This window comes from Neltuma alba, unplaced genomic scaffold (genome assembly GCF_004799145.2).
Source record: "Neltuma alba isolate B1F8T4 unplaced genomic scaffold, ASM479914v2 tig00010374_pilon, whole genome shotgun sequence".
Taxonomy (NCBI): domain Eukaryota; kingdom Viridiplantae; phylum Streptophyta; class Magnoliopsida; order Fabales; family Fabaceae; genus Neltuma; species Neltuma alba.
In genome coordinates this window covers 170487-314665 of record NW_021635279.1, presented here as the reverse complement: position 1 = coordinate 314665, position 144179 = coordinate 170487, and the positions used below count along the sequence as shown (strand labels likewise).

The following is a 144179-nucleotide window of genomic DNA, read 5'->3' as shown; positions in this document are numbered from 1 at the left end:
CATTGACTTCTTATTTTTGTTTAATTCTCACAATATCTTTGAGTTACTGATAACATTTTCCTCTAAATGATTCATCTTAGTTGGGAACCATGGACAAGGAATAGATGCCCGCCACTCGTTTATCAAAGGAATATTGGGATGGGGTAGAAAATTTTATTAAGTTTGCGGTTGAGCATGCTAATGATCGCAATAGGATTATTTGCCCTTGTCTTAAGTGTTGCCTTCTAAAGCGGGTTTTGCTATATGTTTGTGAGACCCACTTAATTATCAATGGAATATATCAAAGTCATAAGTGCTGGACAAAGCACGCAAAGACAAGAGATGGGAGTAATAGTAGTCGAGGACATAATGAAAGCTATGGATCATCTAATTTTGACACAAGTACATATGAAGCTGACCGTCTTGAGGATATGGCCAATGCGATTGAATAGGAACTTGAGGATTGTCCAGAAATGTTTGACAGATTGAAGTGTGATGCTAAGACAGCTCTATATGAAGGTTGTACTGACTTCACAAAATTGTCTGCAGTTTTGAAACTGTATAATTTGAGGGCAAGAAATGGGTAAAGCGACACAAGCTTCACAGAACCACTTTCTCTTGTTAAACAAATGCTACCGAAAGAAAACGAGCTTTCAAGCAAAACATATGATGCAAAGCAAGTGTTGTGCTCTGTCGGCCTCAATTATGAGAAGATACACACTTGCCCCAATGATTGTGTTTTGTTTGGGAAGGAATATAAGTCACTAACCGAGTGTCCTAAGTATAATGTATCATGCTACTAAGAGAATTGGAAGAGCTCGAAGAAGGCATTATGGTATTTTTCCATTATGCCAAGATTCATACGCTTGTATAGTAATGTAGAAGATGCGAGAAATTTAAGGTGGCATGCGGATGAAAAGACTAAAGATGGCAAGCTTCGGCATCCTGTTGATTCTCTAGAATGGAAGAAGTTTGATATTAAGTATTCTGAATTTGGAGAAGAAGATAAAAATCTACGCTTTGCATTAGCCATCGACGGGATGAACCCATATGGGATGCAAAGCAACACCCACAGTACATGACCAGTGATTTTGTTTATATATAACCTTCTTTCATGGATATGAATGAAGTGCAAGTATTCTATGATGTTTATGATAATCTTTAGGCCAAAACAATTGGGAAAAGAGATAGACATATACCTAGCTTCATTAATTGAAGACTTGAAACTATTGTGGGATAGTAGGGTCGATGTATACGATGTGTACAAGGGAGAAACATTCAGGTTGAGAGCCACGTTGTTTGGCACAATTAACGACTTCTCTGCATATGGTAATCTCTTAGGGTATAGCATTAAAGGGCAGCTTAGTTGTCCCATTTGTAAAGAGAGCACATATTCTATAGGGTTGAAGCATGGTATGAAAAGTTCATATATGGGGCATCTTAGATGATTGCATCGTGATCACCCTTACCGGCGATTTAAAAAATATTTCAATGGGAATTCAAAAGAAGGTAAGGCACCTACATCATTGACTGGGGAGGACGTGCTTCAAAAGGTGAAAGATATAGACTGTGAATTTGGAAAACCTTTTGCTAGGCCCGTTACGACAAGTGGGTAGAAAAAGAGGTCTATTTTCTTTATGTTGTCGTATTGGATGACCCTGAATATGAGGTATTTTCTTGATGTCATGCATGTTGAGAAAAACATATGTGAAACTTTGTTAGGCACATTACTCTATATTCCAAGGAAGACTAAAGATGGGATAAATACGAGGCTAGACATGGTTGAGATGGGGATAAGGGAGGAATTGGCACTAGAGAATAAGGAAACTTGTACATTTCTTCCTCTCGCAGCTCACAGGCTATATAAAAACAAAGAAAATTAGCTTTTGTGAGTTTCTTGCTATAGTAAAAGTGTCCGAAGGCTACTCTTCTAACATTAGTAATCTTGTTTCAATAAAGGATTTGATGCTAAAAGGTTTAAAATCTCATGACTGCCATGTCTTGATGGAAAACTTTATTCCAGTGGCAATACAGGCTATTTTACCTGATAAGATGAGAGTTACAATCATGAAGTTATGTCTCTTCTTTAAGTCTCTTTGCAGCAAAGTGATTAATCCCAATAAATTGCTAAGATTGCAAACCCAAATCATAGTTATGTTATGTGAACTTCAAATGTATTTTCCTTCGGACTTTTTTGATATCATGGTCTACCCAACCGTCCACTTAATTAGAGAGGTCTAATTGTGTAGTCCAGCATATTTAAGATGGATGTACCTAGTTGAGCATTATATGAAAATATTGAAAGGGTACATCAAAAATCAGAGTCAGCCAGAGGGTTGTATCATAGAACAATATATTTGTGAAGAGGCTACTAAATTTTGTATCCAGTACTTAAAAAATGCAAGTGATATTGGGGTTCTAGTGTCTCGTCATGAGGGAAGGACAGATAGAGAAGGGATTATGGGAAGGAAAGTAATAACTATTTCAAACCAACAGTGGGAGCAAGCACACCTATATGTATTGCACAACTTCAAAGAGATTGAGAACTATGTGGACAAGCATATTGATGAGCTTAAGAGGGATAATTCCCATAAACTTGAAAGTTGGTACACTAAAACATACAATAAACAATTTACAGCATGGTTGAAAAAGCATATGCGTGACAAGTATAATGTTAATCCCAATTCAGTTTCTAAGAAATTAAAGTTGTTGGCAGATGGACCATGCAAACATGTGATTTCTTTCACAAGCCACCTCATCAATGGGTTCACTTTCTATACTAAAGAGCACGATGATTGGAGTAAACAACAAAATAGTGACGCAACTCTTGTAGCTAATTGATAACTCTCTATTTTTAATATATTGAAAGAATATTTTGAGTGATTTTTGGAGAGTTATCAACAGGATTTTGGATGATTTAAAAGAGATTTGAAAAGAAATTAATTGTGAGTATCATTTAGGGATTTTTTTTATAAATACCTTAGTTTGAAATAAATAAAAATAGTTTATATTAAGCTTTTCCTTTTTATTTGCTTTATTTTATTTTTCTTCCTTCCTTCAGCTTGCATGTCCTACAGAAGAGGACTAGGGGAGGTAGAGATCAAATGCACTGTTTGGAGAATGAAGTTTTAGGGATTCCACAGATTAGATACACGGTGTTTTGAAGAGTTCAGGGCTTGATGAGGGATCACTATTCATCATCATCTTGAAGGTGCCGAGAGGGGGTTGCAGGGGGTTCTGGTTGGAAAGGAATGAAGGTGGCTGAACTAGGTGTGAAACAGGGGCACCGAACTGGTGTGAATTAGAAGGGGAGGATTCGGATGTTCATCTTGAAGCCGGCCGAAAACTATTCTGGGGGCAGTTCATCGTTTGGAGTTGGAGCAAACTAGTTCTGAGACAGACGCAGCTATGCTAGTTTGTAGGAGCTGTAGCGCTGAAACTGGTGTGAGGAAGCTGGAATACTCTGTTCTGTTGCTGGAGCTTGACGGAGACAAGCAAGGGAGCAGCTAGTTCTGGTTCGAGAAGAGGAAAAGGCGTTGAACTGGGAGAAGGCGAAGATTCATCATCGTCTTGGAGTTGGAGGCTTGGGTTCTATTTTGTTTACAATCATTCCACTTTCATCATTCCATTATTCAGATTCTAATTCCACTGTTGACATTCCGTTTCCATTCCATTATGCCATTTTGTTTTGGAATTACTGTTGCTGAATTGGAATTGCCTAAGCTCATGTGTAGCTAATTTTGTTTTGCAGCCTAGAGTACTATGAAGTTGTTTTTGATTTAGAGATTATTCCCACTGTTTAGTTATATTTATTTTTAGTTCAGTTTATTTAATCTTGTTTTTAATTATAACTTGCTTAGTGTTTGGCCACCATTGAGTTTGTTTTGGGAATCTAGGATTGAACTTGACAAAGGAAATCTTAAATAGACCATGGGATTAAGTAATGTGGAATTGGGTTTAATTTAATTTGCACCTAGGATAGACACATACCTAGAGGCTCCACATAATCGAATTAGGGTGAAATTAGACTAAATTGCACCTTTATAATTGTGGGAGAGATTACATAATTAATTGAGATAGAGTTATAAGTGGACTGACAGGCACTTGTAACTATTTAGACTCTAGATTAACGAATTGAGTTTAGGTATGATTAATTCAGTGGGAATAAAATTTAAGGAGCAAACAATGGATTAGTAACTCTAGGTTGTTCTTTTAAATAGTTGTCCTAGTTAATTTTATTTTGTTTTAATTTCTTTTCGCTTGATTTCATTAAATCTGGATTTTCTCAACTTAAACGAAACGAGTATTTTTATTGACTAATCACTGTTAACTGAGTTCTCTGTAGGATCGACCTTGATTTGCTACTGTCTATTTTTGTGACTCGTGCACTTGCGATGCATCTTAATATTTGGTAGCATCACTAATACTATGCATATATTGAGTGCCAAAGATAAAAATCCTATCTATGCAAGTATGTCATACTTTGGGTTGATTAAGGATATTTGGGAGTTAGATTACGTTGAATTTAGAGTTTTAGTATTCAGTTGCAAGTGGGTGGACAATAATAATACATTGAGGATTGATGACTTAGAGTTCATACAATTGAATTTGAATAAGGAAGCATACAAAGAAGAGCCTTTCATTTGGCTTCTTAGGCTAGACAAGTTCTCTATGTCCCAGATCCAGCTACTAAAGGATGGTCTATTATTTTGTTGACTAATAAAATGAATGAGGAGACGGGGTATGAAGATAATGTAGTTGAAGATGATCCATTTCAAGGGACATTACTTGCATTTCTTTTAAATGAAGATGAATCTATGTATGTCAGGCACGATCACAATGACAAAATATGAATTTCAAAGAGGGGGAAAGTGCTTCGCAAGAAGATCAAAACAATTCAAACCAAGAAGATCAAACAAAAAGCTAAGGTAGAAAAAGGAAAAGATCTAGCTAAACATGTAAATTTTCTTTATTATTGTTTGAGTTAATTTTTATTTATTTTAATTTTGTTTAAGTTAGTTTTGTTATTAATGACTATATTTTCTTTTAATGGGTTTTGATTCATTTTTTAAATTTAATTTTACTACAGATGACAGATGATAGTGGATCTAGCACTGACAATCCTTCTTGGTCTAGGGGTGCCTCCTACTAGGAGAAACAGCTGCAGGAAGAGGCAGCATGCATACAGAGGGGGCTTTGTGTCATGCAAGAGGTGGTGAAAGCAAGGACAGAAGGAAAGAAATTTACTGTACAGTGGAATAAGAAAGGACAAGCTGTACAGTCAAATAAATTTATCAGTTATATTGGGGCAGTGACACTAATCATTGTGTCTATCACTATGCAGCATTGGAGGAGGGTTGATTGTTCAGTTCAGGACGCTATTTGGACAGATGTATCGGTAAGATATTGTAATAATTAAAAATTCATATTCTTACAAGCTGCCTGATACTAATATGTTGTTTTATGTATTATGTAGTCTGGATTAGATATAGATGAGAGCAAGAAGAAGTTTGTTATAAGGAAGGCTACGAGGGCACTACACTCTTTCTAATATTTTGTGACAAACAAGTACTTGAAGGATCCTTCCACAGCTGACGAATTTGAGGTTCCTAGCTTGATAAGGGAATTAGTCAAACTAAAGAATGGGCTGCTTTTGTGACATCATGTCGCGAGCGTCAATTTCAAGTAATATTTATTCTTAATTCTTAATTAAATAGTCCTTTTTTTAATCTATGTACTGTTCAACTAGAATATACTTTGTTTTTATAGCAATTAAGCACCCAAAATACAAAAAGAGTAAAGAAGAATGAACATCCCTATCGAAAAGGATGCTTGGGTTATGCGGGCCTAGAGCAAGAGGTGACTGAGAAGGAGGAAGCGAATGTCACTGTATCTCGTCAAATGCTGTGGGCATTGGCCAAGCAAAATAAAGATGGTCAAATTGATAATCCTAGCGTTAAGGAGGTCATGGGCAGGATGGTGAGTTTTATTCTAAATTAAATAATCCTTGCATTCTTAATAAATATCTTAAAGTATCAATACTAAGAATGTTTGTTGCACAAGAGAGTTTGTCCCAAGAAATTTCGTAAGGGGCATATTCTACAGATGACCAGGATGTACAGAGGATGGCATTGGGGACTCCTCACCATCTTGGTCTTCTTAGAGGCATCGGTTATGGAGTCACCAAGAAGGATTACTTCGGGTTTAGACAAAAGCCTTCTTTATCATGCACGCTTTCTTATGCAGAGTTTATAGAGCTAAAAGAAGAAACACACTAGTTAAAGGAGCAAGTTAAAGTGCAAGATATCCTAATTGATCAATTGATCAAGAATCAAGCACCACAGCTGCATTCGAATCTCAGCCTAAGTGGGAAAGATAGCTGCACATTCCTGTCACTACCTGAGGTATAATACTTCTTCTATCTATACAATTACATTAAATTATTTTCATATCACACTAACTTGATCATATGTTTGTTCAGGGTGAAGCGGACGTTTAGTGTGTGGTGGATAGCCTTAAACATCACACGATTGCAACAGGCCGCATATTCAATTTACCAGGGGAGAGCATAATTCATAATGTGCCTCTTCCTACTGATCATATGAGGATGCAGTTGAACACTGCCAGTGATCCTAATTATGCCCTTCTTATGCCAACCCCAGATGAAGAGACTATGGCTCAAGCTGTGGGTAGCTTTGTTGCTTGGCCTGGCCTCTTCTTACATTAGGACATCCTACAAAGGTATATATGTATAGGTTGAAACCTTGAGTTGATTTAAAGTAAACTCTGTTTTAATGACTAATAGTGTGTTTGTCAGTCTAAGGGAAAGAAGAGCCTGTTGGATGATCACTTATTATCATCGCCACAAAAGCAACCCTTTGAGTCCATTCAAGCAATATCATCAAGATTCCGAATATATCTTGAGGAATATGCAGTGGGGGCCAGATTAGAATATGAAGATTCCTTAATAATTCCCCTAGAATTTGAGCTAGAGATATATGGTTGACTCTCGTCAGACTACGTTACAAATGATGTATTAAATGAAATTCTGACGCAGGGAATGACCAGCACGAATGCCTGTAACTTTTATATCAGGTATTTTCTAAAACCTTAATTAAATACTTAACTACTTGAACATTTATTCTATTGATTTTTTTTGGTTAATTTAGGTATTTTTACAAGAATTTTATAATTCCCGTGGCCTCGATGACAAGTTCAAGATTATCAGCTCCCATACTTTTGCTGGCCACGAAACTGATATGAAGAAGAAAGACTTATCTAGAGATTTGACGGATATCTTCATTTCTAGGGCAGTAAAGACCAGGGAGACTTTGTTTTTCGCGCCTTACTGTCAAGGATAGTATACTAAACTTCCTTGAATTCTTTTATTTTCAAATATTTTGTAATTGTTCTAATTGTCTTTCTTATACTTAGGGGACACTAGATGCTAATTGTGGTTAATCCCATAAAGCCAAGGATTTGGTATCTCGATTCTCTTTATGGGGATCCGACCAATCGACCGTTTATTGCTTCATTTTTTAATAAGTAATATTTATATCTATTATTCATATTTAATTTAATTTCTTGCTTCAATATAATTTTTGACAATCATTAATATTCAATTTTATTGTCTTCTTAGGACTTTGTGGCTATACCACACAGATCAAGCCTTACCTTGTCCCCCAGTCAAAAACAGCCAATTCGATAAAGCCTTCCCGTGGAAGACAGTAAAGATATTCATTACTATTATTTACTATTCTATTAAGTATGATTCATTTATATGATTGACTAATATAATTTCCTTTCCCATTCGTTATAGTGCCCACATTAGCCAAAAAAAAAAGTTTCGATTGTGGGTATTGTGTGATGAAATTCATCAAAGAGATAAGGGAAAATTAATCTTTCAGACTTTTAACTTTTAACTCAATTATAATTCAGTCCCTTAATTATGACTCAGTGTGATTCAGTCCCCCAACTTTTGACTCGTATGTAACTCAGTCCCTCATCTCTTTATTATTTAATATTATTATCCTTTTTATCTCCTAACTCACCCTACTTGTCAAAAACAATTAACATAACCGTACAAGTCAGCACTAGGTGGATCAAAATAGCTTCCCTCAGCTTCTCCAATTTGATTCTCTCCCGATATGACTGTGATTGTTGGTGGTGGATATTCGAGTGGTGATGACGAAACAAAAAGAACATAAGGCATAAGAGGAGACTCACTCCTCCACCGATGAGAAAGACCCAGGCTCGCCGCCTTGCTCCTCAGAAGTGTGGTATGAAGAAGCACCTTGAACACATGGCTTCTCATGATATGTTATCATATCCATTTCAATTCTAACACTTTCAGAATACCCAAGAAATATCTGCTGCTTACTATTATGAAAAATCATCGTCCTAGCATGCATCCCATTTTCCCAGTACCAACCAATGTTCACTGTAGCACTTCAAGGATATATATTTGAGTCCGATGATGAGGGTAGAAAATGCCTCCTTGAAAATGTGAATCACCTCGCCATGGGATGATGAGAAAAAAATGCAAAAGGCTTCTGGAAAGTGCTGAGAGAAAGAGAGAAAGCAGAAAGAAAGATAAACAGTATCTGCATTAGTGCCTTCTATTATTAACCATTTTCTATCACATCAAACTTGACTTAAAAATTTGGCCATTACAAAACAAGTGCACTCAGAAATGAATATCATATAACACAATCATCATCAATTTTATTTTTCTTTCAAATAATATGAGTGACTTGTAATACTAAATATAATCTTTTTTATGGACTGAAAACAGAGGAAATAATGAATCTATATCCTTATCATCAGACTCAAATCTATATCATCAATCTGAGAAACACGACGGCGAGGTCTGAGTCTTTCTCATCGGTGGAGGAGTGAGTCTCCTCTTGTGCTTTGTGCTCTCTCTCTTTATCATCATCGTTTGAATATCAATCGCCGACAATGACGCTCAGATCGGGAGGAGAAAATCAAATTGGAGAAGCTGATGGAAGCTATTTTGACCCACCTGGTGCTGACTTGTACAGTTATATTAATTGTTTTTGACAAGTAGGATGAGTCAGGAGATAAAAAATGATAATAATATTAAATAATTAAGAGATGAGAGACTGAGTTATATGCAAGTTAAAAGTCGAGGGACTGAGTAGCATCGAGTCATAGTCGAGGAACTGAGTTATAATTGAGTTAAAAGTTAAAGGTCTGAAAGATTAATTTTCCCAAGGGATAATTATGCACAATGCTGACACAAACCCTGCGCAGGTAATATGCATTTGTTAAAGTTCAATTTATTAATTTTATAATTATACTTACTGTAACTTTACATTCATATCTAACTTCAATTTGCTTTTGCATACAGTACTTTGCCAACACATATTGTACAGTGTATTCATCCCCTTTGATGGAAGGAATCATTGAAGAGTTGGCAATGGCTTTGTACCGTCAGTGGGCACAAAACAGATAAGGAAGTAGAAGATAGCTTTGGTTTTAATATTATGCTGTTGGTTTTGGCATTTAACAATTTTGCTGTGGTTTTTGGCAATTTGGCCAATTTTGATTTTAGTTGGTTTTTTGTTTTTGCCTTTTGTACTTGTCCAAAATTTTAATTTGGCTTAAAACAACATATTTTTATATGACATTTGGTTAGTTATTAAGATGTATATAATGTAAATTTCTGTCTGGTACATAGTTAATTAGATTCATATGACGGAATTACTAATTGCTATATATTCAAATAATGCTATTTTGTATGAAGTTTTATAATGTAGTGGGGCTGCTGGAAAAGCAGTACCTGTATAAAAAAAATTCTTGAAATACTTGATGGTTATTAAGTTAGAACTATCAAGTATTATTCAAACGCTTGATGGTTATATGAGTAACCGTCAAGTAGTCTAATAATACTTGACAGTTATTTGAGTAACTACTAAGTAATTAAAGCCAAATACCGTCAAATTACCATTAAATACTTGACGGTTTTACTTTTAGAACTGTCAAATATTATCTATCCAAATATATGACGCATGTATACTTGACGGTTTATAACCAGCAAATACGACCAAAAATAATCGTCAATTATTATGTTGTTCTGTAGTAGTGTTAATATCTTATAAAAATAAATATTATTATATATTTTTATTATTAATTTTGATTTGTTTTTCAGAAAATTGATGTAATTCAAGGTATAACATATTACCCCCAATTTTTAATATAAGAGCTCGTTTGACTTTTATTTATTTTTTAAAATAATCCTTCTAATAATAGTAGTTCTAGTATACTTAATTAGTAGGGATATTTTAAGAAAGGCAACTTTTATTATAAATAGCTAACTTAACTTATTTTTTTAAACTATTCAAATTAGTTAACTAGCTCTTATATTTAGAAGTGTGGGTAGTATTTGTTATGTCACATATCAAAACATGTAGTTGAGTGCTAGGACCTTCGAAAAGTTAACCCTTAGTTTATTCTCAATATTGAAGCTGGAATTATATTGATGGGGCAATAACAAACAGATGAGAGCATGAAGATAAACTGCAAAACCAAACAAATTTTGGAATTTCTCTTCCAAGCCTTTCTTTCAGCATCTAATTATGGTACCCAAAGGTTTTAATTAGTTTTATTTTAAGATATTTGAAAAAATATATAATTATTACGTCTACTTAGAGCTTTGATATATATATATATATATATATATATGAAAATTTAATCATCCGACCAGAAAAGAATTTGAGAGTCAAAGAAGAAAAGCGCCTTTTTCAGGGGCAAAAAAAAAAAAACAAAGAAAGAAAAACGGTGCCTTCCGGTGATATATAACTCCTAATATTAAAAGAGGATTCTAAAAAGTCGATTAGTACATATGCTATCAGTCAATTAACTTACATATTAAAAATATTGTTATTCTATAACGGAATTCATATATAGAAGGAGTTGAGAATCTGTCAAACTCGCATGGTGTTCAATTTTAACAGTTTTAAATTTATAGATGTATTTTTTAAATAAAATTACAATAATATATATTTTTATAAGATATTAAGGGGGTGTTTGGGTGAAAATCAAATCATAATTTTAAAAATAATTTTACAGTATATGAAATAAATATATGAGAGAAGTTTTATTTCAATTTGTATAAAAATACTTTTTAAAAGTGATTATTAGGATTTCCAAACACTATCTAAATTTGAAGTTTTGAACTATTAGACTAAGGGGGTGTTTGGATACCCTGAAAAGTGCTTCTCAGAAACACTTTTCTGGAAATCGAGATAAACTCCTCCACATATTTACCTCAATCGTAAAATCACTTCTGAAACTATAGTTTGGTTTCCATCCAAACATCCTCTAAAAAATATAATGCTAGTGATAAAAAAAACAGGGTACGGATTACGGAAGGCATAATGGAGAAGGGTAGAGGAGAGAATCGCTGAGGAAAGAAAATGAATTAACTTTTTAAAAGTAATTCTATTCACTTTTTCGGTAGAGGTGTCAACAGATTCAAAGCTTCTCTTGCATAAATGAGAAAGAGGACAAGGGGAATTGACGTGATTGGTAACGTCATAAACATTCGCCCATGTATAATACTTCACGATCGTAAAATAACTTATTCCCCTGATCTTATTTATAAAATACTTCTAGTATATTTTATATAGACCAAAACAAACTTTAAACTTTATTAACTTTTATTTAAAATTTAATAACTTTCCAACTTTATCCTTATTTAATATACATTATATCTCATATAAACAAAGCCAACACAATAATAAATTAGGGATAAAATTATACATCAATATAAAATTTTTTTCTTAGTGTCTTATAAATAAAACAAAAAAATATCTTCTCTCTCTGTCCTATAAATAGGACCAGAGGAGTATTTGTTACTGGGCTGAATCTTTCACAAGATACGTGGCCACTAATTAAACATTTTCGATTTTTTTAACTTATTTATTTATAAAGAAGATAGAATAGTCAACTTCCTAAAAAACTTTCATATCATTAGAGAAGCAAATCACATGGTTTTTCAATCAAGGGGAAGCAAATCACGTACTTTTTCATAAGGAGCTCCTTCTTAAATAATCTTATAACAGGGCCATAATATATAGGCTCAATTATACTGTATATTATGGGCTCCAAATAAGTGATAACATATTCTATTAACTTATAATATACGAGTAATTAGTTTTCGCATGAAGTATTAAACGCATTCTTAACGTTGGCAAAAAAACATATTAAACACATTCTTAATATCTGAACTTTGTAACCAAGTCAGTATTAGATTCTTCGTAGTCTGAAAAATCTCCACTTAGATACTCCCGCGTGGGCAGATGATGTTCACTTGCTCCCCATACACATACACACACACACACGCTACATCGGCTCTTAATTATAAGGTCTCATTTGTAGTCTATAAATAAATATTATAGATAATTTGAAATATTCTAAGACATAATCATATCTCTCAAATGACTAGTTTTACACTTTATCTTCTCTTTCCTTTTCACTTATATATATATGTGTGTGTGTGTATGCAATTTAATCTGTTTTATCCTATATCTTATATATCTATACACACACATCACTATTTATGGCTAATATTTTCCAATTTATGAGGAAGGGAGAAAGAGAAAATGAAAGTACCTAGCCGCGGAGAGAAAATGCTAAATCCAACACAAGTTGAAGGTTAGAGGTTTAGGCTCAAACAACTTAAGCCAACCACACATTATTAATTAATTTCCAATGTACAGACTATACACCAGATTTCGAATGTGTTACTTTTTAATTTCTTCAGTTAGAAAATAAACCAGTGTCGTTTGAAAAGGACCGCCAAGTTTTTGGGAACAAAAGTTTTCTTTGCTACAAAGTATTGAAAATAAAGAATAGGGACTGAAATTGTAATTGAAAAATTATTAAAAAATATTTAGCATGAGTAATTGTTTCTCACATAGGATTAGCTGATTAGGCAAATTTATAAAAGTGAGATTGAGAAATATCACTTCTCCCATGGTATTTCCCAATCCTATATATATGAATTTGTCTAATTTCATATAACAAGCAATCTTTTATATTAACTACTCTTTTAATAGATTTTGTCAATCTTAATTTCAATTTCTACTCCTCATTTTTAATATTTCGGGACCAAAGATCCTTGCATTGCATGCACTAATTAGGTTAGCATATATGATCTCTTGATTCCCACCCACCCACCTCAAAATGATTGTGGTGCCACTAAATACATGCGCGAGCGGACGTGTAAACATGATCGACGTGGACGTGATAGGGGGACCACAACGTCGTTAATATTATATATGTATTTTATATTACGGGAGGGGCAATGACGTTAGGTGTCTTGGGTCAAATAATTATTTTTTTGGCAACTCACACTATCGATATTTTGCTTCTATTGCGGCCCTATTTCTTTATTCGCTTCTAATTTGTTTTATTATGTACGTGTGGGTTGTATATATGCTTAACGTGTCTCTGGCTATAACTTCAGATTGACTATGTCACAATTGGGATTATATTATTGCTGCTATTGCTCAACCGTAAACCAATCAAGTTTTTGGAGCCCGATTCACCCCCAGAGTTGATTATTCCCATGTTAACGTTGATCGCCCCCAAAAAAGACAGTTCTAATCTCCATAAATAAATAAATGAACACGCGCGCGCGCGCGCGGACGCAATATGGGCTCAAATTGAAATACCAGAATTTGAAATAAGTTTTCTTCCGTGCGAAGATATATATGTCGACAAGTTTATGACCCTAATAATTAAATGGATGGAGGAGATTTTTCTAAAGAGAGAGAAAAGGTCTATATAGTGATGATTATGGGTGCATCCGACTTGCGGACATCATACTTTTTAAATATTATAAAATCATGCTTTAAATCATGCCCAGATGATTCTGGTCTGACTTTGTACAATCACGCACACATCATCATCACCAAATCATCATCATCATCATCATATAAAACAAGCACTGGGGGCATTAAATGAAATAGGTCCTAAAAATTGAAAGAATATAAATTCAGCTATATATCCTGCTTTAAATCTGGAATAACAATACGCAAAATTCCTGGAAAAAGATGCATATATATAATTCAAATGCTAGAATCAACGTACCAAAACATACATATAATAAAATCCACGATATATATAAGCATCACATTATACATGCAAGCCATTACATAAACATACCATATATGCTACATAAAAGAGAAAATAAAAAGGAAAATTCAGAAAACAGACAACATGAAGCCACTACTGCACCACAGAGGGGCGCTGGCTTTCTACTCGGACTTTGACTTGTATGCCACCTCGCGGAAGATTAGAAAGTGGAACAAAAGCCAAACAAAGAAGGGGATGTTGAGGATCCAGCCCCAAACTCCGGAGCAACCCGGCCCGAAAACGTGGTAGCCCAGCATGAGGGCCAAAGCCCCGAAGCTGGCGCGGAACTGAGCGATCTGGCAGCTCGTCACCAACCTCTTCCACTTGGGGCGGACCCCGAGTGCGCACAGTAAGTAGTAGGCGTACATCAGCACGTGCACGGAGGCGTTGGTCACGAGCACCACCGGGAACAGCGACTGAGACGTCCAGAGCCAAACGTAGCACATGGGGATCACGACGGCGTGGTGGGACACGTGGAGGAGCGTGAGGCGTTGGATGGAGTCTGACAAGAGGATCAGGAGAGTGTCGACGAATTCTAGGATCTTCGACAGGTAGAAGACGTAGGCCCAGAAGAAGACGGGGCCGAGGGTGGGGTGTTGGGCGGGAAGCGGATGATCCAGTGGAGGTCGGGTGCATGGGACATGGTGGACAAGGTGCAACCGAGGGCCATGATGAAGGAGAGGAGGAGAATGACGGTGTCATAAAGGGCTGTGATGGGTTTGATGATGGGCGGAGGAAGCCTGAGGCGAAAGCCACGAGTGAGGAAGAAGATGGTACATAAGTAACAGATGACGGTGATGACAGGAAACTGAAAAGATGACGCTGGGGTTTCGTTGCGAATCCATGTGAAGTTCTGAATGGCAGGTTGCTTCACCAGGTAGTAGCTTATTGATGATGAAAGCTTCATCGTGTTCGTGGGAAAACGCAGAAACAAGAAGATCGATGGACGGAAAAAGCTAAGGGTTGGAGGGGGTTGGACGTGCGAGGGCGGAGGGCGTATTTATGACCAGATTCATCGAATTGTCATGAGTGGGCCAGGCCTAAACATGGCGAGCCCGAAGCCTTGAAAGTTCACAGTGGGATGGAAGCTTTGGCTATCCGGGGATGGCGTGTGACCGGACCGCCTCTCTGTTTTTTTTTTTTTTAATCTTCTCATCCAATCTGACGCTGCTCTCCCCTAAATTTGATTAATTAATTAATGAGACAATGACATAAAAATAATATTTAAATTTGAAAATTTTTATTTGGTCATCTAAATAATGAAAATATCCCTTTAAAGACACATGATCAAATTAGAATTTTAAAATTTAACGGAAAGACCAAATTGCTCCTTTTTTTTTTTTTCAAAAATCATCAAGCTCCCTTGCAGGCCAATCAATCACTAGAGCTCCAACAGCTAGCCGATGATCGGTCACTGGAGCTTTGGTGGCTGAAAACTATATTTTTGAAATTTTTTGAAGTCTAATAATGTGATTCACAAGTTTTTTAATATGATTAACAAGTTCGTTATATTATTTAACAATAAATTTTTCAGAAAATTTAAAAATTTATATTTTTATAACTTTAATAACGCGATCAACAAATCCTTTAACATTATTAACAAGTTTAACATAACAGTTAATAACATGTTTTTCAAGAAACTCAAAAGGTGGTATTTTTACAATTTTAAAAATACGGTTAAGAAGTTATGTAACGATATCAACAACTCTTATAGGGTCATTAACAAAATTATCTATAAAACTTGATGTCTTTAATATTAGGTCCTTATAATGCTAACAATTAAAAGATAAAACAAGAAGTACCTACATAATTTATTTTGATATCCTTTTCCCTCTCATGTGACCAGGCCGTTTTTCGTTGGAGGGGAAAAAAATTGAAGATGATGAATGTAAGAGCCAAGGGGAAAGAGGGAACCGTGAAGCCTGAGGAAAGCTGAAAGAAGAGAGTTGGGTAAGAAGAGAAGCGAGCGGGGAACATGGGGAAAAGGAAGACAGCAGTAGTGAGACCCAACCTGTCATTTTTATATTGGTCCGACCATATCTTACGTGTCACTCCGTCCACGAAGAATTTTTCTTGCGTTATTTTCTTAGAAAACCATTAATTTGTCAGCATGCAAGAGTCTCTTATATCGAACGTCGTCAATTCGAGCATCACGGGGTTGTCCCGATGTTTTATCTCGGAGTTCACCAATCACCATCCAGACATGTCGTCGTCAAAGGTATTATTAAATGTCCTCTTCCCGTACACCACTTGGCGATACATGATTGGCTATACGGCGGTCATGGGGAATGAACAATAGTAGTATTATATAACTGAAAAGCATATTGTTGCGGCACGTAACCTCTCCCATTCTTTCCCGTCCTCTTATCATCCTTTACTGTTAATTTCATTTAAGGGCTATTTTAACTAATTTTCTTTTCTTTCAAAACTAATTTTTTTCATTTATCTTTTGCCTCAATTGCAGATACAAGTTGGGTGTTTCAGTTTTAAAACCAAAGAAAGCCATGATACATGTACTTGTTCAATTCAATCATTGTAAAAAAAAAAAAAAAATTTATCAAAGACGGACACTACTGCTCTAGGATTGGGCGAGCTTGTAAAATCAAAGCCAGAAAGCCCAAAGTGTCTAATAAAAGTGGAGGCCACGGCTGTTTTGCTGTAACGCTGATACATAATACTCCTCCGGTCCTAATTATAAGACCCAATTGACTTATTTGAGAAGATTAAGGAAGTAAGTTAAGTTGGTTATTTATAATAAATAAGTGTTGCCATTCCTAAAATATCCTTGCTAATTAAGTATATTGGCTAAAACTATCATTATTAGAAGGATTATCTTGGAAAAAAATGCATAAATATAAGAGACAAAATGGATTGGGTCTTATAATTAGGACCAAATAAAAAGTCAAATTGGGTCTTATAATAAGGACCGGAGGAGTACAAGTGAAGGGTTGAATTGCGGGCGCTTACAAGTCTTTTGGGGGGGGGGAATACTCCGCAAAACGACGTTGCTATGACAAGTGAGTTGGTTTTAAGCCCTTAGATGAAATTAACGGTCATAACTGGGGAAGAGGATGATAAGAGGACGGGAAAGAATAGGAGAGATTCTGTGCCGCTATACGTTGGTGCGATTCCAAGCACGGCCACAGCCGCGTGCAGTCGGGCATGATTTTTATTATTTAATTTGTTTGCTCCGTTTATTTTCGTGAGCACTACAATAGAATACACACACACACTATTATTTGTTTCTTTTTATAGCCTAGTTTTAACTCAAAATCTCAAATAAGTTATTTACATGCAAGTGGTGAATTATTAACGTGTAGAGGTGGATTAGTAATATAATAGATTTCCTTTCTCGCAAATTAAAATACCATCCGCCACAAATCAACAGTACAGTTTTCTTGCGCGAAGAAGGACGAGTCTCTTACGGAATGAAGTCATCATGTTTTCACTTTTCCCATGAAAACATGAAACCCATATCTTCTTTTCCTATTAAAGGAAAAGTAAGAAACAGACAAAGGATGATGATGCAAACGTCAACACCCCCCAACTGTTTTATATATAAAGAAGATAATAAAAGGAAATCGATTTTAAATCTTGACACATTTCAAATTTATTAGGTATCTAGAAGTTCATGATTGCCCACTAAAATTTTTGATAACAACAATAATTATATGATAAGAGAAGAAAAATTAGTTTAAATTTTGTCAATCCAAAGTTTGTATTAGCAGCCTAAACCTAGTCTTAAACTTCTATCTTGTCCAGTATTTTCACTCTGTTGAGAGGTGCCTTCATCTTCTATCTTCTCTGTTTTCTGCAGCCGTCCCTTCTTTAATCTTCTCTGTTTTCTCTTTCTCCCTCTCTCCTTTTCCTTTGATTCCAGGCCAATTTCAGTTTGTGTTTTATTTCTCCTCTTCCTCATTTTTTTTGCCAACCTCTTCCTTATATATGTACGTCAATAATCAATATAATATCATATGGTGTTATAGTGAAGTGTTGTCCTTTCCTCCTCCGATCTGCATATGCTAATAATGTTACATACAAGAGTATGTGTCTGTGTGTATTAATGGCAGGCAAATCATGCATGTTGAATATCTTTTCAGCGAACACCTTCACTAGTTACTTTTTTTTTTTTTTGGACCACAAAGTGAAGTGAAGATGTCCGCCGGCCTTTTTCGCGGCTTCTGTACGCACATTTTTCTAAGCTATAATCAATTCTTTTCTCAAACTCCTAGTGAGGGCTTCTATAAGGCATTGAATGGAAGTGTGAAACATATCTAAGACTATTTCTTTCTTTGGTTACTTTTCTTCAATTTTTTTCCTTTTTGAAAGGGACAATCCTCTCCTATAGGGGGAGGAGAACTCACACACACTCACAGACCCACCTATGGGTTGAATCAGCAACCTCCCCTTTTCAGGTAGGTGAATAATGCCATTGTTGGCATTAGGCCACTTGCAATCTAAGATTATTTCGATCAATTGCAGAGCTAGTTTCAAAATTTTAATTTGAGCTTGTTTCCGATAGCAAGCTGTGGAAGATATGGTGGACATATTTGAAAAAGACGCAATCTAACAATTAGTAGTCATAATAACTTGCCAAATGGAGACTAGGTCCCAACATTCTACGCACCTCATGTGGGAAGCTATTTGCATAAAAAGTTCTACACACCTGATGTGGGAAGCTATTTGCATAAAAAATTAGCAGTCAGTTAAACGTATAGAAGATACATGTCCCCCAAAAGAAGCATCAAAAGAAAATGCAACATACTGAATCAAACGGAAAAATTTCTGCAGGCTGAGACTTTCATCCATGAGGTTGGGCTGGGAAAAGAAATGGGGGTGGAGCAATAAAATGAGTAGACAAATACCTCATCTATTAGCTCCAGAAATCCTTTGTCTCCTAAGAATACAATTTCCACTCTCACAGCATAATTCATCTTCATAGCATTTTGATTCCCCTTGGACGAATTAGCATATCATATGGAGGAGAAAATCCAACAAGGCTTGTGTTGCCCATACAAAATAGCTTTGTTATCACACGTAGACAAAACTTAAACTTTTTCTATTATGTGTGCCATAAACTTCTCCAATAAAAACATAAAATACAGAGCGGTATGCTATTGGGATGTACCATGCCGTGTTTTTTTTGGAAATTTCGATAATAGCACTTGAAAACTATACCTAACTGCTACAGAACTGGACTGATCAGATGAAGCATTTCATCGAAGAGAGTCAAACTAGTACACAAACGTCCTCTGCTTTACAAAAGAATTGACAGAAAATTACATCTATATATTCTATGAACAACCATGATCATGGCGCAGCTGTCTATCTGGACCTAACAACATTCTGATTTCCTCGTGGTTTTTCTTGGTCCTCAGTTTCCTTTAGCGGGCTTGCTGATCTGGACTCATCATTTTCATATGGTAAAACTACCACAGGGGCAGCAGGGACTGCATGCCAACGCTCCCTCACCACACTAATGAACCTCTTTACCATTTCTCTTCTGAACTCAAGCTCTCGTGTAAAGAGATCCAAGATAAGAAAGGAAAGAATGTACTTGAATGGGACAATGAGGAGAACAGATGCGGAAGATAACAGCAGCAACGCTACCTCCGTAGTCACCTGAAATGGGTCAAAATGAATTTACATCAATGACGGGATTTTAAAAGCCACCAAAACAAACAATATCATGAGGCCAAGACATTGTTCGACATAAATAATTTTCCATTATCCACATTATTGTACCTGTGGATGACCTGAGAGCAAAATAGCACGCATTTTGAGAAGTGCAACATTCACTTGCTGCATATAACTCTCAACATCACGCATGGCATCTTTTACAGCAATTATCTTTTGTATGGTATTTGATGGAGGCTGATCACGTATTGTGACTTTACCGAAAGACCGCCCAAGACGGCCTTGCTCCTTCAGCCCCCTGATTGTCAGCATTCCAGCTCCCAAAATAATCAGCGTTATGGGAAAAACATATGACAGCAAGTTTCTGGTAGGGAAAATCAACATATATACGTCAGCTCAGAGTACAATAACATACAAGGATAAAGAATTCATTCAGCTTTGACCAAATAAAGGAAAAAAGGTATCCATTAAGCAATTAGCTCAAAATCAACCACTGAAGTACATTTTGAAAAAACGGATTTTATTACTATGTTCCATCATAAAAAAGGCCTTCAGTGCAAGTCCATAAAGAAGATATGTATCACGGCCCAGAAGAAACTTTTAAGTGACGAGTTAATATGGAGAGAAGGGAACTCAGTTTCCGTAAGGAAGGCATACATGACCAAACAATAAAAACTTCTGTTACAAGTTAAAATGTACTACAGGTAGACAGATAAGTGTGTCCAGGACATTTCTTTTAGCACACCTTTTCACTTTCATGAACTCCAAATCTTTGAAACAGCAGAGCAAGAGATCAATGCAAAAATTTCAGATCTCTATCGGATATCGAAGATGGAGAGAGCAATGTGAATACTGTTTATAAGTTGAAAGGTCAAAATCTGCATTATAACTTAACACTACTCAATAAAAACTGAGTAAAGTCATAACTAAATTTTCCAAGAAAATAGGGGCCCATTGGAGAGAAAGGTTGTAGGTATATTGGGCAATTTACATGATCTCATATATAACATTGTCTTGGGTTCCCATATATGAAGGTGGTATTCTAGAATAAAGTCATCATAGTCGTTAACTTGGTATAAATTTTTCCTTTTTGGGAGACTGCAATTTTTCACTTCAAAGTTGTAAGCATGGCAAGACTGTAATTTTCTTCTTAGGGGGGATATCTTGTCTTTTATAGTGTATTGTTTTTCTCTTATCAACAATACATTTTTCCATAAAAAATAAATTCAGCAAATAAATGCCTGTAAGTCAATGAAGCTTCACATCAACTTGAGACTCACCACAGTTGTAGATGAGATAAAGAAAACAATCACAAGAAACATAAGTTAATAGGGGAAAGGATCTACCTAAAAATTACTGTGTAGACAGCTCCCAGAAATGCAACAGTCATGTGTGGCTCCTCCCAGCGCCTTAATTTCTCAAAATTTCTCACAGTTAAGCTCAGAGGAAACACAAGCTCCTGCACAAGAACAAGGTCTCTATTTAATAGTTTATGATTTTGGGATGTTACTAAAAGAATAGAACAAAAAGGAGCACTAGTAACCAGGACCTAGTCAAGGTGAAATTTTAACGCTTCTACAAAACTGTGCCATACTCAATCTGCAATTGACTACGACCCCAGTTCTAATTATAAGACCTCGTTTATGGCCTACAAATGAGATCTTATAATTAGGACCAGAGGTAGTATATCATTATTCATCCATCATAAATGCCATTCATCATCACATAAGAATTAGGACAAGTAGAAGCAACAGTGCAATATCAAAATTGATGCATGTATTGGCATGTTATTATTTAGATCGTGAGAGTAAAATGAAAGAGAAAAGGGAATCTTTGTTCTACTACAAATTGCAAGGATTGTCAAGTGGCATTGTGGCAACGTATAGCATCGCATGTAACCAAGGATGCCCACATGATCCAGAAAAAGGTGGTCACATAAAACTGTCTAACTCCTCAAAAATCAGCTGTCGAGGCAATAGGCATGGAATTAATTTGACCAGGGTCCTTCTCTCATTAAATAAAGAATATTTATTCAATAGAGTGGTAGAATGATTAAAAAGAAACTTTTGAGCATGATGAGTGACTTCAAAATCGAGAGGATGAATGCATTGAATATTTTTGTAAGATTGGAAAGAACAAATTGCATCTTTAGATGGCACCAATGATAACTTTAGAAAGCATCAGTAGTAGGTTCAGCCTTATAAGAGCTTTTAGTGCCTTTTATTATAAATATTACTTTACATGGTTCTCAGGCGGAATTTCCTCAAACTCAGGTTATTCCTAATGCTATCAAGCAACACCGATTGTGTCTAGAATTTATCAGAAATGGTAATAATATCAATCAACAAGATTTCAAATCGAAATCTGTATATTCCAATCTGAAAGTTTCACTTTAAGTTTCTATGATTACGTAGATTACTACTTTGAAAGAGATCTATCATTAAAAGAATTGCTCGGAAAGAACCAAAAGCGAACTATAAGAGAGAATACCAAACGAAACATTACCAACCTTGAAAAGATCAATATTACTGGGTATGCCTTGTAGAGTTGCAGCATCAATCGTAGCTTGAGTTTTCTCTACAGCCTGGTGCTTTTTCTTGCACGTTATTGCAGCTCTTTCTACAAGTGATAAATCAGCCACAACTAGATTCTTACTTAATACTAAACCTTGTTTAGTTGAAGAACTCTTCCAGAAATTTGTGGAAGCACCAGATGCCCAAGAAGGAGATTTCATCCATTTCTGTAGGTAGACACTACCATCTATGTCAAAAGCATGGTTACGACCATCAGGTGATTCATTAGAAGGCCTGGTCTCTTGAGTTGGTTTATTTCGGGTCTTCATAAATCCTGTAATTAGAGGGCCACTCCAATAATTTACAGCCAAAGTTTGAAGGACAATATCACCATGTGGTGCATTTTTCAAATATGAGAACTGAACAAGTTTGCTGGGATCATCTAGCAACTTCCGCATGTGTTGGAGGACTTGAAGCCTGGCAATACCGTTAATGGCACTGGCTGTTGCTCTTTCCTTTCCTTTGCGGGAACCATACACATCATGCAATGATTCATCAGAATCATCGGGTCCATACTCACGTACAAACTCGTGTAAAGCAATAATTTCACTTAATAATGCATACCAAACATCTCTTCTCATATCACCTCCCAAGTCAACAAATTCAAGCACCCATGTGTGTGACCTGAACACGAATAAAAGTAGAAAAACAAATATAAGAATTTTGTAAAATTGTAGGAGAACCACTATCCAGCTAAGAAGGACATGATGATATGACGTAGTTTTATAATTGTATGAGAAATTAGAATCCCTAAGGCAAGGAAACCAAAAATCCCTGGATATAAAGTAGATGTATAATTGTAAACCATAATCATGCTCTTAAAGGGCCAAGAGAAGACATGAAAACTTTTGAGTTATCTCACTTGAGAACATTAGATTTTGTTGGATTATCAGCCACGCATTATTTGTTTGCATGACAACCTAATGATAAATTATTCAAGATATATTCTGGGCGTGAAAAAATAATATCTAAGGATTGTGGTTTGATTTATTATACATTGACTTACTTCAACAATCTGTTAGGATTTTATTTAATTATTTATTAAGATTTTCCTATAATCTTGTATTTTAGATTGTCCAATCATCTTATATTTTAATGCATCTGTGGGCTCTATATAAGACCCTTAATAGCTAGGGTTAGACAGCTCAGACTGATTGATTCATAAAGTTCTTTTTCTTTTTTGGTAATAATTTAATTGTCCCTTATTTATTATACATGTTCCTCCTTTTCTTCTTACTGGTCTTGCATCACACCATGAATACATGATTCAGTGACTGTAGAAGATCTTACTCGGAGTCGGGGCCAAGAGAAATAGAAACAGCAGAGTCAAAAAGAGAAGACCCCAAAGGTCCAACTTTTGCTTTCTCCACCCGTAATCCTTCATGCGTAAGATCCAATCTCATGGCTTTCTTCTCTCCCAATAAGCCAACAGTCTGAAACATAGATTTAAAAATGGTCAATAGAGTTACATACTTATATATCAATAAAGCATTTCCGGCATGAACAAAAGTGATTTCTGTCGGCTAACAAATGACATTAGAGAGAACCATCTTCTTTGCCGTCTTTCTTCATATCTTACCATTATTTTTTCATCTTTACAATATTTCTCAATTTCCTCATAATCATCTCTTCATCCCACAAATTTTTGTTGTTCATTAAAAAAGTTTCCATCAAAATGTAACAGGCCCCGGTGGTCTTATTACCAGAAACTATGTTGCAAGTATTGGAAACATAGCTAGAGTAAGTAAATACTAAAGGATCCCAAATGGAAGAAGAGCCCGTATAGGCAAGGGGGGAAATCATGCAACTAAGCCCAGCACGTAACTATTCAGAGATATTTTGGGATGTCACAGCATTCGACTTTGTTCCAGTTAAAATCTAACTTTCTGTGCCATAACAGACACCAAAACTAATCATAGGACTTCTTTTTCTGAGATCCCTTCCTTTCAATGGTAAGAGGATGACCTTCTATAAAATTTTGGCAATAGCATGAGAAATAGATCGGAGAATCCATGGATTACATATTTTAAAAGGATGTAATCATGCAAATATCAAAGTCTACGAAAATATAACATATCAGCATCTCAGGAAATTATGAAATACCTCAAAATAGATGGCTCTATCAGTAAGAGTGAATCTGCCTGGCCATGCCATATTCTTCTCCCATTTTAGAACAGGCCGCTTGCTGTTGGAGCCAATGCATAGAATTCTCTCCTCAGAAAGTTGAGGAAACTCCGGAATATGATATGACTTATGTCCTTCATATACTCTACAGAAACACCAGTACAAGTTAAGCATATTTATCTTAGAGTAACAGATTGTTTAAATACTTTAAAGAGCAAGCCACCAGAATCAAGCAACTATGTAGACAGAACAAACCATAAGAAAGACAATGCAAGCAAAAATTTCGATAATCTTTTTAACAGGAGATGGAGATGTACCTACTCAGGAGATATCTTGGCATAAACATCAGTGTACTAGATTAAAAATTTGAATAACAATGAAAGGGGCCTAAAGTGACATGATTACAAAAGTTTAGAGGAACTAATAAAAGAAGAGACTAGAAGAGGAGCATCCACCATATCTATGAAAATGGGACATAGACAGTTCTGAAATTCCTTTCATGACAAAAAATGTCATCTATGGAAGAAAAAAGGAATTCTGTTTTTTTCGATCTATTTAATGACCATAACTAACCAGATCCAAATACACAGAGTGCCTACTGCACTAGATGCGCTTGAGATTGGTAATTTGTTAATCCATTTATCTTTCTGTAAGTTGTGTGATCAGAACCACATGTTGCTTGGATGCCTTTGCAAGAGATTTATCATATCTCCAACCAAAAGATTAAACTCACTTGACAAGTTCGTTGATGTAAGTCAGCCACAAGCTCAAAGAGATTCCCCCTTGATCACCGGCTAGAGCTTTGAATAGATTGTGTGCTGTGGGGCGGTCAACCACACCAGAGACAGCAGGAGCAATCCGAACAAAAGCCTCTTCTGTGACAAGCTTACTCTGCAGAGCCAATAAGAAATAATTATCCAACGTTCTTCCTCCCTCCCTAAATCATCACATAAAAGAAAGAAGTGGGAAAAAAAAATCTAAAAATGCAAGAAAACTTGGACCAAAATTTCTAAACAGGACATCATTCATTAAATTTATGCAATAAATTGGCTGAGCTATCTTACTCCAAATCGACTTTCCATCCTATAGATGATAATTCTTAGTCAATGCCTATTGTAGTAAGAGGCTGATTCATTATTTGATAACTTTGACATAAAAAGTTTCCAAATGCACTTGCCCTTCCCTCTTCACAGAAAGTCTAAAAAATTGCATAAAATAAAGAAACAGATTGCACCCAAAATAAATAAACAAAGGCATCAATAGAGTTAAGGGAGAAAATGAACCTTAGTAGGAGTGAATTTCACTTTTCCATCCTCAAAATTTCAACATTAAGTCAGGTAGACAAAATCAAAGCATGGGAGGCTTTAAGTTAAACCATTATGTCTCCTAACAGGAAACAGGTCCTCTAAAGTAAAGCTCACACAATGTGAACTGGATCAACCATGATGATAAATCAATCCTGTAAAAATTTATAACATACAAGAGGCCTGACAATAACACATTAATCTGTGGAAACAGACTGACTTAAGTTTCTCATCAATGGCTATCCGCTTGCACTTTATCCTCTAAAGTTCAACCTGAGCTTCAGGTGAGCCAAATTTTTGCTACACAAATCTTCCATAAGCAGCTAGACGAACATAAATATTTCCAAGAGTAGTTGAATTGATATACAAAAGAAATGACCTGAAAAGACGCCTTCTCTGGCATGATTGAAAGCTCATCACTGTACGGGTTTTCCCATCCAAGCATGGTTATGAAAATGAGCCTCTGGAAAGCAGGTTCCTGCAAACACCATGATGTTCAGATAAACAGGCATCACATCAGTCCACTTTCCAGATTACAATATTGAGAATGACAACATAAAGTTTTATGTGGAATTAAATTATGGGTGTGCCTGCACAAGAGGGAGGGAAGGATGGGGGAGAAGAATCCTCACCACCAGTTAAAAATACAAATTTAATCTACATCCTCGAGGTAAAACAAAACAAAGGCAATTGAACTGTAAAATCTCATGACCAGTCCAAGTGATTTCATCATTTGCAGATGCAAGTGCTCAAAGCACAAATTTGCAATCAATCCAAGATGTATTAACAGGAGATTTCAGTAACAGTGAACATAATGAGAGAAAGCACAAGTATGAGTAAAAAGACTGGCGACTAAATCAATATACACCATATAACATTAGAACGAAATCAAAGACACAAATCTAGATTATAGAAATTGCAAAGGATTTTGAGAACAAGCTCCTCAAACTAGAGGAGGGAATGGGTAAGGTTAGCTATAAAAGACTGAGGACTCTTACATGGGCTTCTTCAGGAGGCAAAGAAGCTGGAGATGCATAAGCACGACTATACACTATTAAAACTCTGTTGTATAACAACAACGACAACAACAATAAAGGGCAGTTAGGGGAGTCACAAGACTTAGTCTAAGATTTAGTTAGTTAGTTAGCAGTGTAGGTTACGGGGACTATTGCTGCCTATATAAATACATGTACAGACCTATTGATCTCCGCTGTAGTCTATGATAATCTGAATAATACAGTGAAATGTTCGATCCTGTTTCCTCTATTTCCCTCTGCTCCCCTGCTCTCTCTTGTACCCTCTGACCTTTAGCCTCTATTTCCCTCTGCTCCCCTGCTCTCTCTTGTACCCTCTGACCTTTAGCCTCTCTTTCCCTCTTTTCTCCCTCCCTCCATCTCCTGTCAGAATTACAATCTTGTGACACACTCACTGTTGCAAACCAGATGCCTGATTAGCTTGAAGCATTTGCATCAATGGTGAGATGGAATTTGATTTTTTTTTAAAAAAAAAATCCATGCCTCTCCAAACAAACATCATATATGAATATAATATCTACCAAGTCCAACCAGAAAGGGTGACAATCCTCAGATTGCTTGCTGATATGAATCATCACCAATCTGACGTAAAGACTGATGATATTTTTTACTAGAGCAGAAAGATTGACCGGAGGAAGAAGTTGCAATGAAGGGATAAAATATGCAGCAACAGAGAAACAAGAAACCTAATATTGTGGCTTTTAAAAGATATGCATTGAAATCTAGACCTTTCAGGAAGAAAGAGGGTAGAATAAAGTAAACAAAATATTCTTCCTCATGTTTGTAATGAGAGATGAAACATAAAACCCAAAAACCCGCCCCCCCCAGAGGGGGGGTTGGATTTCTTACTGTTTTTCCTTGAAATGACCTTCAAATGTTTATACTATTCAGAATGCAACATCAAAAAATTTCCGCTTCATCATCCTTACATAGATTATACTGTACCTTTAAGGAAGGATGAATATCAGAACTATCCCTTGACAGGAACCTGAAGCAGCAATATTCAACCAAATTACGGGCATCTCTGTATACTGATTCAGGAACAAGAGCTTCATAAATTTTCTGCATTTTCTTCCCAGTCAGCCCATTCATCCTGCATATCTTATTTGAAAAAGTCAAATAATTTTTGTATCAGTTTGATAGGCATAATCTAAGAATAAAATAGAATATTACAAGAGAGAAAATGTGGCACACACATTCACCTGCTAAATTGCTCAATACATGTAACAGCAGCTAGAGAAAGAATGCCATTTTCTGTTCTGCGTTCTATGGTCTGCTCTACCATAAATATGTCTTCCATAACTTGAAATCCAAAATCGTCTTCAGGATCAGACTTTCTATTTTGACCAGATTTTGCAAGTGGAGAAGACATTTCATTCAAAAACTCTTGGGTCTTTGATAGCAACATATTCATTCTTTCTTGGATTGAACCTTTCAAGAAATATGAAGCTTAAAATTAGAGAACAGCCAAAATGAGGTGTGTGGTAAATATACTAATGTATAATAATAATTAGTCTGATGGAAAAACCCAGGAGTTTGATGTCATGCTAGACTAATGTCAATGCTCACTGATTCATAAGTCCAGTTAAGAAATGGATGGTGCAAGTAACAAGAGTTTGACTAGCAGTTGGAAAAGTGAAATAGCCACGTAGCTAGTAGACAAGCAAATAAAAGATTTATTTCAAGAAAACGAAAAAGGAAAACAAAGTAGCCTTATCAACTGGCACTTGCCTCGCCAAGAAACAAGTGCGAGCTTGGTAGTTCAATGCAAATGACCAAGCCTCAGCGAGACAAATTTTATTGCAGTAGCATTTCCCTTTTTTTGGTTTAAATAAAGCATTCCATTAATATGGATACCAAGTAATTGATTTTCTAGTCTTTAACTTCATTCTAACCAGTTCCTTTCTCAGTGTGCATGTTTATTTCATCAATTAGCTCTGTCATCAATCCTGTGCCACACACTTATGGTTGAGACTAGAGGAGAAAATTTGGGTACAACCTGTATATCTTTGATATCAAGTTTACTAATAAACACACATCAAATGGAAATTTTTATATCATTGAATGATCGGATCTTTTTGGACAAAAAAAAAAATTCCACATGTCATAATTTAATTGAAGATCCTAATGGCAAATAGCTAAGAAACTTCCACCAAGTATAGTCCAAAATTGAAACATCATAGGCCGCCAGTGGTAGAGCTATTGCGCTCTTCGCCTAAGCGAACAATGAACCCTCGGAACTAGGAAGCTATCAAAATGAGTGGACAAGTAACATTTATGAGCTAAGAGACTACGAGTTTCCTTTCTAACCATTTAGCTAACAATCACGAGTATGAGCTAAGAGACTACGATTGTGTTATGAACACAATAACACAATCACGAGTATAAACACAAATATCTAACAATCAATTCTTGCAAACATACTTCAAAATGAAAATTCAGAGAATAGAAAGAAATCACATACTAGTGCTAATATCATTCAGCTTCCATCTATCCCCCAGAGATTGTCGCACGAACTTGAACGGGAACTTCTGCTCTGAAACTACTCTTGCAGGGAATTTGTATTTACAAAACTCTCCCTTGTTGTAAGAAATCACATAAAATTTGGTGGTAGGAGATGTTCCCAAGTGGATCAATGGAAGCTTAGGCCCCATCTCCATGCACACTTTTCTTTCTGGGTTTTCAGGATTCTAGACAGAAACTCATACGGAGAGATCAATCATCAAGAAGCAAACATATGGGAGCAAGACGCTCCAGAGAGCGGAGCGGCGCGAAGAGGAAGATAATTACCGAGTGAAAGTCACTAGAGTATGCGTAGATGCTTTGGCTTCCTTCGCAATTGCCACATTTATTTGCAATTCTTGCCTTTGGACCATTGTGTGCGGTGCGCGACGCGGATAACTCCGGCGGCTTTGCACGTGCTAAATATAGGTAGTTACGTCTCTATCTTTGTCTATGGATATGTGTGTGTATATATGCACTCACAAATATTTTATAGCGATGCAGGTCAAAAAGAGAAAATGTTTAATAGAGTTGACCACATAAGGAACCTTAAAATCGGATTCATACTTATATAGTCAAGTGAGAGTTTAAAAATACAAAGATTCCTGTGAGAAAAATGAATTCTTTTTTCCATCACCAAAGAAAGTAAGAATTAAGAAACCTATGGAAATCCATGCAAGTAAAATGAATTAGAATACTTTTCTGGGAGCTTAAAACCGGAAAGTTAATAGATATTGGCTGAAGATACAACAAATTTAATGAGAACGAGTACATAACAATATGCTTTTTTACGAAGAACATGTTTCTAATGGCATCGATCAGGCCTTAATACATACTACTTCCCGTTCTTAATATAAGACTCTATTTGACTTTTATTTTGGTCCTAAATATAAGATCTTAATTCACTTTTTCTCTCATATTTATATTTTTTTCTAAAGTAACCCTTCTAACAATGATAGTTCTAGTTAATACACTTAATTAGCAAGATATTTTAAGAAAGACAATACCTATTTAAGACAAATAACTAACTCAACTTACTTTCTTAATCCTCAAATTAGTCAAATAGTTCTTATAATTAGGACCGAAGATAGTATTAAACTTATTTCTCCTAATAATTAGGACCGGAGGTAGTATTAAACTTATTTCTCCTCAAATTAGTAAGAACTTTAAGCTTCGCTTGCAAGTATAAGAGTTGATTTGTAATGTATTCTTCTGATTTTAAATATAAAATCTTTTTTGTAATATAATTTACACTATAAAATGAGTTTTATATTTAGGATCGGATGAGTATTAGTATTGAGTTTTTATATAAATAGACTATTTAGATTAGAAAGATTAAGAGGAAAAAATCCTTTGCCTACTTCATAAAAGTATATGCTATTGGGAATTTATTAATAATTTTGTTTAGGTTAAAAAAATTGGATTCCCTATCAAATGATTTTTTTTGTTTTTTGGGCCAACGCTTATTAAATAATCTTATCTCTTATCAGTGGAGAAAAACTTGATTGGATAACGAATTATTGCCCTTCAAAGAACCAAAGGACTTTGTTTAGATGAAATGATCAGAGGCTAGATTGCCGACATGGATGATGATTAAGACATATTGATGACATGGAAGGTGATATGGCAAATGACTAGGATAATGACACGGGTGGTGAAGTCGGCTAATGGCAAGGATGGTTATGTATTTGGAAGATAAATTTAATAAAATGTTTTGCAAAAATGACATGAAATATTCATTTTACAGGATTTACACTGATTACAGAAGCTTGTTAGAGTACATAAAAAATATTATTACTTCTAACCCTTAATATAATACTCATTTAATTAGTTTGAAAAAATTTTAAAAATTATCAAATTATTTATATTTATGGTTTTATTCCAAACTAATTTTTTTCACTTAAAAATTAGTATATAATTTAATAATATACATAATTATTTTACAGAGATCATGTAACATATACTATAATTGAATAATTTAGTAACTTTTTTAATTTTTTCAAATATGTTACTCCTCCGGTCGTAAATATAAAATCCATTTTGTAGTGTAATCCCTAAATATAAGACCCATTTTGTAGTGTAAATTATACTACAAAATGGGTCTTATATTTAGAACTGGAGCAAGTATATTGAAAATCAGATTAAGATGAAATATTATAAAAAGAAGTAAAACTAATTTATCATTTATCTATGGATTTCTCTCTAAAAAAACTTTTTTAATCAACTACTGGTTTTATTTATAGGATAAAAAAGAAAATATTTTTTTGGTTTTATTTATGAGGTATTGAGAGAAATCTTTTGTATGAATGTATAACTTTACTCTTTATTTATTATTGTATTAGTTTTATTTGTATGAGGTATAATATATATTAGATAAGGATAAAATTAAAAAGTTATTAAATTTTAAATAAGAATCAATAAAATTTAAGATTTTTCTTAATATATACTACTTCCGGTCCTAATTATAAGAATTAGTTGACTAATTTGAGTAAGTTATTTGTAATAAATAGATACTGTCTTTCCTAAAATATCATTGTTAGTCAAGTGTATTGATTAGAATTATTATTAAAAAAATTATATTAAAAAAATACATAAATATAAAAAATAAAATAGATTGAGGTCTTGTGTTTAGAACTAAAATAAAAATTAAATAAGATTTTATATTAAAAATAATAATATAAAATGTGTAATAAATGATTTATAAATAGAACTAAAATAACAAATAACTGACGACATTGTCAACTGACGACATTGTCGCCAAGAACGCCAATACTAATATCAATGGCTTTATCCTCTCCTTTTGTTCTTCCAGTTCTCAACGCCACTCGTCTCGAAAATTCGCCCCCAAAGGTTCTCCATTTCCATTCAGCACCTTCTTCTGCGACGTCTCGCCTCTATGAGAACGAAACCAGCCATTATCATCGTTCCTTCTCAAGGGCTTCTTCTTCTTCGGCATCGCAGAAATGGAGGACAAGAGTCTCCTTCTTTCCCGCTTTCTTGAAAAAGGGAAAAGACGCTGAGGCTCTTAAGGATGAGCTTCTCGAGGCCATTGCACCGCTAGATCGAGGGGCTGACGCTACCCCTGAAGACCAGCAAAGAGTTGATCAGGTGGGTTTCGCTTTAGGGTTCATTTTTCAGTTGCTTTGCTTATTTTCTGTGGCGCAAAGATGAGGGAATTGATTATCGAACTTCCTACTAACTTGGCCATAGTTGTGTGCTTCACTGTGAATTTTTAATTTTGTGAGTCCTCTGTCTTATGGAAGGCATATATCTTTCTAGAGTGGAGTCACACAAGCTTCATGTTATGCCGTAATAAATTGTTTGAAGCAATAAGAATCCCTCTGTTGATGAACTAGATATACATGTGAAATAATAGCATAACCTTCAAAATAGAATGAAACTTCCAATTTTCAAGGCTACCTTGCATCGCAATAAACTAATTATTAATTTATTATATACATTTTAAATTAATAAAATAACATTTCCATTAATATACATTTTGTCGTCTCTCATAATTCGACCACTTTCATAGGGTAGTTGGGGGACAGCAATGAACAATACACTTTCACTTGGTTGTTTCAAGGAGAAGTCTCACTTTCTCACTGAGAAGTAATTTAATCAGCTGATGGGGTTGGGTGTCAGAAATATTATTTATTTTTTTGGTTAAACAATATAACTTCATTTTCTTTCTGTTATTGATCCAACCTTAGTTTATTCTTAATTTTACATCATCTTAGTTCTTATATTTATTATAGTATTTTTAAATGCAAATTTCATTGTTAAATTAAAAAATTAAATTCAAATTTAGTATGCGCTACCATGGATATCTGACTATTTCTCAGTGGCAATGGTGTTAATTTTGCACGATTATGGCATCTTTATTCTTGATTGTTGGAATTTATTTCTAAATAGATTGCACGCAAACTTGAAGCAGTGAATCCAACAAAGCAGCCACTAAAATCTAGCCTACTTGATGGAAAATGGGAGCTGATATACACTACCTCAAGGTCAATTTTACAAACCCAGGTAAACATTTCTTTTGTCCCACTATAACTAATATCTTGGCTGCCTATGTTTCTGTCTGAGAGCATTTTCAATTGTCTGCTCTTTAAAATATTAAGATTACTTTTAATTCTTTTTTTAATTTTAAGAACAATAACTCCAGGAAATGGCTTTTTTAAAATGGGAGTTTTAGATTTATGTATATTTATAAATGTGTCGTTAGTATAAACTCCCTGATGATACTGTGTAGTTTTGAAGTTTTGCTTTCATTTATTTGTTTGACAATACTTGTTAGAAAGAACAACCATAAATGAAGTCATTAACTTCTATGGATCTAGTTTTCAACACTATGTACTGAAGAAACTCCAAAATAAGCATTTTTCATTTCTTCTGCAGTGCATGTTCCTGAGTTGTTAAGAATCTTACAGAGTGTAGCCCCCCAAAAAAAAAAATTCTACTTTCTAAAAATGGAAACTATTTTATGTTATTGCCACGTGTGACTCTCTAACTAATTATGTTCTGAATCTGAGTTATAGTTATATAATATGGGGAAAAAAATCACCTAAAGGCTCGTCTTCTATGCATAGATAGGAAAGTTAGAATTTGCTGCTTTTTGTTGATGCCTTCCCTTTTGATTTCCCCCCATTAATAAAGTCACGGGCGATTTTCCATACAAATGTTGCACTGACTTGGTAGCTAATGCAATGACAGAGGCCAAAGATTTTGAGATCAAGGACAAATTTTCAAGCAATCAATGCAGATACTCTGAGGGCTCAAAATATGGAGTCTGGGCCATTCTTCAACCAGGTAAGGCATTTTGAAGCTAAGTGGTTAGACATTTATGTGATTCGCTCATGTTTCTCTTAAAAAGAAATAAAAGATAATATTTTGTAGGTTACAGCAGATTTAACACCTCTGAATACAAGAAAAGTGGCTGTCAAATTCGATACTTTCAAAATTGCAGGTTTTGTAAGTTTTCTTGAGCCTCAATGCTTGCTTTGTATCCTGTATGTAGGAGCGAAATGTGTTTGCTAATTATTTAACAAGCTCCAAGGAAAACCACGCTCCGGTCAAAAAAAAAAAAGGAAAACCACACACATATTGCATTATCACCTTTTGAGCAAGTTGAATAGTCTCTGTCTAAATTTGGTATATCTTGGAATTGGTACCCTAATATAGATTAAAACTCTGCTTAAATTAATTTAAACTAAATATATTTTCCTCATGTGATGCACATGATGAATCACAACTTGAATTCTTGGAAGACTATATTATATTTTTTAAGCATTTTAATTCTGCGGAAAAAAAGTTGAGGGAGAAAAAACTGCGCAGAGCCCAATGAAATGTGTACAAAAATATTGAAATAATAAAAAAATTGCACTGAGCTTGAGATGAGTCGTTCTATTTATGACTTTAAATTGTATAACTTTCTATGATTATAAATGCCATGTTTTACCTATGCAGATACCTGTTAAGGCACCTGAAAGTGCCCGTGGGGAATTGGAAATAACATATTTAGATGAAGAGCTGCGGTGAGTTATGTGCCATATTTTATTTAATACATTTTCAACAATTGATTCACGTCCAGATTTCTTGTCCGTTGAGAAATATGTTCAGTGATAAGTCGGAAACCTCTTGAGGTGCAAGTAGTTAATTCTTCTTTTTGCAACATAAGTTCTCCTATATATGTAGACAAGCACTAAACCTTTGTTACCTCGTCTTCTCTCATCTCTACTTTGGATCGATGGGATATAAATATTATAATTACGATGATCATGCGAGAAGATGATAGGACTCCAAGTCAGCACATTAACGCACTAGAGAAGAAATAGGGAGACTGCAGTAGGGCTTGAGTCTGTTTGCATCTTTTTAGGAGAGTTGAATGAGTCTTTTAGGTTTTATTGATTTTATTAATTATTCGTTGAATAAGGGGACTTTAGGTTGTTAGAGGTCCACCAACGTCTCTTTCTGTTAGTTCCAAGATATTAGGGATAGTTAGTTAATTTTATATTTATTCAATTGTAATTTCTGCATTATAAATATGCTAGCCATCCTATAAGCTAACATATGAGAGAAATAAATATTTATTCAGTAAGTTGGAGATTCTCCTTCAGGCTACTAAATTTAGTGAGGTGAGATCCTTGCTTAAGTAAATCTTAGTATATTTTATGCCGGGCTATTAGTGAGTTGAGAGTGAGATTCTTGCCTCTAACAGAAGACAGATTAATATTAGTGATTTTGCTATTCTTTTGTCTGTCTCTATCCTCAAAACCATTACATAATGTGAGAATTTCAAGTCTTTTGTTGTAATATTAGGATTTCTAGGTGCTTATGATTCTCCTGATTTTTTGCTCTAAATTTATACTTTTTCCTTTCATGATTTGTTGCGTATTTAGAATATTTTACTTCCCCTTTTTGTTGATGATATGTCATTGTAACATCAAACTTGTTGCAATAATCCCTATTTATGGGTGTATCGCTCTTGAGTAGTATCATAGTATTATTATTCTTAACTCTTAAACGTCTATCAATACACTATATATAATATAAAATCTATATAAAATCACATTATTTATAAGTTATGAACAGCATAACTCATGTCGGATTCTTGTACAAAGCATGGGTGGCCTACTGTCTAAGGCATATATCAAATAGAAGTATTAATTGTACTTTTCTCCTCACGTCATATAACAGGATATCAAGAGGAGACAAAGGAAACTTGTTCATCCTGAAAATGGTTGATCGATCATACCGAGTTCCCGTATGATGCATCATCAGTGCTTGTGGCTCACTTGCTCCTTTCCTTTCCTTGGCCTCAAAACTGAATCTTTGCTTCCTAAGGAGAAGATTTATGTTCAAAATTTATACTCCTCCGGGTTTAGTGCAAGTATGACATTCAGAGATTGCTTTTTTCCGTTCAAAATACTATAAATTAATCAACTGAAAGTGGGCAGAAATCATTTGTATTTCTGCTGGTGTTTTCTTCTCTGGGAATGGGAAGTTTGGCTTCAGAGGAATGTATTTTGTTTGGCTCAAAGCAAATTGTTATACTGACATGAGTTTTGTATATGTTAAAATAATTAATAAAAAAGGGAGTCAACTGTGATGTTATCATACATGGACTCTGTTAATTCAGCCACTTGCTGATCCTATTTATCAGTACTTCAATAGTAGATGTGAGTGTAATTCACAGTTCAACATGTAAAAGTTAGACGATTATCCACTTGTTTTTATCCCAAACGCTAAACCAATGCCAAATATTAAAAGGCAGAAAAAAGTTCTTTTTTGTAAGCAGCTTTTTTGTTTTTTGGGGTCGATAAGCAATAATGTAATAAATTATATGCATGTGGACTAATGAGAGTCATTAATTTTTTTTTCGAGAAAAATTTGTTATTACATTCTTCCTTTTGTCATTATTACGAGGACCTTTTATTGCTAATAAAATTTTTAACTAATTAACTAAACTTTTCTATTTAATTATCTCTATTAAGGATATTTTTAAGAATTAATTAAAAAATAACTAATTTTAATTTATTTTTTTAAATCTACGTAAAATCATTAATTTGAGGTTACAACAAGAACAGGAGAAAGTGTGCGTATGAAACATAAATCTCGGTCTACATTTGCACTTGTACGGTGTACATGTAATATAGTACTCCAAAGTGAAAAAGTACGAAGTAAACACACTCTTCGCTTCAATTAAGGTTGACTTTTAATCGCAACACAATATTTTAGTGTGCTCTCAAAATTAACATAAAATATGCAATGGAAAGTGCAAAGTGTTAGTGAGAAAAAATCATTCTAATTATATGACCTTACTTGTAGTTTATAAATGAAGTCTTATAAATAGAAACGGATGTAATACTAGACTTAAAAAAAAACCTGAAAAATAAAAGCGTTTTTAAAGTAAACAAACTAAAATTTTTTATTAAAGACCAAATGAGCATTTTTACCTGCCCCGCACATTATATGGTTTCCGACCTTAACTCGGTGGCTAAGGAGAAAGAAACCCCTAATAAGCTCCCATCAAAACTAATGGTCTTATCCTACTCGCTAATTTTTTGGCTCCTTTTTTGGTACAAAAACCATTGGGTATTTCTGACGGTGAGGCTGAGAAAACTTATATGGGCTTCAAAGCCCAACACAAGCCCAATATAATTTATTGGACCTAGTTCAGCCCACTAATGACTAAAATTTCGATCTTTTCAACGAGCACTAGACATCGCGCGAAGACAACTGACTTCAATCCACTTCGTCTCTGCCGAAGTCTCGAAGAGGTGGAAATGGAAATATCAGTACTGGGAATTGGGTTACGGCATGGTATAGCCTTTCGCAATCCGCCAGTTTCTTCATCAATTTCTTCTGCATCTCCTTCCGCCACAAGAACAGTTCGTTTTCAGTGTAGTTCATCAACAGCGCTTACTGGGGAAATAGCTGGAACCAGCAATGGCGAACTGCCCACTGGTAGAACCACAATCGAAGTTCAGAGGCACCCACCGAAGCCCAGAACGGCAAGACAAGCTGCAATAGCTGAAGTTCAGCAATCTTCTGATTTGGACTCAACTCTTGCGAGGTATTCTACCTTATGGAAAGCCTTATCAGGTCGTGGTATTACTTTGTCACTGTATTTATTTCTAACGAGTATCGTTGTTTTTACTGGAGTTTGGTGAGTAGGTGTAAATTGTTTTTTTTCCTGGTTTATTTTGAGAACTAAAATTGTATTCTTGCTGGTTGCTTGCCTCAGTGTTTTAATTGCATTGAATATGAATAATGCGTACAAAATGCAGTGGCATCATTTATATATATATATATATAAATGTATAGCTGGCTACTTTCTCATGTGAGTCAAGCTTTTGCTTAGTTAATTAAACTCACTGTTTTTTTATTTTCAGAGTAGGAAAACTGCTGAAAGTGCAGGACCTAAATGCCATTTTACGTAACTTTGGACAGCTTAACAGATTACAAGACGTTACTCAGGTACTTTTACTTACAGATCATATATAACCCAAGAAAGTCAATCGTCATTAAATGACCTACCAGCTTAAAATTGGTTTATGGAATGAAGATAATCATTTATCTTTGATCTACTTTGTCCAAGAGTAAAAGAAGTAGCAAGAAACGGGAAACAGGATAGAAAAGGTAGTGTTGTACATGCACTGACCAATGACACATACACAGTTGCATCTAGAGTGTAATTTGCCCTTCCTGTAATTTTTCATGCTTGTAATACCTTGACCAAATATTGCAGCTCTTTGTATGGATGCAAGAAAGCAGGAAGCTTAATGCTTCATCTTACATCAGTTTCATAAAGTTCATGGGCAATAATCTTGACGCTTTAAAGGTTGTAGAAATATACAATAGCATTCAAGATGAAGCACCCAAGACCAATGTCTATCTATGTAATTCTGTTCTCAGTTTTCTTGTCCGGAAAGGCAAGTTTGATAGCAGCATAAAACTGTTTGAGAAGATGAAAGAAGATGGTCTAATGCCTGATGTTGTTACATATAGCACGGTATGTGATTCTAAACCTTAAGAGACTGTCATATATTGGTGAAAATGAATTTGTTTGTGATGTGTGGAATCATCGTTTTATCTTCTACCATCATTGGTTCTTTCTGGCATTCCTTCAGCATGCATGAAGATGTGACTGTAGAAAAGTGGAGAAGTGTTTTTCTCTTTTGGATGCAGCTAGAATATTTCCCATGCTATTATTATTCTCAATTTATTTTTCAACCGAAGTATTTATCTTTTTTTTTTTTTTTGGTGTTACATACATCTATAGATAAACTTATCAGTCACTGTTGTGTGGTGGGCCAAACAGCTTTCTGGAGAAGTTAATTGTTTAATGGTTTTAGTTTTGTACCGCAACACATGATTTCTTTTATGTTTGTTGCCATCTTATCATGGTTATTATCCTTAGCTGTTGGCAGGTTGCATTAAAGCCAAAGATGGATATTCTAAAGCACTGGAGCTAATTCAGGACTTGCAACTCAAACGGCTGCGAATGGATGATGTAATTTATGGGGCAATTCTAGCGGTATGTGCTTCCAATAGTAAATGGGAAGAAGCAGAATTCTATTTCAACCAGATGAAGGATCAAGGTCTCTCTCCAAATCATTATCATTATAGCTCTTTGCTTAATGCTTATTCAGTATGTGGAGACTACAAAAAGGCTTATGAATTGGTTCAGGATATGAAATCTGCAGGGTTAGTACCTAACAAGGTTTGTTTTTCTCTTGTTATTGATCTTTTATAGGATGGTATTTTACAAGTAGCATGCTCCCGCTGTAGCTATTTATTGCTGTACTTTTGCTTGCTTGACAGTCTTTTTTGCCATGCCACAACTCGCAATATACAGAGGAAATTTTTTAAAATATTTTTAATAAACATATATCTTGCTATTCCATGCAGAAATAGACATCCATCCAGATTGCTATTGACTTCTCTTACTTGTTCACCGATAAGAAAAATCTTTTATATTGTTGCCGCTTTGTTTTCTATCTTTTCTTGTTTTTAATATAGCAATGCTTCACTGAATTTGATTTATATTGTAAAAAATAATCGCAGGTCATTTTGACAACCTTACTGAAGGTATATGTTAGAGGAGGCCTATTTGAGAAGTCTAGAGAGTTATTAACAGAACTGGAATCTTTGGGCTATGCTGAAGATGAGGTAATAAGACGAAAAATATAAGAATTGATTGCTTTAGTTGAATCTGACTGTTTACCTAATTATGGTCTATAGTCTATACATCTGAGCATTGCTAATACTTAGTTGATGTTGTGAAATTCACTTATCATATAATAATTAATATATCCTTCTTTGAACCTTTTTCTTTGTCTATATTTTCTCACTTGACGATTGTGAATGTGCATGTATGTGTGCGTGCAGATGCCCTACTGTTTGTTGATGGATGGGCTTGCTAAGGCTGGCCAACTGCAAGAAGCTAAACTACTGTTTGATGAAATGAGGAAAAAGCATGTTAGATCTGGCAAGTTTTCTTTCAGTGTTTGATCTTGCTCAAAACAATTTCTTAAATAGATAATGAATTTTTTATTTGATTGTTCTGGATGCAGTAAGGGGTCCATGAATTTTCACATACTGCTGCGTGCAAAATTTTAATTTTCAATTGCCAAACATCCATGTTAACTAGTTCTCTCTTAATGGCTTTGGCATATTGTGAAACTCTTTTCTTTTCCTTCTTTTTCTTCTTCTTTTCCCTTTTCCGTTATCTTCTTCTATGGTCTAATATGATTAATGAAATTTAGTTGCTTCACAGAAATCAATGGTCAGGTCATCCTATTCTCTACATTTGGAAGCTTTACTGGATCTTTGTCTTAATTTGTAATTGATTATACAACCTTGTTGAATGAGCTTATCTAATCTGTTTTTCTTCACCATTATTTGCTGTTGTTTTATAATTTGTGCAAGGCAAGCAAATGTTGGATTTTAATCTTTCATGTGCCATTTTTTTTATGTTTGATAAAAATATGTGCTGATTTTTTTTTTTTTTGGATGCTCTATCATTATGTAATTTTATTTCCTAAATGCAGATGGTTATGCTCACAGTATCATGATATCAGCATTATGCCGAAGCAAGCTTTTTGATGAGGCAAAACTGTTGGCAAATGATTTTGAAGCAACCTTCAATAAATATGACTTGGTTATGATGAATACAATGCTGTGTGCTTACTGTAGAGCAGGTGAAATGGAAAGCGTAATGCAAACACTAAGAAAGATGGATGAATTGGCAATCAGTCCTGATTACAATACATTCCATATCTTAATAAGATATTTTTCAAGGGAAAAGATGTATCTGTTAGCTTATCGAACCATGAAGGACATGCATAGTAAAGGTTATCAACCAGCGGAGGTATGGTGTTATTGAATCTACTGACGCTAGTATTGACATTGATTCTCTTGTTCAATCGAGCTTGTCTTCCTCAGCAGACTATAATCTGTCCTTTGTTCCTATCAATATAACATACAAAAACTCCGGCTGTTCACACTAATGCAGTTCATACCTCAGATCCTGTGCAATGCATGGGTTTACATTTAGTTATTTGTAATTACAGCTACGGGTTAGGTCATCCCGTAGGCATACGTGGCCCAGCTCATTTGTCTTTCCTTTGGACCAATGAAGTTAAATCAAAGCCCAAGCACTGGGCCTATTCTCTTGTTATGCCTCCTTCTTCATGTTTCACTCAATTTTTTTTTTAAAAAAAAAATGAAACATGATAATAATGTAATTGTTGGGCAGAAATGCTACCCGTAGACTAACACTAAATTGGTCATAAAACTTATTTCCTTTTTAGGCTTCTGACCAAGATTGCGTGAAAGTAGTGTTGCAATGATTTGATTTGAATAAGCTGAGAATGCTTCGTTTAGTATAAATGATTCGTTATTTTTTTAAAACAAATAAAATTTATATGCTTTTTTGTTTGCCTCATTTTATCATTTGAGTTGACTAATTAATATTCCTGATGCCTTTGTCTCTTTTTTAGGAGCTTTGTTCCTCTTTAATGTCTGATCTTGGCAAGGTAAAAGCTTACCCAGAGGCATTTTCTGTTTACAATATATTGAGATACGGCAAGAGAACAATGTGCAGGGCACTTCATGAGAAGATTCTGCACATTCTTCTAGCAGGACGACTTTTAAAAGATGCTTATGTAGTGGTCAAGGTATTCCAAGATTTTATGATGAATCTCCTCTGGTTTTCTCATGGAATTGCAGTTCTCATGATGAATCTTCTCCTGTACAGGATAATGCAAAATTCATCTCTCGGCCTGCCATAAAAAGATTTGCAGCTGCCTTTATGAAATTTGGTAATATCAACATGATAAATGATGTTATGAAGACCCTCCATGGTTGTGACCACAAGGTTGATAAGGTAAGCCAGCATCTTAATATGTATGCTCAAATATTTCTGTCTTGGAATGGAAATTACGGCTGGTTCATAATTTCATGTCCTTGATTTTCTTTGCATAACAGCACTTGTACTGTAGAACCTTTGAGCCAAATCCTATGTATGAACAATAATAAATGACCTCATGCCAGTTTGAGTGTTAATCAAACAAGCTGATCAATTTTGAGTCCAAGTTCTGGTTTTGTGCTCCACAATTAGTCATACAGTGCTTTCTTTTTTGTTTGTTTTCCACTCTCCTCAGGATTTATTTCAGACTGCTGTATCCCGGTATATAGATCAACCTGAGAAGAAGGACTTGCTTCTTCATCTACTGCAATGGATGCCAAGTCAAGGTTACGTTGTTGATTCATCAACTAGAAATCTCATCCTCAAGAACTCTCACTTATTTGGTCGCCAGCTCGTTGCCGAAGTTCTGTCCAAGCAACATATTAAATTAAAAGAACAAAATTCACCATAAGGTGAAGCATTCAAAAATTTTGACATTGAGGAGTTAGTCACTGCTAGATTTCAATGCTTAAGCTTCTTAACGCTGATGTTAGTCCTTGTATCTGAAACGTACATTCCAGTAGATACTTTTCTCCCATCTTCAACTGGATTCTGGTTTAATAGCCTATGTACAGATAAACTTGAATGTGGATGATAATTGTATATGAAGTATATATGTGTTGTTTCAAGTTAAGATGCTGTAATTTATTCTCAGGCTCATAAGCTTTTCCGTGCAAGGCTTCCATCTGTTGGCCAACACCTGTTTGTCTGACACTTTTTAAGAAAAGTGATTCTTATATTGATGATTTGAATTTTATTTTAAACTGATAGAAAAAGGGAACAATAAGATCTGTGTCTTCGAAATTCAAATGAAAATTTTAAATGAAATTTTTATCCTTCACTTTTAAATATGTACTTTCATGGAGAAAACTAAATTGAAGTTTTATTGCACTGAATTTATTGATTCTTTTATTCTCAAAATTATGTAATTATGATATGAGGAAACAAGGACCCTCCCTCTCCCTGACAGCTCAAATTCGTGATAGGTTTCAGTCCTTCCACCACCTTCTATTTTAAGCCTTGGGGGGAGTTTGGATACCCTTCAAATCATTTTAAAAAAATGCTTTCAACAAAACTCCTCTCTCAGATATTCATCTCGTATACTTTGGGATAATGTACTTCCTTCGGTTCATAATATAAGATGTTTGTTACAAAAAAAATCGTGGTCCAAAATATAAACCATTATTAGGATAATTGATGTGATTTTTTTACTTTTATTCCTATTAAATTAGGGGGGAGGAAAGACATGCGAAATAATGAAAGTGTAATATTAAAGAAAATTTTATCACTTTTTAAGGGTAAAATAGAATTATATTTTAGGACATATTTCATCACTAAAATTTTATTTTTTAGTATATGAGAAAAGTTAATTAACGTCTTATATTACGAACAGGATGGACCATTAAATGTAGTTTTATTTATAATGTACTACATTCGGTTTTAATTATAAGATTTTATTTATAATTTATAAACAAGATTTTATAATTAGAACCAAAAGTACTATCATGATAAATTAATACAATGTATATTATAATAATCACAAAACCATTGGATAATGTGTCTCATGTAAATAAATGGTGGAGCCGTCCAAGTGCACGTGAGTTCATGCTTTCAGTGCACAAATCTTGATTATTTTCGGGCACTCAAGATACTTTTTGTCGGCTTTAAACTTAAAATAGAATGAGTAATTTATAGTAATATTCATATTTATATATTCTTTAAATTTTGGGCGTAATAATGATGTGTATCGAATCATACATCATATGATTTAATTATTTCCGTAACACTCATTAATGGATGGCTTTTCATCTTTCTTTCTTTTTTTTTAATAAATGTTCAAAAAATGATAATTTTTTTTAATATAAGGATGATTGATTTTTTTTTAAATTGCTCCTTTTTTGTAAGAGCTGGACTGGTGGTTTGGTTTATTAATTTTCTGATCTAATTGATAGCTGGTGCGGTCCAATTTTTAAAATCAAAACCCTCAGCATGAAAGAAAAAAAATACAGTTAACTAATTTAAGGAAATTAAAAAAATTATTAAATTATTTTAAAATATTTATATTCATTATTTTTTCTCAACTAATTTTTCTCATTTATAAATTGATATACAATAATACACAAAAATATTTTTAGAGAAATCATGTAATGTAACATATGTTATAAATAAGTAATTTACTAACTTAATTTTTTAATCTGTCTAAATTAATCAACTAGGTCTTATATTGAAGATTATAGATAGTATATAATTAAAAAAATTAAGGAAAATATACACAAGGAGAAAGTTAATGTATTAATGTTTACGCTAAGCATGTGCAAGTTAACAACTAAGATTCTCCGACAAATAATGCATTACAAATTACAAGTTGTGTGAGGTATATATGATATTAAAAAGATTAAGATAGACTGTATGCTTTACAATTTACAAATTATATGATATTAGATAGATTAAAATACACTAACTACCCTTCTCTTTTACTTGAATTATAAAAACTCCCTTCTATTTCAAAAATACATATTTGAGAAGTTGAAATTAAAATATGTATGTCACATATATTTTTCTTATATATTTGAAATTTTATTTTTATTCATCGAAACATAAGGCTTTTTTTAAAATAAAGAACAATACATGAATATTAAAGTCCCAGACCATGAAGATCAAGTAGCACATTGATATATATATAAGCTCTAATTCTTTCATTAAAGTTTCCTATAAGGAAAAAAGAAAATAGAAAAATTTGACGAGTTTTGTTGACGAGTTTGACTGCGCGTTGTCATCTGTGCCGCAGGCGCACCACTTCTCCGTATTATGATAATCATATTAAATTTAGGTCAAAATATATATTTGATTCTTTAAATTTATATAAGGTTTCAATTTAGTCCCTTAACTTTAAAAAATATATTTTTAGTTCTTTAACTCTAAAATTATTAGTCTTAAATAATGATGATTTTTTGTAACAATCATGATTGTTTTGAATATTAAACTTAATATGTTAGCATTTAGTAATGTTTTATCATCATTCATGAACTCAATATCATCATTTTTTGTTAACAGTTTTACTGTTAGAGAGTTAAAAGTTTACTTTTTAAAGTTAAAGGACCAAAATGAAACATTGTTAAAGGACTAAAAGTATATTTTAATCTAAAATCTATTAACCAAAACAGTAAACTAGTAAATCAATTTTCTAACGAGTTTGCTTAAAATATTTTGATGGGTCAACTTCATTGGATTTTATTTTATTTTTCCTTTTCTTACTGCACTTAAAAGCACGTTGTTTTGAGTTAAAAAAAAGCAGTTAGTTAGATTTATACGTTAATAACTCTATTATATTACACTTCATATAATTTATGTATAAATGTGGATTAATAATAATGCTTTTTTATTCAAATATCACTTTTTTCAAGGTCATGTACACATATTTTTACATATTTCAATTACATTATTGGGTTGATCATGATTCAATTACAATTAGATCGCTGTCTCAATCAGTTTAATACGGTTCATTTTTCATTTCATTTTATAATATTCAAAAAAGGCAATTTTTTGTTAATATTTAAATGGAAACCAAACTATAGTTTTAAAAGTGTTTTTACAGTTTACAAAATAAATATATAAAAAAATTTGTTTCGTTTTACGAAAAAATAATTTTAAGAAGTAATTCTTGTTACCAAACACCCCGAAAGTAGCTCTCCCATAAATGAGATGTTACGACTTGTGACTTCAGGCCGCATCAGTGCTTATCTTTTAATTTAAAAAACCAAGGACAATTTTCTACTGTTTTGGGTTGTAAATAGAGTTCTTGGATTCTAATTCCAGTGATCTGATTCTGATGAATATAATGTCGCGTTGCTAATTAATTATTTTAGACCAATAGCAATTAATTTTATTTGTTTCTGATGCGTGGGCCCACATCAAGTTGCTTATATGATATTCACAAGGGGCAATGAGGCATTGCCAAATACTGATTAAATTATCACTATTGTTATTATAAATAGAGGATCCAGCCACTCCATTTCTCAGATCACTGAGCTTGCTTGCTTCCTTTCCACATGGCTTCCAGCTTTCAATACCTTCTTCTTCTTCTCCTCCTCTTCGCTTCTTCTTCTTCTTCTTCTGCTAAACTCTCTTTCAGACCCAAAGCCCTCGTACTTCCTGTCACTAAAGATGACTCCACTCTCCAATACATTACTCACATTCACCAGAGAACCCCACTCGTACCCCTCAACCTCGTCCTTGATCTAGGCGGCCAAAATCTCTGGGTCGATTGCGAACAGCACTACACCTCCTCCACTTACCGCCCTGCACGCTGCAACTCCGCCGTCTGCTCAGCCGCCGACTTCTGGCACTGCGCCCAATGCTTTGAGCCTCCCAGGCCAGGCTGCACAAACAACACCTGCACCCTATTGGCGGACAACCCCCTCGACGCCACCATTGCCGTCAGCGATGTCGGCCAAGACCTCGTCTCCGTCCAGTCCACGAACGGATTCTACCCGGGTCAAAACGTCTCCGTTTCCCGGTTCGTATTCGGATGTGCACCAAATTACTTATTGAGGCAACTCGCCGACGGAGCATCCGGCATGGCCGGTCTCGGTCGAACCAAAATCTCTGCTCCTTCTCAATTCTCTTCCGCATTTAGCTTTCCCAGAAAATTCGCCATTTGCCTCGCTTCACATTCAAAAGGTGTTGTTTTCTTCGGTGACGGCCCTTACGTTCTTCTTCCCGACGTCGACGCCGCTAAATTTCTTATTTACACACCCCTCATACTCAACCCAGTAAGCACAGCTTCCATTCCCAGAGAAGGAAAGCCTTCGTCGGAGTATTTCATCGGAGTAAAATCCATCAAGATCGAGGACAAAGTTGTGCCCAATATCAACAAAAACTTGCTGTCCATAAACAAGGAAGGTTTCGGTGGGACTAAGATAAGTACATTGAACCCATTCACAGTTCTGGAGTCGTCGATCTTCAAGGCGGTGACGGAGGCATTCATCAGTGCTAGGAACTACACCAGGGTGGTTGGTGTGGCTCCCTTCGAAGCGTGTTTCAGCAGCAACGGCATCGGCAGCACGCGGTTGGGTCCGGCGGTGCCGACCATCGAGCTTGTGCTTCAGAATGATGCGAGTTGGTCCATTTTCGGAGCGAACTCGGTGGTTCAGGTAAAGGACGATGTGATGTGTCTTGGTGTAGTGAACGGAGGTGCCAAGCCGAGGACTGCGATTGTGATCGGAGGGTTTCAGTTGGAGAACCATCTTGTGCAGTTCGATTTGGCTTCTTCTAGATTAGGGTTCAGCCCTTTGCTGTTTTGGAGGAGGACTACGTGTGCAAACTTCAACTTCACCTCCGCCGCAGGAACCGCCGCCGTTCTCCGCGACGATCTGAATGCAGAGTTTGAAAATAAAATGTCGTTTTCTGTGATTGAGTAATTGATGGGACCAGACCGGTTGTGTTTTGTTGTACTTGGCTGAGCTGAATCACTACTTTTAGTTTTGATTCGCAGTTAATGCCAATTTATGTATCAAGGTCATTTTGTCTTGTTTTTCATAATAACGTGTCCTTTTCTAATTTCTACCATTAATTAATTAATGGGACTAGCTTGCGTTTGTTTTGTTTTACCAATATATCTATTTGGTCTCTAGTATAAATCAGTTGGGGAAAAACATTTGTTCCTAAATATAAGTCACTTATATTACAAACAAAGCACTTGCATAAAAAAAAATTGTAAAAACACTATAAAATATTGTCTCGCATTTAGGATGGGAAGAGAGAAGAGTATATCGAATCTTAATGAGTAACTGATCATCTTAAGAAATAAAGTGCCTATATAACCAAAAATATTGCAATAACCTATCAAAAGAAAGCCCTAGCGTAGCCTCCTTCCCAGCTCCCCATGTTTTCTCTCTTTTTTCTGTTGTGGCTTTCCCTTTTATAATTGCATAGCGTGGCCTAAATGATGAAGATAAGAATTTGACATGGGCTCATCACTAGGAGAAATTGAAAATAATATAATGTTCACCCTAATTAATAAGCATGTACATAGATGCAAGTTAATAATTGAGATTCTTTGACAAATACGCTTTACAAGTTGTGCGACATATATGATATAATTAAAGAACGAAAAAAGATAATGTTTTTAAATATAATAAATAATATTTGCATCTTGAAAATGATCAAAAAAATATAACAAGTTGACTTCATATGTTGTGAAGTAAAGTATTAATTCTGGCACTTAATATAAGAGTTAGATAACTAATTTGAAAATATTAAACTAATATAATTATTTTTTGGTGGGACCCCTTTAGAGTTAATAGAGCATTGTAGGGAGGAAAATTATAAATTTAGAGACAAAGTAAATTAGGATCTTATATTTGGGATCAAATATAATCTTTAACTAACTTTTATATGAGAGACCGGAGGTATTAGATAGTCTGTTTTCTGACTGATTAAACATAAGAGCTTTCTTTCTTCAAGACCCTAATACAAGATGATTGGAGCTTAGGATTTTTAAAGCTATACATATGTGTATATGTTAAAATCAGAATCATTCAAACACTTAGCAAAGCCTTTTTAAAGGAATTCAACTTTCACCATTGTATTTTCATGGACGAGAACAGAAGTTTTATTGCATTGAATTTATTTATTTATTTTATTGTCGAACTTATGCAATCACTATATTTTGGGGTCAAATTCGTGAGAGGTTTTAACCCCCCCCCCCGCCTTCTACTTCTAGCATTAGACCAAATAAAGTATTATTATATAATGTATTATAATAATTAATATAATATAGATTAAAATAGCCTCAAACCCATTGGATTAAAATGGCTCATGTAAATAAAATATGATAGAACCGTCCAAATTGAAGTGCATGCGAGTTCATACTTTCAATGCACAAATATTGATTCCATTTCCCGTGCAATTTTCAACCATTAAAGCTAGTTTTTGTCGGCTTTATACATAAAATAGAGGTAGTAGTTATTCATAATATTCATACTTATATTTTTTATTTTTTTAACATAATAATCATGCATATATAATCGAATAATACATGATATGATTTAGTTATTCCATAATCCAGAACACTCATCGAAGGATATTTCTCATCTCCCTTTTTTAAATGTTCAAAGTGAGTAAGTTTTATCGATATTTAATATTAAAGTACCTTTTTTGGGGGGGGGGGGGGGAGTAGGTATTTACGAAAATTTCTTTATTGGTTTTTTACGGGAAGGCGAGGTGGTTGGAAAGATTTTGTCTGGTGAAGAAATTTTTTGTTTGTTTCTGATAAAATTTAGTATATCAATGAAATCCATCCATTACGGGAACAATTGTACTTTAAAAGTTGAGTATGTTTTATTCAGTAATTAATATAAAAATTAGTTGACCAATTTAAGTAGATTAAGAAAACTTATTAAGTTAGTTATTTATAATAAACATATGTTATCTTTCTAGAATAACTTTATTAATAATGTGTATTAGCTAAAACTATAATTTGATGGAATTTTTAACATGTGTGCAACTACTATAAGGACTACTTTGAAAAAATAGATCAATATAAGACAAAGTGGATTGAAGTATTATATTTAGAATTAGATTGAATGTCAAATTAACTCTTATATTAAAGACCAGAAATAGTATTAAAAATGTGATGTTGTAAATTTAAATTTTGATAATTTAAGCTTAATTATTTTTTATTATACATCATTATTTTAAAAAAATCATGTCATATTTGTTATAATTTATTTATTTAATGTATATAAATTAATTGAGTAGTTCTTATATTAAAGACTTAAGAAATATCTTATATATTAGTACTCCTCTGATCCTAAATATAAGACCCATTTTGTTGTGTAATTTACATTACAAAATGAGTATTATATTTAGGATTTACATGGAGGAGTTGAGGGAGCACATTTCATGCTTATTGCAATGATGAGCATGGAGTGCTCATCTTAATTTAGACAATTACATGGATTTTGAAGGATTCATATTGAATTTAAATTTTTTTATTTTTTTAATTAATTTTTTTAATAGTAAAAATAATTTTATAACTAACAATTTTTCAAAAATAAATTTATCATTAAAAAATTGCATATTAAAAATTTTAAATCTAAATCATTGATATCAACTGTAAATGATTTATACTACATTATAGTGATGAGTAGGCCAGTAATTGATTATCCTAACAAATAAAGCGCTTATATGACCAAAAATATTGTAAAAATACCCAGCCAACCCACAAATATAAAGCCGCATTTCGCAAAAGTGCGGACCGTGGCCTGTAGGAAAAAGGAATGTACGAGGAGAATGTGCAATTTAACAATTGATGAGATTCTCCGACAAATATGATTCACAAGTTGTCTCACATATATAAATGATATAAATAATGGAAAAAATGATTTTAAATGTAATAAATAATATATGGATCTTGAAAATGAAAAGAAAATTAGGCTAAAGTATACATTTGGTCCTTTAACTTTATACAAGGTTTCAATTTAATTCCTTAACTTTAAAAAGTATACATTTGGTTCTCTAACCTTAAAATCATGCATTAGGCTTCAATGACAATTTTTTGTAATAATTATAGATTCTTTGAAAATTAAAATTAATATGTTAGCATATGAGAATGTCTTATCAACATTTAAGATTTTAATATCATCATTTTTTTAAAAAAAAAATTTTAAGGCTAAAAGATTAAAAGTATACTTTTTAAAGTTAAGGGATCAAATTGAAACCTTATACAAAGTTAAGGGACCAAATGTATATTTTAGCCAAGAAATTATAACAAGTTGACTGCATGCTGTGGGGTCAAGTGTTTGCACTTTCATGCGAATCTATTTTTCTTAGTTATAGGTTGAATAATTGGAAGAAACAGATCATCGGAGTTAAACGTATACAAATTTTTATGGGTCAGTCACATAAGAAAACAAGTATCACATTTGTCAAAAGAAATTTCTATACGTCAACTCTTCCAATCACACTTATTGTTCAATAGTGTAGTTTCTCATAAAATTTAGGTACTATTACTTCCTCTTCTTAATATAAGAGTTAGTTAAAGATTCAATTTAGTTTTAAATATGAGGTCCTAATCCACTTTATCTTCAATATTCATCCATTTTGCCCTAAAATAATCTCTATATGATGATTGCACTTGTTGAAGAAGTTAGTGTCAATGAGTAATCAAAATGCATCTGACTAGAAATTAACATATTAAATGACTAATACTTGAAAGATTGGAGTGGATGAGTTAATTTTCGGAAACTAAATTGTAATTGAATCAAAATTATAAGGATTAAATAATTTATTTTTTCTTATATTAATATTGATGATTTGAAATTAATTTAAAACGATAGGAAAGAAAGGAATTAATAAGATCCATATCTTCAAAATAAATATAATTCAAATGACATTAATATCCTTAAGCTTCAATTAGTGCAATCTCATGGAGCAAAACCCAAAGTATTATTGCATGCACTGAATTTATTTATTTATGGATGAACTATACACTTAGTTCTTTAAGTTCGCATCAAGTTTTAGCATTTGTCTCTTAAGTTCATAAATCGTTTTTTTTTTTTTTTGGTGATGAACTAGGGTATCCATATTACCACAATAGTAGTGACCAATTTCTTCACACCATAAACTTCTCAAAGAGGCTTTAATTATTCCCTTAATTTTAACATCGTTAATTTTATTTAACAAAAAATGTTGAATTTGTAATTAAATATTGACAATGCATGCTTATAATCATTTTTACAATATGAGATTAAAATAAATATAGGATGTTTATTTTAATTTTAAAATATAAAATTAATTGTATTAAATAATTAAAATAAAAATAAACTTATTGAGTACAAGTTTATTATTATTTTAAAATAATAAAAATGGCTATATAAGCTTAATTTTTCACTACTTAATTGTACAGTTATAAATTAAATTTACAAAGTAAGTATTTTTCGTTAAACGAGTTTAATGATGTTAAGATTAAGAAACTGAAGATATATTTTATAAAGTCACGAAACTAAACTAAAATTTAAAATAAATTTAAAGGATGGAATGAACATTAAATTTTTATTTTTGATATTTTTAAATTGTCAAAATTATGTAATTATAATAGGGAAAGCAAGGATATTGACAGCTCAAATCCACCAGATCAGGTTCTAAACCCTTCAACGCTCCACCTTCTATATATTATAGCCTTAGAGATAATGTATCCAATAAGTATTATATGTAGTAATGTATTATAATAAAATAATTAAATTAAATTAATCACATTAGCCACAAAACCATTGGATTGTGTGTCTCATGATGTAAATAATGCCTTTCAAATGCATGTGAGTTCAAACTTCCAATACAATATGCACAAATCTTTATTCGATCTCCTATGCTATTTTCAAGCACTCAAGCTACTTTTTGTTGGCTTTAAACTTAAAATAGAAGGAGCAATTTATAATATTCACACACACACGTGTGTGTGTGTGTGTGTGTGTGTTAGCACAATAATAATGTGTGTCTAATCCTATATCATGTGATTTAATTATTCCATAACTTTTACCAAAGGATACTTCCCATCTGCCATCTCATTTTTTGAATGTTCAAAATGAGAAAGTTTTGTCGGTATTCAATATTAAAGTACACAACTTGGGGGAAAAATATAATTTTTTTAACCTCAACTTGGAAAAAATAATTGAAAGATCGATATTTGCGAAAATTTATTTATTGATTTCCCATGGGAAGGAGATCTAGGGAAAGATATTGTTCCGCGAAGAACTATTATATATATATATATATATATATATATTTGTTTCTGGTAAAATGTATTATATCAATGCCACAAAAGGGAACACTGTACTTTAAAAATTGTTAATGTCTTATATATGGCAGGGTGGCAAATGAATTATTTTGCTATTAAATATATAATGATTAAAGTTTAGCTTTTGATAATTTATGCTTAATTATTTCTTTATTTATTCTGATTTGCCTATTCTGGGATATAAAGTATAAATAATTTGTTTCAATTCAGAGGTTTTTACTTTTTAGTGCTTCAATTCAAGGAGTTCATAAAAAAATTATTTGACTAATACTTGACTAATTTACTCATGTAATCAAAATTGACTACACATTACCCTTATAACATCGTTGAGTCTAAAAAATAAAAATAAAAAATTTTGTGGCTGCCACAATTTAAAATACGGGAGTATTTCACTCCCATAAAAGGAAATAGTTCCATATGATTATATGAACCCCCCAACCCAATAAAAACTTCTTCCCTTTCCAAACATATACTTCTTCTAATCCTATATATAATATACAAATAATTGAATATGTACGTAAAAAAATCAATTAAAATTGGTTAAAAATAATAAATGTATAAAAAATATATTTTACTTTCCAAAAATATCCTTTATGAGGAGAGAGGGGAAGGGAGCGAAATAATTAATACAGTGACATGTCATTATTAATAAGGAAAAATAGAAGAAATTGTTAAATTTTCAAACGTCATTATTTTAAGTGTATCTTATAAATAGGATCAAATTGTCCCCAACATTTTATCTTATATATGAGATGGAGAAAGTGCTGGATACTTTCCCACGTTTTCTCTCTTATCTGTTTTGGCTTCGCCCCTTTATGATTGTAAAGTGTGGCCTAAATTATGTCGATTTAGAATTTGAGATGGACTCTAGCAGAAATTAAACATAATATAATGTTCACGATAATTAGTTAAGCACGAACAAAGTTAATAATTACGATTCCCCCGACAAATATGTTTTACAAGTTGTCTCACACACACACACACACATGTGTATGTATGATATAGATAATGAAAAGAATAATGATTTTATAAGTAATATTTGGATCTTAAATATATATATATATATATATATATATATATATATCAAGCTCAAGCTCCCTGCATGTTGTGAAGTCAAGCATTTGCACTTTGATGTATCTACGTTTCTTAGATATACGTTTGAATAATGGGAAGAAACAGAGTTGGAACTACAGTTAAATGCAAAAAGGTTTATATAAATGGCTATATCCAAATAGTGAAGTGTTTCAGTCTTTCAGATGGGCATGAGTTATGTTGATTTCTAAAGTGGGAAAGTTACATATATTAGATAAGAATAAAATTAAAAACTTATTAAATTTTAAGATTTTTATTTATTCCCATAAAACATGTTAATTAGAAATAGGTATTGGAGTTTTTCTTTTTAAATTAAAGAAGAAAAAAGGTAACCCTAGCTCTTTTCCTTGATGAAATTTAATTTACATTGTCATCTAGTGCTGCGATATTCAAAAGACACAACCTTTGCAGAAATTTTTTTCCCTCATATTATTATTATTATTGTTATTACACGTTTGGTTAAACCAATAAACCAGTAAACTACTATAGTATTATAGCAGCTGGCAAAAAAAATCTATAGTACAGCCAATGCGATCAAGAATTTCAGATCGTATTGAATTCTATACTAACTAATTTATAGATATTAAGGAAATCAATTAGTTAAGTTAGTTATTTGTAATAAATATACATTTTTCTCAAAAATACTTTTAATTGTCATGTGTATTACAACTACTTTTTGATGAATATGGACCTTTTAACATATGTAATCATCACAGTGACTACTTTGTAAAAATAAATAAATAAATACGAAAGATAAAGTAAATTGAAATTTTATATTTAATATCAAATTGAATATTTAACTAGTTTTTATATTAAGGGGTGCAAGTAGTATTATTTTTCTTTGAAAATTTGAAAGTGTCATCATTTTGAGCGTAAGAAAATGCACGACACTCTTGTCAGATCTATATGTCTATGACTGTGTATATATAATTAAATTATATTGTTTTAATTGCCAAAAAAATTATACTCCTCTAGTTCTTAATATAAAACCTATTTAACTAATTTGATTAGATTAAGAAAGTTAGGTAAATTAGTTAATTATAAGAAAAGTGACACATTTTTCCTAAAACACTATAATTATCTTTTTTAATACCCTCTCTCCCTCTTCTACTTGATTATGGTTGAGGGAGTATCCATATGAGTAATTTAGAGAAAATTGATAAATATGATAAATGAGTCTTATATTTAGAACTAAAACCAACTCAAAAATTAGGTTTTATATTAAGGACGGAGGAGTATTATTTTGATGGTGAGGTAAACTCCGATTGGTTCCCTAACCCATGAATCACATTGCTTAGATGGGTCCATTTTCAGCGCCTTATCATGTTATTATGATATACAGAAGAGGCAGCTCTTCTTCCAGAGTAGTACCAGCCATTTATTATTATAAATAGGGAATCCAGCTTCTTCCACGAGACGACTGAGCTTGCTTCCACAATCCCCATGGCTTCCACCTTTCAATGCCTTCTTCTTCTGCTAAATCTTCTTTCAGACCCAAAGCCCTCGTAATCCCAGTCACTAGAGATGACTCCGCTCTCCTCTATGTTACTCAAATCCATCAGAGAACCCCACTCGTTCCCGTCAAACTTGTCCTTGATCTCGGCGGCCAATTCGTGTGGGTCGATTGCAAACAGAATACACCTCCTCCACCTACCGCCCTGCACGCTGCAACTCCACCCAATGCCACCTTGCCGGCGCCGACATATGCAGCGAATGCTTTACGTCTCCCAGGCCAGGCTGCCACAACACCTGCATCCTATCGCCGGAAAACCCCCTTAATGGCGTCGCCACCACCGGCGACGTCGGCCAAGACGTTGTATCTGTCCGGTCCACTAACGGATTCAACCAGGGTCGAAAAGTCGCCGTTTCCAGCTTCATATTCTCATGTGCGCCCACTTCCTTACTAAGCAACAACCTCGCCGACGGTGTGTCCGGTGTGGCGGCTCTAGGTCGGACCAAAATAGCTTTTCCTTCTCAATTCGCTTCCGCTTTCAACTTTCCCAGAAAGTTCGCCATTTGCCTCGCTTCCCGTAAATCAAAAGGTGTTGTGTTCTTCGGAGACGGCCCTTACGTTTTTCGTCCGAACGTGAACGCCGCCGAATCTCTCACTTACACACCACTCATTCACAACCGACCAACCTCAGGTTTCGATTTCGAAAAACGACAGGCTTCGTCGGAGTACTTCATCGGAGTCGAATCCATCAAAGTCGACCAAAAAGTTGTGCAGATCAGGAAAAAATTACTGTCCATAAACAAGAAAGGCCTAGGTGGGACTAAGATAAGCACGTTGCACCCGTACACAGTTCTGGAGAAGTCGATCTACAAGGCGGTGACGAAGGCATTTCTTAAAGAAATGGCTGCTCGGAAAATCACCAGGGTGACTGACGTCGTGTCTCGCTTCGATTATTGTTTCAGTACGAAGAACATGGAGCGCGGCGGTGCCGACCATCGAACTTGTGCTTCAGAATAATGTGACTTGGCCCATTTTCGGAGCAAACTCCATGGAGCCGACGTGGACTGATGACAATGTTCTGTGTCTTGCCGTGGAGAACGTAGGCGACAACCCCAAGTCCTCAATTGTGATCGGAGGGCGTCAACTGGAGAACCATCTTTTGCAGTTCGATTTGGATTCTTCTAGGTTAGGGTTCAGCCCTTTGCTCTTTGGGAAGAGGACTACGTGTGCAAACTTCAATTTCAAGTCCGCCGCATGAGCCGCCCTTCGCCGCCGCCGCCGCTATCGCCGCCATCAGAATTTCAGACTTTGAACGAGACGTACCCATATGGATATGCATAAGATATATATCCTCGTTCTGACCAATTTAATTCTTCTCATAAGGTCATTTTGCCCCTTTTTTTAATATAAATGAAAGTAAGATGTCATTTTCTGTGATTGATTAATCAATGGGACACACCAGTTGTGTTTTAATTTACCATAAGTATGCTTGGCTGAGCTGAATAACAGTGTGTAATAGTGTGCGTTTGATTGGCGTGAGTTGAATAAAATTAAGTTGACTTATTTTTTGCTATTTCTCATTTAACATGAGATGAGACTTTTGACTTTGAGTGGTAAGATTATGTTTTATAAAAAGAGAGTATGCATCGTATGCTTAGCATTTATTGTGAGATCTAAATAACCGAAATATGTGATTTACGGAAGCTGTAAAAATTAGTTAAAATAATAAACAAAGAAAATAAATAAAATATCGTTTAAATTTTAAAATCCCAAATCAAGAATTCATACAAAGATGTGTTGTTATTTGCCTACCAAGCGTAGTCAATGACTACAAAAATAGAGGAAACAAGGCTTATTTAGAATTTTGAAATTTAAGTGGCATCTTTGTGAAATTTTCACTAATAAGTATATATGAAATATTGTTTCAAATTAAATATATTTTTATTTATAAATGGGTAAATAAAACAAAGTAATAATAAAAATATCAAAAAAATTAATTAAAAAATAAAATAGGTAAAAATATATTTAATAAATATATATTTTACCAACCAAATAAACCAAAACTAGAACTAAAATATTCTCTAAAACCTTGTAGCAACACCCTCATTATATTCCACATAGAAGAATCCTCATTGATTCATATGAATGCTTTATTACTTGCTTTTTTATGTTTTAAAATACCAATATGCTGATCAAATACGTTGAGAGCTTTCTCCACTCCTTTTTCCTTCTTTTTTTTTTTGAGTATGCGTTTGCTCTTTTTTTTTTTTTTTTGGCACCTTCCTCTCCGGCGAAGTCAGAAGACGTCCTCCGGCCTGGGGATCTTTGATTTTAGATGTAAGGGCTTTCTTTTCTTTTTATATAGTATTGGTCTTAAACTGAAACTTAAAGTAAACTTAGACAATTAAATATATAATTTAGTCATTGTATTGTGAAAATTCTGTCCTGACAGCGAAAGCACTCATTCTTTATTATAAGAAACAACTACTAAATTATATGGTTCAAAATATTAGTTAAAAATAATAAGTGTGTAAGATATATACTCCTCCGGTCCTAATTATAAGACCTAATTGACTTATTTGAGGAGATTAAGGAAGTAAGTTAAGTTGGTTATTTGTAATAAATAAGTGTTGTCATTCCTAAAATATCCTTGCTAATTAAGTATATTGGCTAAAACTATCATTATTAGAAGGATTATCTTGGAAAAAAATGCATAAATATAAGAGACAAAATGGATTGGGGTCTTATAATTAAGACCAAATAAAAAGTCAAATGGGGTCTTATAATAAGGACCGGAGGAGTACATATTTTTCTAATTATATGTATCCTTGTTTTTTTTTGGGGCACCTATATACTCTTATGTGTAAAAATAGTATATGAGAGATAATATGTAGAATTTTATTGCATAGAGATAACAAGTGGTATATGTTTAGTTGAGGTAAAAGTAGAAAGACTAATTTAAAATTTAGATAAAGACGATTTATTTTTATATTCAGGAAAACCACTATGAAAAAGATTGTTCTTATAAAAAGAAATGAAGAGTAGTGTATTGTATAGTGTAATATAGAAGATTAATTAAATTAAATTAAAATAGCCACAAAACTATTGGATAATGTGTCCCATGTAAATAATGCCATTCAAAACTTCAAATGCATGTGAGTTTGTACTTTCAATATATTGGTTAAATCTTTATTCCGTTTCCTATGCTGTCTTGAAGCATTCCAGCTACTTTTTGTCGACTTTAAACTTAAAAGAGAATGAGTAATTTATAATATTCACACACACACACACACACACACACAGAGTATTGAGCATAATAATCATGTGCATTGAATCCTACATCATATGATTTAATTATTCCATAACTTTCATCAAAGGATGTTTCCCATCTGCCCATCTCCCTTTTTTAAGGTTCAAAATGAGAAAGTTTTGTGGGCATTCAGTATTAAAGTGCACAACTTGGAAAAATAAATAATTTTTTTACCTCAACTTGGAAAAAGATAATTGAAATATAGGTATTTACGAAAATTTACTTATTGATTTCTCATGGGAAGGAAACCTATGGAAAGATATTGTCTCACGAAAAACTATTATATATATTTTTTCTGATAAAATTTATTATACCAATGTCACACAGGAACACTCTCCTTTAAAAATTGTTATTAATGTCTTATATATTATTCCTTCAGTCCTAAATATAAAACCCATTTGTAGTGTAATTTACACAAGAAAAGGGGTTTTCTATTTAAGACCAGAGGAGTATTTTATTATTAAATATGTAACGATCAAGTTTAAGTTTTGATAATTTATGTTCAACTATTTCTTTATTTGTTCATATTTGCCTATTTTGGGATATAAAGTATAAACAACTTGCTTCGATTAAAACTTTTTTAGTGCTTCAATTCAAAGCGTATATTAAAAAAAATTGTTTGACCATTATTTGACTAGTTTACCAATGTAATCAAAACTGACTATCCATTTTTTGCCAACCAAAATTGACTACACATTACTCTTATGACTACTTTGAGTCTAAAAATAAAAAATAAAAATCCATAATTTAATAACTACCGCAATTTAAAATATGGGAGTATCTTACCTCCGTAAAAGGAAATAGTTCCATATGAACCCCTGAAAAAAAAAAACTCCTTCCCCTCCCCAAAAATATATTTCTTCTAATTCTATATATAATACGTAAATAATCGAATTAATTATGTGGATAAAAAGGTCACTTAATACTGATTAAAAATAATAAATGTGTAAAAAAGTATATTTTACTTTCTGAAAATACTCTTTGTGGAGAGAGATAGAAGGCTGCTTATCATTATAGAGTGTTTTATTGTTACTCAGATTTTTATGAACTATGTTTTTAATTGCGGACTTCATAACAATTCTTCCTAAAAAAAATGCAAGCAGGTTTGCTTTGTTTTATTGGATTATGTGTATGCTTAATGTTCTATTGCCTATGATTAATTTTTTATGAGGATTAATACTATTTTTAGTCTTTAAAATTTGATTTTATTTTATTTTTGATTCATGAAATTTGAATCTATGTGGTTTTGTTCTTGACACTTCGTTCTGGGGCCAAATATATTGTTCTAGGTACCAAAATTTTTCGGCAGGTCAGAAAAAAATGATGCCAAAATTCAGGAGTGAAAACTACTATTTCAAATTTTATTGACCAAAATCAAAACAAGATCAATCTTTAGGAATTCAAGTTTATATTAACCATTGTTTATTTAAATATGACTCTTTTTATGAATATTTTTATGTAATTAGACAACACCCCCTTTTCCCTTTATTATAAGAAATAATGACTAAAATTATGCGGTTCAAAATGTTAATTAAAAGCAATAAATAAGTAAAATATATGCATATTTTTACTATTGTATTCTTATTTGCAAATAGAGCACATGAGAGAAGATGGTGAGTGGAAATTTATTGCAGAGAAATAATAAATAACATATATTTAATAGGATAAAAGCAAAATAACTAGTTTACAGTTTCACTCAAAAATAATTTGTTTGTTATTTTTAAAAACACCACTACGAGAGAGATTATTTTTCTAAAAAAAAATAGAGGGATTTTTTTTTTTGGTTAAACCACTGGTATCCGGGCAATTTGGACACTAAACTTACTTTGGCCGAGGCGTGGATGCATTGAAGAATCAAAAATCTTCCAATAAGTGTATTTTTAAAATTTGAACTTGTGTTTTTCTTTTCCATACTAACACTTTAACCGACCATTCATTCGTGAAGGGAGTACTGTTTTAGCTGCCAAAACATATGCGTATTAATGATGAGGTTAACTCCAACTGGTTCACTGGCCGTTGAGTCGCAGTGCTTGGATGGGCTCCATTTTCAGCACCTTATATCAGGCCAAAAAAAAAAAGGCACCTTATATGATTATGATATTCGAAAGAGGCAGGCCTTGTGGAGTACCGTATTATTATGAACAGAGTCCTGCTTCCACATGAGATGAATGAGCTTGCTTTCACCATCCACATGGCTTCCAGCTTTCAGTACCTCCTCCTCCTCCTCCTCCTCCTGCTCTTCTTCATTGCTCCTTCAGTCCTTCTTTTTCTGCTAAATCTTCTTTCAGACCCAAAGCCCTCGTAATACCGGTCACTAGAGATGACTCTGCTGTCCTGTACGTTGCTCAAATTCACCAGAGAACCCCACGCGTCCGCATCAAACTCATCCTCGATCTCGGCGGCCAATTCATGTGGGTTGATTGCAAGCAGAACTACACCTCCTCCACCTACCGCCCCGCACGCTGCAACTCCACCCAATGCCACCTCGCCGGCGCCGCCAGATGCAGTGAATGCTTTTCATCTCCCAGGCCAGGCTGCCACAACAACACCTGCAGCCTATCGCCGGAAAACACCGTTATGGGCATCGCCACCACTGGCGACGTCGGCCAAGACGTCGTATCTATCCGCTCTACCAACGGATTTAACCTAGGTCGAAAAGTCGCCGTTTCCAGCTTCATATTCTCATGTGCACCCACTTTCTTATTGAGAGGCCTCGCCGACGGTGTGTCAGGCATGGCGGCTCTCGGTCGAACCAAAATCGCCCTTCCTTCTCAATTCGCTTCGGCTTTCAACTTCCCCAGAAAATTCGCCATTTGCCTGGCGCCCAGTAAATCAAAAGGCGTTGTGTTCTTCGGAGACGGCCCTTACGTTTTTCGTCCGAACGTGAACGCCGCCGAATCTCTCACTTACACGCCACTCATTCACAACCGACCAACCTCAGGTTCCGAATTCGAGAAACGACAGGCTTCGTCGGAGTATTTCATCGGAGTCAAATCCATCAAAGTCGACCAAAAAGTTGTGCCTAAGATCCGGAAAAGATTGCTTTCCATAAACAAGAAAGGCTTAGGTGGGACTAAGATAAGTACAATACACCCATACACAGTTCTGGAGAAGTCGATCTACAAGGCGGTGACGAAGGCATTTCTCAAAGCAATGGCTGCTCGGAACATCACCAGGGTGACCGACGTCGTGTCTCGCTTCGATTATTGTTTCAGTAAGAAGAACATCGGAAGCACGCGGCTGGGCGCGGCCGTGCCGACCATCGAACTTGTGCTTCAGAATAATGTGACTTGGCCCATTTTCGGAGCGAACTCCATGGAGACGTTAGGGACCGACGACAATGTGCTGTGTCTTGCCGTAGAGAAGGCAGGCGACAACCCGACGACGGCTTCAATTGTGATCGGAGGATATCAGCTGGAGAACCATCTTCTGCAGTTCGATTTGGATTCTTCTAGATTAGGGTTCAGCCCTTTGCTCTTTGGGAAGAGGACTACGTGTGGAAACTTTAATTTCAAGTCCGCCGCATGAGCCGCCCCTCGCCACCGCCGCCACAATTTCAGCCTTTGAACGAGGCGCACGTGCATGGAACACACACACACATATTTATCTTTCCTCGTTCTTACCAATTTATTTCTTCTCATGAGGTCATTTTGTCCTTTTTTTTTTAAATGTGAAAATGAGATGAGATGTCATTTTCTGTAGTTGATCAATTGATGGGACCAGTTGCGTTTTATTTTAGCAGTATGCTTGGCTGAGCTGAATAACAAGTGTGTAACTTTGTGTGTTTGATTAATGTTTAACTGTTTCTCATTTAATATGGGATGAGATTTTTTTCAGTTGTAAAATTATGTTTTATGAATGAATTTAGCGCTTTGAAAGTGAAGGATGACAACAATTCTCTTCCATTTTTCCTCACTAAATTTTTCTTCCTCTTGTTGAGTATCATAGATTTCTTTTCAAAACATTCAGTCTCCAACTAAAGTTTGTATAAAGCGTAGACTTTGTTTGGTAAGAAGAGAACAGAGGGGAGAAAAGTTTTTAATAAATTCAGTTTAAATAAATTGGAGAAGTGGAGTTGTAAAATTTGAACAAAGAGAATATGTAAGATGAGAGATTAAGAAAAATGAATTAAAAAGTTTCTCCACTTCCTTTAAATGAAACTCATTAGAATTTCTTTCCCTTTCATTTCCCTCATACGGACTGTAAAGGTTTCTTATTGATCACTTGAAGGTCTCATATCCATCATAGGAAGATACTCCTCCGGTCCTTAATATATGACCAAATTCTTGAGTTGGTTTTGGTCCTAAATATAAGACCCATTCATCATATTTATCAGTTTTCTTTAAATTATCCAAATGAATACTCCCTCGACTATAATCAAGTAGAAGAGAGAGAGAGGAGGTATTAAGAAAGATGATTATGGTGTTTTAAGAAAAATGTGTCACTTTTCTTATAATTAACTAACTTATCTAACTTCCTTAATCCAATCAAATTAGTTAAATAAGTCTTATATTAAGGACTAGAAGAGTGTATAATAATAAATTTTGATTAATTGTTAACGTTAATAAACTTTTATTATATGTTTCATTATTTTTATCAGAAACCCTCAACACTATCACTACAAAAAAATTGACTTTCAGCGGCGACTTTTGTCGCCGCTGAAAGTACAAAAGTCGCCGCCGAAAGTTTTTTGCGGCGACAAGTCGCCGCTGAAAAGTTGCCGTAGCAGCCGTGGCTGAAAACTTTCAGTGGCGACTAAAAGGGTCACCGTTAAAAGATACTTTCAGCGGCGACAAATGTCGCCGCCGAAAACACTTTTGGCGGCGACACTCTTGTCGCCGCTGAAAGGCTTTTCGGCGGCGACACTCTTGTCGCCGCCGAAAGTGTTTTCTGCGGCGACTTTTTTGTCGCCGCTGAAAGTAATGCCTAATAGGAATTAGCTTTACTAATGCCACGTCATCACCGCTGGTGCCACGTCATCGTCTCCGGCCGCCACGTCAGCACCGTCGACCTCCACGTCATCTCCATCGGCGGCCACGTCATCACCGCCGACCGCCACATCATCACTAGCCACCTCCACGTCATTGCCACGTCACTCCTCCTCGCCACATCATCGTCTAAATATTTTCACCTTAAATGTGTCTTCTTCCAGGTTCGAACTCGTGACCGCCTCCCTTCGTGTCCAACCTTCTTGCCGCTGAGCCAGATTGAATTTGTTTATTAATATTGTAAAATAAAATATATATTATTATATTATACTTTTAGCGGCGACAAAAAAAGTCGCCGCTGAAGGTCCACTTTCGGCGGCGACAAAAAAGTCGCCGCTGAAGGTCCACTTTCGGCGGCGACAAAAAAAGTCGCCGCTGAAGGTCCACTTTCGGCGGCGACAAAAAAAGTCGCCGCTGAAGGTCCATTTTTGACAATTTTTTTTAATATTGTAAAATAAATATATATTATTATATTATACTTTCAGCGGCGACAAAAAAAGTCGCCGCTGAAAGTCCACTTTTGGCGCGACAAAAAAGTCGCCGCTGAAGGTCCACTTTCAGCGGCGACACTTTTGTCGCCGCTGAAAGTCTTGGTTTCAATGGCGAACTTTCAGCGGCAACTAGAAAAGTCGCCGCTGAAAGTCCACTTTCGGCGGCGACACTTTGTCGCCGCTGAAAGTCTTGGTTTCAATGGCGAACTTTCAGCGGCGACTAGAAAAGTCGCCGCTGAAAGTCCACTTTCGGCGGCGACACTTTGTCGCCGCTGAAAGTCTTGGTTTCAGCGGCGACTTTTTGGTGTCGCCGCCGAAAGTGGACTTTCAGCGGCGACTTTTTTTGTCGCCGCCGAAAGTCGTCGCCTAAAGTCTATTTTTTTGTAGTGTATTAATGGAATAGGCTAATGGCATCACATGAGCATGCTTGACATAACATTCAATAATGAAGAATTGTTAATTTGTGAAATCTACTTGTCATTTCCTGATACAAAAATTGTTATTGTGTTATCCTGAATATTTTATTACTCATATTACCAAAGAGTAATAGAGTATAGTGGCCCAATGGTCGCAAATTTAAAGGTGAAGGAAATGTATAATTAAGGACACCAATCCCCCAAAATTGTAATGCGTCTTTAAAATTCAACATTATTTTTATTCTATTTCAAAGTATTTTTTAAAAAAATCATAAAATTTGAAAAATACACCATTTCATGTCTATAAAATATCAAAATGTCACTAATTTTATGCATGTCTTACAAGAAAACCTCCACATCACATTAACGCCATTTTCTAGAATTTGGTGCCCATTTTTGCACTCCAATTAATTCTCTTCTTCTTCGTCGCACTCTCCTCCTACTCATCCCGGTTGTATTGTCGTCTCAATTCATCATTCTTCTCGATGGCGCTGTGGCAGAATCGAGGAGGAGCTTCGGTGTAACTGTTCTTACCTCATCCATGCCTGGCCAGATTTCTAATTTCTTAATGGTGGTGATCAAGCTTGACTCCAGAGCTACAAAGAGAGTTTCATCCATTAAATGTCATTACAATGACCAATAAAAAGAAAGAAATAAAAACCTTTGAAGTTAAATAAACGAAAAAAGAGAAAAAAAACTTCTGAAGTTAGGGCAATACAAAAGGTATTAGAAAGTGTCCTTCCTTTGTTTCCATTCTATTGTTATTCACAGATGTTGTTGCATGATTTCTCTTCTTCTTCTCCTTTTTGTTGTTGTTGCTTTTCTTGGACTAATCTCTTGAGGTTTTACGTATGGATATGTCTTACATAATATTGACAAGGACCTGAAAGCTCAAATTCATGAGAGGTTGAAAACCCTTCCTTGCTTCCACCGTCACCTATTATAGCATTAGATAATGCAATCCAATAAAGTTTTATTATATATCTAAAATGTATTGAGATAAATTAATATAATATAAATAAAATAGCCAAAAAAAGTATTGGATAATGTGTCTCATGTTAATAAATTATTTCAATGCACAAATCTTGATTCCACTTTACATGCTATTTTCCGGCACTTCAGCTGGTTTTGTCGGTTTGAAACTTAAAATAGAAGGAGTATTTATAATATTCACATATATATTATTTATTTTAGCATAATAAACATGTGTGTCGAAGCACACATCATGTGATTTAATTATCCCATGACGCCCCTCAAAGGATGCTTCCCATCTCCCTTTTTGAATGTTCAAAATGAGCAAGTTTTGTCGGTATTCAATATTGAATTACCCAACTTTGGAAAAAAAATAATTGAAATATCGGCATTCACGATAATTTATTTATTGATTTCTTATATGAAGCAGATCTAAGGAAAGATATTGTCTAATAAAGATTTTTTTTTTATATATCCACTTGTTTCTGATAAATTTTATTATATATGTATCCCTTCTGATACATAGGGATACTTAATCACAATATGTTAGCTAGGGAACAGCCACTTGACTTTAAAAATTGTTAATGTTTTATATTATAAAGGGTGACAAATGAATTATCTTATAACTAAATCTATGGTGTTGTAACTTTAAATTTTGATAATTTATGTTTAATTTTTTTATTTATGGATATTTGGGATATAAACAAATTGCTTCAATAATTACTAAGTTTTAAATTAGTGTTTCAATTCAAAGTGTTAATAAAAAATTACAATTGTAAATATTTTGAATCTTTACTTTACTTCTAGTAAATATTTGACTAATTTACCCAGGGAAGCAAAAGTAACTGCACCTTATTCTTATAAAAGTACTTCGGGTCTAATAATTCATAGTTTAATAACTACTTAATATTGAAAATACAAAAAATTGTACATAAATATGTACCTTAAATACCTAAATTCAAAAATTGATATTTTCTGTACATGAAATCTTTCAGAATATTAGTATTTTCTGTATATAAAAACATATCAAATATTTATGAACAATAAAATTTTCAAACAGTTATCTATGAGAAATTTTCTCTTGAAAATATTGGAGCATTTATCCAAATTCCAGAACAAAACATAGATCTTAATTAACTACTAAGAAAGAAGAAAAAAGAGCACAGATAATGAAACTTTGATTAATAATCAAACATAACAAACCAAACCATTAAAAGCGAGCCAACCTCAAACTTTAATTTTGAGGGCTATATAAGGTGAGAATCCATGTTAACTTCTTTTTGTAAGTGAGGACTCAAACATATCCTTCACAATCACACCCCTACTGCTAAAGCGAATGACTCTTCATATAGATTTTTCTTTTTCCAAAACTCTTTATCTATATCTCTATATGTGTGTGTGTATATATATAGATATATATCTATATATGAATTAAAATCTTGCATTGTTTGAATGAGAAATGAGTAATTAACTCTACTTACTAACTAATATTTCAATATTAACCAATAAAGCGCTGATATATATACATTTATATAATGTTCACGCTAATTAAGAATGTAATTCAAGAGTTAATAATTGAGATTCTTTCGCGCACACACAATATGTCAGACAAATTGTCTAAAACACATGCATATATAGATAGATATATGTAAAGAATGAAAAAAAAATTAATGATTTTAAATATAATAAAGTAATTTTTGGATCTTGATTGGCTGCAATTTGACTGCATGTTACGAAGTGATTGCACTTTGATGAATCAATGTTTCTCACAGGTTTAGTCTTCATAATCAATTTTTGAAGACCAAAATCGCACTACAAAAAAACAGTTGATTAGCGACGGAAACAAATTCCGTTGCTAATTTCTGACGAAATTGGGACGGAAATTCCGTCGCTAATTTTTTCGACGAATTAGCGACAAAATTTTTCCGTCACTAATATTAGCGACGGAATTTTTGTTCGTCGCTAAATTCCGTCGCACCGTCGCTAATCCGTCGGAAAATCCGTCAGTAAATATTAAGCGACGGAATTTTTTCCGTCAGAAATTTTCGTCGCTAATTCCGTCGCTAAATTGTTTGTCACAGAAGTTTTTGTCACTAATTCCGTCGCTAATTCTATTCCATCGCAATTTCGTCGCTAATCCGTCACTAATTTTAAATTTCGTTATTTTAGATTATAATCTTACAAAATTATATTACAACAATTAAGAATATAATGATTTAAAAACATTTTTAATTATAAAATAAATTGATATACTTATGGAGTTGGTGTTAATGAAGATATCATCATCATTCATGTCATCATTATGTATATACTGAAAATAGAAAGATAATTTCTTAGAAAACTTATTTATATTTTGTTAAAATAAATTCCTCTTGATTATTAATAATAATTAAAAAATACAATAAGATTATTAATAAATTTTTTATACAAAATGATATAAGAAAGAAATAATTTTATCATATGTAAAATATATTGAAATATATAATATGTGATAGAAATTCAAAACGATTTAATAAATTTATATGAATGCAAATTAATATTAAAGTGAATTTTGAATTTCAATCATTAAACAATAAAATTTAATCATGATATAATTAATACCCATGATAGATTGATTTTGGTCTTAATACAAAAACAAATGGTATATATAAAAATTTTAAGAAAATAAATTACATAGGATATATATACAAGCAGGAGAATACTGTTTATCATAATCTATTCAAATTATTTAATTTTTTATATAGAATAATTTATTAGATTTTATTATAGTAGTTATTTTTTGAATAACAAGATTTTTTGACTAATTATAAATGATTTTCTTCAAATATATAAAACACATATAGATAATATAATATATATGTAATATAATACATATATCATTAAATTGTATATCTTATCAATGTTAATTAAAAAAATAAATTTAAAAAATATTTATAAAAAAATTATTTATGATTTAAAATTCAAGATTAGTGCGGTTAGAAATTAAAATTATATTTAAAATATTTTTAAGAATAAAAAATTATTTAAAAATATTAAAAAATTATTTTTTCATTAAAATAGTTATGATTAAAATTATCATATAGTATATTTTTAGTTTTTAATAATATATATAATTGTTTGTGTAAAATAATATTATATATATTTAATTTTACATAATAAGTCAATAGGTTCATTGCAGCTCAACTGGTAAAGCCGTACGCGCGCACAGAGGAGGTCCTGGGTTCAAGCCATGGAGAAATCACTTTGAAGAGGAAATTATGTGGTGGCAGCACACGTGGTAGGTAGAGGTGAGGTGGCAGGGATACGTGGAGGTGGTCCCCAGTGATGACGTGACAATTGGTAAAGGTGCCACGTGGCATTTTATTTTATTTTTAAAAAAATCGGGTTAGCGACGGGAAATTTCCGTCGGTAATTAGCGACGGAATTTTCCGTCATTAATTAGCGACGGAATTGAAATTCCGTTGCTAATCAATTAGTGACGAAACAAATTCCGTCACTAATCCGTTTCCGTCGCTAAATAAAAAATTCTATCGCTAAAAGCATGTTTTTTTTTAGTGTCGTGATTTTCTAAAATTATAGCCAAACATAATTTGATTTAATTAATAACGTGACCGTCGACCATGTTTCTCATCAAATTAACTTTGGGTAAAACAGAGTTCATAAAATTGACTTCATATTTGGATGGATTAGTAGGAAAGTATAACTGAGTAACTTATGAGAAAACCATGTTTTTTCCCGATAATTTATTTTACCCAAAGCTGATTTTATGAAATAACCAAAATTATAAATCAATTACCACCAAATCTAGTCACAAAATTATAATTTTATTCAAAAAATTTTCAACTCAAATACACGCAGCTGCACACTTTTTTTTTTGCTCCCTTTTTGGCCATGACTGTTACACACTGTTAATCAGCTCAGTAATATCGTGGAAGAGGACATGTTATTATTTTCATACGAAAAATAAAGGACATATGATTCGTTAGAACGCAACGAGGAAAGATATATATATATATATATATATATTCATCCCGTTCGAAGTCGCAATTCTGAGGGCGGGGGCGGCGGAGAAGGGCAGTTCATGCGGCGGAGGTGAAATTGAAGTTTGCACACGTAGTCCTCCTCCAAAACAGCAAAGGGCTGAACCCCAATCTAGAAGAAGCCAAATCGAACTGAAGAAGATGGTTCTCCAACTGAAACCCTCCGATCACAATCGGAGTCCTCGGCTTGTCACCTCCGTTCACTACACCAAGACACATCACATTGTTCTTCACCTGCACCACCGAGTTCGCTCCGAAGATGGACCAACTCACATTATTCTGAAGCACAAACTCGATGGTCGGCACCGCCGGACCCAACCTTGTGCTTCCGACGTTGTGGCTGCTGAAACAAACTTCGAAGGGAGCCACACCGCCCACCCTGGTGTAGTTCCTAGCTCTTATAAATGCCTCCGTCACCGCCTTGAAGATCGACGCCTCCAGGACTGTGTACGGGTTCACCGTACTTATCTTAGTCCCACCAAAGCCTTCCTTGTTTATGGACAGCAATTTTTTGTTGATCTTGGGCACAACTTTGTCGTCGATCTTGATGGATTTTACTCCGACGAAATACTCCGACGAAGGCTGTCCTTGTGAGTGAGCCGAAGCTGTGCTTTCTGGGTTGAGAATTAGGGGTGTGTGAGTGAGAAATTTAGCGGCGTCGACGTCGGGAAGAAGAACTTAAGGGCCGTCGCCGAAGAAGACAACACCTTTTGAATTTGAGGCGAGGCAAATGGCGAATTTTCTGGGAAAGCTAAAAGCGGAAGCGAATTGAGAAGGAAGAGCGATTTTGGTTCGACCGAGACCCGCCATGCCGGATACTCCGGTGGCGAGGCCATCCAATAAGAAAGTCGATGCACATGAGAATATGAACCGGGAAGCGGCGACGGTTCGACCCGGGTGGAATCCGTTCGTGGACTGGACGGAGACAACGTCTTGGCCGACATCGCCGAAAGTGGCGGTGCCGGTAACGGTGTTGTCCGGCATTACGCTGCAGGTGTTGTTATTGCAGCCTGGCCTGGGAGGCGAAAAGCAATCGCCGCAACTGGAGGCGTCGGCGAGGGAGCAGAGGGCGGATTTGCAGCGTGCAGGGTGGTAGGTGGTGGAGGAGTATTTCTGATCACAATCGACCCAGAGGAATTGGCCGCCCAGATCAAGGACAAGGTTGAGGGGGACGAGTGGCGTTCTCTGACGAATCTGGGTAACATATTGGAGAGTGGAGGCATCTTTAGTAACAGGAAGCACAAAAGCCTTGGGTCTGAAAGAGGATTTAGCAGAAGAAGAAGGAGAAATGAAGAAGAACAAGAGAAGAAGAAGGAGGAGGAGGTATTGAAAGCTGGAAGCCATGTGAATTGTGGAAGCGAGCTCATTCCTGTCAGAAATGGAGTGGCTGGATCCTATGTTTATAATAACAACAATAATAATATAATAATCCGCCAAGGTTGCCTCTTTTGAATATCATAACAAAAGAGATGCGGTGATGGCTGCGTAATGAATATAAGAGCCGCAATTTATAGAGATTAAAGCGGCGGTTAAAAGATTAGTATCCAGTTCATGATTATTTAGCATATGTTTGTTTTATGCATAAAACTCATGTTACATGGTAACTGTCTTATAATGCCAAATCATTTAAAATAAGCTGGGTCAAACAGGTGTTGAATTGATATAAGTTAATTAAAGTAAGTGTATAACTCTAAAAAGACTAATATTTAAATATAAAGACATTAATTTGGTATATCTCAGGGTATCTTCAAGTTACTTTGGACTTGATGAGATTAATATCTATTGGGTTAGGAGCGTTAAAATTAAAACCCTTATAACAAATGCACTTTTCAGGATTCAAAACTGATGTTCTCCTTCTTACAATGTGAGACCGCTTACCATCTCAACATAGAACTTGTGGGTAAAAGATATTAATTTATATGTGAGTGGTACATTCATGAATAAACTACATATAACTCAAAAAATAACATTACTAAAACACAATTCCAACGGATTTTATTATTATTTTTAAATGTCATTTCAAACTGAATAATGGAAGAAAAAAAAATATAAAATACAGGCTGATGCAGGTTGGTTTATCTAAGCCTTTTAAGTAGACTGACTAAGAGACTACGTCATTATTAGTTTAATAATGTAACTTACTAATTTAAATTTAGTTTTAATATGATAAAGCATGACGAGTTGATGATAATGCGCATTTAGTCAAATTCGTCAACGTAACATGCACGGGTTATGTTTTTAAATTTCTCATTGAAAATTACATAGTTCAATAGATGCATAAATTTCTCAACTTCACATGATCTATACTCTCATTTAAAACTATATATATATATATATATATATATATAAGAGACAGTTACTCATCACCAACAAAATAGCCAGATAATTAATTTGTCGGTATTAAAAAATTAGTTGAATTAGTTATTTGTAATAAATGAATATTATGTTCTTTAAAATGTTATCATCAATTATGTGCATTGAAACCACCCTTAATCAAAACTCCTTAACATGTACAATTATTATAAGGATTGTTTGGGACAAAATGGATAAAAAATAGAGATAATATAAATTGAAAATTTTATATTTAAGACCTAATTGAATATCCAACTAACTCTTATGTTAAAAACTGGTGGTAATACCATAAAATCTTGAATGTTGATTTATACATTTTGATAATTATATTGAAAGTCATCAATAAAGATTGACCATATTTATTGGAATTGGAAAAAAAATGTACTGTCATGGCTGTTAAGATAGTACTATAAGAACTAGAAACTAATCTATGGATGTTAAAAAGATTAGTTAAATTAGTTATTTGTGATAAATAAATATTGTCTTTTCAAAAATACCCCTATCAATCATGTGCATTAAAATTACTATTTGATGAAAACTTCTTAAAATGTGCAATTATCATAGGAATTACTTGAGGGCAAAATGGATGAATATTGATCAAGACAACATATATTGGGATATTATATTTAGAATCAAATTGGGATCGTATATTAAAGACTAGATATAGCATTTTTTTCCAAGTTCATTGAAATAAAAATTGTGAGAAAATATGACTAAATTATATACTTGGTCCTTTAACTTTATGTAAGGTTTCAGTTTAATTCCTTAACTTTAAAAATTTAACCCTAAAATTATTAGTCTTTAATGATAGTTTTTGTAACAACCATAGTTGTTTTGAAAATTAAATTTAATATGTTAGTATTTAGTAATGTTTTATTAACATTCAAGAGCTTAATATCATTATTTTTCGTTAATGATTTTAGGATTAGATGACTAAAAGTTTACTTTTTCAAGTTAAGGGACCAAAATAAAACATTGTGTAAAGTTAAATGACTAAAAACATACTTTAGCCGAGAAAATATTATATAACATATTGTTGCAAGTCCTATAGTCATGAAGGCTAAAGCAGGTTCAAACATTGCACACCATGAAGATATTTGCAATTTTTTAAGATAATTTCATCCTAGTCCTGAAAATTAATACTACTTTCTAAATATAAAATCTAATTTATAGTACAATTTGTATTACAAACTAGATTTTATATTTAAAACTGGAAGTAATATATAACTTATGAAAATTCATGTCCGGTAGGAGAAAAAAATTCTTCAAACTTAACATGGCTACTGGTGAAGGAGGAGGATGCCATTATATGGTCCCGTTTTCCTTAAACCCCCCCCCCCCAAAAAAAAAGCTGTACTAATCATTTGATTCAACAAATTGGTAGCTGGTGGGTTCAATTTTCATAATCAAAACCCTGAACTTGAAATTAAAAAAATCATATATAATTAAAAAAATTAAGAATGAAATGAATTGGGATAAAGATCATGTTCACGCCAGATTCTTTGATAAATATGCTTTACAAGTTGTCTGACATATATGAAATGAAAAAAAGAAGAAGCATTCTGCAAGGGCTGGCTTTGTTTTTAATAAAGTAATCGCTTATATTATATACAAAGGAAAAAGTTAGCATTGCCAAATTAGACATACATCTAATAGCAACTCACCAGAAAATTCACATGGCAGTACCTAGAAATAACAGAAACAAAAATTGATTACAACCATCCAAACAAAATGTCAAATTAAAACCTCTATCATATTAAAGAATAAAAAAAAAATACAACAATCAACTTCCAGTCACATAAATAAAATCATGATAAAAACCAAAGCCAAGAAGTATTCTTCCGATTCTTAACATAAGACCCAGTTAAAGAGTTGATATTGGTCTTATATGTAAGATCTATTTCATATATTTATCAATTTTTTTTCAAACTAACTCTATTGATATTCCCTCAACAATAATAAAGTAGAAGAACAAGAAAAGAAAATTAAGAAAGATGCTTAGGGTGTTTTAAAAAAAATATATTATATTAACTAATTTAACTAACATTCTTAATCTACTCAAATTAGTTAATTAGATCTTACATTAAGGACCAAAGGAGTATGTTATTAAAGCTAATTTTAAGAAGTACAAAGACCAACATCGGCCGAACAACGCAAACGGCTAAATTGAAAAGGAGCACTGCAACCATAACTAATTAAAGTACTCCAAAAATGACACATGAAGACATGGAAAGCGCCTGCGACACCCCTTTAATCCCCTAATCCGTGTGCTTAATGAGGCCACCACGATCATATAACAACAACTGAACCAACAAAACAATACCAAGCAACTTGATGATGCCTTGAAACAGTGTCAGGAATATTTAGTGTTTGATGGTACTTCGAACAGGATTACATCAATAAAAGGATACTTGTGTCTACGGGGGTAAAAAAATACCAAATAACTTGATGAACAATAGAATTTGCTAGACTCTTGAACAAGTAAAGCAGGGGATTAAGACTGGCTAAAATATCCGAATTGAATTTCCCAGTGGGATTCCAATTGTTAAAGAGGACCAGACCAAACAAAAAGATACTTAATAATGTTTTTTGGTAGCTTTGAATATTCAAAGCCAACATCTTAGATTTTGCACAACTACTTAACATACCTGGCCATTGCAGCTCCTTAACGTTGAACACTGTAAGAAAAGACGTTCAGTTTTTTATCAATAGTTTCAAATTTAGTGCTTTCATTTTGATTTGATTTGGTGGATTTTTAATTTACCATTTTTGATCAATTTAAAAATCCAAACTAGAGTTTGGTTCATCAATTTTCTGATCAATAAAATTGGTGGCCGGTGCAGTCCAATTCTCAAAATCAAAACCCTGGACATATGGAATTAAAAATTATTTAACAAATTCATATATAATTAAAAAGGTTAAGGAAGAAATAAACTAGGAGAAAGATAGTGTTCAAGCTAAGCATGTGCAATTTAACAATTAGGATTCTCCGTCAATTCTGCTTTACAAATTGTCTGACATATATAATATAAAAAAATAAAAAAGTTAATAATTTTAAATATAATAAGTAATATAATTGGATCTTGGTTGGCTGCAGTTGGCTTTAATTTTGAGTGCATATTGTGAAGTAAATTACTTCCGCTTTCATATGAATGTATTATTCTTAGTTATGGGTGAATAATCACTACAAAAAAACATGGTTTTAGCGACAGAATTTTTCCGTCACTAATCCGTCGCTAATTCGATTTTTTAAAAAATAAAATAAAATGCCACGTGGCACCTCTACCAATTGCCACGTCATCACTGGGACCACCTCCACGTGTTGCTGCCACCTCACATCTACTGTCACGTGTGCTGCCACCTCACCTCCGCCTGCCACGCGTGCGCCATGTGTCACCACCACATAATTCCCTTCTTAAAGTGACTTCTCCATGGCTTGAACCAATTGCCACGTCATCACTGGGACCACCTCCACGTGTCGCTGCCACCTCACATCTACTGCCACGTGTGCTGCCACCTCACCTCCGCCTGCCACGCGTGCGCCATGTGTCACCACCACATAATTCCCTTTTTAAAGTGACTTCTCCATGGCTTGAACCAATTGCCACGTCATCACTGGGACCACCTCCACGTGTCGCTGCCACCTCACATCTACTGCCACGTGTGCTGCCACCTCACCTCCGCCTGCCACGCGTGCGCCATGTGTCACCACCACATAATTCCCTTCTTAAAGTGACTTCTCCATGGCTTGAACCAATTGCCACGTCATCACTGGGACCACCTCCACGTGTCGCTGCCACCTCACATCTACTGCCACGTGTGCTGCCACCTCACCTCCGCCTGCCACGCGTGCGCCATGTGTCACCACCACATAATTCCCTTCTTAAATGACTTCTCCATGGCTTGAACCAATTGCCACGTCATCACTGGGACCACCTCCACGTGTCGCTGCCACCTCACATCTACTGCCACGTGTGCTGCCACCTCACCTTCGCCTGCCACGCGTGCGCCATGTGTCACCACCACATAATTCCCTTCTTAAAGTGACTTCTCCATGGCTTGAACCCAGGACCTCCTCCGTGCGCATGTGCAGCTTTACCAGTTAAGCTGCAATGAACCTGTTGACTTATTATGTAAAATTAAATATATATTATATTATTTTAGACAAACAATTATATATATATTATTAAAAACTAAAAATATACTATATGATAATTTTAATCATAACTATTTTAATGAAAAAATAATTTTTAAATATTTGTTTTACTATTTTTATAATGTTTTATTTTTTAAAAAATATTTTTAATATAATTTTAATTTCTAATGACACTAATTTTGAATTTTACATCATAAATATTTTTTCATAAATATTTTTTAAATTTATTTTTTAATTAACATTGATAAGATATACAATTTAATTATATATATATATTATATTATATTATATTATGTATATTGGTTTATATATTTGAAGAAAATCATTTACAATTAGTCAAAAAATCTTGTTATTCAAAAAATTCAAAAAATAACTACTATAATAAAATCTAATAAATTATTCTATAGAAAAAATTAAATGATTTAAATAGATTATTATAAACAATATTTTTCTACTTGTATATATATCCTATGTAATTTATTTTCTTAAAATTTGCGACGGAAACAAATTCCGTCACTAATTTCTGACGGAATTGCGACGGAATTTCCGTGGCTAATTTTTTTGATAGATTAGCGACAGAATTAGCGACGGAATTGTCTGACAAAAAAATATTCCGTCGCTAATTTTTTTTGATGGATTAGCAACGGAATTAGTGACGGAATTGTCTGACAGAAAAAGATTCCGTCGCTAAATACGGATTAGCGACAGAATTTAGCGACAGACAGAAATTCCGTCGCTAATCCATCCAAAAAATTAGCTACAGAATTTTAGTCGCAAATTCCGTCGCAAATTTGCGACGAAACGAATTCAGTCGCAAATTCCGTTTGTTTCCGTCGCTAATTTGCAACGAAATTTGTTTCCGTCGCAAATTCCGTCGCTAATAAGCTGTTTTTTTGTAGTGAATTGAGAAAAATAAAAAGAAGGATTAACGTGCAACTTTATTTTAAAAATTTTTACTGACGAGTGTTAAGTACCGGAAAGTTTTTCTTTTCTGCAAATTTGTTCAGCCCTATCCTATACACGTTTGGAGATGTTTGAGCTACCTGACACCTTCCATGGTTCTATGGGGATTTGCCCCATTTCACCTTTTTTTTTCGAGTTTCCAATTCCTAACACCCCATGTTTAGTTTTTCTGTTGTTCTTATTTTTCATGTTTTTATTATGCGTGTTTTGTTGGGTTTTTAGGCCCTTGTCATTCAAACTCTGATGTATGAGTTGGGTTTAGTGTGTATTGAGGAATTTTTATACAAAAGTATAAATGATTCAAAGATTAAAGACTGAATTTTAACCTAGTAAAACATTTAGGAATTGAATTGTATTGAGGCATACTTGAAAGTGAGTTTTAAATGAGTTAAAAGTTTAAAGATTAAAAGATTAATTTTTTCTAAAATCTTTCATAATTTAAGACACCATTTTATTTTATAAATAAAGGTTATTTGCAAGGCCCAACATGACGCAAACATGCAATCAACCCACATAAAATAGGACTTGAAATTTTTATTTATTTTTTAAATGCCAGCCAAATAGGACTTGAATTATCAAATAAGAAGTACTGCCAATTATTTAATACAGATCCTAAAATCATAGTTTAAACATAGTCTTAAATCAAAACTCAGATTAGAAGAAGGAAGGACGAGGAACTTAGGGAAATGGTGTATGAAAATAACTATAGAAGATAATGTTTTTGATGATTTTCAGATGGCATATTTTGTTTGGCTTATCTGGAGGGGGAGAAATGCTGTGATGTTTGAATATAGACATTTGAATGCAACTAGAGTGATTGTGATTGATGAAGCTGGAAGATCAGTGAGGGAGTTTTGGAGCGCAAAAGGTTGGTTCAAAGAAGGGAATGGATGAGAAAAGGGAGAAGGGTCAAACACTAAATGGGTTGCACAAATAAAAAAAGGGAAGGTAAGATTAATTGTGATGGTTCTTGTGACAAAGAAACATGAACTGCAGTGATAGGTTTTGGTGCTTTTGTAGCAGAAACTTCAGCAGTTCAGAAGACTATTATTTTAGTCAAGGTACTGAAGATTGTGAGAGCTGTTATTGAAACAGATTGTGCAGAGGTGTTTTGGTGTTGCAGAAAGAAACAAAATCCACTGAAAATGGTGAATGGAAAAGGCAGATGGGAATTGCAATCTGTTATTTCAGCTCTAGTTGAGAGTGAAGAGCTTGATATTACTATAAAGTGGAGACAAGGGGTGTCCCCTATTGAGTGGGTAACTTCACCAACATCCTCTTTGGTTGCTGATTTTAGATGGTGATGAATATACTACTTTTTATACTACAAACTAAATCTTATATTTGAAAATGAATGTAATACTTTAGTTTGCTTAGTTTTTATAGATATGGGTTTTATCTGTATGCTTTGTTTCAGTTTATTATTGTATAGATAAACAGTTGAATATTTTTTTTACTGGACTTTTATAGGTATAGCTTTTTTTTTGGTTTAGCTGCGTGTTAGGTTGTGTGTGTTTGTGTATATTTTCAAGTATTTCTTTGTTTTAGCTATTGATGTTTATATTATGTTTTCTTAGAGGTTAATAAAATTGACTTCTTTTAACCTAAAAAAAAAATATTTAAGTCGTGGCAAAACATATAGGACAAATGACAAATAAAGACCCTAGAATAATCAAAATTATACAGAGGTTACCTGAATAAGCAAAATTACCATGAAAAACCTAATCCCATATTGCAAATATGAAATCTTAGTGAAATGTCTGAAATGCCCCTTAGCCAAGTTGTGATTTTGTCTACTGAAGTTGTCATTCACTAAAGTAAACTTGTTATTTCTCATAGTCAACTTGTCATTTGGCATACCTTTAACTAAGTTGTGATTTGATATACTGAAATTGTCATTCGTTAAAGTGAACTTGTCATTTCCTATAGTCAACTTGATATTTGGCTAATGGGTATTTCAGACATTTCATCAAAATTTCATATTTACAATATAGGACTGGGTCCCTTATGGTAATTTTACTATTCATATAACCTCTACGTAATTTCAATAATTCGGGAGTCTTTATTTGTGATTTTTCCAAACATATATAAAAGAAAATGACATAAAAAGTCAACCGAAGTTATTGTTTATATATATATATATATATATTTTGCTATAGTTTACGCACCTATTATAGATAATTCAAACTTACTATCTCACTCTTAAGAAAGCTTTAAAGGAGACATTTGATGTCATTTGGGCATAATCCTCATTTTGTTTACCTACTTAAATGAGTAAAATGCCCAAAGTTCTAATGCATCATATGGGACTTAGTTATATGAAAATAAAAAATAGGCTCCAAATTAAAAATAACAAAAAATAAGGGGACGGGTATTAATTTTCTCTAAATAAATTTAAGAACAACCTACTCCCAAAAAAACCCAGACCCCATTTTTGGACTGAAAAACCAAAACACTTGGTTGCCCAAAAACCGGATGAAACGAATCGAGCATTACTTGTCTGTTACTCTACTACCGCCTTTTGTCGAAGCTCTGCGCCAATCTCATGATCCGTACTTTTTCCCCTGCCTCAGCGAAGCCCCTTGTCCCTTCCTTTCCTTTCCAATCCTTCTCATTTCAATAACCTCTGCCCATTGCTTCTTTTCCTTACTCACCCCACACTTCTGCGGTCGAGTGAACGACGGTGAGTTGTTTCCGTTTCTATTTTGACTGAAATCAGTTTAGATTGTCGTACCTAGGGTCAATTAGTTGTCAGAGCTTTTGAGTTGGTGTTCTGTGTTATATTTATCACTTTACTGTCCGTTTTTCCTTCAAAACTTTTCCTTCGATTGATATGGTTATCGATATCAGTGGCAGCAATAAAATTATTGATTTGTTACTTCAATGAGTTGTTTGAAGAAACGTAATCTTTGTGCCAGCGTAAATCATTGTGTTGGCAATTGGTTTGATCAAGTCTCTGTACTTTTATGACTTCTAACTTCAGATCCTCCCTTTAGGTCAAGTGCGGGCGCCGGTCTTTGATTTGGAACGGACAATATCTGGCTTAGATCTTCTCTGGGCAAAAAATGAGAAAACGCACCGTGTATGCATGGGTAGTAGCTATTGTACTCTTCATAGTGCTGATGATCGTCACCCCAGCAATTCCTCAATCTCAAGAATACCATGATTTTGCCGACAAACGCAAATTCCTTGGTATGCCCTTTTTGTTATGGCTCCACCTCTTTATATATTGGCTGCAATTTTTTATTGGATTACTTGTCACCCTTTGAATTTGTGGTTAGTGAGCCACGTTTAGTTTTTAAACTTGTGATTGGATATGATTTAAAGGAATTGATATGAGCTGTGTACAAGTTTTCCTTGTTCCGCTTTTATCAAATTTGGAAATAAAAGGCTTATTCATCATTTTTCAGGCATTCCTAATGCACTTAATGTGATTTCAAATTTTCCGTTCCTTGTTATTGGTCTCATTGGGCTTATACTTTGCTATCGTGGATACTTTATGTTCAGGTATTTCATTCATCTGTTTTTTTCTTATTAAGTTGCTGTAAATAAAATCTTCTAAACATGGTTGTCTCTGTCAATGATATAATACGTCTGCCAAAAGCTTGCAAGGTGAATTATGGGGTTGGACATTCTTCTATGTTGGTGTGGCTGCGGTGGCAATTGGATCTTCATACTATCATCTCAAACCAGATGATAGTCGCCTTGTGTGGGATAGGTTGCCGGTGAGTTGCATCAATGTCCTCATCTTTTTTGCCTCTAATTATATTACTTCTGAGCCTTCAACTGCATTTTGCTGCAGATGACTGTTGCTTTCACGTCGATAATGGCAATATTCATCATAGAAAGGATTGATGAGAGGAAGGGCATGCTTTCAATTGTACCTCTAGTTTTGGCGGGTATAATAAGCATAGTGTATTGGAGGCAAGCCTGCTACTTTATTATTATCAGTTTTTAAGACAATGTTTTTGCTTGTCAAAGACTGGGATCTGATTATTATTCAATCTTGTTTTTTAAGAGCCTTCTTCTATAAGCGAGAACAGTTTCTTTACATGGATAAAGCTACTTGTTAATTCTGAAAATATAGTAGTCATACTCATAAAATATGCAGGATTCATTTGAGGGATGATGTCATGCAGTTATTCGTGAATCAGTCCAAAATGTGTCTTTCTGCGGAAAATAACTCTTCTTTACCTCCCTTTCGCTGTTTATCATGAAGGTTCTTTGATGATCTCCGTCCATATGCGCTGGTCCAATTTTTACCATGCATTCTGATTCCCCTTATGGCTATTTTGCTACCTCCAATGTACACACATTCAACCTTTTGGCTTTGGGCAGCAGGTTTGGATATTTCATATAAATATTACTTCTTTCAAGTTTATATTAGATGCCAACTGTACTCAGTTTCAATGAAAACGTTTGCAGGATTTTATCTTTTAGCTAAGGTGCTAGAGGCTGCGGATAAAGTGGTCTATGAATGGACTCATCATATTGTCAGTGGTCATACGCTTAAGCATTTATCTGCAGCGTTGGTTCCTGTCTTTTTAACACTTATGCTTGCCAAGAGGGTTATTGACAATGAGAGGTATTTTTTATTGTGTCACTAACACCTCTAATTGATTTGATTTCATTAATCTGACAATTTGAATTATGTGCTAGAGCACGGCCTTGAATTGAACTAATTGAGGGAATTAGTTAACTCAAAATAAGTTGACATTAGATTGGGATTTAGGATATGAAGCAACACTGTATATGCTATGACTGGCTCCGACTTTCTGCTTATCTATTAAGATGTATAACGGAGCTCATAAAAAGCAAGTTGAAACAACAAAGCACTGTATTCTAAATGGATAGAATTTATGTCTGGTTCCTTGAAAAGTGTTTTCTGTAAAATACAATAAAATAACATAGAAAAGAAATCATTGAAAGAACCAATCGTGTGGTACTGAGTTAAAAAAAATTACCTATTTGGGATGTTTTTCTTAATCAAGCTGATAAGACAGATGTAAGAAACTTTACCCAACAAATTTATGCCTTAACCCTCTAAAAAAAGAAAAGAAAAGAAAATAAGACCCAAAAAAACCCTATAAAAAATTGTAATATGTTGACTAACTATGAAAGAGTAACAAATGAAAAAATAGGCCTTGAACAAAGAAGTTGCACTGTTTACAACTCAAGAACAATGTGGCTTCCAGTAGCTTGTACAAGTATTGATACTATAACGGTAGTTGTTTTCACATTTTTCTTGTACTTCTACAGTTGTGTGAGGGGGAGCGAACTGCCCTAGAGGACCGTAGTGAATTAAGATTTTCCTTTAATTTTTTGTCTGTTTCTTCTATTCAAAATGTAGAAGTAATTATTGTAGCCATATTTTTCTTCCCTGCAGTTGATGGAACTTCCATTTTTAGAACCCTCGTTGCTTCATTTGCTTGACCATTTAATTTGCTGTGGCCTTTCCGTGATTTTGTAACATTAGTGGATATGCTCTTACCAGACCTCGTTTGCATTAGAGAAGTTCTTACTATACCTGATTAACAGAAACTCTCAAGACCAAATCAATCATTAACACGCATGTAAACATGATATAAGCGGGTCATCATCCAAAGTTTATTGATATGCTTATCTTACCTGCCTGCCTATTTACTCAGAAAATTCTCTTTGCCTTATTCTGTATCTATGATGAATCTACAATCTTCTTGTCGTTTGATTGGTGAGGGCTGCATGTAGGCGAAGTTTGCTTCAAGTGTGGAGGGTTTACTGGAGCAAGGTCCAAGTAGGAAAAAGAAATGTTGAGAACCACACATCCTCATACTCGGTTGTGCAGGCTGTGGAATCTGAACAGTAATGTCATTTCTGTACTCTCCTACAGAAAAAAGATGAGATTATACTGGATTACATAACAATGTTGTTATTGTTACAGTTACAGCTGAATGTGGGCCCTTTGTGTGGACCGAAAGTGTGGATCCATTGAAACAAACCACATCTCGCTAATTTTGGTGCAATACATAACATTCACTGGATTTAACTTCAGCAGTTTGTATAGTTTCTGATATGTGATGTATAGATCTAATCAAATTGATATGAATGCTTCTGAATGAATGTACCTTCTGTTTCTTGCTGGTACCAGTCTATGATCACCCTTCAAAACCCTTGTTTACCATTGACGCATCTAGAAACTTTTGGTTGTAGCAAAATATCTAGAAGTGAATTGTAGCATTTTACTGATTGTATTTCTATCACTTGTTGTCTTGTGAATAATAATCTGACGTAAATCTCCGAAGTGTATTCTCATGTTTTATTTGTGAAAAATTGACCTTTTGTGTTAACAAAGATCCTTTTGTTGACGACGTCTCATAATTTAATATAATTTTTTGTCTGGTTCATTGGTATAAATAATAATATTTTGTATGTTAGTGACAACTTAATTCAGTAAAAATGACAACCTTGTTATGTGATTTTCACAACTACCCAATTGTTATTGACAAGCATGTGGTAAGCCAATGAAAAGTCAAGGTGCATTTACGTACAAGTCATCAACAATGCTTAGCTTGATCACTTGTATGATGTTTATTGTAGGGTTACGCCATTGGGGGAAGTTTGTCCTTCTGCTATGAACCAGTAATTTATTGCAAATGTTAAGGTGTAGCTAATGGCAAGCGGAAAACATCAGTCCAGTATAATAAAGACAATTCACGATGGCAAACCAAATAACAAAAGACAATTTACAGAAATTAAAGCATACACTTGAAAACTTTTGCTTTGTCAGATGACAGTCTTACTCAAATTATATGAAAAAGCTCATGTTTACTTCAGTCCATAATGTAAATTATTTTAATTAATTTATCAGAATCAAAAAGTATTTACTACCTCATTAAATTTGTCTAATTAAAATTTTTCTTATTTTATTTATATGAAATGACACTGTGAAAGAGAGAGAAAAACAAAAAGAATTATATTAAATATTAATTGTAAGGATAAAATTAATAAATAAGTATTAACTACTCTTTAAATGATTTATATTGTAGACCATGAAATTTTTGTAGAAATGACGTTTTTTTTGGCCAACAGAAATAGTATAGATAAGAGGAAGTATTTACAATGATTTGTCAAATGGCAAGTCTGTTAACATATATAGCTTGCACATTTTTAAATTATTTTATATTATCATATATAATTTAATTTAAAAGTGGGAATATAATACATTTATGGATTCCGAAAAACTATAAAAATTTGATGAAAAAATTATTGAAACTTGATTAACAATACTACCTTTAGTCCTTAATATAAGACCTTGTTTAACTTTTATTTTTATCCTAAATATAAGACCCTAATCCACTTTGTCTCTCATATTTATACATTTTTTCCCAAAATAGCTCTTCTAACAATAATAGTTCTAGTCAATACACTTGATTAGCAAGGATATTTTAGGAATGAAAACACCTATTTATTACAAATAACTAATTTAACTTACTTCCTTAATCTCTTCAAATTAGTCAATTGGGTCTTATAATTAGGACCGGAGATAGTATTATGAGAACATACATATAGGTGACAAAATAATTTTACAGAATTTAAAATAAATATATAAAAAAAGTTTTGTTCGACTTATATAAATTTTGTTTTTGGTACACGTGGACCTTCCAAACACCCCCACCCCTTGGAGAGTGAAGAAAATGACAAAAATGCCAGATAGAGGGAGAGATTGACACAAGGCCCTGCAAGTGCGAATGTTGAGGATGCATCAATCACAGATGAATTGCTCGAGACTTTGCTTCACTCAACCAAACTCCGCCTTCTTTCCATGGCGTCCCTCTCTATCGTCAAAGCCTTCCCTTCCACCAAACGGTGCGTTTTGGTTGCAGAAGCCCGCGACCCTCTTGAACAAACCGTTATCTTCATCCAATTCCATCCCCAGTAAGCTTCATCCTGCTCAAGCTTCGTCTTTTGACCTTTCTCCTCCTCCCATCGACCATGATTTTCTGGTGATTCACTCTATCCAACTTCAAAATCGCCATGTTTTTTTGCTAATTTTCTCCTACTATGTATTTGTGTAATATCATCATGGGCTGTCTTCTGGGGATGTTTCTGAAATTCTAGCTTGATTGGTTCTTTGCAGGATACTGCGAAAAGTGCAGGGGCCAAGGTTTCGGAGGGAGGAGTAATTGAAACATTTCATAATGATGATGAAGCACTTGATGCAGTGGACAATGGCTCTGTGGTGCGTGCCTTTGTTTGGCGTTTAATGTTCATTCTCTTCAGTCTTCCCAAGCTACTTCAGTCGTTTCTAACACTTATCTTTTTTTTTTTTTTTTTAATTTTGGTCCTTCACACTGTCTTTCATGCTACCCCATGGAAGTTTTGTACGAGCTAATGCAATTTTGGAAGTCAAATATTTATGTGCGTGTTCAGCAATTTATCTTTCAGTAATGTAGTACCTTTTTGGTGGCTTAATTTAACTCTCCATGGCATCTAATGGTGTAGGTTGTGGATCTTTCACACTTTGGCCGGATAAGAGGTACATATTTTTCCAGTGCTTTACATTATTATTTGACTATCTTAACTCAACTTTCACAGTATTATATTTTCCTATTGTAAAAGAATTCTGATTTTTTTTTGTTTTTCAATCATATTGGGATTTCTGCAATTAAAATTAAAGTTGTTGCAAAGTTGTGCAAGGAACTGCACAGAAAAAAAGTATACAATCTCCTTTTATCTAATTTAATTTAGGTCTTCTAGTTTTGTCTTTGAGATTCAAAAATTTATATACTCTGAGGGCTTTGCATTCGGTGCATCTATTGGACATTGATTTCTTAATATTTCCTGCAGAAGTCGCCAGCTAGAAATTGATGTTAAGAATGAGCTGTATACATGCTTATGAGTAGAATGTAGTATACTTTTTTTTAATCCTTTTTCAATATTTTTCTTTATCTCCTTTGTGACAAGAGCCTGATTCTTGTTGCCAAAAAAAAAAAAACAAAGGAAGAAAAGAAAAGAAAAACATAGTTTTTATTTCCACTGAAGATGAATAATTTTGAATAGTAAATTGTCTTTTTACCACCTCATCATCATTTACGTTCAAATGCAGCATGTGATGTTTTGATTTTATTCCATGTGTCCGTTATAATTGAATGGTGATTCTGGCAAAATTATACTATTGGATGGTGATTACTTTATACCAGGGATTACTTAAATGAAAAAAGTTAAGTTGGTCGTTGGAATTATAGGAATGGGATTACTAATAACATCTCTGGCAGACTGGCACCATCTTCCATAAAAACATTTTGGTCATGAAGCGTGGATAAAGCACAATTTCACCGTAATTTGAACCAAAATTTGATTTTAGTTTATGACAAGAGGGACAAAGATTGAACTTTTGTCTGCTTGGTCATATTGGGCCTGATAGTATGCCAAGGAGTAAGCTTATGCTATTAAATCAAGGCTTAGAATTGGTTATCCTGAGAATAGTTTCAACATTTGAGTTATCTATATATCAAGCGACCAATAAGTAATGGTTATCTTGTAGCGTTTGCTTACCCTGTTTTTGTTGGTTCGCATGAAATGAAGTCAGTGGACAAGATCGAATTCAGTTCCTTCATAACCAGAGTACGGCAAACTTTGAATGTCTACAGCCAGGACAAGTATGCATTGGAAGAAAGTAGTATTGTTTGCTTTCATTTATAGATTGTTTGTCAGTTCTTGTCAATTTATTCTTATTTATTATTATAATACAGGCTTAAGTAATAGGGTTTCTATCTGAAATCCCTAGGGATGTGACACTGTTTTTGTAACACCAACAGCTCGAACAATAGATATTGCTCATGCATGGGTTATGGTAATTTTCGCTTTTCCCTCCCTCTCATTTCATTAGGTTGTAGTCTTCTATTCAGGATCATATTTTAATTTTTTAATAGCTGATCACTTTCTCTTGTTGCTTTGACAGAAAAATGCTGTCACATTAGTGGTTTCACCAGAGACCTGTCCGATCATTACTGAAATGCTGAACAAGTGAGTTTATCATTTTGAGCTTGAACTGAGTGAAGGAAAAAAGAATAGAGAGGGGGAAAATATTTGTCTATGCTGATTTGTATTATCATATTGTAGAACGTGTGAACTTCATGTTTTATATCTAAATTGTAATCGCTTTTAGGTACATATTCTTTGGTGATAAGGTAGAGATTCAGGACATCACCAAGCAAACTAGCTTTTTTGTTTTGGTGGGACCCAATAGTAACCAAGTAAGAAGCTTTACCGTTGCACTGGTGCAATATATATTATTTAGAATGATTGAGTTCGTATATTTCAATATGATGATATAAACAGGTGATGGAGAAGTTGAACCTTGGGGATCTTGTTGGAAAACCATATGGCAGTCATCAACATTTTAGTGTAAGCTGGATTAATTTTATTATATCTTGTAAAGTGTGCACATTGATTATCCATCTCTTTTGTTATTATTAATTAGTCCTTGCAAGATAAATTAAACGTGTGTTTGAAGACTGACTGCATAATTTATGTGATTTTAATATCAGTTAATATATCTTTCCACCAAAAATGAAGTTGTATGTATTTTGTCCCCCGAGAAAGTGGGGGCTAGCGCCTAGCAGCATGGTTCTTATTATATGTTGACTTAGGGTTGCTTCATGTTCAACTTCTTCTCTACACATGCCACATGATGATATTTCTATTGTAAAATCTGCACATTTGCAATTGGCTTTCTTTGTATATAGCTGTCGCTCCTCCCCCCTCCCCTCTCTCACCCCACTTTGTGTGTGTGTGTGTGTGTGTGAAATCATAATAACTTATTATATATGGACCCTTTAGAGTTGGGCTAATGTTCACAGTGCTGAGTATGATGTATTACCCTAGTATCCTTGTCTGTGAATAAGATGGTTCAGGAGGTTGACTAGTTAATTCAGTACTCCATAAATTTCTCTGCCTACTCTATTTCTCTCTTTATAGACAACAACAAAGAAGTTCTCATCATATCTTTTACCTTACTGCCAGACTTCCAAATTTAAATGATTTAAATGTACTTGACTGCCTTTTATTTGAAAAAAAAATCCTGTCCAGATCAGTACTTTTCAACAGTACTACCTGATATTTAATATCTCTCCCCTCTCAACCCCCTTTTCCCTCCAAAAAGGTCAGAAACCTATTTGTGACCCAGGTACATTTGTAATTGACCAGGTTGATGGGCTGCCTGTTTCTATAGGAGTTGGAAATATCATTTCTGAAGAAGGTTTTTCACTGTTAATGTCTCCAGCGGCTGCTCCATCTGTCTGGAAAGCCATTCTTTCTCAAGGGGCTATCCCAATGGGTTCTACTGCATGGGAAAAACTACGGGTCATTTGCGGTATGAGATTGTTTAGATTATGTGTTTATTTTTATGTTATGTAATTAATAGTCATTCTTTTCACTTTCTTAAAAGGTTATATAATACTTACTATGAAATTGATCTCAAGGAACCTGGCAATGACGGGGAATGAATTGTTACTCCTGTGGTGATTCCCTTCTGGCATTTTCTAGTAATTTTCTTATAGTAAATAAAGATGGTGCCCGTTATGCTTTTAAGTGTAACTTGCATGCCTAGCTACAGAGGCATGAGCCGGAAAAAAGCACATGTATATAATGCCATGCCTCCTCCCTCCCCCCTGCCTAGCAAAAGACTTGTTGGGCTTTTCTTGATTTTTTTCCCCGAAAATTACTTACATCTCTTTTTGTTTTAAAACATCACAGATTTTCGTGAAAAATGAGGTTATGCGTGCTTGTTCAATTTTAAAATTTTCTACTAAAATTTCCTCTGTTAATAGTTATACAAATGATAGTATACGCTTCATACATTTCCTAAGGACCTATAATATAAAAGACAACAGCATCTTCTCATATTAATATTGCCAATCCGTGACTTTAAATATTTTAACAGTCACCTTTGCGCCTTTCTCTTATAGTATTTTGGCCAAAATATTTAATGTGGGACCATCTGCGTTGGTTGTAGATGATGAACTGAATCACAATGGTTCATGTTCTTATTAACTATAGGATTAAGCAAGTATAAAATGTTTGAATCGTGGTTGAATGGCTTATATCATTTGGCCAATGAGACCCAAAGAAAAAGAATTACTGAAACTAATTGACTTGAAATGGAAATACTTCAAATAGTATATAATTTGGCTTTATCGAGATTTCTAGTTTATTTATAAACATTTTTGTGCACTTTTGATTGTAACTTGACTTCTCAGGAAGGCCTGCTCCTGGAACGGAGCTAACTAATGAATTCAATGTTCTGGAGTCCAACCTTTGGAACTCAATCTCTCTTGACAAGGGTAACTGTTATGTTGTCATGATCCATCTGCTTAGAATGGTGGGACTTGCTGGATAGTTGGTCTAATTCTTGATTTCTTAGGCTGTTACAAGGGACAGGAGACTATAGCTAGGCTGATAACATATGATGGACTCAAGCAGAGATTATGGGGAATTCATCTTTCAGCAGCTGTAGAACCGGGCAGCACCATAACAGTTGATGGCAAAAAGGTTGCTATAATCTTGTTGTCATCGAGTTTAATTCTTTTTCTATCTCAAGAAAACAAAATGGAAATTGTGGCCATAAATAGTAGTTACACATTAAACCTAAAGAGAGCAGAGGTGTTGTGAAAATTCTAGTTCTATATGTTGACCTTTTCCGAGATTTTTTGTAATGAAACATATCAGGACAAAGAGGTGAATAAGTAACATGAATCAGAAACTTCAAATTTCTGATGTTTGCGTCCCTACACAGGTTTAGAAGTAAACTGGTGATTGTTGAATATTGTACAGGTTGGAAGGTTGACTAGTTATACAACCGGAAGGAATCAATCTGAACATTTTGGATTGGGTTACATTAAGAGAAATGCTGCCTCAGAGGGAGACAATGTAGTTGTTGGAGACAACATCGATGGAATTGTGGTGGAAGTTCCTTTTCTTGCTATGCAGCGACCACCATCAGGAAGATCCAATTGAGACCCATGTTTATTGAGAACATCCAAGATCCTTCATCGAACATAATATTCAATTTTAAGGACGTGAAATGTACATGTTATTAATGAGTTTCTGAGTCTGATGTGTCATAGATGTTGGAAATGATCAAAGTACACATATAATATATATATATATATTATTCCAGTATTTAAGAATTGTTGGCTGAGCATTCTTTCGTGTTCTTATTATGTTCTTGGAAGTTTAATGCTGCTAAATATTAGCCCTATGAAACATCAGATTGAGAACAAAACAAAATTATTCACAAGTCTATCCACCACCTTATCAGTTACAATCCTGTAGAATGCTAACAACTTCTTGCTTTTGTTCATCAGTCAATGTTTTAGGGAAGTTGATGAGGAATTGGATATGGAGGTCGCCTCTCCTCCCATTATGCTGGGGATCTGGCATGCCTTTACCTTGAATGACCTTCACATATCCAGGATATATGACAATATTCTCAAATGACACATTCATCGTTTCCCCTCCAATCAGAGGAGCTCGTATTAAACAGCCAGTGAGTGCGTTTACCAGGGGGATCTTAACACACACTACCAAATTGTTACCATCTCTGGTAAACAAAGGGTGTTCCTTTTCTTCAATTGAGAAGATTATATCAGCAGGGAGGTATCCAGGTTCCTCGTTACCCTTTTCCTCGAAGGTAATCTTCGTTCCTTTTCTCCATCCTGGCTTTACGTCAATCTGTAACACCTCGTCCTCTTGGAGGATAACCCTGTTACAGAATTAAGGTATAAAAAGTTAAAGAGACCTTCAGATTTTCCTTTTCTCAAGCATTGTATTTTCTGCCAAATTGTTATTGCTTCTATTTAAAGTTTTGAAATTTCTATCCTTATCTAAACTGTATACTCCCTTTCTGTTTCACGTAGTCCATCGGGCTAGGAAATACTTTGTACCCCAAAAAAATTCTAAAGAAAAAGTGGTAGAGAACAACCAAGATATGAGCATGTTAGAAATGAGTCTATACTTACATATCGACTAATTGCTAGTATGGTCCACTTATTTTTCTAGCTACAAAACTAAAGTTTCTGAAGTGTCTGCCATCAGGTTCTTGAATGTACATGAAATATGGAAGTGTGCACCTACTCGTGGTATTAAGCTGTAGTAAAAGCCATCTACTTGTCATATTTTTATCAGAAAATTTTATGGAAGTATATAAAACACCTCATTTTTCTCTTTTTTGTTGAAAAAGATCTACCAAAGAATTTTTCATTTGTACAAGGCCATGTAACAGAAACATACCCAGGGGGCTTGATAACGTCTCTCGTAATTCTGATCTTTTTGACGCATCCAAAGTATAAATTTTCAAGTGTGCACTCCAACTTCTTCTCTATTGGCATGGGTTTCCTTCTAACAGTTGATTGTGAGAATATAATAGGTGTTGTGGACCTACGGCTTGTGTCTCTGGACAGAGAGGCTGCAGGGATGTCATTTGCGGATGATCTGATGATGCCGGTATCTCTTATCGGAGAGGCTACAGAGCTCAGGCTTTGTGTCTGAGGTTCAGAGGCACAAGGTCTGGCTCTGCTTCTACTTCTTGATAAGGAATCTGCAGTAGTGCTTGAAGGTTCAACAATGGAGGTACCTCTTCTTCTGCTCACATTCCCAGATCTTTCTGATTCAGAGACAAAACTTGTACTGGCGCTTCTTGATACAGGGTTAGGCGTTTTGCTTCGTCTGCTTGGGTTTTTTGAAAGGTAACTTCTGGTTGGCGTTGGTGTTTTTGATCTTCTACTTGCATTTCTTGACAAAATTGCAGGACTAGTAAATAAATCATCATCATCTTCATCATCATAATGACGATTAATTCCTGAACCTGGAGGTGTTGCAGCTGACTCCTACACCAAATGCTATGTGGTGAGAAAATCTCATAACATCATGCCAAGGATTCAGAAACTGCTGGCAAAGGTTAAGATAGATCTACTTAATTTAATTTGGGTGTTTTAATTTTTTTTTATTTTAAATATACTCTCGGATTATCATGTCATATCACGTATGTGTATACATAAACTTTGTTTAATGAGTATTTTAAATATTACTAAAACACTTTCATAGGGTGTATAAAAAAATACCTTTAATAGAAAAATATATAAAATACTCCTTTTATCATCGCCAAAAAAAAATGCTCTCTTAATATTTTTGGTTATATATAAGAATATTTTAGTGATGAAAATTAAAATAAACCAAAAGGTAAACATTTAGGTAGAAAAAATATATATAGCTATACTATTCACAAGCCTGAGTCTTTAAGGGGGCTCATTAAACTCAAAGACACGGGTCGGCCGTCGGTGTTCACATTCAAATTTGCACGTAGAAAGATGGATTTTGGATTTTCATTTTTCTCGAATTTCATTAAATAACAGGTTTATATCAAAACCTCGGTGGTTCCAGCAAAAGTTCAAAGAGTTTTCTTATTTAAACACAAATAAATCAACCAATCAATAACAACAATAACAAGGCTCACAATTCAAGTATAAGTTTACCTCGGAGTGTTTCTCTTTGCGAGAACTTTTATCAGAATGCTTTTTGGTTAAAAGATTTTTGTAAACCTTTCCTATTTCTTTCAAAGACACAGTCTTTGGCATAAAAAAGATGTTGTGCAGATCCAACGTTGGTGTTCTTGGGGTCTTGAGAGGTTCTCCCATTTGCCAAGCAAGGAAATGAAGGAAAACTTGAGACCAGAGAAAGAAAGGAAGAGAAATAATAATCACCGATAAAGAAGCAGCTTTCTATGGCAAGAAAATCAGTTTTGAAATGTGAGATAAGGATTGGATTGTGTTGCTTTGTGATGCTCATAGTTATTGTTTTAAGGATCAAAACCTAAAATTGATTTTGTGGTTAGAATGGCGTTATCTCTAACAATCTTATTAATTATCAACAAGACGTTAGCCATTTTCTATTTTAGAAATTTGCTTACTGTGATTTAAAAAAAAAAAAGTAACTAAATTTATGATGACGATCGTGCTGCTATTTTTTTAATGGACCATCATAAAGGAACATATATATTTGCTATAAATGAGTCTTAATTATGGATGAGGTTTATTTAAAAATGTTTCTTAAACAAAGGCATAATTTTCCTTTTGGTTTATTTTCTAAATTATCCCTTTATATAAGATCTGTTGATAAAGTGGCTCTTGACCCATCATATCGTGGGTTCAATAGTTAAAGGATCAGACACTCTCATCAAAAGAGAAGGATTTGATTCCTAAAAACATGGTGACATTTGGGAAAACATATTCACAATCATGCAAAGCAACTCCTAAGTTCTATATATACACATATATATTTAAAATAATAGAAATTTCCATAGATTTTCAATAAAAATCAAGAAGTTTATATATAGTTCAGACACAGTTAAAATTTAATTTATGTTAGCTATGCTTCTGAGGTAATAGAAAATACATGATAACAACCCATGGATTTTTAAAGTATTATTTTGGTCAAATAATTCAAACATAGATAGATAGGGATGAGCAAGAACTAAATACAAAGGCATCACATATGGATGAATCCTTTGAAGCATCACAACAGATCGCTTCCTCTGCTTGAAACTTGCTTCTTGTACTGAATACCGCAGGCATTGCATAGGGTCTGTATTGAAAAAAAATGTAAAATATAAAAGTATAAAAAATTATAGAATCAATTAAGAATGTTTAGTAATTGGAAAAAAAAATCTTGTAAACGCATCAAAATAATCAATTGGTATAACATAATTGTCGGCCACATTTTCCATTATTCGTTTAAACTGGATTTCTCTCCATACAAAAAGCCAGTAATTAGATGAGAATGAATTCGGCTGCTTAAACAATATAATGTTTTTGATGTTATTGGCTCCAAATTAATCTAAAAAATTATACTAAAATTAATCCAACTATTTACACTATGTTCAGACTCTGATAGCTAAATTTTATAGTTTCATTGAATGAATATATGTGTTTTATTGTATATATATTACAAAAGCATCAATCTTAAACAGTGAGATTCTAATATAACGGTTGGCTACCCTTGTGTATGGATAGATTGCTTGAAAAATCAGTAGGAAAGAATCATTTGAAACACAAATTATATCTCCAAAAGAATAACAAAAAGCCATCATATTATATTAAACAAGTATAGGTATATGATCATGCTTAAGTTTGTTTACCTTTGGACCTAGGGGCCCCCTACGCCACATGGGAGTGTTTCTTGTCCGGCAATTGTAATTTGTACAAATTCGCCGATCACAGTTTGCCTCCGGTGCCCGGCGAGGGCGTAAGCTCCTCGGGGTGCCAGAACTGGTCGAAGAACCGTCATTATGGTGAGCTCTCCTCTTGTCATCAAAAGGATGGGACGGTGTAACCATTTTTGTTGTTGACGAAGCTGTGGTGTTGTTGAACATGGAAGCATCATTGTTGTCCCCAGAAGCAGGAAATGGAGGAAGAACAAATCCATTTGAATTTGAGTTTGCATCCACTTCCTGCTCCATTCACAAAATATGATTTTTGTTAAACTAAAATGAGTGTATGAGAGAGAGTGCTTGATAATATAGAGTTTCACTAATTGATATCGCGTATGTTTTTATGTATGTATTGACTATCATATAAATGTCATTAATTAAGTGGACATCTAGTATTTGTACCTCTCATGCCAGCTATGGTCTTGGAGTAACAGGGCTTATTAGTTGAGTCTAGCTCTTGCAGTATACAGACATGTACTACTATAGTACTGAATTATGTTTACATATTTATGGTTTTGAATTGAAAGTATGTATATACACGAAAATCATACTATACATTGTTTTGCATACTGTCACATAGACATATATACATGTTTTGCATGCGTGTGAAAAGTCACTTCAAGTTTTAACCGTTGGTTATTAAGACTATTGCAATGTCACTTTTAGTGTTGCATCATATTTTAAGTAAAGGCTCTAGGGCTGGTAATGGGACCAAAGGAAATCATTCTCCCTTATCTTGGAAGAAGAGAGCTATTATTTTAGTCTTTGGTGTATTTTGGTGGAAATATACTTGATTGTATTTTGTTATAAGATGTACTTGGTGTATGAATAATGGCTTGTTATATATTACCTCATGTCTTTAATATAAAAACTAAGTAACTAATTTGAGAATATTAAAAAAATTAGTTAGATTAATTAATTCTAACAAATATGCGTTGACCTCCTTAAACTACTCTCTTTGATCTTGTACATTGGTACTATCTCTCGTGGGAATCCTTACAATTAATAAGGATATTTTTTAAAAAAATATTATAAATTTGAGAAACAAAATAGACTGAGATCTCATATTTATGGTCAAATTCAATCTCTTATTAGTTTTTATATTAAGGACCAGAAGTAGTATATACTTATGATAATCAGGATGATGGTAGAGGCTTCCTTTTGTTTGTATCAAATGCAAGCACACCATTCTTCACTGTGCTTTGGTGATTTAATTTAATTGGTGACTAACATATTGATTTTTCAATTAATTTTGTTGACTTATAGCTCATATTGTCCTTTGATATGGATAGAGTTGTTTTTTCCCCCTCATAACGTGGGATGTGGGAAAACTTGAGGTAATGGTTATATATGATGCCTATGAATGGTGATAAGGGACTTATGTTGGTAAATTTGAGGCATTAGAGACTGTGTTAAACTTGTTTGAGGCTTAATTGGGTTGATTTATGTTGATGAATGAGAAGGGTTTGTTATGTGAATTATGGATTCCAAGTGGCCATTTTCAGGCCCTGTGAATGTTAGGCTAGATTTAAGGTATTTCTGGTTTGTTTTGGAATATTAATTTTGTTGTTATAGGTTGATTTGGTTTGAACTGTGGATTGAGGAGAAATTGAACTCATTTTATTTTGGCAAAAACATGTCGTTTCCCTTTTAAGTCCTCTTATTCTGGGCTTGATCAGTGTTTTGATCTTAAAATGAGCTCCAAAAGGCTTATTTTCCTTGAAAATTTAGAGAAGTCTTTTGATTATGAGTTTAATTTTAATTTATGATAGTTTTAATTTATTTTTTTCAAATACAGTTTTGAATTTTTAGGTGTAACTTTGATTTTAAAAAAATCATGAAAAATACAAAATTACACCGTTTCATATCCATAAAGTAACAATATTTATTACTTTATGAAGGTAATGATTAAAAAGAAAGGGCCATTTGCAGAAAAACACCCGCCAAACAATTGGGGGGGGGGGGAACCAGAGAGATTGACCCCCACCAATGTCAAAGATGGGTAGGGAATCCATAAAGTTATATGGCTATTCCCAATTTGAAAATATCCAAATATGGTCACTTTTGAAATTGACATTGAACAGGCACAAAAAGGGAAGAAAATTTTACAACAATTATTGCCTGAAAAAGAAGTACCCAAGCCAAATATGTTCATCAAGAAATTCCCCATGATTTCCTCTTCCTACCATAGGCATAAGAGAACCTATATACTATTTGCACAATTATAGTAGAATAGCAACTTTGGTGTTAATGGAGCGAATGAGTTAAGGACATTTAAACCTATGTAGTTAGGTACCCACCACCCATAAAAATGAAAATAGTTTCACATCACATGCATCTATCTTCCTTGGCAAAAGATACACGTACGGGTTACTCTGTGGGGAATGCTAAAATAAATTTTAGCCCCCGGCCAAAGTTTTATTGATTTAAGGGTTAAGACGTTTAAATATTTCGAAAGTATTCACGAATGAGTATACAACATCTAAATTTTTTTTTTAGCTCTAATATAAATGGAAAGTTTTATTTTGTAACATTTCTGCTATAACCGTCATTTACTGTTAATTTTGAACATTAAAAAAAAGAACCAAACCACATAATTTAATAGTCAAACTTAAAAATAGATAATTGCTATAGTATATTTGTCACAAAAATAAACTTTCAGGATATATAAGAGCCAGAAAAACTTTTAGATGCTGGATGCTTTTTCGTGAATACTTTTAAAGTATTTAAACACCTTGACTCTTTATTTAAATTCTAAGCTCCTAATGATTTATTAATTTCTGGATCGATCAGTGATGCAAGTATCATGGTGTTTCTCACCCTTTTTCAAAGAAAAGATGCTGCTGAATTAATAAAGTAAGTCCATAGTCTCATATAGAGAGATAATATGTTTACCACCAAACTCTGAGAAGAGCTATTCAAAGCTATTAAAACATCTTTGAACTACAATCAAACTATCTAATTAAGACAAAACTAACGCTATTGCAGGAAAAACTTTTTACATCAGTCAAATGGGACTTTTTACGTCGATTTGTGAAAGATAGTATATATGGACATAGTATATGTCTACGATATATATTGACGAAACAATCAATCTAGATATAACCTTATAGTTGGTTTCATCAACAATCACAAAGCAAGGTTTGGATTTGAAATGGTTTGCTCAAACCTTTGAGGTATTCCAACACATTTGAACTTGTTCCTAGACTTGAGAGACAATCACACTACTTCTTGTAGTTCCTATAATAAAATAATTATGAGGATGTTCTTCTAAGTCATAGGCTGCAACTTAAAGCTCATTGATTAATTCATTACTTCAAGTTAGAAATGATTGGTCTCAGATTAATATATAGCCTACTTGATTGAAATCATCAAGATCAAACAAAATTCAAATGTGAGAGTCTTCGTTTGTCAATAAAAAAAAACACCAAGAAAATTCTAAAAATGTTTCACATATGGAAAATTGCAAGCAGGCTATGAATTCTCCTCTAAACCAAAAGAAATGGCTTTACAAGGATGATGAAGCTAAAATAGTGGATGAAGCATTCTATAGCAGTATGGTTTGCTACCCAATGTATATCTTATAGCAACAAGGCTCAACAACTTCTATGATATCTTATCTCAATTCAAATTAATTTCTCCTAAAGGCTTTAAAAAGATATGTTTAAACAGCCACAAATAATTCATGGTTTCAAATGTAAAAAGTAAAACGTCAAAATATCAATATATATGTGGTTATTTTTGGCGGGTTATCCTTATTCCATCCTCGATAGATAAGGGTCTAAGCCCTATTTAATATAAATGGGTGAGATAGTTTTTTTGTTGTTTAAATAAAAAAGAAATTGATTAACTAATTAAAATAATTTCAATCATCGTGACACTGGACATAAGCGATATAAGGGAGTAAGTTTTGGATACATGCTCAATAACCTATGGACCTCTCTCTCAAAATCTGTTCCCTTTGGAAACTCTCTTCTCCTCTCCCTCTCTCTGTTTTTGTTGTGTAAGGTGAATCGAGTCTTGATTGTGACACAGTTTCAAGTGGGCAATTCAGATACTCTATTAGATTTATAGATATGTCCCAAAACCCTGCAATTCTAACATTGGGCAAGTTCTTTAGACGATATAAAAAGTATATAAGCATATTATTTCAACTCACTCAAGTCTTTTTCACATGGGGTTATATGCTATATATGGTCGATCTCCAAACAATTTTTCAACCCCTAATTATCCAGTTTCTCTTCCCCTCCTAATTTCATCACAAGCAGCCTATGCTAAATAATTCCAAGAATTTACTATCATGTTTATTTTCTCTATTATGTAAAGAACATTGTAATTAAAAATGAAACTATATAAATATATGTGACCATGATGAAGAAACTTACATTGTCAGTTTGATTCAGAGCAGCTTGAGGGGTTCCAACACTTCCAAATATTTCAATGTAAAATTCATCATCACCATCACCATCATCTTGTTCTTCTTCTGAATCTTCTGGCAACAAATTCAAATCAAGCTGCTTGTTTGGACCTCTCACACCATCCACCTTCTTCTTGCTGCTAGATGAAGATGATGATCCATCATCAACTAATAATTGCTTCAACTTTTGAAAATCCATACTTTGTTTCAGAGCTCAAATCTGAGAAACAATTACAAAAATGGAACATACGAAAAGGGTATTTGCAATAAGAGTTGCCAAACTAGAATCAACATAAGAAGAATATATTAAAATGGAAATATTTAGAATTGAGTAACACGTATTTAAGTACATTTATTCAAGAAGGGATATTGTTAAGTTCATAAAAACAAATAATGATTCTTCTACATAACTAATTTAACTTCTATTATTAATTTAAGAGAAAAACTAGTTCAAAAAAAATTTGAAGCTACTGTTAATTATAATATTATATATTAATTAATTAATTAATCAATCAATCAATCAAGTCGATAATATGAACACAAATCAATTTATTTATATTTTCAATAAGATAAGGAGAGATACAATTTCAAGTATAAAAGTTCAATTACTTTCAATTTGTCAACAAAAAATCACATAGATTAATATAAAATATTGAATATAAAAAAAATTGCGTTATTCGTGTGAAACGTAAATAATGACTCTTTTTTTAATATTTGATCAATTCACGAGACTTATATATAAATTTCTTTTTTGTTAAGTGATAACTATAGATCAAGCTATCGATGGTCTGAAAAAAAAACCAAGCTATCAATTTTTTTTTACCACAAAACATAGGCGACCAATCGAAGAAAAACCATAAATGAAAATTTAAGACTAATAAAAAAAATTAAAGAATATTATGCGATCAATATTCACATATGTATAGTTATAATGAATCACAACAAAAAATAAAATTTATGGTAAGCTCAATAGTAAGAAATACCAATAAATAAATACCAATCCATATGCCAAAAACAAAGATCTCTAATGATCGTCATCTTTGTGAAGATCAGAATCATGATTCAAACAAGTAATTTAGAAAAATCACTAAAAAGATTAAAAAAAAAAAGAAATTACATTGAAATGATGCGAGTAAAGTTGAGAGGGCAGAGAACTTTACGTTGAAAGTTGATGAAAATGAAGAAACTCTGATTTATGATGAAGTGAGAGTGATAGGCGTTACATTTGGATATAAATGTAATAAATTGTTCAGATTTGGAATATATATAATTATAATTAATTGAAAGAAAATTTTGGCACACGTGTGAATCCAAATTTTAATTCAGATGGTCTATATTTCAAAAAATATATTTTTAATTTTTCTAATGGAGTTATTTTTTTTTAAAAAAAAGAGGCCATTAAAAAGATATTTTCATTTTACATATTTTGAAAAATGAAATGTAATTATCTTATTTTAATTTTGAAGATATAGATTTTTACAAGTATTATATTCATATTTTAAGGTGGGAATTTAAGGTGGGAATTTGAATCGTGCGTTCATCTGCAAGGAGTATTTTTATTAATTAGACAGATATTTATCTTTTCTTCTTTTCAATAAAAGATAACTTAATTACGCTATTTTTTCATTTCAAAAGTTCAAAAAAAAAATATGTGACGCGTAAAAATATTATATGTTTATTTGCGTGTGTGTGTTATCGTTCTTATCATAATTAAAAAACTAGGTTTATTAGCTAGTTTGACAAATTTTAAAGGAAAAACCATATTAAAGGTACCTATACTTTCTCTCAATTTTTAATTTGGTACCTATGTGTTTTTTTCCCTTTAATTAAACATTTAATTTTATCTTTTGGGCAACATTAGCTCTTATAACTTTGTTCTATTGATATTTTTAGTCTCTACATAAGGATTAATGATGTTAATAGAGGAAAAATAAAGATTTAGTTAAGAACAAAAAACACATAGGTACCAAATTGAAAATTGAAAAAAAATATAAGTACCTCCAATATGGTTTTTCCAATTTTAAATCGTTGAAAGCAATTAAGTATTTAAAAGAAATTAAAAAAATTGATCAAATTATTGTTCAATAAAATATAGTCAATCGCAAGAAAATAATTATGGTATTTAGTTTCAAAAATAGTATGCATGCATATTTATTACATGTTTGCTTAAAATGAGTACTTTTTTTAATGTAATAACGTAATAAAATATCATTTTTATTCCTGACGTAATAAATTGTGTAGATTCACATAATATATAAAGAACCGTATAATTAAAATATCTCTTAATCAATAGGAAAAATAATTTGTTGATTCCTTTTTTTTTTTTTTGAGAGTATAATTTGTTGATTCCTAATGTAACCGTTGTTACTCTATTTTCAATGGCTTATAATACTTCCATAATTTCAAGAACAATAAAAGAATTAATATATGAAGAAAATTCATGAATGATGGCTTGCTCTCACTTTGTCACTTTTTATAAACAATAACTACTATTCCCTTTTTGTCTCTAAATATAAGTAATATTTGTAAATTGTTTTAAATTTTTGTAGCAAATTTCCTATTTTATCCTATTAATTACTTATTTTAATATCAATATATTTATTATCTCATTTTCTAAACTATCATCTCTCTCTATCACATATTTTTTCTCTTTCATAATTCTTTTTATTATAATAATTTTTTATTCTCTTTCTTATATTCTCTTTTCCTCATAAATAAGGGTATTTTGGATAAAAAATTTTCAATTCTTACGAATTTGTTATCTTTAACTAACTTTTTTATTTACGTAATAGAATCCTATGTTGCTTATAAAAAGAAATGGAGGGAGTACTAAATATAAATATTTTTCTTATAAAAAATTCAAATATCAATTTGACACAATATGATAATATTAATCATTTTCGTGACCCTTATTAATAATTTTGGTATATTATGGCTATATTTGGATTGCAGTTTGCAACGGTAAAAGTCTATAAAAAAAAACGTGAAACTGTAATTTGTGACTTATTTAGGACCAAATGGTTGTTTGGATTGGACTAAAAGCCTAACAAACTTCTGGCCTTCAACCTCAATTAGATTCAACTGAGGAAAATATGACTTTTTTTATTTCAAACTACAGTTTCACGCTTTCCCATAGAGTTTTATAACTGAACTCACTTTTCTATTTAATCATCCAAACAACTTTTAACTTTTCCAACTGATTTTTTATAAGCACATATCCAAAAATAAATCGCATTACATTAACTGATTTTTATTCTAACTTCAATTACAAAAGTTAGTTAGACTAGAAGTCAGTTAGATTAGAAGTCAGTTTTACTCAACGTCAATTCAAACACACCCTATATAGCTAATAGCATTTGGACTTGGGCTTAAGAGCCTGTTTGGTTAAATGGTAGGATCTCAAATAAACCTGTTTATATTCAAATAAGTGCTTATGAAGCATGTTTGGGTTGTTCGGATAATTTTTATAAAACCCAATAAATCGTGATTTTAACCTTCTACCGCACTTGTAGGATAAACAACAAGAAGTAATTTATGCGCTTGAAAAATCCCAATTAATCTTTAGTAACTAAATTTTCTTCAATATGCCCCTCATTCTCATGGTAATTATTTTAGTTTTTTTTTAAAAAAAACATATAATATGAAACTGTTTTTCTTTTAATTTTATCTAAAAGACATTTTTAAAAAAAATCAAATAAACTAAACAGATGACATATGATTGAAACAATGCAATCAAATATTCAGGTAATATTCTGATTCGAGGAGCATCATTAAATTAAGAAAATAATCATGACTAATAATTTTTCAGCTTATTTTTATATTTATTACTGTATTATTTTATCTAAAATGATATGTCTGCATTTATTGTTTCAAAAATCTCTCCTCAAATATTATCTCTACATATTTTGCCTACAACTTTTTCAACCTAAACCACTTCAATTTTTTTCTTATAAGGCTGTCGTCTCGTCTTTTCGGATCAATCAAGCAATCAAAAGGTATGTTTTCTTTTTTATTTGTTCACTTTCTTTATGCAAGTCGGAATTCACTAATCTTATTCTCACAAATTTACAGTATCCAATCCTCACCATCCCCCTTGTGAATGACCGCCTTGAATACTTGTGATTGTTTCTTTATTCCTTTTGATTGCTTTTTCTTGAATAGTCGTGATTGTCTGTTTTGGTGTATATATATAGATCCATTAGTGCGAACTGTGACCAGAGACCACACCCATTTAATAAATACCATCTTGTTTCTTGATTCCTTTTGATTGCTTTTTGTTGAATAATCGTGGTTATATTGCTTCTTTTAAGTCATTTTATATTCAAATTTACTTTTATATTTATCATCCCAATAAGTTTTAGCTTCTAAAGCTATTTTTTTTTTTACAAAACTTAATCTAAACATAAATCACATTACACTATAAAAGTCAAATTAAAAAAAAATTACTTTTGTCACTGCTATCCGAAACACACCTTTAAATGGTTGGTTTTTTCTACCATTTTTTTTAAAAAAAACAATACTAATATATAAATAATAATAAAAAGAGTTGAAATAGAAATATTCTTTATTCAATGTGAAGTTTTTTTTTTCATAAAAAAGAAAAAGAAGAAAAAAGAAAATATTTAATAGCATTTTAAATGTTTGCGAGTTGATATAGAATGTAGTCATTAGCTGATTATTCAGTTCATATTTGACCCAAGAAAAATCTTACGAATATAAATTATCCTAAATAGAGATTTAAATATAACTTTTTAAAATTTTTTATATTTTTTAGATGCTTCTGAATTATGCAATAATAGTACTCAAGATAAAAGCAAGGTTCTTGGGTTTAAATTTTGATGTGGTGGTTAAATCAGAAGAAATATAATTTTAGAAAAATATTTTTTGAAAAAAGCTCAAAGTCCAAGGAAGGCGTTATTTATTTGTACAGTGACACAGACACAGGACTCAAATTTTACGTATCTAATTATGGAGAGTCATTCAAATTTGTTTCTCTCTTACGAGCCATTTGACAAATCCCTGTGACCATCAATAATTATCACTACTGTTAATTCGTGGGTGCGTTTAATTTCAAATTTGGCTTTAAATGCAGGGGATGACATTACTCTAATTCATAAGGATTTTCGAGTGAACATTTGCCAACGAGTTTTGACTCTAATGACATCACTCCATCTTTCTTGTTGAGGAGGTTGGGGGACCAAATCCCTATGTGGTTAAGGAAAAGTGTGCGTTCTTGTTGTTTGAATGCGTGAATGGTCCCTCCTATGATTATAGTTAGCATAGGGTATAAAAGAGAGAAAGGGCATTCGTTTTTTTAGTTCATTCAATTTTAGTAAAACTAAAAAACCGAATCCCACAAAAAAAAAAAAAAACAAATCCAAAATCCAAAAAGTAAACCAGATGGAATTAGTTTTAGTTTGGTTGCGCTGTTCTCTGTTTATAAGGCATTTCATAGATTTGATGAGTATCAAAATATCAAATACTCTCTTTGGGTTTGTTTTTTTTTTTTTAAAAGATTTTAAAACTTGGATTGGTTTGATCCTTTTCATAAAACTCTATCACGAAGTGTCTAAATATTAAATACGTTTTTATTAATTTTAGCTATAATTAATTTTTTATTTTATTTTCTCGCCTTTTTCTTATATTACGCTCTCTCTCATCTTTTATCTCATTACTATTATTTCTCTCTCTTATTTGCTTCCTTATTAAATAATAATATACTTGGAAAAAAAGTTCAATTTTACATATTTATTAATTTTAACTATTTTTTTAATCACATAATTTAGTTAAAAAGATTTTATAAAAAGAATTAGATGAAGTATTTTTTCACACATGTCTATACTATTAACTTTGGTCCTTAATATAAACACTATTTGACTAATTTGAGTATATTAAAGAAATCAGTTAAGTTAGTTATTTGTAATGAATGGATGTTATCTTTTTTAAAATATCCTTATTAATCAAATATATTGACTAGAATTACTATTATTACAAGGACTATATTAAAAAAAATAGATAAATATAAGAGATAAAATGTATTAAGATTTTATATTTAAGATCAAAATAAAAGTCAAATAATCACTTATATTAAAGACCAGAAATAGTACTTATTAAGTAAAGTGTGAGAGAGTAAAAATTAATACTCCTTTCAATCTTTTTTATAAGTTACAAATCACTAAATTATGTAAATTAAGAAGTGGTTAAAATTAGTTAAAGTTAATCAGTATGTAAGAAAATTTTTTTTAAGGAAAATTAATCTTTTAGTCCATCAATTTTTACTTCAGTTACAACTCGGTTTCTTAACTATAACTCGATACGACTTAGCTTCTCAACTTTTAATCAGGTTAAAGCTCAATCCTAAATTTTTTCCTATTTAATAAATTAATCTATGTGGCGTACAACTCACCTTGAGTCATCACCCAATCACCCTATATATATGTTGACATGGCTTCTAGGTGAGCTCCATATTCATCACCCGCGGCACTCCCCTGTTTCCTTCTTCTTCTCCCCTGTTTCCTTCTTCTTCTTAGAATCATGCGTAAGGCGAAGTTATAACTTACAGTATATATGCAGCGAAAAATTATACACCCACCCACGCAAACCAGTCAAAGTCAGGGGGCGTGTTGTACATGAATGGAGGGAACAGATTTTCCCCTCTTTGATCCTCACCAATAAAAAGCTACGAAGGCATTTCTACAGTTAAGTATGTTCCTCTGGTTCTTTGTTTCCATGAGCTCCAGCTTCGCTTTCCCCCAATTTTCATCCTTGTTCTGTCAATTCTTGGTGGGATATGGGGATTTTGTGAAGAATAATAATATCTCATTGTAAATCTTTCTCTATGTCATGTTAAACTCACCGGATCTGCTGCGTAAATTCAACTGCAACTCCCTCCCAACGTTGACTTTGATTCATTTGCGTGCGTGGGTGTGTAATTTTTTACTGCATGTATTATATATTGTAAGTATTTAAGAAATACCTTCGCCTTACGCATGATTCCGAGAAGAAGGAAAATGAAGAGGAGGAAACAAGAAGTATGGGTGGAAATTGGTCAGACGGAACCTAGCCTATTTCAAAACAGAAAAAAGCTCAGGTTTTTTAATGGCTTGTTTAGTTTAAGAAAAGTCTAGGCTTTTTGAAAAGCCTATTAAGCCTGTCAAGCCTATTTATTTATCTTAATTTTTATTTTGTACTTATATCTAGTTTTATTTTAAATTGTAATATATAATTATAATTTGTTTTCAATAATATTAACTTGTAATTAAGATTTAAAATATTACCTATGACATTAAAATTTAAGTAAAAGATGATAATAAAAAAATTATTATCATGTAGTATGTATATTTTACATTTTTTATCAGTATATCTATTTTTTACTTTGCATTTTGAAAATTTTAAAATTATAAGTTTTTTTAACAGGCTTAGACCAGGCCAAACCTTTATGCAGACCAGACTCAAGCTAGAAAAAGAAGCCTATAACAGGCCACAGGCCAGGCTCAGGTCAGCTTATTGCGAAATAAGCTTGGCCTGTTAAGGATAAAGCCTGGCCTGACATGCCTGACTTGTTTCCACCCCTACAGGGGAGGCCACAGGTGATGAATATAAAGTTTACTTGGAAGCCATGTCAACGCATATAGAGTGATTGGGTGATGACTCAAGATGAGTTGTACACCCGGTGGATTAATTTATTAAATACGAAAAAAATTAGGGACTGAGTTTCAACCGAGTTAAAAGTTGAGGGATTGAGTCATACTAAGTTATAGTTGAGGAAGCAAGTTGTAACTGTACTAAAAGTTAAGGGACCAAAAGATTAATTTGCCCAATTTTTTTTTACATATATACCCTTATTAATAGAGAAGATGCATAGGCAAGAATAAGTGAAAATTTTCTTACGATTAATGCAAAGCCATATGATCAATTAGGACTGAGAGTGAGAAAAAAAAAGGTACATTAAAATTTCAAATATCTCTAAAGTCTAATTATAAAAAGGACTATATCTATTAAAAAAACTGTAACTTATAAAAAGGAATAAAAAGAGTATATGATGTTGAGTTTAGTACAACTGAAAAGGATAATGTTAAAAATTACATGAATTAAAAATGACTTATATCTACAACCGAATGAAGTATTGCACTACCTTCAACTTTAGGTGACCAGGACACTTAAAAAGAATACTCTAAGGGTGAATTTACATCTTAAACCTCATTTGTTGATATCCAATTTTTGCCTTTTAATATTAATATTTAATATTTTACTTACGCTAAAAATAATTGCTGAATACAATATATGTCCGTTTTACATTGAACAAGTCTCCAACTTTAATTCATGACAATAGATTCGTCTTCTCTCAACACCTCACATGCACCTAATATAATCATCATGGGGACGGGTTAAAGAACATTGAATAGAATTTCATTCTTATGAAGTAAAAAGAAAATGACTAAAGAATTAAACCATTGTGTCAAATAAAAAGAAATGAATAGGATTCCATTCTAATCACAAACCTTTTTTTTTTTTTTTGCCAACCTAATCACAAACCATTATGTCTTAGCCCTATCATTTATTTATAAATAAAGTATGAGTTAATGTGTAAATTTACCTATAAATTTTTTTAATCGTATTGATCAACCTTGAAGTAGAAGGTGGTGCAATCTCATCTCTAGAGTCCAAAATGTTATTTGAAACCCCAAATTTTTTTTTTAATAAAATGTTGTTTGGACGAGTCTTGAGGCTATGAAAGTATGGGCCTTTGTGTGTGGTATAACATGTATGATTACTTTTACCAATAAGAGTTAGTTCAGTTGGTAAGGAGTTGATTCATAATCCATAAAATCATGAGTTCAAATTTTACTAGCAATCTATAAGTACTTCCTGTAAGCACTCTAAAAAGCATCACTTTGAGAACTGATTTAGAAAATATTTTTTTGAACTGATTTTACGTGCAATTTAGAAAGAAAGTGTTAGACTTTCTAAACCACCTTAATCTAGACTGATTCTAGGTGAAATCTAAAATGCTGTTTTTAATTTGTTTGAAAAGCATTTTTTACACAAACAATTGAGTTTTAATCTAGTCATAAGTTTTTTTAGAACCCGTTTGGAATAACTTATAAATAACATTTCAATTGTCATTTACAAAATATAAGATAAATATGTGGAGGAGCTAGCTTATGTAAGATGTGTTTTACAAAATATAAGATAAATATGTGAGAAGAGTTTTGTCTCAACTTATGTAAAATGTGATTATAAGTGACTTTAAATACTATTCCAAATAGGATTTTAAATGTCAATTAAAGTTTACGGAATACGAGGTAAGAATAATATTTTGTCATGTTGATGAGATGTTTTAAAAAAAATTATATTGAAAAGAATTTTATTGAATTTCCTCTCCTTAAGCCGTAACAAAGTCTTTTGTATCATAGTAGCTTGGCAAGGATGACTCCAAGGCACATCCAAATCCTGTCTTGATTCGTAGTGGTGTAGTTTAGCAGGATTTTTGGGGTTGATGTATAAAAATAATTCGGATGGAAGCATCTAATTAGCTGACAAGACCTAACAGGCCTAAGACACTTAATCCCTGTATCCAGAAGAGGAAAGTGACGAGGGAGACCAGATGCAGTTGATGTTTTGTTCCAAGTAATTTCATCCAATTTTAATTCAAAAAAGTTTTCTCCTTTTGATGTGCTGTGTTTTCATATACACCATTTTGATGTATTTTGATTACATGTGACTTATCAAATTTTTAATACTACATCCGTTTCCTAGTATAAAAGTTAATAGGAGATTAAAATTAATACTAAATATAATACTCTAATATATTTTGTTCCCGTTGTTATCCAAACTCACTCCATTAATTATGTCAAGAGAGTTTGTATTAAAGTGTAATTGTGATATTTTAGGAAAATTAATACATATTTTTAACAAATAACTAATTTAATTATTTTTTTAATCTATTCAAACTAATTAAAATTTTACATTGAGAATTGATATTGATTATGAGTTTCTTGTTTCCTCTTGTTTTGTTTTTTATTTACTATTTCTTGTGCTTACTATAAGAGTTAGTTTGGTATTTAATTTGATCCTAAATATAAAACTCAATCAACTTTATCTCTCATATTTATCTATCTTTTTCAAAGTAGTCATCTTTGTAGTAATTGCATATATTAAAGGTTTTATCAAATAATAATTCTAGTTAATACATATGATTAGCTAACTCAACTTAGTCAACTAACTTTTACAAATAACTAACTTAACAAATTTCTTTAATTTATTCAAATTAGTTAACTTATTTGCTAGCAAACGACGCGAGTAAAACGCTTTGAAATTACCAAGATGCCCTAATCGCGCACGAGGCATAAATCAACAGACCGTATTGTCGTTGTGACATGAGACTGAATGCTCGGCCATTCATCACGGAGTCGTCGCCTTGGGTCGTCTCCTTTCGTCTCCGCTTGAAACCTCAGTTCCTGAAGTGCCCACAGAACACGTAGCCCGGAGCCGAAACCTTCACCTTCTGATCTCCTTCCTAACTTCTCACATTCGCTAATGGTGGATCGGTCTTGCTTTAGCTCTTGCAGACACTGACTGGCGCTTATAATATTTTTCTGGCCAACCTAATGGGGGCCCTTTATAGATCTGGATTTCGAGTTCTGATTGTTCTAGCATGTCTGGGACTGTTAGGGATTGGCCCTGCTTTTGCTGACACTCGAGGGCCTAAGAACGTGCAAGTTGCGCTTCGGGCTAAGTGGTCGGGAACCCCGTTGCTTTTAGAAGCAGGGTACGTTGTCACTGTAATTTTCAAGTTCTTCACTTGATTCGAGAGTCATTTTGATAACTTGCTTACTCTACTTGCGTTTGTTAAAACTATTGCATCCCGTTTGCCAGCTAGAGAAAGCTATGTGAAATGGAAATGGGAAGGAAACTCGGTGTGTCACGTACTCATAATATGGAATAATAGGAGTAGACTTGTAAGTGGTGATAATTTGTGAAATTCTCCCCAATGTGCCTAGCCTTTGTATTTGCATTCTTTCAAAAATTACCATTTTAAGGTTTTTGTTCAGGCTCTATATTGCCTTTCTTAGATATATGGTAAGGAGAAAAAAAGAAAAGATTTTGGATCGTAAACTTATTTTATTGTTAATATTTGAATATTTTTGTGGCACAAAATATTTATACCCTGAGAATCTTAAATTTTAGTAGGAAGTGCTTATCTGGGATTTATTAGAAGAGAATATTATAACTGCTACTGAGGAAGCTTGATTCAAAGTCCTTAGCTTGCAAATTAGTTTATGAAAAAAGTTTTTCGGAATATGTAGTAGAAGTGAAGATTATGGAATTTGATTTATGTCTAAATCATTTAACTAGCTTTGTATATCTATATATTAATAAAATTTCTTGCAAGTCACACTCTTCACAAACTGTGGACAGCGTGCCCTGTTCCCTGGGTTTTGTGTAATGCACAAATCTAAAGATCTCATTCTATGTCTAAATATGAACGAACAACCCTTGAGGTTCATTTGGTTCTTAACTACTGTCACTTGTCCAATTTTATGGTATAAATGGAGACATAAAAATGCCAACAAAGTGATAATTTTCAATTTAGTTGGATTTCTATTCACTTCACGTGCCAAATCTAAATGTGGCTTGTGTTGCCTTCTCTATTATTTTTTTCTTTTTTCTTTTTTGAATGTTGGTAGAAACAGCAAACAATCTTTGAACTTGATCTAACTTCCTTATTTCACTTGTAAACAGCGAATTATTATCTAAAGAACAGGAAGACCTTTTTTGGGACTTCATTGAAGTTTGGTTACGTACTGAGAAGGATGCTGTTGATTCTCAAACAGCTAAAGATTGTCTCAAGAAAATTTTAGAATATGGAAAGCCTCTTTTGAGTGAACCATTGGCATCACTGCTTGAGTTCTCTCTTTTGCTGAGATCAGCATCCCCAAGGTTGGTGCTTTATCAGCAATTAGCAGATGAATCTCTTTCTTCTTTTCCTCTAGGTGATGAAAGTTACTCAAACAATAACAAAGTGGAGATTGGTGAAACAACAAAGGGTAATGAAACTACAAAGTCAGATATCCTGCATGATGATGTTAACCTGAGAAGTCCTGTGGGGAAATGCTGTTGGGTGGATACTGGTGCACATTTGTTTTTTGATGTTTCAGAACTAAACCTATGGATTCACAGGCCAGTTGAACCGTGAGTTCTGTTTTCTTTCCTTTGATGTCGTTGATCTGTTTTTGTCTTAGTATTATTTTCAATTACATGCTGCATAATGTCTCAAACGTTTATCTAATGTTACCAGGGTCAGTGATTCATTTCAGCAACCTGAAATATTTGATTTTGATCATGTCCATCTTGATTCAAGCATTGGAAGTCCTGTTGCTGTCCTCTATGGTGCTCCTGGAACTAACTGCTTTAAGGAGTTTCATTTTGCTCTTGTTAAAGCAGCTAAAGAGGTTCACTCCCTAACTTGTTGTTCTAATTATGTCATCATGGGAACATCATAAGCATTTTTTTTCCTCACATATTTCCAGAAAAGTGTGATTACAGTGGATAAGCATAAACTGTACTAGCCTTTAAATTGGATTTTCTTTCACGAGCACTTAATTTTATGTGATTGAACCATATGGGAATGATAATTTGATATCATATTCTAGAACTTGTGGAGATGAACAAGACATTAGGGAGTGGGTGAAAAGAGGTACATTTCTTATACAAGTAAGAAAAAATGTAAAAAAATTTAAGCTTGACATATGAGATATCAATCTTCTACATTTTCTAAACAGATTGATGTTGTAACTTATGTGATTGATGAGTTCTATCTATGGTTTTTGTAACATTGTCTTATTTTGAGGATTTGATATAGGCATAGCTTCTGAAAATGCATGGGAGGGAACTACAGATTTATCTGATTCATCAAGATTGGGAAAAAAACTGTTGATATTCCACTTACTGAAGTTTTAGTCCTTTACCGTGTGTGTGTTTATGTAATATTATATAGACTTATATGCCAACTTTTCTGATTGGTTTGCGGGGAACTTTGTTAATTTCTTCTTGATGGAGATGAGATAGATTAAAGGTTCATGTTTGATGTTCTAAGCATCTGGATATGCTTCTGGACTAAAGTTATGTAAGAGAAATTTATAGACTTAAAGTAGTGATATAACTGATGGTCAGATGGCCCATCTGGGTATATAACTTTACTGATGCATAAATAAGCTTTCATATTCGTATCTTTGAAAAGTATATGTTACTGATATTGTGAACTTTATGCTTCAATGGCCTTGACAAACTAAAGTCTTGGTTCATAGTTGTCCTATGCTTCTTTTTCATCTGTTTCATCTGCAACTAATGATATTTTGACCTGTGGATTTTTAGGGGAAAGTTAAGTATGTACTCAGACCAGTGTTGCCTGCGGGTTGTGAGGCAAATTCTGGCCATTGTGGTTCTGTTGGTACAGGCCAAACCTTAAACCTGGGTGGTTATGGTGTGGAGCTTGCTCTAAAGAATATGGAATATAAAGCCATGGATGACAGTACTGTAAAGAAAGGTTAGAATGATTAATACATGTGTAGAGTTTAGACTTTCTGTAGCCCATATGTTTTTATATTTTGAATGTAGAAGTTAATTTGCTAAAGGAGATAGGTACTTGTGGACTGTAAGCCTGATTTTATTACAAGGTAATTGTGCTGATTAGATAATGCATGTGTAGTAGGATGTGTCTTGATGTTCTTGTTAATAAATGTGTAGTAGCATGTGTCCTAAATCCATATATGCTAATGACATTTAATGTATTCAAGTTCTTGTTACTAAAACGATGAATTTGAAGCAGTTGGACATGAATGCTTATGTGGGAAGGTCAGGTTTGTGAAGAAAGAAGTCAATATGTTGTTTTCAATATTTTAATGTCTGAAATGAGACAAATTATTTATGGTTCTAACACTCGCTGGCTTGAGGTCAGACCTCGCTTGCTTGTGATTAGATTCTCTCCAGTCTTGGCATTCTAATGCTTGATAAATTTCTTTCTTGGTTGCAATGGTAGAGCGTTTGCTTAATGAGGTTGTGCCACTATGGGCCTTTATTTTTACCTAGCAACATGATGATTGCTATGCTTTTGAAAAAATATGGCGATTGTTATTGGAGTCTAGGATATTTTGGACATACTAATGGACGAAGGAAGCAATGATTGCTCTGTACCAACTGAAGCAAACTAAGTCATACTATGGCTTTTTGTCATTCTCTACACAGTTGTCCCAAGACCGAAATGGTTCTCTAATGGAGAATTTTTACATTCTTCAAGTTAATGTTTGTTGGTCTGTCCCCCATCACTTTATTAGGGGCTGACTGCTATGCTTTCTTATAATATCAAGCCACCAAACACATTGATGCTTCAATTGTAGTGGTTGCATAAACTTCGTAGCATGTCTCTCTAAATTCTCATTGTTGTTCTTCATATAGTTCACTTAAATAAACTAATCCTGAGCATTGATTGTTTTGACAATAATAGTTTAGTTATATTTGCAAATGATCTAATCAACCTTAGATGTTGGTTGCAGGTGTGACTTTGGAGGATCCCCGAACTGAAGATCTTAACCAAGACGTTAGAGGATTCATATTCTCCAAAATTCTGGTTTGTATAACCTTGAAAATCACTCTTATTTATATTGTATTGAAATCAACAAATGCTAAATATAAGCAGTGATGTTTATTGCCTTTTTTGTGTGTTAATCCATGTTATGGTTTCTGCGTGGAAAACTATGACAGTGATATCATACTAGAGGGGCAGATGAGTGGATTAAACAGTTCATAGTTATGTGAAGTATGCTTATTAGTGTTTCTGAATGATTCACAATATATTTTACTGAATAGCATTTTACATGATTTATAGGATGGGGGAGAATATTCCTAATTATTATAGATCTGATTTGGTTTCCCTAAATAGCTCCTAGAATCATGGGATAGGATAATAATCAGATATGATCAGATTTTATCTCAATCTGACCGTTACAGCATTTATGATTAAATGATCCTGGAATACAACATTTATGATTAAATGATCTAGGAGATTTAGGGTAAAATACTGGTTCATGGGCCGCTAATAGCCAGCCCACTTTCCCACACTCCCCCTCAAGCTGGTGAATAGATGTTGATCATTCCTAGCTTGTTTCTGAAACCTTCAAATTTTTCTTGAGTTAAGGACTTTGTCATCATGTCTGCAATCTGATATCTTGAGGGTATGTAGGCTAGGTCAATCACTTTATTGTCAATCTTTTCTTTGATGAAGTGACGATCTATTTCCACGTGCTTTGTGCGATCATGATGTACAGGATTGTTGGCAATTTTTATTGCTGAGAGATTATCACACCACACCTTTGTTGGTACCTTGCCTTCCATCTTTAACTCCTTAAGAAGCCTTACAAGCCATATCCCCTCACAAATACCTAGAGCTAAAGCCCTATATTCTGATTCTGCTGAGCTTCTTGAAACTACCGGTTGCTTCTTGCTTCTCCAAGTTACTAAGTTTCCCCATACGTAGGAGCAATAACCAGTGGTGGATCGTCTATCCCTTTTAGAGCCTGCCCAGTCAGCATCTGTGAAGAGTTCCACTTCTTTAGAGTCACCTTTTGCAAAGAATAGTCCTTGTCCTGGAGTCTTTTTCAGATATCTTAAGATTCTGTAAATTGCCACCATATGTTCCTTTTGGGGACTGCTTGAGAATTGGCTTACTACACTAACAGGATAACAAATATCAGGCCTAGTGTGGGATAGGTAGATGAGCTTCCCCACTAGCCTTTGATACCTTTCTTTGTTTACTGCTTCTCCATCGGGTTTTATTGTCAGCTTTTGGTTTAGTTCCATTGGGGTGTTGGCTGGCCGAGATCCTAGCATCCCTGTTTCCTTTAGGAGGTCTAGTGTGTATTTTCGTGGGGATACACTTATCCCCCTTTTTGTTCGTGCCACTTCCATCCCAAGGAAATATCGTAGTGGGCCCAGGTCTTTTATTTCGAACTTTGTTGCTAAATTTTCCTTCAGCCTTGCAATTTCTTTTTCATCATTACCTGTCAATACTATATCATCAACATATACAATGAGAGCTGTTAGTTTGTCATCATAGTGCTTAATAAATAGTGTATCATCAGCCTGACATTGTTTGTAGCCTTGTCCCTTAATTGCTTGGGAGAATTTCTCAAACCAAGCTCTGGGGGACTGTTTTAGTCCATACAAAGATTTGTATAACCTGCAAACTTTCCCACAGTTTTTTGAATTTCTCATCCCCAAAGGGATTTTCATATAAACTTCTTCTTCTAGGTCTCCATTTAGGAAGGCATTTTTAATATCAAGTTGATGTAAAGACCAGTCCAAGTTTGCAGCAATAGACAATAGTACGTTCACAGTGTTGAGTTTTGCTACAGGAGCAAAGGTTTCTTGATAATCTATGCCATAGGTTTGAGTAAACCCTCTAGCAACTAACCGAGCCTTATATTTATTTATACTCCCATCTGGATTATATTTTACTGTGAATACCCATTTACTACTTACCATTGTCTTACCTTTAGGCAGATTTGTAATTTTCCAGGTTCTATTCTTATGTAGAGCTCTTAATTCCTCTTCGATGGCTCGCTTCCAATTTGGATCTGAAATAGCCTCATTGAAATTCTTAGGAATTTTCACATTTTCTACGTTAGCTACAAAAGTCTTTAGATGAGGAGAGAGCTTAGCATAAGACACATACTTACTGATAGGATGCTGAGTACAGCTCCTTTTACCTTTTCTTAAAGCAATGGGCCAATGGAGATCTTCAGGACTAGGTTGAGGTGCAGAATCATGATTCTGTGTTGGATTAGTTGTGGGCCTTTGTTCAGTGTTTTGCTGTTCTTCGCTGTGATAGGTGATTCTATGAGTTTTCAGTCATATCTTGATCAGAAATAGAGTTTAGGGGTTCAAAGAAGTTTCTGTTTTGAGGTACAGGCCTGTTTGGGTAGTTTTCAGGTCTGGTTGGGGTTTGGCCAGTCCTTTCTGGGCTATTTTGGAGGCTGTGTTGAGGTTCTGGAGATGTGGCAGGTATAGATGGTGGGGTAATATGTATATCTAGAGGCATGGAAGGGTTTGTGTAGGTTAAAGGTTCTGTTTGCTTGTTAGAGTGATCACAAATTATCCAATTATTTCCCTGATTCTCCCCCTGAATAGGTGATTTGTGATAATATGGCTGTGTTTCAACAAATCTCACATTCATAGTAATATAGATTCGGTTAGTGATGGGAGAGTAGCATTTATATCCCTTTTGGTTTGAAGAGTAGCCAAGAAAAATGCATTTTATTGCTCTAGGATCCAGTTTCCCCCATGTTCATTGTAAACAAAAGCAGTGCAACCAAATACCTTTTTAGGTAAGGAGGTAAAGAGGGCAGAGTTGGGAAAATGCTCAAGAAGTGTCTGGAGAGGAGTTTTGAATTTTAGGACTTTGGAAGGCATGCGATTTATTAAATGTGTAGCAGTAAGTATAGCATCTCCCCAAAATCTTGAAGGAACATTTGTTTCAAACATGAGGGCTCTAGCTACTTCAAGTAGGTGCCTATTTTTTCTTTCAGAGATGCCATTTTGCTGTGGAGTGTAGGTGCAAGAGGTTTGATGATGGATACCATTAGTGGCTAAAAAATTTGTTAAAGAGGAATTTAAATACTCTTTGCCATTATCAGTTCGCAAAATCTGGATAGAGGTTTGGAATTGATTTTTAATAAAGGTATAGAAATTTTGAAAAAGCGAAAAAACCTCAGATTTATCTTTCATTAGAAAAACCCAAGTTAATCTTGTGTGGTCATCAATAAAGGTTACAAACCAACGAGCTTTGGAATGTGTTTCAGATTTAGATGGCCCCCAAACATCACTATGTATAAGGTAAAAGGGATGAGAAGGATTATATGGGTGAGAAGAATAAGTATTTCGAACTTGTTTGGCAAAATAGCAAGTGTCACAATGAAATTCAGCAATAGCAGTATTATTAATATTTGGAAATAAAACTTGCATATAGCATAGACTAGGGTGGCCTAATCTAGAATGCCACAACATTATTTCATCAAGAGGCATAGGGGATAAGACAGAGTGACAAATAGATTTTTGTAGGGAGGACCCTTGTATATAGTAAAGGCCATTCCATACTTTAGCAGCGCCAATCTTCTTCCCTAATGCCAAGTCCTGAAAAACACAGCTAGTGTTATCAAAAGTAACAAGACAGTGAAGGTTTTCAGCCACTTGTTGTACTGAGAGCAAGCTGCATTCAATCTCAGGAACATATAAGACATTATGCAGAGTAATATTAGGAGTAATGATCACAGTTCCTGAGCCCCTGACTTGAGCAAATTGCCCATTTGCAACTTCCACAGTTTTGTGTATGGAAAAATTACTAAAGTCAGAAAATAATTCTTTAAATCCAGTAATGTGATGAGTTGCGCAGAATCTATAATCCATAGATTTTAGATGTAGTCAGGCTATGAAAAACATGAGTGAGAGCAGTACCTGCATGGGCTAGAGTGACAGAAGGGGTAGTGTTCTCACTGTTAGGAGTAGAGGGCAGGTGCTTATCCAAAAATTTGCGCAGTAACAGCAACTCATCATGACTAATGGTTTCATTAGAGTTAACGCCTACTAGCATTCCCTTGCTGCCAGGTTTGCCCCTAGGTTTGTTGTTTGGAGGCTTGCCATGCAGCTTCCAGCACATTTCTCGAGTGTAACCACTCTTGTGACAGTGGTCACACCACTTATTACCCCTTTTTGCTTTGGGATCACTTTGTGGGCCATTGACAGCGAGAATAGAGGAGTTAGTTGAAGTAGAGGAAATATTAGAGGCAGTGATTAATACCTTTCGGCTTTCTTCAAATTTAACAGTGTTGAATGCTTCAAGTAGTGATGGAAGTGGCTTGAGACTCATGATTCTTGCTCGCACATCCTCATAGGAATCATCAAGACCAAGGAGAAACTTATAGCAGCGTTCTTGATCCACTAGTTTTTTGTAATACATGGCTGCTGCAGTGCTGGGCCATTCATGGACCTCATAGAGGTCTATTTGCTGCCAAAGTTTCATTAGAGCAGTATAATATTGGGTAATAGTTTGATCACCTTTGGTTAGGTCATGGAGTTGTCGCTTAACCTGAAACAAAGCTGCTGTGTTTTCAGTGACAGAATAGGTAACTTTAGCAGAATCCCAGATTTCTTTGGCTGTGGTGGCAAGAAGGTAGTTTTCTCCTATATCGGCGGTCATGGAGTTAATAAGCCATGCCATTACTAGGTTGTCTTCCGCACACCATGTTGCAAACTGGGAGTCGGTGGACGCTGGTGGAGCTTTAGTAAGATAGGTCTCCTTATTCCGTCCCCGAACAAACATCAACACGTATCTAGACCATTGTAGGTAATTATGCCCATTTAGGCGATGGGTAACCGGGAATTGGGAGAACGCATCAGACTGAGGGACTAGGGCTGGCGTCCCTTGCTGTGAGGGATCGGAGTTGCTGCCCTCAGCAGCGAAGGCGCGTGGCTGCAGAAGAGCAGCTTTGAACGCCATTGAGAATATTTTCAGATCAGTGCTCTGATACCATATTAGTGTTTCTGAATGATTCACAATATATTTTACTGAATAGCATTTTACATGATTTATAGGATGGGGGAGAATATTCCTAATTATTATAGATCTGATTTGGTTTCCCTAAATAGCTCCTAGAATCGTGGGATAGGATAATAATCAGATATGATCAGATTTTATCTCAATCTGACCGTTACAGCATTTATGATTAAATGATCCTGGAATACAACATTTATGATTAAATGATCTAGGAGATTTAGGGTAAAATACTGGTTCATGGGCCGCTAATAGCTAGCCCACTTTCCCATAATGCTGAAGAGCTTTTTTTTTTTTTTTTAAAATTGATAATGAAGTTTGATTGAGATTCTCTTACAGGAGAAGAAATTTCTAATGATCGGTATTGTGAATGATCAATATGTGTTACCAGACAAGATCTGAATATGTAGCTAATTTGTTTTTACAGTGCCTTGAAGATTGTGATCTTTAGAGTAGTCTGTTTAGAGTCTTTTCTGGGAACCTAGGTCTACTAGAGCCGGCAAGATATTTACTGCAAATTTTGTGGAGGGGACAGTGTGGAATATTCTTTGGTTGTGTACTCATGTTGCACAGCTGCAATCGTCAATCAAAATGATAATAAAATTGATGGAGATATTATGTATAGGATGTAAGATGGGGGTTTGAATTGGAGCAAGGCAATGAATGTCATTTGTGACCACTAAACTTGGGAGGAGGTTTTTGCGATAAGCATAATGAAATGCATGGCTATGATGACATGTAGAAAATACTGAGAAGGGGCGAATGTGGCACATTTGTCTTTTGCTTCCCGTTTTGTGTGTGTTATCTGTTATGTTCTTTGACTCATTGGAACATATTTATTTTTTTATTGAATTATACTTCACAACCCCTCCCCAAACTCAAACTCTCAGGTCACCAGATTTATGGATGATTTTGTTTTTGTCTACTTGCAGGAGCGCAAACCGGAGCTAACATCTGAGATAATGGCTTTTAGGGATTATCTATTATCATCGACTGTGTCAGACACTCTTGACGTTTGGGAACTAAAGGGTATGTTTCCCCATAATACTTGAATAAATTTGCTGATAACTGACTTCCTTTATACTTGGTTCAATTGATCTTTGTTCTCTTTATTTTTTCATGACAAACAGATTTAGGACATCAAACGGCTCAGAGAATAGTCAAGGCTTCTGATCCTCTGCAGTCAATGCAGGAAATTAATCAAAACTTCCCTAGCATAGTTTCTTCTCTGTCTCGCATGAAGGTACGTAATCTTGTTACTTGTGTTAAATGTTCAGATATTTAAAACAATTTTTTCCAAAGCAGTGTTTTCTTTAGTCCTTATTGAGCTGTGACATGTGACAGCTTGATGATTCTGTTAAAGACGAAATAATGGCAAACCAGCGCATGATTCCTCCTGGCAAGTCTTTAATGGCTCTCAATGGCGCTTTAGTCAATGTTGAAGATATAGACCTTTATCTGTAAGGCCTTTTCTCCTGCTGATTTCATTTTAATTATGCACCTATATTGTACCTTAGGTTGCTGCCATCCTTCTCCCTTCATCTTATTAATCTCCAAGGTTCTTTGATGTGTACATGCCAAAAGTTAGACTGAGGTCCATTGGGAAAGTTCTTTTTAGTTGCGTTGATTACGGCTGTGCTTTTTTAAAGAAGCTTATATATTGGGTGAATTTTTTGTATAATATTTTACCATCTTGAAAACATATTTTTTGTTCATAGTGATGCAGCCAATTCTATTGACGTTTGCTGGGTGTCTCCTATGAGTTTAGAACAATTTTTACAGATTATCTTTAAAGGGTTTAGAATAAGAAAGGAATGCAAAGGTTGTTGGAGCAATTCTTATAGATTACACAAACACCCTCTTGAACTAAAAGTTATACTATATCTTAGTCCACAATAACAATAAGCTTGACTTCACAGAGTGAGGATGAATGCATGGATTGACATTATTGCTATATCAACAACCAACTCTTAAGATATATTATTCACTAAGAGATTGTTTGATGACTTTCTTGAGTGTTCTTCCTGGTCTTTCTCCATATTTCTTCATAGGGCTAAAGATCATTTGCTTGAATCTCCTTATTGGTTCCTTTGTCAGCCTTCTTTGCACATGTACAACCCACTTTAAATGATTTTTTTACCATCTCTTCCTCGATAGATGCGATGCCAACTTTCCCTTGTGTATAATCATTGCTGATTGTTTTTCTGTCATGAACGCACATGTATCCCAACATCCTTGTCTGTTACTCCAATATTAATTTATTTTTTTCTAAAATATCCTCCATTAATCCAAACACGTTTTTTATGGTTGGTATTTTAATTAAAAAAATTGAACAAATGTGTATTTCAAACATGGAAGGGAGTATTGTGTAATTCCAGCAATATTCAAGAGTCATTTATAATTTATTCTAATTCTAATAATATTTTATTTTGTCTAGCTACCTTCATGTGAGATGTTTAAAATGCTTCTGTAGTAAACATCCATTGAACATATTATTCTATTGCTCACATTAGTCATCTTTGCTGACATTATTCTCAATTTATCATCATCATAGTCCTTTCATTACAAGCTCAGATAATGAATACTGAAAGGTTAAAAAATATCCCAACTTACCTCAAGACGTCTTCTCAGCTCAAAGAACATAGTTAATCAAGTTCAGCCTGGTGTCATAGCTCTCTTTGATAATTTTTCGTTTTTTTAGTGTGTTTGGACTCGTGGCTGAGATAATCTTTTGTTTGGATGAAAGTTTTCCATATATTAGTTTGAGATGGATGGTGATTAAGGAATCATTTCCCTGTTTGTTGTAGTTTATTTTTTATTCTTCCTTTTTTTGAGGTAATGATATTCATTTTTCATTCAAAATTTTTTCCATATTCTGATATTATATTCCTTTGATCATTTATTAGGTTAATAGACTTGGTCCATCAGGACCTGTTGTTGGCTGATCAATTCTCAAAATTAAAGGTGAACTCCCTCTGATCTTTTTTGTATGTTAGAATTTTCTTTGTACTGGACTGGTTTCTTGTTAACTTACTCCTGGTGTAATCTTTGTGGACAAATGAACAATTCTGGGGCACTAACGGTTGAGATTTCATACAATTGTATAATGGGGTAGATTGTACAGAAATAGTTTTTAGAAGAACAGTGACTAAGAAATTTTAGAATTTAAAAAAAAAAAAAGAGTAGTTACTAATATTAATCTGGCAACGAGAATGGTGCAATTAAATTTAATTTGGTATATGCTGAAATGGTTCCGAAAGAAAATTGATGTGTGCATTACATACAGAAGCTCGCATGTTATTGATACTGTCACTTTTAGTTTGTGCAAAATTTGTCTGCTATTTTTTTCCTTGTCTTTATATTGTTTTTCAAACTGAAAACTGTTACGAATTAGTGATACTCCCTCTGGTTCAAAATATAAGTATCAAATCTCGGAAGGGCCTTTTTTTTTTTTTTTAAATTATAATAAGCATCAATTTGGATTTGTATTTTTTTAATACATTTTGCCCTTAATAAATTATATGTCTCTCTCATCTTTTTTTTTCCTCATTCATTCTCTCTCGTCTCTCTGCTCACTCATTCTCTCTCTTACTTACCCTCCCCCTAAATAAAGGTGTTTTAGGAAATTAAGTTGCATTTTTTACATATTTATTGTCTTTGACCAATTTTAACCAACATCTTGAGTTGCATAATTTAATTATTTGATGCTTATCCCACTTTGTTCTTATTTATAAGTCACCTGTACGGAAAAATTTTGTTCATAAATATGGTAATTAATGAGCTTTTTCCAATTTTACTCTTGTTGACTTAATAAATGCAGAAAGACATAAAGCAAAAAGGCAAGAGGAAGTATAAAACATATTTTTAATGCCCTTTCTTTAATAAGGGCAGATGTGAAAAAAATTATCAGTTTAATGCATTTCTCGGTTTGCGTGCTTGGGATATAAGTGACTGATAGATGGAAACGAAGTGGTATTTTGAGCCAAAGGGAGTAATAGAGTACCTTTGAGTATTTGTTAGTTCTCTCTCACTCAATAGCAGCATTAGTAAAAAGGCAGCATTCACTGATGCTCTGCTAACATTAGTTTTGTAATACTGATATATTCCCATAATTGCAGATTCCTCATAGCACCATCCGGAAGCTACTCTCAACTTTACCTCCTTCAGAGTCGAATACATTCCGTGTTGACTTTCGTTCAACACATGTAAATTATCTTAACAACTTGGAAGAAGATGCCAAGTATAGAAGATGGAGGAGCAATTTAAATGAGGTGATTTAATTTTTGTAGGAAATAGAATAATATGGAGAATAATTCTCTTGTGTTTCATTGATCAGAATATACACATATATATACAAGTGAGAGGAGCCTCTGCATTAATGGCTCATTATGATAATATCATATCCTATCAAATCCTAATCATAATTACATAATATTTACATATCAAATCATATCATATCTCTACACTCCCCCTCAAGTTGGAGCATAAATGTTAAGCATGCCCAACTTGTCACACAGATAGTCAACACGAGTCCCATTTAGAGCTTTAGTTAGAAGGTCGCCTAATTGATCACTAGAACGCACATATCCAGTGGAGATGAAGTTCTCCTTAAGCTTGTCTCTGATAAAATGACAATCAATCTCAATATGTTTGGTACGTTCATGGAACACAGAATTGGAGGCTATATGTAGGGCAGCCTTATTGTCACACCACAACTTTGCTGGCAAAGTGGTTTTGAGGCCAACTTCCTTTAATAGCTGATATATCCAGATTATCTCACATACAGACTGTGTCATAGCTCGGTATTCTGCCTCTGCGCTCGATCTGGACACCACATTTTGTTTCTTGCTTTTCCAGGACACCAGATTCCCGCCCACAAAGACACAGTATCCTGTAGTAGACCGTCTCGTGGCCTTTGATCCACCGTGATCCGCATCACAAAAGCACTCAATGTCTGTATGGCCATGATTTTTGTATAATATCCCACGACCTGGACATCCCTTCAAATAATGTAACACGTGCTCCAAGGCTTCCCACTGTCTGACAGTCGGGGATGCCATGAACTGGCTTAGTACACTGACTGGATAAGTAATATCCGGACGAGTTACAGTGAGATAGTTTAACTTGCCAATCATTCTCCTGTACCTCTCAGGATTCTCAAATGGTTTGCTCTTCTGAGCCTCAAGCATTCGTTTCTCATCATCAAGAGAATCATCGAGTGGTATGCTTCCATCAGCGTCAAGGAGTGGGTTGTGAACCATAGGAAACTTAGTCGGTGCTGCTCCCAACTTTCCAGTTTCCTTCAGGAGGTCAAGAACATATTTGCGCTGTGTCAGTAATATGCCCTTCTTGCTTCTCATAACTTCAATATCTAGAAAGTATGTCAGAGAGCCCAGATCCTTCGTCTGAAAGTGGGAATTAAGAAAGGACTTGAGGGACGAGATGCCCGAACCATTACTGCCTGTGATCACAATGTCATCTACATATACCACCAAGAGAATCATGCCAGCCGCTGTTCTTTGATAAAATACAGAATGATCGCACTTGCTTTGGCTCATGCCAAATTTCTGATACCATGTAGGAAATAGAATAATATGGAGAATAATTCTCTTGTATTTCATTGATCAGAATATACACATATATATACAAGTGAGAGGAGCCTCTGTATTAATGGCTCATTATGATAATATCATATCCTATCAAATCCTAATCATAATTACATAATATTTACATATCAAATCATATCATATCTCTACAATTTTTAATGTATATTTGTAAGTGGTTACTTTATATTATTAAATTATCCATGTTGTAAAGTCTTACATGAATAAAATTTATATTTTTGTTTTGTTTAGATCTTGATGCCAGTCTTCCCCGGGCAGCTGCGTTACATCCGTAAAAACCTTTTTCATGCTATTTATGTTCTTGACCCAGCAACCACTTGTGGTCTTGAGGCATGTTTATTTTCTCCTCTGTAACACTTTCCTGCTGATGATTGTGTAAATTTTCGTTTGAAATCCCTCACTAATTGCTTATTTTCTGGAACCTTGCAGTCAATTGATATGATCTTGTCATTGTATGAAAATAATTTGCCAATGAGGTTTGGAATTGTGCTGTATTCTTCAAACTATGTCACAAAACAGATAGAAAATCGTTCTTCCAAGGAGAATGGAGATAACTCTGAGGACGACATATCAACTAAGGTAACTGCTCCCTTTTCCGTTTGTATTATTTATTTTAAACATCATGGAAAGCTGCTCCATTATGTGTTTGGATTTAACCTACTAATGTAGTGTTCTGTTTGCCCTTTTTTCCCAGATCATGCGTCTCTTCTTCTATATCAAAGAGAACTTTGGCATTCAAATGGCTTTCCAATTTTTGAGCAATGTATGAATTAAATGATCACTATTTTCAATTCACCATGTTTCCATGACCTTGTTGTACCACTGCTTTTAGGTAGACGAAAATGAAATTATATGCAAGTAAATGACTGCAAATTCAGAATACATATCAGTAAGAAAATTGAAAGATGCAGTTATATGTTGCACATGTGATTCTGTCCGTGTATCTTGAAATTAGCTTTTTCCACCTTAGCTGAAGATTTAAATCTGCTAAATTTGGCTGATTTGACTCATATATCATAACTGTATGTTATGATCTTTATTATTCACATTGTTTCCTTATCTGTTTATATTTATCATAACATTGTGTAATTTTTCTGGATACTTTGTAATTAGAAATACAGGTATACTATAGCACAAGAAAAGGCTCCTACTGTCCCAGTGGCTAGTTGTTTCTGGCTTCTTAAATGATTTACCCACACTATTAACTATGCAAGTGGTAAAATCAGAGCCAGAACCGAGAATAAATTATGAACATGAGATGAGGATACTATTATTCACTTTTCCCCCCATCTATTTTGATCTATTCAGCTGTCTGGAGAGTCATTGTATTAATAGTGGATAATTACCAAAATGACTCTTGAACCTATTGCCCAAGTGTTCTTAGTGCATGGTTTACCTCCCCCATGGAGTGTTTTGTAACTTATGTTGACAGTTGTTTTGAGAAATTTCAAATTGTTCTTGTTTGCAATCCTATTGAAGAACTTTTATTGTCCATCTTCATAGGTAAACAAATTGCGCACTGAGTCAGATGGCTCTGAAGATGCCCTTGAAGCGCACCATGTTGAAGGAGCATTTGTCGATACAATTTTGTGGGTTTTGTAGATTTTCTCATGGTTTTGTGTACTTTTGATGTTTCTCTATCGTGGTTCTTCTATACTAACAGTAACATTTTGTGTTTAATTGTTTTCTCTTTTACCTGTTAGATATAGAATTCCCTGAGTTAAAGTTGTTGTAATTTCTGTAGACCAAAGGTCAAATCTCCACCTAGTGAGATATTACTAAAGCTGGGGAAGGAACAAAAGTTGAAGGAGATGTCACAAGAAAGCTCCATGTTTGTCTTTAAGCTTGGTTTGTCTAAGTTACAATGTTCTCTGTTGATGAATGGACTTGTTATTGAACCAACTGAGGTAAAGCCTTAGATATTGAAATGTTTGCCTCTGCCTTGCTGCCTGATTTCTTATGTTGAGAATTCCATTGGCTTTTGGTAGGATAACTTTTTTAACACTTGTCCTTTGTAATTGATGTCAACAGGAGGCTCTTTTAAATGCCTTGAATGATGAGACTCCAAGAATACAGGAGCAAGTGTATTTTGGACATATAAATTCTCACACTGATGTGTTAGACAAGTTCCTATCAGAAGCTGGCATTCAACGCTACAATCCACGGGTATAATTACTAGATCTGTAAATTATAGGATACTCATGTAAGAACCCTGACTAACCCATTTTGCATGTTTCTTTGTCTTAGATTATTTCTGATAGTAAACCGAGATTCACATCTCTTTCTATGTTTAATTTTGGAGAAGGATCTCTGGCAAATGACATCAGCTACTTGCATTCACCTGGAAGTAAGCTATTTCCATTTTTCTTTTCGTTTTTTGTTTTTTGGGGGTCACGTTGCATTCTGTTTCTTTTCTTCACATGTTGGTGTTTTTGATTTACCCCAGCAATAGATGATTTGAAGCCTGTTACTCATCTTCTTGCTGTCGATATCACCTCAAGGAGTGGGATGAAATTGCTTCGTCAAGGCTTATTTTACCTGGTTATTATCATCACTTTTGTCAAATTTTCGTGGTCCTGCTTTTGCCTAATGATTTGTGAAGTTCCTTTGTTTTCCACAATATGCTGCAGATAGAAGGGTCTAAAAATGCTCGAGTAGGTGTTCTCTTTAGTGCCAATCAAAGTGCTGATTTGAGCCTTCGTTTTGTGAAGGCTTTTGGAATCACTGCATCATCATATAGGTCATTTTTTTTCCGTCTCTTTTTTTTTTTTTTTGAGTTTCTGCGTATTGATTAGTATTTAATTTTGTAGTTTCTCAAATACCCCTTTCCTATTCAAAGTTAAGTACCTTTTGTATTTGAGATGTTCTAATGCATGGGTTTATACAGCCATAAGAAGAATGCATTAGATTTCTTGGATCAACTGTGCTCATTCTATGAGCAGAACTACATCCTTCCATCAGTTGTGGCAGCTGACAGCACGGAAGCATTTATTGATAAGGTCTGTGAGCTTGCTGAGTCTAATGGGTTACCATCTAAGGCCTATCGACCTGCCCTTCATGAATTTTCCACTGGAGAAGTGAGAAAACATTTGATTAAGGTACTCCTTGTTGTTTTTTTTTGTGGACAATTGCATTCCAGTGCATGTCTGATCAGCTGATTCCACCCCCTGGGGCCTCAACTTGCTTCTAACTTTTTTATTTGACATTAGTAGCTGATGGATATTGTTCTAAACTGCTCTTAAACTTCCCCCTACTACTTCACCTCTTCGTTGACTAATTTCATGGAAATTTGTACAGTATTAGATCCAATCTCTAATCCTTTTTCATTTTCTTAATTGGAATTATGAAAATTTATAGAAGAGTCTACCTGTCACCAGGTGGGAACATTTTTGTATAGGGTGCTTGGGCTGGAATCGAGTGTCAATGCTGTCATCACCAATGGAAGGGTAAGGCTGTTTTAATGTTTCTGGCTATATGCTGTCCTTCCTGACCAATTATGATCTTTGATCTTCACTTCTTGTTTTTAAGTAGTGTTCCCCCCCCCCCCCTCACCTAATCTGACGTCAATATATCATCATTAACAAAATGTACGTACCAGTCATCCTGTTTTCTCACCTTAAGATTTTTATTTTATAGGTTACTTATCCTATTGATGAACATACATTTTTGAGTGATGATTTGCATCTTCTTGAATCGGTTGAGCTTAAGCACAGGACCAAACACATTCAGGAAATTATTGAAGAAGTGAAATGGCAGGATATTGACCCTGATTTGATAACAAGGTTTGATATAAGCTTCCAGTGTTTCTTGTTTTCCCTCTTTGATGTTTGTTGTGAGAGGATATCATGTCCTCTACTTGATGCTTCTTTTGTCTTTCCTAGTTCAATTTTTTATTAAAAAAATCGGCATTCTTAAGTTTGTAAGCTTAGCTTCCGAAGTAGAAAGATTTGAAGTTCTAATCCGTTTAGTGATTGTTTGGTGAAAAATGAGTTGTTTAAAAAGAACGTGGATAATTCAACATTAGCATTAACATTACATTGAAACATGGTATGGAAATAAATAGATTATGTCTTCTCTTTTTTCCTTTGCCTAAATTGGAGAGTTAGATAGTGTTTAATTGCATCTAGCAGTGACATATTAGCTAGTTGGGTGGCTTTTGAATCCGTTTGTATTGGGTGGGTCAAACTCAACATCTAGATATGCTAAATTTCAATGGAAAAACGTTGTATAATCTGAATTCTCCCATGAACCTTTTCCTGTATGGGCATCCCTCTACTGATTGACCCATCCATTTGGATGGATATCCGATGCATCCAATCTGCAGTGGGTACAGGGTCTGTGATGACAATAGTATTGCTGGAGTGATTTTGCGCTCTGAGTAGAAGCAGAGAATAATGCTTGCTTGATTTAGGTCCGTGTAATAGCAGCATAATGGTAGGTTTTGGCTGGGTTGAATTGGTGACTTATTGGGCCAAACCGGACAGATCTACTGGATATCTGTGATCCACTTAGTAAACTATGAGTACATTTTTACATACTGGTGTTCAATATACATCTAGCACCCATACTAGATATAACACAACATTTTTTCAACTATATTGATATGTTGTTCATTTTGCCATGTGACTTGTGTCATGGTATGCATATTATATTACGCATTCGGGGCAGTATTGGTTTGGAATTTTGTAGCCAGATGCACATGTTTTGGTAAGTGACCGACAGAGTTCAAGTGATATATTATCAAAGCTAACCGAGCTGAAATAGGATGACCTGAGATTCCCATTGTCTTATGAGTGATATGAAATACCGCCCATCATGACACCCTGACATCTCGAATGACAACCATCATCTTAACTTTTAGTTTACTAAATTTGGGTATCGTGAATGCTGATTGGCATCTTTGATGTTAGGGTAATGATAGCAGCATACGGAATACCTACTCAGTTTTAATCTTGGATGACAGCTGTCATCTTAATTTTCAGTTTACTAAATTCTGGTATCGTGAATGCTGATTGACATCTTGCATGTCAGGGTAATGATAACAGCATACAGAATACTTATTCAGTTTTAATCTTAATCCTTTTTGGAGCTCTGAATCAGTAGATGTGTGATTCAATCACTTTGGCTATGATTACAGCTAATGTGCGTTTTGATTTACGATTCTGTTCACAATTTCCTTTTTATCCTGTTTTAATCTTCTTGTTATATACCTTATACTATGTTAATCTGCTTCTCATTTCTTATTGTTCTATCATGCTGCCTTATTGATTTAATTTATCATCCTATCATGCTTTGGGTGCCACAAGTTCGATTTGGAGTTTTTAATGATATTTTGACGCTACATGGCTGTTATAGAGCAGCAAAAGCAACTTATAGTTGTTCAGCCTTTATCTCTTTTGGGCCAAATCATTATTGAATGGTTGCTTTTTTTGCCTGCAGCAAATTGATTAGTGATGTCATCATGATCTTATCTTCTTCAATGGCTTCAAGGAGTAGGAGTTCTGAAAGTGCTCGTTTTGAGATGTTGCACGATCAACATAGGTAATTTTAGTTACCTAGGATGCATTCAATCTACATAGAAAACAAGGGTGATTGATGGTAAAGGAGTGATTTACCCTGTTATCCATAATAATATTTCACTGTTTGTTCTTTGCAGTGCCATTATTCTAAATAATGAAAATTCTAGTATTCATATCGATGCTGTTCTTGATCCTTTAAGTCCAACCAGCCAAAGGTTATCTGGAATTCTTCGAGTTTTGTGGAAATACGTACAACCCAGCATGAGGATTGTATTGAATCCATTGGTCAGTTGATATCTATTATTCTACTCACATTTTTAATAACCAAACATATTGTTTTTTCATTATATAATGTGTTCATGTCATGCTTGAAGAGTTGCTTTTGCTTTTGAGATCAAGAAGGAAGAGAGAATCCTTTGCTCACCTAGAGTTTAAATGATAGCCAAAGTGTTGTTCTTGTGCCTAAATGGTGAATTTTCCCTTGATGAATGCTATAAATAATGTCGTTAACTTAATCTATTCACATTTCGTGTGCCAACTGGGAGGAGCTGCTCAACCTTTCTAATTATGTAAGGCCCTGGTTTTATGATTCGAGATTTGGAAAAATATATCTAAACTAAAGGAAAGTATAATATTTTATCTCTATATAATCATTGCATTTGATGTAGAGGTGCTATCTGGCAGAAATTGCATTTGACTGACTATTCATAATGTTTGCCTCCTGTATAACTCATTGTTTACATATTAATAATTAATTTTTGTTATAAAAAGTAGTCATTAATTTCATTAGAAAGCAAGATGTGCATGTGGGTTTTATAGGTCCTTGACCCTGTATTGTAAAAGTGATGTGTGGCGGGATTTGTATTTCAATGACTGTGTTTATGTTTTCTCCTGGATAAGTTACATTGTTCACAAATTAACATCTAACAACTGAAAGAAAAAGGTAGCAAGACCAACTTTCTTTCTCTTGATGTGCATTTGGTTTTCATGAATCCTTCAACCTTGAGCCTGTGATATGTATCTCCTATGTTTGTTAAGTAAGTGACTTGTATTTTCTATGAGCTATATTTTGTTTTAGTTCACTTGCAATGGAATGCTCAAGTGAATCCTTTGTCCTCACTATGTATAGTGCTATTGCTCATTTCATGTCAGAGTTCCCTTGCTGATCTTCCTCTGAAGAGCTACTACAGATATGTGGTGCCCACAATGGTATATCTTTTACGTTTATCTTGTTGATAAACCTGATATGATATTTGATATTGGGTTCTTAGGCTTACTTTCTTGTGTAGGATGATTTTAGCAAGGCTGATTCTGCAATAAATGGTCCTAAAGCATTTTTTGCCAACATGCCCTTGTCAAAGACTCTCACCATGAATCTTGATGTTCCTGAGCCTTGGCTTGTTGAGCCTGTTATTGCTGTGTATGTGTCATCGCCAACACATTCCTCCAATGTGCTGAATACTGGATTTATCTATATTTTATGTCTACTTGGGTAAAAGTAGAAGGTTTAATCAGGGCGGACTTCATATTGGAAAGGAGGAGCCCAAAATTTTAAAGACATGCAGCCCATAACCAATTCAACGCTATTCACATCGTTTGAACAGTGCAATTTCTTTTAACTATCAAAGCATGAGAATGACCCTTAAAAACTGGAAGAAATGTAGAAATATTGGATTTATTGATTTATTGTGTCCAGTGTAAAAGCAGCGAAGGTGTAAGAGTAGGAATGTCATACTAAAGCGCCTTTCTTGTTTGACCTAAGAAACATGAAATACTAGCTAAGACATGTGGCACAATCTTAATGTGGTGCCATGACAAAATTTGGGCTCTTATCTAATACGGGCGTCTAATAGATATTGAATATGGACCAAACATTTCCCCCCTTCAAGTATCCGTACTTCATAATGTTTTGACATTTTTGTATTTTGTTCTAAAACCATCAACTTCCGGAAGGGCCCAAAAAAAAAATTTACATGGATGGTGTAAAAGTCAGCAGAGGAGGGTTTTTCATCTTAAGTGTAAATCAATATTTTAATTATTGGCAAATATAAACTGTGAATCATACATCATACAATAAAATTAAATTGGCAAACTTCTTGAACATGATTGTGTCTATATTTATTGCTAACTTTTTGATAGGCTTGGACTTAGGCTTGTCCATATTACCAAAATAGCTTGAGCTACTTGGTTGAGATTGCACAACCTCGGGGCCTACAAGTCAACCTTTTTTTGGGTTTGGACTTGCACACTTGAACCTCAATAGCCTTAGGTCCATTATCTTTTAGATTGGATTACCAAATCTTGCAGTTGTTAAGGCTTATGACATGCTAAATTTTGCTCAAGCACAAACGTATGCAACAGTCAAGGGAGTGATATTTCTGAAACAAGATAGAAGCATGTGTAATTATGTTTGAACTTTAGACACATTTGTGCAAGTTACTTGAATGTTTATATACATATGTAATTATGTATACGCACCCAAACAAACTTTTTTTTTTTGGGTGAATTTTAGTAGTCTTTAGTGATATTTCTCTAATTGCAGCCATGACCTGGATAACATTTTGCTCGAGAACCTTGCTGACACAAGGACATTGCAAGCTGTATTTGAACTTGAAGCCCTTGTCCTTACTGGTAACTTCATTTTCCTTACTGAGATTATGCTGTCACCAACAGCACTTCTCAAGAACTTCTCCCCCTTTCTTCAAAAGCTTAAGTTATTTGAAGGTCAAATGGTGTGTGTGTAGGGATCAACTGACATTGCTTCTTGAATAGATGCAGTTATTTTTTAGAAAGTGGTTTTCATTGATCTAACTGTTGAACTGAAGTAAATGTCATGATTATCTTGTAATGCAAAATTTTAGAAGAAAATGAGACATCTATAAATATTTAATCAAATAGTTAATTATCTCTTTATATTTGAGTAGTATATCATATGTTCATCTTTGGAATATATGATGAGCCATAGAAAGGTTGGATTGATGCAAATTTTTGTGGTGCAAAATTCGTGAATCATGATTAAAACTTTTAATCCTACCGTATGTTCTGAAATAATCTTATCTTGTCTTCACATAAGATGCTTTTACCTAAAGTCTTCATTCTCACTAGAAGAAAATAAATTTAGGGGAATTTTGGTTATTTTCTCATCCTTGCATTGATTGTGCCCTGGAAAAATAACCTAAATACTCTTCCTGTGTCTTTTTTATAACAAAATGAACAATATACTCTTCTCTCTCTCCCCCTCTCTGGTTCTTTCAGCAGGATATCAAGGGTCCTTTGAGCAAAGCACTATGTGTGGATATTGCTTGTTGCCCTATGTTTGAATCTGAGTGTTTCACTCCATTGTATTATTTCATATGAGATCATTACAATATATAGGGTCCGGACGGTGATAATAATCCGGTTAGAATCAAAAAACAATAACTACAATTAATGACAGCATACAATCAGGGATATTATTCTCATGCTTAATGATAGGCAAGAATCATGGGCTTTCTAACACTCCCCCTCAAGCTGGAGAGTAGATGTCAACCATCCCCAGCTTGCTTCGAAGCCCTTCAAACTTGCCTCTGGCTAAAGGTTTGGTCATGATGTCAGCAATCTGATCAATCGAACGCACATAGCTTAAGTTGATGATACCACCTTCTACCTTTTCTTTGATAAAATGCCGATCAATATCGACATGTTTTGTTCGGTCATGATACACTGGATTCTTTGTCATTTCAATACTGGCTTGGTTGTCACACCAGAGGTTCACTGGTCCTTCATAGGGAATTCTCAATTCCTTCAGGAGTCTAATCACCCACATTCCTTCACACACCCCTAGAGCTACAGCTCTTAGTTCAGCTTCAGCACTGCTTCTTGAGACTACGGTCTGTTTCTTGCTTCGCCAAGTCACAAGGTTTCCCCAAACATAGGTGCAGTAACCTGTGACAGATCTCCTGTTATCTACAGCTCTCCCATGGTCTGCATCAGTATAGACTTCTATGTTTCTTGTATTCCCCCTTTTAAAAAATATTCCCCTTCCAGGATTGAGTTTAAGGTAGGAAAGGATTCCGTACACAGCCTCCATATGTTCTACCTGAGGTTGGTGCATAAATTGGCTTACCACCCCAAATGCATAACTAATGTCAGGTCGTGTATGGGTCAAGTAGATCAGTTTACCCACAAGTTTTCTGTATCTTTCTGAGTTAACCGGTATCCCTTCTAGTTTAACCTCCAGATTGCATGACTCTTCCATAGGTGTTCCATTCGGCTTAGCCCCAAGTGTCCCTGTTTCATGGAGTAAATCAAGTGTGTATTTCCGTTGTGACACACTTATACCCTTTTTGGACCTAGCAACCTCCATTCCGAGAAAGTACCTCATTTGACCTAGGTCCTTCACTTGGAATTCTCTAGCTAGGGCTTTCTTGAGTTGAGAGATCGAAGCTTCATCATCACCAGTTATGACTATATCATCCACATACACAATTAGGATCGTTACCTTTCCATCATTGTGTTTGACAAAAAGAGTGTGATCAGCTTGTCCTTGGTTGTAACCAAACCTTTTGATTGCTTTGGCAAACCTGTCAAACCATGCCCGTGGAGACTGTTTCAGGCCATATAATGACTTCTTCAGTTTGCAAACTGAATTAGGTGGAGCTATTACTCCATCTGGAACTTCCATGTATACTTCCTCCTCTAAGTCTCCATTTAGGAAAGCATTCTTTACATCCAGTTGATGTAGGGACCAGTCAAGATTAGCAGCTAGGGATAAGAGTACTTGGATGGTATTGAACTTTGCCACGGGAGCAAACGTTTCTTGATAATCAATCCCATAAGTTTGAGTGTACCCTTTTGCAACTAATCTCCCTTTGTACTTGTTGATGCTTCCGTCAGGGTTGAATTTCGGTGTGAAGATCCACCTGCAACCTACTGCTTTCTTGTCCTTAGAAAGTGTGGTTATATCCCACGTGTTATTCTCCTTCAGGGCTTTCAACTCTTCATATGCTGCATGTTTCCAGTTAGGATCTTTCATGGCCTGTTGAAATGTTTTTGGAATTTTCACCTGTGAGCTATTCACCACAAAGGTTTGCATTCTAGCAGATAGATTGCCATAAGAGACAAATCGTTGTATAGGATGCTGAGTACAAGACCTTACCCCCTTTCTAAGTGCAATAGGCCATCCTAGTTCTTCAGGATCCAACTCCGGATTGGAATCATGTTGCTGCCTTGGAATGGAAGGAACCCCACTACTACTGTCTTGTTCATTTGAGTGAGATCTTGAGTGCTCTGTCACCCCTGCATCAATTTCAGCATTTGTTTCCATTGTGTGAGTATTGTTTGTGGGGGTTTTGGGCTGTTCTGGTTGAGATGTAGGTTTAGGGGTTTCCGGTTCAGGTTCAGGGATTTCTTCGTGCGGTGTACAGAGTTCTGGAGGATTAGGGGGTGCGTTGGTCTCAGGTTCAGGGGTAATTAGCCATTCTACTCCACAATTCTCCCCCTGAATGGGTAATTTGGGATAGTATGCATCATCTTCATAGAAAACTGTGTCTTTGGAGATTATGAGTTTTCTGGTAGAGGGACAGTAACACTTATAGCCTTTGTGGGTTGAGGAATACCCAAGAAAGAAACATTTTTCGGCTCTAGCACCTAGTTTTCCCCCATCATGTTTATGGACAAAGACCACACACCCAAAGACCTTTTGTGGGATGGTATTGATGATAGGTGAGGCGGGGTAGGTCTCAAGGAGTTTTTGAATAGGGGTTTTGAAGTTGAGAACTTTGGAGGCCATTCGGTTAATAAGATAGGCTGCAGTTAGTACTGCATCTCCCCAAAACAGGCTTGGAACATTTCTTTCCATCATAATGGCTCGGGTTACTTCCAAAAGGTGCCTATTTTTCCGCTCGGCAACGCCATTTTGTTGTGGGGTATAGACACATGAGGTTTGGTGATGGATTCCCTGTTGCTCAAGAAATTCCCTAAAGGCTCCACTCACATACTCTTTGGCATTGTCACTCCTCAGTACTTTGATGGGAGTTTGGAATTGGGTTTTCACAAAGGCGTAAAAGTTTTTGAAAATTTGTAAGGCTTCGGATTTCTCTTTCATAAGATAAACCCATGTAACCCGTGTGTGATCATCGATGAATGTGATAAACCACCTTGTGCCTGTTCGGGTTTTGGTTTTGGCAGGTCCCCAAATGTCGGTGTGGATCAATGCAAAAGGGTTAGTGGGTTTGTAAGTATGCTTGGGAAAAGATGTGCGAGTTTGTTTGGCAATTTGACAAGTTTCACATTGGAAAGGAGAAGAATTTTTATTGAATAATGTTGGAAACACATGCTTCATATAATCAAAACTGGGGTGGCCTAATCTTTGATGCCACAACATTACATTTTTATTTTGAGAATTGGAGCTAACCATAGCCTTCCTTGCTCCTTTTGTCTTCATGTCCTTTCCTTCAAAGTAGTAGAGTCCATCCCATTCCTTAGCAGTCAAAATCTTCCTCCCTGAGATCGAATCCTGAAAAACACAGTTAACATCATCAAAGATCACCCGACATACTTGTCCTTTAGTCAGTTTGCTGACAGATATAAGATTGCAAGTGAGAGCAGGAACAAACAAAACATTATGAATTTCCAAGTCATCAGAGAGGGCCACAGTGCCAACACCCTCAACTTTAGTATATAGTCCAGTTGCCACTTTTACTCGGAGGTTCTCATGGCAATATTTGAGAGTTTTGAAGAGGGATTTATTACCAGTCATGTGATCTGTAGCACCAGAGTCGACAATCCATGTTTCATCACTAGTGACCATTGCATTAAGAGCAATAATAGAATTACCTGACTGAATCAAGTTCACATTGGGAACCTTTTTTGATGAGTTTTGCCTTTCGAGCATCTTTCGGAGCAGTTGAAGTTCTTCTTTGGTTAAGCGATCTCCATCATCGCCTCTTTCCTCGGAGGAGGTGTGGTGGCTTTTTCCATCTCGACGCTGTTGCTGTTTCCCATGGGTTGGTTTTCCATGCAGTTTCCAGCATTCATCTCTGGTGTGGCCTTTCTTGTTACAGTGATTGCACCACTTGTTCCCTTTTCTTTCAAAGCTCTCTGATGTCTGGGGTCCCCTTGTGACTAAAGCTGAGCCATCAACTGGAGTTTGGTTACCCTGAGTGAGGTGTCTCCGACTTTCTTCGAACTTAACCATACTGAAGACTTCAAATAGGGATGGAAGGGGCTTTAGACCCATAATTCTGCCTTTTACTTCTTCAAAAGCATCATTCAGGCCCAACAGAAAATCATATGTTCGTCCCTTTTCAACTAGTTGTCTGTAGTAATTAGCATCATCAATATTCTTCCAAGGATGTACTTCAAAGAGATCCAATTGCTGCCATATCTTTGTCAGAGTACTGTAGTACTGTGTTATAGTCAAGTTTCCTTGCTTCAGTTCTTTGAGTTGCCTCCTTAGGTCCAACAAAGCAGCAGCGTTGTCCAAGGTAGAGTAAGTGCGCTTAGCAGCATCCCAAATTTCCTTGGCTGTGCTTGCAAGAAGGTATCCCTCACTGATTTCGAGAGTCATTGAGTTACATAGCCAAGACATCACCTGATTATTTTCAGCGAACCAGGTGTCAAAATTGGGATCATTGTATGCCGGTTGTCTTGCTTCTCCATTAATATATTTCTCCTTACGCTTCCCACGTAGATACATCAATACACTTTGGGACCATTGGAGGTAGTTGCTGCCATTTAGTTTGTGAGCCACCATCATAGGTTGCTGTTCAGTGACTGTTGTCAAATCTGGCATCGGATCAGAAGTTTTAGAGGGGGCTACTGAAGGAGTACCTTGAGTATTTGAGGATGTGCCAGACATAAAAGCCATTGGAATGGTGCCTTTTGTGACAGGCATATTGTGAACGGACCCAAAAAGTGGTGGAAAGTCTGATGGATTCATCTTCTGGACGAAGTACTGTACTGGGACGGATCTGGCGACGGCGCGTGGACTTCACGCGCGGCGGTTTGTGACGGCGCGTGGACTTCACGCGCGGCGGTTTGTGACGGCGCGTGGACTTCACGCGCAGAGGCTTGTGACGGCGCGTGAGCTTCACGCGTTGCTCCGTTGGACGCCGGCTTCTGGGGACGCGCCGATCGGAGGATTCCGGTGAGGATTGGAGGGGTGGTGTCGGTCACGTCCTTCTCTGGCCTTCAGATCTGAGGACGCCGACGGTTCTCTCTCTCTCCCTCACTCTCTCTCCTCGCTCTCTCTCTGTTTACGGCAGGGGTTCAGGACGGTTCCAACCCCAGTGCTCTGATACCATGTTTGAATCTGAGTGTTTCACTCCATTGTATTATTTCATATGAGATCATTACAATATATAGGGTCCGGACGGTGATAATAATCCAGTTAGAATCAAAAAACAATAACTACAATTAATGACAGTATACAATCAGGGATATTATTCTCATGCTTAATGATAGGCAAGAATCATGGGCTTTCTAACACCCTATAACTGTGGTGAAGATCACACCCACATACACTTTGACAATTTTCATCTGACCGGGTCTCTGTATTAAGGAATACTGTTTGCCAATCTATTGATGTTCTTATCCAATTTTCATCTGATCAGGTCATTGTTCTGAAAAGGATCAGGATCCTCCTCGAGGTCTTCAATTGATTCTTGGAACAAGGAGCACACCCCATTTAGTTGATACACTTGTGATGGCCAATCTTGGCTATTGGCAAATGAAAGTTTCTCCTGGAGTTTGGCATTTGCAGCTTGCTCCTGGTAGAAGTTCAGAGCTCTATATTGTGAAGGAAGATGGCAATGAAAGTCACGGTAAACAATCATCAAAACTTATTACCATTGATGATTTACGGGGAAAAGTTGTTCAAATGGAGGTAATGAAGAAAAAGGGCAAGGAACATGAGAAATTGCTGGTTCCTGATGATGAGGATGATATGCAAGATAAGAAGAAAGTGAGTGCAAGTTTTTGTGAAAAATGAAATTCTGAAATTTAGTATTAATACCTGAAACAAATGAGACTGTCTAGAAAGAGGACATATCTTCATGGATTTTTATTTGACATTTTGTAGGGAAGTAGCTGGAATTCCAACTTATTAAAATGGGCATCCGGTTTTATGGCCAGCAATGAACAAGCTAAAAATACTGACAGCAGTCGACCAGTGAGTTTCCTTTATTTTCCCCAGTTTTTCTTCCTCTGCTTTTTGATGCAATTTGTTTGTTTTATGAATTTCCTTAGAAGCTTTAGAAGCTATTAGGTTTTGTATTTGTTGATATGCTGAATGCTAAAAGTTATCAAGATTTCTAAAAAGCCCGAAACATATGACCCTTAAAATGGTGGCATCTTATGCTTGTAGTCTAGTTTATTGGACACAGGCTTCTTGGTTTCTTCTTGATATCTGAAAAATGAGGATGGAGAACGTGTAAGAAAAGCACTTGCGTGTATTGAGTTACAAATGAAACAATCAGCCATCATTGTCGCATGATTGATTTATAATCCCTCAATGCGTGAAATGAAATTCTGAAGTAAACCATCATTGTAATGCTCTAAATGGATGGCTATGGTTTTAGTTCTGAAGTGGAAAACTATCATATGAAGCTCAATTTATCAAGCATTAATAAAAATATTGCAAGTCTTGAAGCATTTCATCTCCACCCGGTTTCTCAGGCTACTCCCCTTGTACTCCCCCCCCCCTTTTGCCTTGTGGACCTTAGTTTGTAACATTAAATTGTTTTCTCTACTAGGAGAAAGGCAAGGGTGGACGGCGTGGGAAAACTATTAATATATTTTCCATTGCTTCTGGGCACTTGTAAGTGGGTCTCCTGCTTTGGCTTGCTCTGAAAATTTGCTTTTATTTTGCATGTAATTATTTTATGCACATTTTGGGGCTTTATTTTCTAATGAGAAAGGGTTAATTAATCCGCAAGTCCTTATAGTTTCAACAAATTTTGAATCAGGTCCCTATAGTTTTTTTTCTTTTTATCAGGTCCTTATACTTTTACCTTTTTTTAATTAGGTCCTTGTATTTATTTTTCTTTTAATTAAGTCCTTATAATTTCACTAAATTTTTAATCAGGTCCATGTAGTTTTAATTTTTATTTATTAATTAAATATAAGCTTAATTAAATAGATTAATACTGAAATATAAAATATTAATAATTAAATTAAATTAATAATTATGTAATAAAAAAGTAATAGAATTAATTAATTCAGGAAATTTTTTTCGAACAATTAATTTTTTTGCTGAAAAAATTAAAATCATTATAATAATTCAATATCTTTAGAATATTATTGTTTATAAACTAATATTAAATAAGATATACTATTTTATGTTTATATAATAGTACTAGTAGAATTTATAAAATAAAGAATAAAAAATTCAGGGACTTAATTAAAAATAAGGTGAATTTATAAGGATTTGATAAAAAGAAAAATAAATACAAGGACCTAATTAAAAACAGGTGAAAGTATAAGGACCTGATAAAAAGAAAAAAAACTATAAGGACTTGATTCAAAATTTGTTGAAAGTATAAGGAGCTGTGGATTAATTATCCCAATGAGAAATTGATGAGAACCACTAAAATACTCCTCTGGTCCTATTTATAGGAAAGAGAGCAAAGACAATTTTTAGTCCTATTTATAAGGCATTGAGAGAAATTTTTTGTATGGATGTACAATTTTACCCTTCATTTATTATTGTGTTAACATTGTTTACATGAAGTATAATATATATTAAATAGGGATAAAGTTGGAAAGTTGTTGAATTTCAAATGAGAGTTAATGAAGTTTAAGGTTTTTCTTGGTTTGTGTGAAACATGTTAGGAGTGACTTATAAATAGGATAAGAGGAGTACTCATAGTTTATGTTAAGTGTGCAATTCCTATCCAATGGTAATAATGCGGCACTAGTGCTTATAAAAAACATGCAAAAAGCCAATGGCAAGATGCCTTGGTGGCACCTCCCAACTTGGTCGGACGTCAAGGGTTCTAACTTTGCATTGGCATGGTGCTGTGTGTGTGACCTTCCTTATGGATGAAGGATGGGTGTGAGTGTGTCCAAAAAGACAAAAAAGACAGGCAAAAAGAAAAGGAAAAGGTTCACTGGTGTTCCAGAGACACAAGGCTGGCTTAAGCCAAATGGTTTCATGTCTTACGATCACAACCTCCCATGAGTATTGTGTACCAATAACAGAATTCCTTCTCTTCCACCTGTGTGACCAAGTAGCTAAGCATAGGACCCATCATTCCTGTCATTAGTCATCCACCCCTCTGTTTGCTCTGTCTCGTGCATGGTTCAATGCACTATTAGCACATGCAGGTATCAATCAATTTTATGACTGTCTTTTATGCTGTTTTTTCTTGTTGGAGAGCAACGGATAATGCCTAACTTGAAAGTCATCTTCATTTTCATGATTTTTGGGACAGAAAGGAAAATAAGGTGCTTTGTAGAGCGCCCCATGCCTCTTTTTGAGGGAGCGTGGTGCATTGGGTAACTTTCAGCTAGGCTTGTTTACTTGGATGTAGTAGGTTTCCTAATGGACCTTTTCCTGTCTCGTGCAAAGGGGATTGGTTTACTCTTTTAAGCTGATGTTTGTTTTTGTTATTACGAGAGTTTTCCCCACTTTTTCTCCAAAAAGTAAGGAGGGATTTTCACATGCGTTAGTTAGCTTATAATCATATCACAAGTATATAGTGCATTTGGTCATCCCTTCTACAGATTGGGAAGCTTTATCTTTCTCTCTTTCTTTTTTCCCCCTTTTCTATTGAGATGCCACATTCTAAAGGGTTGGTATATGGTTTGATATTTTCATTTTAGTAATTATTGAAGTTTAGATAGCCGAATTGGTCCAAGCTCTCTTGCACAAAAATAATGGTTCCATGGACTTTAACTGGAAGCGATGCTAGATATCTCTAATAAAGCTCCATCCTTTAGTTTTATACTAAAATTATTATGTAGCGTAGAGTTATGTAATTTCTCTCATCACAGTTCATCTTTTTCTCATTTGATGGTTGATTTATTTTTACCAGATATGAGCGCTTTCTGAAGATTATGATTCTTAGTGTTCTAAAGAACACCAATCGTCCCGTTAAATTCTGGTTTATAAAGAACTACCTCTCTCCTCCTTTTAAGGTTATGTCCATCTCATATATAGGATTCCACTCAAGTTAATCATATGTTGGAAGCTTAAATAAGAATAAATAATGATTATCTGACATCGTTGAACTTTCTGTTTGTTGATTTAACAGGATGTGATTCCCCACATGGCTCGAGAATATGGGTTTGATTATGAATTAATCACATACAAATGGCCTACATGGTTGCATAAACAGAAAGAAAAGCAGAGGATAATTTGGGCTTATAAAATATTATTCCTTGATGTCATATTTCCCCTTTCCTTGGAGAAGGTATCATGATTTTTAAGCATCAAAGTCCAGGGTTTTGTTCCATGGTAATCTAAGTTGAAATCTGTCCGTATTTGCAGGTCATATTCGTGGACGCTGATCAAATTGTGAGGACGGACATGGGAGAACTCTATGACATGGATTTGAAAGGAAGACCTCTGGCATATACTCCTTTTTGTGATAACAATAGGGAAATGGATGGCTATCGGTTTTGGAGACAAGTAATGCCATTATTGTATTCAAAGTTATTTATATTGTTAATTTCATTGCAAGTTCTATGGACTTAATGTCCATCACGTCTATGTAGACGCAACACTTAGTGCTTAATCTTTGCCTTATCTTTCTCTCATAGGGTTTCTGGAAGGATCATTTGCGGGGAAAACCATACCATATTAGGTTAGTAACTACGATTCCCATTCTTTGCAAGAGTTGAATTTTATCAAGGATCATTTCTCTAATTGTTGCTATTTCTTTTGCAGTGCTTTATATGTTGTTGATCTGAAGAAGTTCCGTGAGACTGCTGCTGGAGATAATCTTAGAGTTTTCTATGAAACCCTCAGCAAGGATCCCAATAGTCTAGCCAACCTGGATCAGGTAATTGATGGACTTCATAATGTCTCTTTATTCATTTAGTCAACAAATCACTTAAAGGATTAAATTGTTACCCAAGGTCAGCTGGTTTGAGTACCATAAGAATCAATTTCTCAAGTGAACCAACCTCCAATACCAAGTTATAGAACGCATAGTTGAAGGAAACTAAAAAAAAATGACCAGAATTTCAGTATATGATCCTTTTATGGGAATGCATTCCCAGTTCCTCTCACTGCACTTTTTTCCCCCCTTTTTGCCTTGGTTGCTTTCATTATATGTTTGGTGCATTGGACAACACTTACTGTGCTTTTTTGTTTTTGCCGAATTTTTCCCTCCATGGTTCAGGATCTTCCCAATTATGCTCAGCATACTGTGCCCATCTTTTCTTTGCCTCAAGAATGGCTTTGGTGTGAGTCATGGTGTGGTAATGCTACAAAATCGAAGGCAAAAACCATTGATCTTTGCAACAATCCCATGACAAAAGAACCCAAACTTCAGGTAACTATATGCTTATTGAAATTTTCAGTCATCATAACTTACAACAGATCACTGCAGATTTCGTAGCTTTTCTCCTGTTTTCTCTAGATTACTTCAGCTCATCCTTACTTTTATTATCAGGGTGCTCGGAGAATAGTAGCTGAGTGGCCAGACCTTGATGCAGAGGCAAGAAGATTTACTGCAAAAATCGTAGGGCAGGATCAAGAACCTGTACAAGCCCCAGAGCAATCAAAGGATTCAACCAGTGAAGATTTGAGCAAGGACGACTCAGAATCCAAAGCTGAGCTGTAAACATGATAGACATTTTGTGTGCAAGTCAAGTTTTGTAGCATCATTAGGAGTTCCTAGCGAAGGGCGTGGCAGAGGTATCTGTATTAGCCCATTTTCCACATACAAAGGTGAGGCAGTGAATGCGAAGATTGGATTCACAAAGACGATGCAGGTAAAATGTAAGCGGATGGTTTAGCTGGAATTCTTAGTGCAAAATATACATGGCAGTTATAATTTAACCCTTTTTCCGTTATAAGTTATAATTTAACTTTGGCTTTGAGCATCTTATAATTTGCTGGGCACTCATCTCTGTACTGTGTGGAGTGCAAGCTTCCATTTTCAGATTAAGGGATATAGTGTTGAGCAATGAAGTTCGTTTGAATCCTGAAGATGAGAGACTCTGAGCTATGAAGTCGTTTTGATTCTGAGGTTTCAAAAACTGAGTTTTAAGCAGTAAATTATGTGTAATGTAGATGATCTCTCTTAATAAGATTAACTAGATTTTAGATGGAGTATGGAACATTGTTCTTGTTGGTCCATTTTTATTTTCTTCTATTCCGGAGACTGCATGTTTGTTGTATATGCGTGTAAAATGAGCTATAATGAATTCTGGGTCTGCTGCTGTGGTTATGGTGAACGTATTTATAGTTTGTAAGAAAATACAACAAGAAACATCTCTCACTGAATAATGTTG

General features: G+C 34.3%; 9 protein-coding genes and 4 pseudogenes across 13 annotated transcripts; 8 read left to right on the top strand and 5 right to left on the bottom strand.

Moving 5' to 3' along the window:
• Positions 1-14267: 14267 nt before the first annotated feature.
• On the bottom strand, positions 14268-15052 carry LOC114756149 (elongation of fatty acids protein A-like; annotated as a pseudogene).
• A 4115-nt stretch (positions 15053-19167) lies between these two features.
• On the bottom strand, positions 19168-29683 carry LOC114756176 (uncharacterized). Its single transcript, XM_028945089.1, has 12 exons — positions 29608-29683; positions 29282-29507; positions 28020-28248; positions 27763-27910; positions 26163-26261; positions 25213-25370; positions 24459-24624; positions 23646-23788; positions 22292-22979; positions 21129-21241; positions 19891-20146; positions 19168-19767 (listed from the first exon to the last, which is right to left on the bottom strand). Exons 2-12 carry the CDS (start codon positions 29475-29477, stop codon positions 19471-19473), a joined length of 2493 nt encoding a protein of 830 aa, XP_028800922.1. The 5' UTR covers positions 29478-29507; positions 29608-29683; the 3' UTR covers positions 19168-19470.
• A 2396-nt stretch (positions 29684-32079) lies between these two features.
• On the top strand, positions 32080-36437 carry LOC114756177 (probable plastid-lipid-associated protein 4, chloroplastic). 2 transcript variants are annotated; one of them, XM_028945090.1, is made up of 6 exons: positions 32080-32427; positions 33232-33345; positions 34033-34128; positions 34216-34290; positions 34786-34853; positions 36016-36437. In XM_028945090.1, exons 1-6 carry the CDS (start codon positions 32101-32103, stop codon positions 36086-36088), a joined length of 753 nt encoding a protein of 250 aa, XP_028800923.1. In that variant the 5' UTR covers positions 32080-32100; the 3' UTR covers positions 36089-36437. The 2 variants fall into 2 exon arrangements, with proteins under 2 accessions (XP_028800923.1, XP_028800925.1); XM_028945092.1 differs by lacking the exon at positions 34216-34290.
• Positions 36438-37577: 1140 nt separating this feature from the next.
• Positions 37578-42940, top strand: LOC114756159 (pentatricopeptide repeat-containing protein At1g10910, chloroplastic). 2 transcript variants are annotated; one of them, XM_028945075.1, is made up of 11 exons: positions 37579-37641; positions 37711-37894; positions 38214-38298; positions 38570-38833; positions 39242-39544; positions 39889-39993; positions 40213-40312; positions 40875-41194; positions 41826-42002; positions 42083-42211; positions 42489-42940. In XM_028945075.1, exons 1-11 carry the CDS (start codon positions 37605-37607, stop codon positions 42702-42704), a joined length of 1920 nt encoding a protein of 639 aa, XP_028800908.1. In that variant the 5' UTR covers positions 37579-37604; the 3' UTR covers positions 42705-42940. The 2 variants fall into 2 exon arrangements, with proteins under 2 accessions (XP_028800907.1, XP_028800908.1); XM_028945074.1 differs by having other exon boundaries at positions 37578-37894.
• A 3401-nt stretch (positions 42941-46341) lies between these two features.
• On the top strand, positions 46342-47861 carry LOC114756188 (basic 7S globulin-like). Its single transcript, XM_028945104.1, has one exon. The coding sequence runs from the start codon at positions 46342-46344 to the stop codon at positions 47710-47712; it is 1371 nt and encodes a 456-aa protein (XP_028800937.1). The 3' UTR covers positions 47713-47861.
• Positions 47862-55642: 7781 nt separating this feature from the next.
• On the top strand, positions 55643-56893 carry LOC114756148 (basic 7S globulin-like; annotated as a pseudogene).
• A 4243-nt stretch (positions 56894-61136) lies between these two features.
• LOC114756162 (gamma conglutin 1-like) lies at positions 61137-62473 on the top strand (annotated as a pseudogene).
• Positions 62474-69891: 7418 nt separating this feature from the next.
• LOC114756161 (basic 7S globulin-like) lies at positions 69892-71196 on the bottom strand (annotated as a pseudogene).
• An 8642-nt stretch (positions 71197-79838) lies between these two features.
• Positions 79839-83603, top strand: LOC114756160 (uncharacterized). Its single transcript, XM_028945076.1, has 9 exons — positions 79839-80006; positions 80320-80515; positions 80734-80830; positions 80928-81048; positions 81126-81247; positions 81543-81664; positions 81749-81908; positions 83051-83164; positions 83244-83603. Exons 2-9 carry the CDS (start codon positions 80389-80391, stop codon positions 83251-83253), a joined length of 873 nt encoding a protein of 290 aa, XP_028800909.1. The 5' UTR covers positions 79839-80006; positions 80320-80388; the 3' UTR covers positions 83254-83603.
• Positions 83604-85015: 1412 nt separating this feature from the next.
• On the top strand, positions 85016-90492 carry LOC114756142 (putative transferase At1g60990, chloroplastic). Of its 2 annotated transcripts, XM_028945059.1 has the most exons (13): positions 85152-85237; positions 85440-85541; positions 85680-85720; positions 85805-85838; positions 86888-86961; positions 87090-87155; positions 87264-87328; positions 87471-87558; positions 87644-87709; positions 88511-88676; positions 89563-89646; positions 89727-89854; positions 90137-90492. In XM_028945059.1, the coding sequence occupies exons 3-13, from the start codon at positions 85694-85696 to the stop codon at positions 90317-90319; spliced, it is 981 nt and encodes a 326-aa protein (XP_028800892.1). In that variant the 5' UTR covers positions 85152-85237; positions 85440-85541; positions 85680-85693; the 3' UTR covers positions 90320-90492. The 2 variants fall into 2 exon arrangements, with proteins under 2 accessions (XP_028800891.1, XP_028800892.1); XM_028945058.1 differs by lacking the exon at positions 85680-85720 and having other exon boundaries at positions 85016-85305.
• Positions 90493-90551: 59 nt separating this feature from the next.
• LOC114756143 (dnaJ homolog subfamily B member 13-like) lies at positions 90552-91700 on the bottom strand. The gene is made up of 2 exons (XM_028945060.1): positions 91595-91700; positions 90552-91067 (listed from the first exon to the last, which is right to left on the bottom strand). Exons 1-2 carry the CDS (start codon positions 91690-91692, stop codon positions 90620-90622), a joined length of 546 nt encoding a protein of 181 aa, XP_028800893.1. The 5' UTR covers positions 91693-91700; the 3' UTR covers positions 90552-90619.
• Positions 91701-93874: 2174 nt separating this feature from the next.
• Positions 93875-99184, bottom strand: LOC114756147 (GATA transcription factor 18-like). Its single transcript, XM_028945065.1, has 3 exons — positions 98954-99184; positions 94497-94808; positions 93875-93943 (listed from the first exon to the last, which is right to left on the bottom strand). Exons 1-3 carry the CDS (start codon positions 99182-99184, stop codon positions 93875-93877), a joined length of 612 nt encoding a protein of 203 aa, XP_028800898.1.
• A 10190-nt stretch (positions 99185-109374) lies between these two features.
• LOC114756166 (UDP-glucose:glycoprotein glucosyltransferase) lies at positions 109375-143525 on the top strand. 2 transcript variants are annotated; one of them, XM_028945078.1, is made up of 37 exons: positions 109378-109756; positions 110731-111180; positions 111287-111440; positions 112363-112534; positions 113541-113614; positions 119524-119620; positions 119722-119834; positions 119936-120051; positions 121498-121555; positions 122710-122862; positions 124447-124545; positions 124645-124794; positions 124910-124978; positions 125719-125804; positions 125960-126122; positions 126247-126381; positions 126463-126562; positions 126662-126756; positions 126846-126955; positions 127103-127313; positions 127593-127661; positions 127852-127997; positions 129655-129756; positions 129872-130019; positions 130887-130943; positions 131024-131154; positions 132277-132365; positions 138329-138678; positions 138796-138885; positions 139469-139533; positions 141752-141854; positions 141971-142129; positions 142207-142347; positions 142479-142522; positions 142606-142720; positions 143063-143215; positions 143336-143525. In XM_028945078.1, exons 1-37 carry the CDS (start codon positions 109596-109598, stop codon positions 143504-143506), a joined length of 4899 nt encoding a protein of 1632 aa, XP_028800911.1. In that variant the 5' UTR covers positions 109378-109595; the 3' UTR covers positions 143507-143525. The 2 variants fall into 2 exon arrangements, with proteins under 2 accessions (XP_028800912.1, XP_028800911.1); XM_028945079.1 differs by lacking the exons at positions 139469-139533; positions 141971-142129; positions 142207-142347; ... (2 more) ...; positions 143063-143215; positions 143336-143525 and having other exon boundaries at positions 109375-109756; positions 141752-141831.
• Positions 143526-144179: the final 654 nt, after the last annotated feature.

Excerpts from the sequence above, each read along its gene's own strand:
- LOC114756176 (XM_028945089.1), bottom strand. The coding sequence starts at position 29,477 with ATGGAGATGGGGCCTAAGCTTCCATTGATCCACTTGGGAACATCTCCT. Across the intron at positions 26,262-27,762 it reads ATATTCATCCTTCCTTAAAG|GAACCTGCTTTCCAGAGGCT; the intron begins GTACAGTATAAT and ends TGGTGTTTGCAG. Across the intron at positions 20,147-21,128 it reads GTCTACACAGTAATTTTTAG|AAACTTGCTGTCATATGTTT; the intron begins GTAGATCCTTTC and ends TTTCCCTACCAG.
- LOC114756159 (XM_028945074.1), top strand. The coding sequence starts at position 37,605 with ATGGAAATATCAGTACTGGGAATTGGGTTACGGCATGGTATAGCCTTT. Across the intron at positions 39,545-39,888 it reads CAGGGTTAGTACCTAACAAG|GTCATTTTGACAACCTTACT; the intron begins GTTTGTTTTTCT and ends AAATAATCGCAG. Across the intron at positions 40,313-40,874 it reads GAAAAAGCATGTTAGATCTG|ATGGTTATGCTCACAGTATC; the intron begins GCAAGTTTTCTT and ends TCCTAAATGCAG.
- LOC114756142 (XM_028945058.1), top strand. The coding sequence starts at position 85,051 with ATGTTGAGGATGCATCAATCACAGATGAATTGCTCGAGACTTTGCTTC. Across the intron at positions 87,329-87,470 it reads ATTACTGAAATGCTGAACAA|GTACATATTCTTTGGTGATA; the intron begins GTGAGTTTATCA and ends AATCGCTTTTAG. Across the intron at positions 89,647-89,726 it reads CTCAATCTCTCTTGACAAGG|GCTGTTACAAGGGACAGGAG; the intron begins GTAACTGTTATG and ends TTGATTTCTTAG.
- LOC114756177 (XM_028945090.1), top strand. The coding sequence starts at position 32,101 with ATGGCTTTATCCTCTCCTTTTGTTCTTCCAGTTCTCAACGCCACTCGT. Across the intron at positions 33,346-34,032 it reads GGTCAATTTTACAAACCCAG|AGGCCAAAGATTTTGAGATC; the intron begins GTAAACATTTCT and ends ATGCAATGACAG. Across the intron at positions 34,129-34,215 it reads CTGGGCCATTCTTCAACCAG|GTTACAGCAGATTTAACACC; the intron begins GTAAGGCATTTT and ends AATATTTTGTAG.
- LOC114756160 (XM_028945076.1), top strand. The coding sequence starts at position 80,389 with ATGAGAAAACGCACCGTGTATGCATGGGTAGTAGCTATTGTACTCTTC. Across the intron at positions 80,516-80,733 it reads CGACAAACGCAAATTCCTTG|GCATTCCTAATGCACTTAAT; the intron begins GTATGCCCTTTT and ends ATCATTTTTCAG. Across the intron at positions 81,665-81,748 it reads CTTTTGGCTTTGGGCAGCAG|GATTTTATCTTTTAGCTAAG; the intron begins GTTTGGATATTT and ends AAACGTTTGCAG.
- LOC114756188 (XM_028945104.1), top strand. The coding sequence starts at position 46,342 with ATGGCTTCCAGCTTTCAATACCTTCTTCTTCTTCTCCTCCTCTTCGCT.
- LOC114756147 (XM_028945065.1), bottom strand. The coding sequence starts at position 99,184 with ATGGATTTTCAAAAGTTGAAGCAATTATTAGTTGATGATGGATCATCA. Across the intron at positions 94,809-98,953 it reads CTCTGAATCAAACTGACAAT|GAAGTGGATGCAAACTCAAA; the intron begins GTAAGTTTCTTC and ends TGAATGGAGCAG. Across the intron at positions 93,944-94,496 it reads GGGGGCCCCTAGGTCCAAAG|ACCCTATGCAATGCCTGCGG; the intron begins GTAAACAAACTT and ends TTTTCAATACAG.
- LOC114756166 (XM_028945078.1), top strand. The coding sequence starts at position 109,596 with ATGGGGGCCCTTTATAGATCTGGATTTCGAGTTCTGATTGTTCTAGCA. Across the intron at positions 109,757-110,730 it reads CCGTTGCTTTTAGAAGCAGG|CGAATTATTATCTAAAGAAC; the intron begins GTACGTTGTCAC and ends ACTTGTAAACAG. Across the intron at positions 130,020-130,886 it reads GGATTGTATTGAATCCATTG|AGTTCCCTTGCTGATCTTCC; the intron begins GTCAGTTGATAT and ends ATTTCATGTCAG.
- LOC114756143 (XM_028945060.1), bottom strand. The coding sequence starts at position 91,692 with ATGCCAATAGAGAAGAAGTTGGAGTGCACACTTGAAAATTTATACTTT. Across the intron at positions 91,068-91,594 it reads GACGTTATCAAGCCCCCTGG|GGTTATCCTCCAAGAGGACG; the intron begins GTATGTTTCTGT and ends ATTCTGTAACAG.